Source organism: Enoplosus armatus, chromosome 9 (genome assembly GCF_043641665.1).
Source record: "Enoplosus armatus isolate fEnoArm2 chromosome 9, fEnoArm2.hap1, whole genome shotgun sequence".
NCBI lineage: Eukaryota > Metazoa > Chordata > Actinopteri > Centrarchiformes > Enoplosidae > Enoplosus > Enoplosus armatus.
In genome coordinates, this window is record NC_092188.1 from 4621670 (window position 1) to 4744031 (window position 122362).

Consider the following 122362-nt stretch of genomic DNA (forward strand, 5'->3'; position numbering starts at 1 on the left):
AAACTACTCTTAAATCCATCTGCTCATGGCGAACTGTTAAGAAAGCGATCTTCCGATCTGTCGGCCACATGCGATGTATAGACAATATTTATGCAAGGATACTTTGGTAACCGTGGTAACCACACCTGACACGTGTCAGCACGAGTGCAGGGAATTTCCCCACAGACACTAGAAAGTAAAAATGCTTCAAAACAGAAGTCTGTTGAGCGTGTGTCCTACTTGTCTAATGTAAACGTAGCGACCATAACTGTCCTCCTGTAATACTACAGCACAAAATAACTCTTTCTTGTCCCATTTCTATCTGTTGCACTATTTATACATGATATATGAGGTCCAGTTACAGTCTTGACTACTACTCATGATTAATACTTTCTGTGTGAGCTCATCAGAGAAGATTAACAAACAATAAGGTTCAGTAAAATGTGTCTGGAATTTGATGAGGATTACAGTTCTTAGTTTGGTTTGTACAAAGCCAGCGAGAACACGAAATGGACCAGAGTTCATAAAAAAAATGTATATATTTTTTACTTGGTCTGCAACAAATGAACCGACCTACAGGTGTGAATTCACCCTAAAACGTCCTGGTTAAAGTTGGAAACGTGTCTACATTTTTTTGGGGTGAGGGGTGGGGGGTCATAGTTAACTAGCTTACGACTAGCTCAACTAGCTTACAGTGTGTCCTTGGGGCTGTTTCTCTGGTGGGAAATTTCCTAAGCTCTGATGCTAACTTATCAGTGTGATGACGCCTGTTATTAAGTTATTAACAGTCTTCACAAACAAGTTCCAAACCTCTAAATCTGGTTTATCAACATGAATTAAAACACATCTCTCCCCCTACTGTGTTATATAATAAATATTCTACTGATATACACAATTTGTAGTAATAAGCTTGTTACACAATAATAAGAAAACTGGACTGTGTGTAATAGTGTAACTAACCAAATGAGTTTCCACCGTGTTTTGGATGAAGAAATATTGTATTAGCAAACATTTTGAGCGGCCACACCCAGACAACTTCTGTTATGATATCATATTGTTATAAACACATAATAAAACACAAATATCAACACATTCTGAGCGGTCACCGTTTTTATTATAATATATTTGCTAAAATGTGACCAATACTGTCATTCTTCTCCCGACCACGGGAATACTGTTCACACGGGTCATTGGAAGCATTTCAACCAACAAACGCTGCTGTTGTCTTTCCTGTGAGGTCATACTTGTCCTCTCATTTACGTGATGGTTCCCTCTTACCACCCTGCCTCGGAGAGCCCTTGACTCTTACTCCTCACAATAAACTGCAGAGGATACTGGACCAGCACTACTCGCCACCAAACGCAGCTCAGCACTCCACTTTACTTGTCAGATTAAAAAGATCAAAAGTTGGAAAGAGGCAAAGAGGGTGAGGGAGATAAAGCATGAGAGAGTGCGAGGGAGGGAGAGAGCGGGCTTAAAAGGGAGACTACATGAAGAAGAACACAAGAACACAGTGTCCTAATTAATGTCTTTCTCCATTAATCCACTCTGAAGCTTCCCATGCTGCTGGGTTTGATCTCAGCAACGTTGCTTGTAACGTGGTCTTGTAATGTGGGGGAGATCTCAGTCAGACAGTATTAAGGAGGAACATTCAGTGCAGTTCCTTCTTGTTGTCGAGGCTGTGATGTCTGTAAGTGCAGGTAGGATTTTGTACAGATTCTGCATTGATGTAAAATACATGACTATCAAGTTCCAGGTCCCAATTAGAGCAACGGCAGAATTTAAAGCTCCAGCACCCAGTATTTTCATATGATCAGCTCGTTTTGCAGCTCTTTTAGCTCGTTGTTTTGGTGTTATGGCCTGAAAGTTACCATAAACCAACTGTACGCTACCTGGTGAGCACCAAACGGGAGACAGACAACATTAGCGACTAGGTTTAGCAGGTAGATCCAGATTACGGTGTCCCGAGTCCCAACAAATATTTGTTAAACACTAAAATGTCCTGGTTTTCACCACAATATACTTGTTTTCAGTGCTTACATAGACGTTTATCATGTTCTGTCCCACTCGTTAAAAAAACATGCACCACATGTGCAACACTGATAGGCAAGCATCATAGGCTAGCCCCCCTCCCCACACACACACACATGCTACCTCTCTAGCACAAAACAAACAAAGTTAGCGGCTAGCATTTGGCATCTAGAGAGCCTGCTATTTCCCTCAGAAGTTGTTGGAGAGCAAAACAAAACAGAGGTAAAAGGAAAGTGCATATTATATAATATCAGATGTGTTAGGTGGCCAAACTAAATGATTGATAATGTTGTTTTCTGTCTTCTGGATGTGCAGACAAGCAAAAATCAATTATTTCAGCTTTAATAATGTGCTAAATCCCCCGGAGAAGCAACAGGCACTGACCCCAGTGACCAATGTGAGCACAGAAAAACAAAGCAAGCCTTGGACTGAGAAACTGTTGTTGATTGACGGATAGAAAACATGGCAGTGAAAGACGAGCACCTCTCTGATGCCGCGTATCACATTCAGCACAATTCAAAGTGCTGTGGGATGTTTTGGTTTTAAGGGCCGAAGCTAAGTGCATCCGAGCTACAACAAAGCATCTGAACGTCAATCTCGGTTTAGGAGGGAATCTTATCGAATAAAACCTCAAAATGACATTAGCAAGAGACAAAAGATAGAACAAAATGGCAAGAAGATCGTTGCTAATTCAGCAAAAGGGAAATCAATGGCCCTCTTCCTGCTTTTTCTGTAGCTACCCAGCGTCTGTCTACCCTGTCAAGCACCCCCGACTCCCCGCCTGTCAATCTCCGAAAAAAAAACCAGGGTGTGGAGGAGCTGAGGCGGGGCGCGTGGGGGCTGCAACTGCCCGGAGCTGCCGCCTCAGAGGAGAGATTCGAGGCGAGAAACAGTGACTCGAAAAATCATAAACATCTCACATTTCCTCCGTCAGTTCAGCTCTAAAAATACTCCTTGTTCGCCTTCGCCTCCTCTCTGGTCTCAAGGAGCTATGCAAATACAATCCAATCCATTTTTTTTTGTTTTCCTTCCACACCCCTCCCTCAAAGCCCCCCATCCTATTGTTCTGACTACCTCTTCTCCATCTCTTGTAGACTACATGACAGAGCCTCGCCTTCTCTCTTGTTGTTCCTGCTCTCTCCAGGGTTGGGGGAGAAATGATAAAAGCTATTTACAAGTAACTGTAGGCAACAGTGGAAATCCAAGACTTTTTTTTTACCCTGTTTTCTTTGATGGCAGAGCCATTTGTGATGCCGCGTGGTGAATTGCAGCACAGTGCAGCGCAGTCCTGAGTGACAATTTAAGGGGGGACTGAAGCACTTTTAGAGAGTTTGACTATGCCAGCTTCTGCAGATTGTGTTTGTGTTTTTTTTGTTCTTGAAAAGGGAAGCAAGACATCGGTCCTGCTTGGCACTTGCTGAGAGGCAAAGACACAAGTCCTCAGTACATCTCCTACAAACCATTTAGAGGCTTTCTGAAGTTTTAAACACACAAACCGAGAAGCTTGCAGCACGCAGGACTCCATCAGGGCCGCGGTCCATTTCAGGGAGCTGTTTTGAGGCTTGTAGAGATATGATTGTGATGCATGTTGAGATTCATAAAGCCCAACAAAGAGGTTCATGCAAGTGCCACTGGAAACACTGGCTGTCATGACGCCTGTAATGAATCTCCCGCCTCATCTCTCACTCTTTCTCTCTCCTTTCTCCCTCGTCGTGTGTCGATCCCCTCTTTTCTATTCAACAGACTTTAATTGTACGCTCTTTTTCTCTCCAGACTCTACCCCCACCCCCACCCCCCCACTTTCCGAAGAACAATCTCCAACCCGGCCACCCCCATTTCCTCTTTCTCCCTTGATTGATTCTCACCTTTTCCATTCTTCCCGTTCACCTCATTAACGGAGCCCCCGTCTGCTCGTTTCCTATTTTGCCTCCCACTCCTTCCTACACCCCCCCCCCCACTTCCTGTCCTGTCGTCTCTGAAGCGACGGCTGCTGCTGCTCGGATTCGCAGTCTCCGGCCAAGGCCCTGCGACGTTCTGTAATTAGAAAGGAGCATAATAGAGAGGGTTCCTCATCAGCCGAGGTGGAAGGGGAGGGGAGGGCACCACCACCGCCATCCATCCATCCATCCTTGAGTTTAATCAGCAGCACACAATAGGATGTCACCTGTTCCTAGACGCAGCCGCTGGAGAGAGGCAGCGATGCTGTCACAAACCATTTGGGGTGAGGCGGCTCTTTAAGGCCTCCTCTTCCTCCACGGTTGTCTCTGTTAATTTGGTCTCCCTGGGAACGAGGGAGAGGGAACCCGTGAAAAATCAAGCTCATTTAGCTGTGTTTATTTATTTATTTACACACGCTTATCCAGCGTGTTCTTCTTTATTGGTTTTCCTTCTGAAATCCCTGAGGAATCATGGATATCTGAGTGCATGAATATTTGCTTTCATATATGCGTGTGTCTACACGTCTGTGTGAGTACAGTATGTCACAGAAAGGTTAATCTGGCACTCAAAGAATCACTCAAACCCAGTGAGGGAAAGTAAATAGGTACATTAACTCAAATACTGTACTTAAGGACAGTTTTGAGGTACTTGTACATGAGTTTTTCCATTTTGTTTTACTCTATACTTGTATTATACTTTTATTGTGCTTATTGTACTTCACTACATTTATTTGACACCTATAGTTTCTAGATTTTACATAAAAGACATATATATATAAATGTATGTATATATTTATACTCAAGTATTCTTAACTGAAACTTACTCACAACAACATGCCCTTTTATTAAACATCACATATCACACCTAGTTACTCTGCAAACCATGCCACGATGGAAACTTCAATGTGCTTTCTCTACCATTCCAGGTATCCATGGGCTTTCATTAATTTCCAAATGGCATGCAAATTAATTAGCACACTCTTGAGCTATGCAATACATTACAGTTAACTCTACAGGTTTATTACAACGTGGGTTTTATTTTTGGTGCCCCAGCCATCAGTTCAGTTCTTCATGATAACATTAGACCCACGTGCAGTCAGAGAAACATGCATGCATTGTTGTTGTGAGGTATGGATGAGTTCCAACATTATTAGATTAAGTGCTATTATGCTCTCAAATGTAATTACCATACAGTGATAATGTAATGCAGATTTGTTGTTTAATGTGAAGAATTACTCATCTTTGACAAGTTTCATGCCTGCTAATTGATTTTCATATCATATAGATGTAAATGGATCCTTTGGGTTGCCAAATAGATGGCAAAAATATAAAGTACACATGGTTTGTAGTTAAAAAGCATTTAAGTATTTTTATATTAACACGGGATCTGAGTACTTTGACCACAGGTTACAGCACCACACATGCTACGCTAACGGACCTGCACTCAGTCACTGACTCGCTGACTCGCTGGCTTCACACAGAGACACACAAGTGACAATGAAACTCAGTCTGTTTTGTCTGCTTGGCAGGGTTCGTGCACAGAGAGACAGACACACTGTGAAGCCATGGGCTGCGGGCTGCGTAAGATGAAGCCGACGTCGGAGGAGTGCAGTCCAGGGAAGATTTACTCCACCCTGAAGAGACCACAGGTGGAGACCAAGGTGGGCGTAGCCTACACCTACCGCTACCTGGACTTCCTCATCGGTAAAGATGGTAAGACATGAATTTCTGCCAATTGAAATGCGGTTTATCTACTTAGTATGTTTTTGGGACAACCACCAATCCTTTTCATTTTAGTGGGAGTTTTTCCTCCTAATATATAATACTATAGCCCACCAAGTTCAGCACTAAAAGCCAGAAATCTCGTCATAGCAATAGTAGCTATTGATCAGTAATCCCCACAGCCCCCATTTGCAGATATGTTATGGTAATTTTTTGCTGTTGGGTCGTAAAAATCTAAATTATTGGCCCTTCCACATGCACAGTTGAAATTATATGAATAGCTCAAAGCCTTTGGCATTTTGCTGCATCATACCTCTGCGTGATAAGACGGAAATATGACTCACACGTTTTGCAAGAAGCTGATCTACACCGCAATCAACAACTCTGTTGTGCTGTGTGTGTAGTATTTTACTGAATATTGCTACCTCCAGTGTGATTAATCTGTCTACACCCCCTCTAAAAATGCCATTATACCTGCACGTCCCCAGTCGAAAAACATTGAGGATTCAGACGCAGAAGAAATCTATCACTCATGTATATGGAATAACAGCACACTGGCTGTAATTTTCATCAGGATTTTCTTGTAATGATGGAGTGTTAATTAGCGGCTGCTCCCTCTATAGCAGCCACTGTTGTAATTTAGTTTCTGACAATTAGTCAGTCATGCTTTCACGTTGTGCTAATGATATAGAATTTTCCAGTCCAATCCACGCCAAACATCCTGCTGGTGCCCATCAATTATGTATGGCACAGAGTGCAACCCACTAACAGGGGATGCAAACAAGGCAAACGGTGGCCTGGGTGGGTAGAGACGTTGTTTTGTTGAAGGTCACAGGTTTGATCCTCACAAAAAACTGTTGTTTGAGCTAGTTTCAGTTGGTGAGAGACTGACCCGACTGGCTCTGCACTCTGACCAGCCTGCTGAGCTGGAAACATGTAAACAAGTTAACTATGAAGATGTTGTTGACAGTCAAACACAATCTGAGGCTCCCTGTGCTGTGGATGAAAATATGGAAGTGAATCAGTTCCCTTTTCAAAGATAGCATCCCTCCACTGATGCACACACACACACACACACACACACAGAAAAGGCCGGTAGAGCCCCCTCCTCTCCTTCCTCTCCTCAGTCTGAGGTGTTTATGAGATGGAAGGTGGGTGTTGCTTCCTGAGATGCCAAGACCTAAATAATGGCTTGGGGGCTCCTTTGTGTGTGTGTGTTAATGTGTATGGAGGAGTATTCATATGTGTGTTTGTGTTGTTGTCTTCTAAACTTAAAATGACCCAATTTTCCAACAAAGGCAGATGATTTGCCTAAAAGAAAGCTGGGGTTTAAGACAAAACATTTAGAGTTTTAGGCTGGGTAAGGTTTAGATGTAGACATTATTTAGGTTTAGGTTTAGGTTAAATCAGGTTAAACTACGAAAGGTTAGAGTTACGCTAGGTGAGTTTAGGTTCAATTCATTGATAAACATTGGCATCAAAAGTTTTGACAACTTTTTTAAATCTAATTCTAGGCATTTTATTCACGGTGACTTTAATCAATATTTCTAAAACAAAATGTTTCAAATGACTGACAATGTGAAGGGGGTCGCTCAGAGTGATGAACCTGCAGAGAATTATCACCACAATCTGCAGCTCCTCTCGGCTTTATGGAGCTTTACAGTGAGTTTAGCTGTCCGACCCACAGCTTTACTGTTTTGGCTGTATCTCACTGCTCTCGCAGCGTCGCTATCGGCTGCAGCAGCTTTTAGCAGCAAAAGAGCCTGATATTTCCCTCAGGAGTTGGTCAAGACCAGAAACAGAGCTAACTGAGAGTGAACATTGGACTCACACTCACCAGGTGTCCAGAATCACGACTCCCATGAATAATAACGTTGCTCCGTAACGGCCGGATGTGTAAATAAGCAACTGTTTGCTAACAAGTTTGGCATATCAACTTAAAAGGTGATAATATATCAGTGTTGTGTTCACAAGTTTACGAAATGTGAAAAGAAACAACAAATGTAAGCATTTATACATTGACTCCCAAAGCATTTGGCGCAAATTGGCTGCATGCTGATACTTGAACACACGTGTGTAACATGTTCTGCTTGTCTGATGAGACGCAGTCAGTATGTTTACATGCATACAAATAGGTTGTTTACCGTAAAATATCCCGATTAAGTGTGTAATACTAATGAATTCACAAAGCACTTTAACACAACCAATATTCCTGATGCTGTTGTAACAGGAAAGTCATTTTGCTAACTCCCCCCCCCCTAAAAGGTAGACCCCCTTCCTCTTCAACCCACCACTAGTCGTACCATACGTCATTTTTCAGGCTCTTCAGTTCACTTCATTGCCATTCTGCAGCTTGCCCACAGAACTGAAATAAAAAAAGGGGCCAGACTAAAGCTTATCGATACCCAGAGTCATTTCAAAGAGCAGCTCCATTATTAGACTATTAGTAAGGTCACTTGGTTATGGTGTTAAATGACAGCTGCAATAATCAAAGGTATTGTTCTTATAATGATTATAACCTAATTATTAGACTGCCGGTAAACACACTGAGGTCCATCCTTCCTCCAGGAGCAGGAAGCTGTCAAATATATTGATTTAAAAACTAGTGTAATGTCATCGGCCAACTTCTACAGACTTTTTGAGCCGCCGATAGCTGCTGAGAAGACGTATATGATCACTGAGGTTAAGGTCAAGGTGAATTTAAGATTAGGTGTAGAATTAGGATTAGATTAAGGTTAAAAATATAATGGAGGTCATAAAGGTTAGGGTGAGCAAATGGGAAATGAATGTGCTGTGTTTGTGTGTATGTGTGTATGTGTGTGTGCTCAGGGTGCTATATATAGCCATCACTCTGTCTGCTCATTACAGTTGATGGTGGGAGGGGAGTTTGGTGACGGCGGTGGGGGAGGGGGTGGGTGGGTACGGGAAGCCGGGAGATGTAGTGCGCGGCGTGTTCGCCCTGACAGTTGATTAGTCTCCATTAGTTTGTCAGGCTGACTAGACTAGATGGATGAAGGTGAAGCGGATCGTGGGCGTCTGGGGGCCAGGCGGGTTTTCCATCCTGCTTCGTACAGGACCTGACATAAGGGCGGGGCTAGGAGGGGAGGCAGGAGGTGCAGGGGTGCCTCCCTTTTGTTGAATTGTGTGTGTGTGTGTGTGTGTGTGTGTCTTTGGCTCATGGCCATATTATTATCTTCAAGTATTCTCTGCAATGGTGGGGGTTGGTACTTACTGTAATCAGTTTCCCCTTACTCTGTCTCTCTGTCACTGTCAGTGCGCCTCTGTCTATGTTTCCCTGTTGTTCATCTCTTAAAAATATGAGTGTGTGTGCGTATGTGTGTGTCTGCCTTTTTCCCATAGGCGCACATTAAGTTTGAGGAATCAGAGTGTGTTAGTCTCACAGTCCCAGTGGCTGAATCATTTCACTGCATCAGCAGATTTTCGGGTTGAAGGGTTAGCGTGTTACTCATGGCTGTAATTACCCTGTACCAGGTATGTAAGTGTAGGTAATGATTCATGTGTGGCCTTTTTCTACAGGAAACCTGTGAAATATTTAAGACACAGTCAAAGATGATGAATATGGAAATAGTCTCTGGTAGAGCTGTAGGGCCTGCACATAAATACAGATACTTGCAGTGTGAGCTGCAACACAAATCTGTGATCATTTTTTTACTGGACAATTGGCTCACAGCTGAAACCAGTATAGTATAGCTACTTACTAACAGTGTTTGGATCATTGCACATACTTTTCCCAAAAATGGTGAATTGTGCTTCTTGAAAATAAACTAGTCTCCTCGTTCCTTAAAGGCACCCTGTGGAGTTTTTCTTCTGAACAGAAGAGATGTTTACATGAACTCTTCCTCACCAAAACACATCGAGTGTATCCTGTTGAATGCATTTTCCTCCTCATAAAATATTTACAAAGCTGTCTCGTTAAAAGTTGAAACCTGCATTGTTTACATCTATGTTTGGTAACTAGCGGTCTTCCTCTCGTTAGCGCCCCCTGTCGCACAGTGGCGTCTATTGTATCGTGTCATTTGCGTCCTCGTGTGTGTGCACAAGATACAAATATTGACCGATTCATCAAAATGTTGCACCATAGCGCTACTAGAGGTCGAAAACTCCAAAGGGTACCTTTAAAGCGAGACTATATAACTTTTTTAAATAAGTAACATGATCTTCCTCCTACAAAGAAAACGTTTATTTGAATAAGCAATAAAGCCCACCCTTGCTCAACTCAATACACTTATAGAGCCTAACGTGGTCTGATGTGACCAGTAGCTTATGGTGGCTAATATTAGCTAATGTTAGCAAACTTTAGAGTCAGTTTGATGACTTTATGACACTTCTGTTCTTGTGGTGCTGCTACGTTTCAGCGTGCCACAGTACGTCACAGTAAAACTGACCAGGAAACGTTTGTTGATTCTTGTTTGTGGTCACATGTCACTCTCTGAAAGGTAGTTGTGATGTTTTTAAAGCAACCGAGGCGAGAGAATCTTGGAAAATGAAGGGAAATGCAATGTGCCAATTATCCTGTAAATGCCACTAGTGGTGTCACACACTCTAAAATGATCATTCTTTAGGAATTTTGATTGTAGATGAATGTAAATTCACTCCTTGTTGGTTTTCTTGTCCACTTTATCCCCAACTCAGAAACTCTTGATGAGGCAGGCGAATCTTCATATCACAACTTAACGTGTGCAAATGAAACAGTAATGTCATACATTGATGTTATGCAAACAAGTAATATGATTACGTCAATCAATTACTTTGTGTGTTGCGACACAAAACAATTGATCCATGTTTGTTTGATCCTGTAAGCAACATCAGAAACAACAACACTGTCATATGCAAAACAGGAGCAACTGTGGGAGGACATTGTTTTTTTATTTTGTTCACGTCTAATTCAGGAACCATTATCACTGTCACTGTGTAATTTTGCATAATAAGAGAAAGGCTTTCTTTGAAGAAAATAATGTACCAGAAGCAGCAGAAACATGTTCTGCATCAGCATTTTTAAACTGGGGACAAAATTGAGGCAGACTTTTTGCTTCCCCTTCACCTCCCTCTTCTTGGGAAATACGCCCTCATTATGTTGAGTTCACTCCACTATGGCTACTGCACTGTGAATAATATTTGTAATAATTTCTTGCCACAGTATTAGATCATAGCTTTCTGCAACTGCCACCACAGTTGCCCCGCAGGCTACTAACCAGCCACCAAATGTACAAAAATAACACCTTTCACTGCAGAAACAGTGATGAAAGGGAGAGTAAATTGGTGGAAAGCTGGAGGTAATAAACCTCATCTGCACTAAATATCAGCGTCAGCTCACCAATGAGTTGTTGCCTCGTGTTGCTGTATCATTTTGGAGCATGTATTCAGCTTCATGGTCTCTCTGCTACCATTGAATCACCTCTGCAAGAGCCGCAGAAAAAGAAAACGGAGAGTCTGTTTGATATTGAGATCATGAACCTACGTTATGAGAAAGCGCCTCGCTGTTGCTGTGCTAGATGGTGTGGAAAGAAGCCATTTCAACGTAAACACAAGCACAACAAAATGAAGGGTGTGTGGCGTGAATCTTATTTGCCAAAGTGTGATTGTGAAAAGTTAAAAATGTCAGGACAAAATGACAAAAAAAAACACGCTCAACACGTTGCATCTTCTCGGCAGGCAGGTTGGGAATACTGGAAATATAAAGATGTCGCCCTTGACATCAAAGCCGGTGAGCAGACATGTGAGGCCTGCGCATGCACACACACACACACACACACACACACACACACAGGCTCAGACAGCGTTTGATATCATCTCAGAAGCTAGACACGTCATTTATATGCAAAACCCCCCGGCGCCCCGAGTCCCCTTGTTAATATGAGCTGTAGCAGTGGCGGTAGGTGAGTGACACGCAGGAGCAGGCTCACCCCCCCACCCCCCCGTCACTCCTCTCAGATATAAGACCGAGCTGCAGGTGAGGTCAGCAGGAACGTCGCGCGCCAGAGTGGCTTTCCGAGGGGAGATTAGTCCTCGGATGGCGGGGGAGCCGGGATTTATCCCCTGGCTCCTCAGCTTGAGAGGTGGAATTGAATCGCAGTTATTGAAGGGGAGAATGACATTGAAGACTGAATTCACGGTCATCTGGTTTTTACATTATATTTCCATTATGTACCCGCTGCCCAGGGTGTGGCCGCGTAGCTCAAACCAAAACATGATTGTAAATTAGATGCAGGCCTGGAGTTGAATGGGAAATGTGTTTCTGATGGTTTGAGAAATCGAAACGGGCAAGTGGTGATTATGTATTGGGAAAATACTGAATTAATAATCTGGACCTCCTTTGGAACGGGCCTGTCGTCGCACACTGAGCGCTCCTGATGAAGGTATTCAATGTGATTACCGGTAAATTGTGGAATCTTTTAGAAATGTTCATGAAATATGCATCAGCTGCCGTCCAAACCGACAGTACAAATTCAGTCTGGTGTCGCTGCTTCTTGTTTCTGCCTCCACCCGTAGTTAGTGGAATACTAAGTGGATGCCACTTGTATTGTTTAGAGCAAGTCAGGCAGCAAAATGCCAAGTCATCGTTTGCTGAGACAAAGATGTCAGAGCAGCATTTTAGGCGTGTGACAGAGCCAGAGCTCAGCAGGTTCCATTCGTTGAGCTTCAAACGGCCGCAACTGCTGACAAAGTTTTCAGCAACAGGAAACTGCTCCGTTCCTTCCTCTTCCTCCCTCCCTCCCTGTCTCTCGCTCAGCAGTATGTTTAAGATTAGCTTTCCTTGTAATGCTTCGTATTCTGTGCAGACTATTTCCTGTGTCTGAAGGCTTTGTTATTGCAGTTAACTGAACTCAGTTTCCAGTACGCGGTGTATGTGTATGGTGTGGCAGCAAATGCAATTTCCCTTGCTCAGAGAAATATTCTCCTCATGATTTAATTCAGGTTGTTCTAGGCCTGCACGGCGAGGGTGTTACAGGTTTCTCAACTGGATGCCAGTTGTTGTTGTGGGAGATGGGATGTTAGGAATACAAAATGAGGGTCAGGAGGTCGGGGAATAAGAGAAAAACAATAAAAGAAAGCTGACGTACCACAATAAGTTATATTCAGAGACATTTTTTTAAGTTTGGTAAACCTTCGGGGGCACCTCCCTGGAGATTTCTGAGATTCCAGTCATGATCGCGCTTTCTAAACGACCTTGTCATCAACCGCCCCAGTGCTTCAGCAAAAAAAAACAAAAAATAAAATGCCTCCTCAGGCTGGGTTTTATTTTTGAGATTCTGCATGTGGGTGGGGAACCATGCGTGCGTCATGAGATGAGTAAATAAGTCTTGAAGAGAGAGGAAATGAGGGGAGAAAGATAGAAACCGAGATAGAGACTGTGTGTGTGGTGTGTATGGTTGGTATGTACATATGTATTTGGATGACATGTCTTTTTAGTCTCAGAGCCTCTGTGTCTGGGCCTGTGTTGGTTTGTTTAGTGTTTAGGTGTGTTTGTACACTGCTGTGTTTTATCCAGTCCGCCTGCTTATTGCCTCTTCTAACGTGGCCTCCACTTTTTTCCTGCCCGTCTGACAGACAATACGCCCGAGCGCCCCCTCAAAGCTTTATTGGCTCTTATTGCCATCTCACTCAGATCCAATATGCCAGTATTGATTGTGTTGAAATGCAATCAGGGTCTCCACAGCAGAGGAGCAAACAATCTAAATTTAACAAAACACCTCCGCCGGCCTTCAGCCCGGCCCTGATAGCCCCTCCCAAAGAGGAACAGATGTATTTGTGTATGTGTGGAGAGAAACAGAGGACCTTTCCACGCGGTCGCAGCTATTGTTAGATGCTCCTCTAAGAAGCCTGTGAGGCCGCACAAGCAGAATGTGCAGGAAGTGACCTCAGCCTTGATCTCACTTCCTGCCAAGTGGGCGGTTTCGTTGTTATGTTGTCAAAGCAAAAGATGTTTTTTGGGTTCAGCGTCAGATCTCGGATGTCAGTTAGCGGACAAACCTTTAGACGTTAAACCACCTAAAAAATCATTCTTGTGTGCAAACTCAGATATCGACTTCAGCTTTAGGAAAACGCATACTTGACATTCCTCCAGGCGTTGAGAAATAATTTTATGAGCTCAAGAGCTCAGACAATTTTCTCAGCTCATAAAAGGAACCGTGTGATCTCCAGACTGAAGTGAAAACAAGCAATCATCAAAATCTGAGTTATGAGTTTTCTCCCGACAGGAAGTATCCACACAATGACATTACAAGGCCCACTCTCAACATCTTCACACTTTTTCTTGAGAGGAAGAAAATGAATAATTAAATTCTCAGCAGCCTCCCCTCCGTTCAAAGTTATACATTGCTCCTCCTGTAAAACTCTGTGTCCTTTTCAAATGGATTTGCACACAGGTAGGAGAAGCTACGTCCTTTTTTTAATAAAGCGTTTGATATTTGTTTAAAAAATGCCACAAATTCATTTTGAGAAACATATCGCAACGTGAAACTCAGCAGTTAAAAACAACAAATATCTTTCTCTCCTCAAAAACACAACAGCTTTCTAAGTATGAAGAATGACTTATAACATTAATAGTAACCAGTTTGCTTTTCACTTTTATTTATAGCTGCCATCAATCACTTTGTTAGAATAGGTGTCATTTCTCAGTAGCAGTTATCTGAATGTGAAAGTCTTCAGTTCTCCAAAATAATAGACACTGACAACAAAACAAAGCTTTGCTTAGATGAGGTTTAGTGCATGCGCAGGAGCTTTTTTCTATTAAGACTCAGAAGGGACAATATTTAATAGATAAAACTGTAATTAAGAGGCTTTGCGTTTAGCCTCTACATCTCTGGAATGATTCTTGCATTGATGTAAAAGGGCAGAATTCTCGGGTTCTTTCACTTAATGATTCTGTTTTTCCTTTAACGCTTTGTCTTAGTCAGTTTCAGAGTGTTGGATCTCCTGCATAGATGAGAGACCATGAAACAGCGATTTACTGATATCCCTACAGTCCTTTTGCAGACAGTTGTGGTTCTCTTTCTCCTTGCGCCAAATCTATTCCCACTGCCATTAACCAGCTCCAGCCGAGACTTCCAGGCCTTCTGAAGTTATGTGAGCCCCTCCCACCGCTCTGGACGTGTTAGGAGTTTGAAGCCGAGCATTTTTCAAAAGCATGTTTGAAGTTCCTTCTTGTTAGTACGAATTGGCAGAAGCAGTGTGCCTCTTTCTGCCGCACCGCCCCCCCCCCCGCCCCCGCTAGACCCTCTTTGCTCAGAAACAAGCTCTCCAGTAAGTCCTACGAAACTCATGGCATCAATAAGTGAAAAAAAAGGCAGCTGTTTTATGTAAGTGTATATAAGACAAACGGGGTGAGAAATTCAGGGAGAATGTTTGTTGAGCAAAGCTGAATTGACTCTTTTGAAAGCTGCGATGATGAGAGCAGCATCTCTAGACAGCACTGTGAGCTTCAACTAGCTGTGTACACAGTGGCCCAGCAGCCCTTTAATGTGATTTCATTCTTGCAAGCGTGGACTAACAATTTGCCCAAAGCCATTGTCGGAACGGGAATGGAGACGCTTTAAACCTGCTTGTGTTTTCAACCCATTACATCGAGGGGTGGCATTCAAAAATAGGGTGCTGATTGGGGTCAATTTGCGTGCACGTTACAGTTTGATTGCACTTACACCCACGTGGGATGCAGAAAGCGATTTGTCGGTGTGGGAAGAGAGACGAGGGGGAAAGCAATCAGAGTTCACTGTCCCCTGCTGCAACGTGGACGTATAATTCTCTATTCTTCTGTGACGACAGGTGATAGCAGTGATAGGTAGAGTTTAGACGGCATGATGATATGTGTAAACACACTGTGCAGAAGCTATCACCTGCTACGGAAATAAAGTGCACTGGTCACGTTGTGCCAGCAGAATGTTTAAGACATTTTTATTAATTTTCATCATAGAATATCTGCGTTTTTAGAAATCTGCTGACAGCAAATCTTTATCTCATTGAAATTAAAATACGATTCTCATTAAATTCCCCCAAAAAATAAAGTTATGTGCATGCAAACTGGCATTCACTCTTTGTTCTACTCTTGAAAAAAAGTACACGATGACTTGAACTTTCTTAATCATGAAAATGTGCCATTATTGTGCATCTCTTCTTCAGTCTATTGTTACAATCATGGACAAAAGACAGAGACAGGTGTCACAGAGGCACAGTAGGTTGTTAATTATGAAATAGATATCGCACACGTACTCTCACTCCGTCATAATTACACACCCGTCTCATATTTCACGCGGGTGTCTGGCTCTTTGGGTCCACCATTGTTTCCAAGGATTCAAATGACAGTGGTGGGATGCAGGTTCGTATGAAGAGAGGCCACCTGTTGCTCAGCAGGGTCCCCATCTGGAGGGGGATTAAGGTGCAGGGCCGTCTATAATTTGACTTAATTACTTCTGAAGAGACTGGGTGATGGATTAGCACTGTGTTTCTATTAGCATACGCTCGGTCTCTGGTTCCCCATGGCCCTCCAACGCAGCCCAGTGAAACTCTCAATTGTCTGAAACCATCCATCCATATTCCTCCGCGCGAAGTCTGAATTAGAATTAGATGATATATTGTTTTGCAAGTATGAAAGGCTGAAATGAAATTGTTTTTTTTTTTTTGTTGCACTAACAACGTGGCTCTGAGGATGGCAATGTTGATCTGGCAGTCGGTCAGTCCGCCACTGTGGTCCAGACTGAAACATCTCAACAACTATTGGATGGATTGCTATGAAATTTACTGACATTCATGTTCCCCTCAAGAGGAACTATAATAACTTTGGTCATTTCCTGACTTCTCATCTAGACTAGAAATATCATAGAAATATGATACGGTATATACGACTAAATACCTGCAAAACTAATGACATTCCCATCAGATGGACTTTACTGCTAAGTTGTTGGCATGCTGACACTCTAAACTAAGACATGATTATGGTAAACATTCTCCCTGCTAAACATTAGCATGTTAGCCTTGTCATTGTGAACCTGATAGCTTGCTGACGAGCATTTAGCTGTCCAGCCTCACAGAGCTGCTAGCGTGGCCGTAGACTCTTGTGTACCGGATATTGATCATTGATGTCATCTATGTCCAATGTGATGGATGTTTTTTTCCCCTGAGCACAATGACATTAAAACAGTCTACACTTGCCAGGAAATGTTAAGGCATATTTAATTTATTTAATATCTGCATAATATATTTTATGTTTAGTCTAAATCTTAAATGTCTTATGTATCCCAAGGTGACCATTGGACAGGTGTCCCCGACTTAGATATGCTAACTCTAAAAGAATTGAATCAGCTTGGGTTTCAAACTTAGTTCTACTTTCATTTGAAGGTTAAAGTGAGAGTATATAACATTTGCAAGAACAAATAACACAATCTTCCTCTTACAAATAAAGTCAGCCTTGCTCAGTCCAATAGGGATTTGGTGCTCGAGGCTTACTTGGTCCTGTAGCTTATGGTGCTGACTTTGCAGGGACTTTATTCTAAGGCTGCATTAACACCTGATCTGTGTGTGTGCAATATAAAATATTTGGTTTCAAAAAGGACCCCAAACCACTGCACCTTTTATGTTTCAGTTACAATTTTAGTGCACTATGTGGCAGGTGTTGCATTTGTTTTTGCGATAAACTCCTGGATAGAGTAATTGCAATTTCTATAGCTCATTATAAACAAAAAATCTCAATAGTCAATACTCTGTAGTACTGAGCAACAGCTCTTTTATTTGTATAAGTATTTATATCAACACAATATGTCTCTGCCGGGACTATCCAACTGATCTGCACTGACCTTGGACACTCCCCTCCACTGCTGCACACAACAGGAGCATTTGGCTTGTGTTATTGCAACACATATTAAATACAATGATTGGATCAGGTGTGAAGGTATAGCCTGAATAATGAGGACACTGAAAGCTTGGGGGTGTGGAGTAAAAGAAGAAGATGGTCCTGAGCGTAATGTTTAGAGACTCCAGGCAGAAAAGGCCCAGATACCGACTTTAAACTGCTCTGCTCTGCAACAAACAGGTCACCAGAGCTCCTGTACAGTTTCACAGTCAAGAGCAATTTGCAAGGCTGAAACCATTTCACACTTTGTTGTTATTTTTAGGCTGTAAGAGTGGAACAGACAGTAGGAACAGTTGGTTGGTGGAGTCTTTAAAAAGGAGAAACATATGAGTTACACTGAGGCTTTATGGGTGCCTTTGATCAGGGGCCCCTTTCGTCCTTTCAGGTCCATTTTGATTGACCTGTGCACATTGACCACTAAATATTCTGCTGTCTGTCCCCAGACAGTCCATCTTCTGCACTTTGATTGCTTTTAAAATATTGGTTGTTTTACTTTTTGTGGATGTCATTGTTTTTGCTGGGTTGGCAGTTTCTTTTGCTGCTTCCAACATCTAATTTTTTGATTTTGTACAACTCACCCACTTGAAAATTTGATTTTTTTTCAGTTTTTATTGCCCACACACGCAATAGTACAGCATCACCAGGAGAAAGGATCCGAGGTATAACTACTATCTCATGCAGTAAAAGTCTGGCTCAGATGTCAGAGGAAAGAAGGGAATGTGACAAGTGAGCTCCTACATGTACAAGTTCCCAGATGTTTCCTGGAGTCTGGATCACAACACATCCAGTAGTAAACTGTGATGTCCCAAAGCTACCTTTGACACTCCCACGCTCGCCTTCACTCGACACTGACACTGAACTTCTCCCAGACAGGTAGTTTGGACGATCTTTCTGCCAGCAGAGTATCTGAAGTGACATGTCAGGTTCTTCTCCCGTCAGAGAGGCAAACACAGCTCTCACTGCAGACATTTCAACGGGTGAACTGGAGGAATGTCAAGGGCTTGAGGCTGGGTGTAAGAGTGTTTTTAAGTAAGCGTGTGTGTCCAAGTCCGCATTGCTTCAGTTTCTTTTTAGAGCCTGTCTCTCCCCCCGTGTTTACTTTAAACACACATGCAAACGTTGATATGCCCTCTATTACGTCACAGCACGCCAACACGCAGGGATGACAGTAACTAAGCAGTTACTCAAGTGTTGCACTTCAATGCACATGCTACGTTATACTTCTAGTCCACAAAATGTATTTGTTAACTGTAGTTATTACTTACTTTGCAGATTATGTATTTAAAACTATATAGAGTATTTAAATTACAATGCATCATCACATAGTACATTAAACTACCCAACAGTATAAAAGTAGCACACATACACATCCACATAAATGCATCAGTAACAATAATCTATTTATATATTATAAAATATAATGATATAAAAGACAAAAAGGGACATTCTTCCTGCATAATGAGTACTTTTAGGTTTGATATGGAGTAATAAATGGGCTGCATTTTATATAGTGCTTTTATCCAAAGAGCTTTAGAGTTTGCCTCTCATTCACACACATACTCACACAAGGCAGTGGCCTAACCATCGGAAGCAAATGGGGTTCAGTGTCTTGTTCAAAGCCACTTTGGCACACGGACAGAAGAAGCCCGGGGAATCTGCGATTAGTAAATAACCAGCTCTACCTGCTGCGACACAGATATGTTAGCAGCATCTTCCTGATAACACTTATGTACTTTTAAGGTACTTTCCGACAGTGAGAGGTTGCCGCCACCTCCGTCTTTTCCAGTGTGAACAAACACGATGGCACCACCCTGAAGGCGGGGAGAGAGGGAGGCTGTCGCTCTTGTGAATGCACACATGCTGAGTGTTGCTGCTCGCGAGTTGATGATGATTTCACTTTTTTTTACTTGCTTTTTTTTTTTTTGGTATCTGAGTTTATGCACCTGATTATCTGGTCTGGATCAATAAACAGTTTAGGATGTTGCTTCGCTGAACCTGCTGAACCATCAGGCTGTGGCGTATGGTACAGGTTGTTAGTAGGACTGGATGTAGCCGGTAGCCACTGTGGCGTAGCTGCATCCTGCTGCCGCCATTCAAAATACACAACACAGACATTGCTGTGCAGCAGACACAGTAAGTGCTTGCTGTCTAAAAGCACCTTTAGTTAACTTGTAATGGAAGAGTTTTACATGTGGTTGTGGTTGTGCTACCTAAGTAAAGGCCTGAACTGAAGACCTGAATACTGCTTCCACCACTACCAACACGCACACCTGCCGTAACAGCCACCACTTTAAATAATCATCTGTAGCAGTCCTCAAAATACTTCTGAATTTATAAAACACTCAAAACAAACGAAGTTGTGAATATTCTTTTCCTCTCTGACACTGATCTCAGTTTTTTGCCTGAAAGGTAACAGCAATAATAACACGGGTAGTTTGCCCTGGTTGCTGTCTTCAGAGTATAGACTAAATTATGCACCACAATCAACAGCACAAAGCATCTAATGGCAGACCCACGGTGCCACTAAAACATCCAAAGCCTGTCAGAGAACTTAATCATCGCAGAACCCCACGTTTTAAAATTCAAATTTGCACTCTTTTGCAATGCTAATGGCAGAAACCCCCCCAATCAAGGCGGCGCGTCTCGGCAGAAAACGCTTCAAATGTGATTTTCGACAGGAGGCTAATGTCAGGGTGTACTGTATGGAAAAAGCCCGCAACTTGTAGTTAGCAGAGAACAGGAAGTCAGAGTGGTGCACGGCGCCTGAGCAGCGCGCTGTTGAAAACGCAGCAGTGGAGCCGTCGTGGGCTTTGATCAACAACCTGCTCATTTACCACAGATTGTCTCTCAAGCGGCGTCTCCAAGCAACTGAGGGCTGTCAGCGGAGGAGGTGGCGTCGAGCGGACAAAACGCACTCTGGAGGCCTCCTGTCAGCCTGAAGTCTGGTGATGGAGGCAATTCCTAAGAGAAAGAGAGAGAGAGAATGAAACAGAGGGAAAAGATACAGACCTTTTTTCTTTCTATATATAAACCTTTTTACTGGCTGAACAAATTATAGGTAGTTTTCCCCCATCAAGACATCCGGCGCCTATTCATTTAGCTGCACGCCTTCAAAATACACTGTTCCAGTCAATCAGCGAGGGGAACAGTAGATGCATTTGGATTTTTTCTCCCGTAAAAGCTTCCGCCGGAGCGCTGGACACAGATTGAGAGATGCATATGTATTTAGAAATTTGCCCAGGCAGCCATAATGCTCTGTCTAGACAAAATTGAGAGCAATTGTATTAGCATTTAGCCGGCCATCCAGTCTATTTGTTTTTTTTATCTTTATTTACCCAGAAAAGCTCTGTTGTGTGCTCTTATTCAGCAACGCCCTTCACACTCTCTCAGTTGCAGACATTAAGACCTGGGAGCTGCCCAGTACAACCTGGTCTGGTGCCAGTCAGCAGCTCCATCTGAGCAGTCGGCCGTTAAGCACCTTGCTCAAGGGCATCTTAACAGGAGTTGTTGACAGAGCCAAAAAAAGCGTGTCTCATTCGCTTCCTGCGTCCAGATTTTCCTCGCTCCTCCGGTCACAAGTTTTGATTTTTGAATTTTAGCCTCAGGGCACATGCTCCACCAATTTTCCAAGGTGCCATTTTCCTGTTTTTTTCCCCACTCTAAAGCCATCCTCTGGTGGACATTACCCTAATAGTAAGATTTCCTAAGCTGGGAATGTGAACGTGTGAATTGTCAACATCGCTGAGTTTATGTTACATTTTACAAAATGTATTGAAGACATTTGTGTCCTTCACTCTGTAAATATATATCAGGAATACTTTGTCATTCCCACAACTTAATTTTCACTCATCACTGATATGAGTGGTATCAAAATTAGTTTGTTTGTTTTCAGTGAAACATTCATGGTCGAACCCGTTTGATAAAGCACTTCGTGGCTGTGGGATTCGACCCCTGGCAGCAGCTCTGTCCTACATTATTAGCGCAGCAAGTGTCATCATGTCCGCTCGCAGCATCTGGGAAGTGAACAGGAGCAGACTGTTCTGCTCTGCATGCAGGTGTGATCCCATCGGTCTGAGTGTTACTGTGAGAATGTGAGGCGGGAGAGCGCAGGAGGTGTGAAGGCACAGGGAGAGTGTGTGTCTCAAGTCTGTCTGTCTGTCTGTCTGTCTGTCTGTCTGTGTGAAAGAAACTGCGCTCAATAATATAATACAATTTCATTTGAATAACTGCCCTCAAATGTACAGTATTTGTTCTGTGGTGCATCTGATTGCTTCTCTACATCCGAGCTGAAGTGAGTGATTGAAACAAGAGCGAAAACATAAATGTGAATGAGTGAGAAACCGGATTTTCAGCCCCAAAAACAGCCGTGCGTTTTACAAAATAAAAACAAGGGGCTGCGCCGGTGGGGGCACGTTGTTTCAGGTACTTGTGAGACAATGAAATAGGATCCAGGAGGGCCTGTTTGAGTAATAGATTCATGAGTTTGAATGACAAAACACTGCACAGTAGTTTATAATATTAAGAGGAAGGATTTTACATCTCTGGAAAGCCATCACAGCAACAGTTTTATCCTCTGTTGCAAAGATTGAGAAGTAAACAGTAGAAATACGCTGTCACACGTTCATTTACCAGGAATGAGCAGTTTGTTGGATGACGCTGAGTTGCAGCAAAAGTTGAGCCAGGTTAAACACATTTTTTGCCTGAGCGCTCGGTGTCAGCACCGGCTTCATTGAAATAAATGACGGGCTGTTGTCTGTTTGGACATGGCCTGTGTAACCATGTCTACTCCAACAGCTTGTCTGCACAGGAGGGTGGGATCTTCAGTCATCCGTCTCACCTAATGCGCTATGGCTCGTGTTTCACTCGCATTATATGCATGTAAAAGAAGCATATGTTCACACTTTTTCTTCCTTTGTACACACAAGACTAATTTGTTTAATTTTGATAACTTTATGATCATAAAATAGTGATTTTCTTGACGTATCAGTAGCAGCATGTTTGCCTGGTTAACAGGCGACATCTGTGAGCTTCAAATGAAATCATTATTTTATGATTCTTCCATTTTCTGAGAGCAGAAACAGAAAAATATGTACATGAGATCAATTATATTGTGAATTGGCTGAATCAAAACACTGCAGGTGATCACAGAGAGAGCAGGAGGGGACAGAACAGAGGTTTATCCAGCTGTGACTCAACTGGGTTGTGTCTGTCCGGCTCCTGAACATGTGTTGGCTGGGATGCAGAGTTCTGTTGTTTGCCAAATAAAAGGAAGCAGAAAAGATTTACAGTAACTGTTGAAGTGTTTTCAGTGTGGAGGGAGAACCCTAACCCTAAGAAACGGCAGTGTGGATCTATTGTTTTCACACCTAAACAGCTTTGTTTGATTTAGTCAGTGTGGATGTCATCGGAGGGACCAAACAAGCAAGTGAGCGAATAAATGTGTGTGTGTGTGTGTGTGTAAATCAGTGAGAGTGAGTACAACTGCAGTCATTAGGTGGATGTAGCAAGAGTGTGAATGTGTGTGTGTGTGTGAGTGAATGAGTGATTAAGCATATACGTCAAAGGGAATGAAGTGAATACTGTAAGTGTGTATGTGTGTGTGCGGGAGAGAGAGAGGGGGAGGGAGGCATCAGCAGGCCCAGTGACTCATTAGGTGGGTAATTAAGGCACAAAGCTTCGGCCCCAGGGCTCCACCGAGCTGCACTGTGAGCCCCGACTGCTAATGACGCCGTCCTGGACCTCAGAGAGCTGGAGAGAGTGAGAGAGAGAGACATAGATTAGTCCACACAGTAGGGGCCCCGACTGCTCCTCACACAGAGGTGAAAAAACGGGCGGTTACATACTGTTCACACTCTGTTGTAGGATGGTGAGGTCCTTTAGCGGTGCTACTTGCTGCAATTGTATACCATACTACACAGGCAAAATTAAAATAATCATCACAACAGAATTTTAGAATAACTTAATGTCTCCTTGCTCTTCTTTGTTCAACTACTCTATACTATTGTTTATCTCGCAGGACACATTTTATGGAAATAATTAACCAGCTACAGAAAAAATAACTAACACTGTTGTACTTGTTGAGCTGGATGATTCAATACTGTGTTGAATTTGGTTATCGTAATATCAAGATATCTAAAATTTTGTCTTTTCCAGGTCATTAAGGCTGATAACTGTGAATCAGTCCATGACATAAGGATGTATCCTAACGACTTGAACAGCTGACCTTTCCCTCTAGCGCCATCATCAGGTCAAATAACCGCTTTGTCCAATACTATAACAAAAAAGCTGTAAAACGGGATTTCCCATCAGCCCTCAGCTGTACTTGGTGTTTAGAGCTAATTAGTAAACGTTAGTATGCTAACATGCTAAACTCAGAAGTAAACATTATACCTGCTAATCATCATCATATTAGCATTGTGAGCATGTTAGCATGTTGATGTTCGCTTTTAGCTCTCAAAGCATCGCCGCTCTCAGACTTGTGGACAGCAAGACCTACAGTAAATGTTGGTCTTGTTTATACTAGCCAATGTTTGACCAACTGGAGCTCTCAGTTATTCTTTTTCATTTCACCATCACACCACTGATACCTTGCCCTGGCTTGCTCCACTGTCTTGACACTAAGGAGAAGAGATGACAGAAAAATACAGAAAATAGACACTCACATGTAGAGGCAGAGAAGGAGGTATAGAGCAAAAGAGACCCTTCAAAGATTTGCTCTTCTCACACAGTGTAGGGAATAGATGGAGGGTTTTTAGGGGGGGCGGTGGTGGTGGTAAAAGTGAGACAGAGGAGGAGAAGGAGAGTTGAAGAGAGTGGGGTAGGTTCCCTGCAGAGAGCAGAGGCAGAAAAATGGGCTAAATGTGCAAAGAAGCCAAGCACAGAAACTTCCCCATCCTGTGTTAAAGGGGTGAGAGAAATCAGAGCTGGGGGAGAGGAGAGCAAAAATAAAGGAGGTGGCGGTTGGGAGGACGGAGGAGTTGCTGGCATTTCCATTTTGAGCCTGTATGAAGGCTAATGACTCAAGGCGGGCTGCTGAGACCGAGCGAGGGTACTGCAGGTGGTCCTCACAGGAGTGGAGAGCTCCTGAGGAGAGTAAGGCCATTTTAATTGGACACTGAATAACGATATGACTACTTCACAGAGAGAATAGTGGGGTGGTGCTTTCAGTTCCAAAAGGCCAATTACAGTATATTTATGTTGTATTGCTTTTTATCAAGACTTTAGGAAGGTGCACAGATTTGTAGCAGGTTTTATTACTCATTCTGCTCAGGGAATATACATTGTGGCGTTGCAGAATGATTGCTTTGGAAAATAAAACAATGTAAAGTAATTGGAAGGAGATTAGGATTATAAATAGCCAACACCAAGAGGTGGTTCTTGACTACTAGTGGGCCTTCTCCTGTTGTTTTTATTTCGCACTCTACTATGAGCATTAGGCACAGGTACATGCACACGCACACAGGTGACAAAATACACATTGCTGCTGACAGCAGAGGGAGTAATGCACTTGTACGGTACATGCAGGCCAGAAACAGTAAGACAAATAAATGCTAATGTTGCTACGTGTAAATAGGCAACTGTTTACTTAAACGTTCGCCAACCTTATAAGGTGTTAATGTGACAATGCTTTCCCTTAAGTGGCCGAAACATATAACGGATTTGTTGACCACATGAGGGCAACGGAAGCTGACATATGAAAAGTTGAAAGAACAGGTGCCTCTTCACAAATCTAGCAGAATGTAGGTCCAATATTCACTCTCTTATAACTCTGTTTTGGTCGCCACCTTCTCCTGACTCTTCAGCTGCTAAATGCTCCGCTATGTTCACCGCACTTTATGAGAGCTTTTCTTTCGTGAAAACAGCTGCCTGCTGCAGCCGAAAACAGCGTTATAAGAGAGGAGGAAGTGAACCAAAACAATAAAGTTGTGGGCCAAAAAACCAAAACAATTAACTGAAAGACACTAAAACGCTCTGGAGAGCTGAAGGTCGGGGGCAACTCCTTTCACATACAAGCAGGCCTGTGATCCCTGTTTAATTTAATAATATTAATTATAGCTGCTTTACGTAAAGCATAACACTGATGTATCTCGAAGTTGTGCTTAAGCACAGGACTTGTTTTATTTCTGTGTTGTCAGGTTCTGAAAGTCGTGTTGTGTCGTACCAGAAATAAATTCCTCCTCTCCCAAGTGGCATAGCAGCATCTCACTCACCTTCTTCTTTTATCTGAAAGAAAATAAAAACCCTCTGTCATCTAAGATGCTGTGCACCAGTATGAACACATCAGCTGCTAATTGAGCCATTACTATTAGCAGAAACAAACAGTTCTCCAAATCATGATGAGGCGAGGCGATATCACAGAATGAGAGATGTGGTGGATAAGAGCAGCAGGATCAGAAATCAGCTGCAGCGGGTGGATAATATATGCCGGGCTATTTTCTTCCCTATGCAAATGCGGTCGAACCATTTCTCCCAGAGGCGGAGCATGGCGCGCGTGTGTGTGCAGAGCCTCGGCGCTTCAATCTTTCAGCTTATTAATTTCATATTTACTCATTTATTTTTAAATGTGTTGAGTGATGGAAATGCATCAGGCTGCAGCTCAGAGGTGCTTACATGGCAGATGGGTTTAAAAGGGGAAGTGAGCCAGTGTCAGAGGCAGGATTTCAATTCAAAGTTGAGGGATTTCTTTTTCTTTTATTATTCATGCAAAGTGAGAATTATCCACGGGAAGGTGACTGAGCATGCGCGGCGTCTTACTGTGCTGCTTTTTCAATACAAAAGCTACACTTGATCAGTTTGGGACTCAAACGCGCTGCTCAAAGGCACACTGACAAGATTTTCTAAGACAGGGAGAAATGTTTCCTATGCATGTCTTCTTCCGAACCTTTTGAAGGATTCAAACTGGCAGCTTTACAGTAGCAAAAAGCCTTTATCTTGCCTGTATTTACATGCGTCTTAGACCAGCTAACTATCCAAGAGTGAATGCAACCAAGGAGCGTTAGAGACGATCATGAACGTGGTCTGAGACACATTCTAGCCAGATGTTGAAACGTAAGCCGCATATGTGATCTTGAGGTGGAGGTACCAACTCGCAGTCATGATTATGCAATAAAGTCACGGTCCTACCCAGATTTTCATCCATGTTGGGTAAACTAATTTATACCTATCCACCCTCTCTATGGGTCCCTGTCTCCAGACCTGTCATCCTCGAGCCGTCCACCAGATGCCCTCAGACTTTTCCAACATACTTCCTCATTCACCCGCTCACCTGTTCTCACTCCCCTCATCAGCCACTCACTACAAATACCGGTCCACGTCCTTTGTTCCAGTGCCAGTTCATTTTAGTTGCTGTCTTTATGTTTGTTCCGTTGAGCTTCTGTCACCTGTCACCTGTCTACTTACCTGCCTGTCCATTGAAGTGCACCAGTTTGCCTCCTCCTCCACTTCCAGTGTCTTGGGCAGATCAAATAGCTGTCTGATATATATATAAAAATACAATGTCGACACAGAGGGGGTGCCGATGCACACAACACAATGCATGCCACCACACTATCCAGCGTGTGGTGTCCAGTCAAATATGTGCTAGGGCTCATTCCTAGTGTGCTGTATTTCTATCATTTACCTCACGATTGTCGCCACAAAAAGGAAAAATAACTGTGAAGTATTGTAGATACATCGCTCTCCAGTTGCTCAAACCACCTTAGGAAGAAGCTTTTCCTACATTCCTGAGGTGGATTAAGAAGCCCACCGGCCAGATGTTGAAAACGTTTAAATGCATGTCAGTAAGTGGGATGTAGAACAAAACTGAAATATCTATATTAATGCTCTAAATTCTATAAACGTATCAGAAGAGCAGCGCCATCGATCATCCCACACCAGGGCAACTATTGAACATTACTGTATGTGTGGGTGACAGCTCTGAGTGACACGTACGGAAAGCAAAGCTTTTGTTTAGCTGCTAAGCCATTCATGCGAGTCATGTGTTTGTGTTGGTTGTTAAATTGTTTGAGCACAAGTCACCCAGAAAGGCCTCTTCCTCTCCAACTTGTTCCTAATCCTCCTCCTCCTCCTCTCCCTTATCTCCTATTTCTTCTCTTTCTTCTTCTTCTTCTTCTCTTCCCTCTCCTTGTTCGTTCTCTCCACTTCCTTCATATTCTTCTAATTGAATTATTTTCTTCGTCTCCTGCTCTCTATGACTATTAAAACATTTTTGGGGATTTTATCCAGATATGAGACTCATCAGCTGCTAATTCCAACTGATGAGTCAGTTAAATATGTGTGGCCATGTGTGGAAGGTCATCCTCAGAGAAATACATGAAGCTGGTGTTTATTATTATTCTGCTCCTCAGATGAACTCTCTCATGCATACATATTCAAACTGCATGTTTACATCTTCACTCTGAACTGAATACAGAGCCAGGCGAGGCTTGTTCACACACACTGCCTCCCTCCTGCTCTCTCTTTGAACAGTCAGCCACAACCTGTCTCAGTACTAAACCTAAGCCTATTTTAATTCCCTTGTTAATACTTTGTATTATTTGTAATTTTTTCGTGTAAATGACCTTATTCTTCTTCGTCACCCTCTTCTTCTGTCTCTTTTTATCTTGTGCGGGCCACATTCTTATCTACATGATAACATTTTTGCAATTGGATAATCGATTCAATCTGAACGTTGTTAGGAAAACAATCTCACCACAAGCTCCACCTAGTAGCTGTTCTGTAGCTTTTGATCATATCTCATGATCTTCCTCAGCAGATGGAGTTCGCTCGGTTGTCATGGAATTGTGAATGATTTCCATTTCTTTTCTCTGAGGACTTCTCGTCCATGTTGGCTGAGATTCAAAGGTCACTCTCTTGACCTCGGAAAACGTCACCAAGGTCAAGAATGGAAGTTAAACGACAATTTAAAGACATTTCAAACTGCCTGAATAGAGAACTGAGGGGACAAAAAAGACATTCATACATGCATTTGATCGACAAGTTATCTGTGGGAGCTACGTCACCACAGCACACACAGGATATTGTGTAATTGACTGCGCACTCCTGTAATATTCTGGTGACGGTAAAACCACAGGACCCCAATTTTGACCCCTGACTTGTCATCCAACGTGAACAGTGAGCAACCAATGGTGCGTCTTTCCATTAGCCTGAAGACACGGCTATCACTCCCTCCTCATACATTCATACATACATTCCCGCCACTTTTGTTTCCTCCTCTGTGTTTAATGGCAGTGTCTGTTTGACGGCTCTGCGCTAACACAATTTTCCAGAAAACCAATTTGTTGGTTGTCAGCCAGAAGCCCTCCCCCCCCTCTTTTTTTTTCTTCATTATTTGTCACGAAGCGATTTGTTCCTGTGAGTTTAGGGCTCTTCTCTGCTGATATGTGCGAGATTTTTCTTCCAGGGTAAACAAAAAGACGGGATGAAGTAATTGGCTGCCAGTTTGCCATGTAAGGTTTACCAGATTGTCTGTCTGATCAACCACAGGCTCCTTCAAAGCCCTAAATATTCGCAGTATAAAACATCAACACTGACACTCGCATACAGCAGTTATACGGCGGCTAATTTGCTCTCATCTACGCAAACAAAGAGATTCTCCTTGGATAACACGATTTTAAGGCATAGTAACCATAGTAAACATCCGTACAACAGCATGAGATTTAGCACTGGGCAACACTTTGCTCTGGGGACAGCATGATAAATAAAATTTGGTCTGATAAATAAATGTAGAGCCTGTGTGTTTAACGGCCTCTGGATGAGATTATTAGCAGCTCACACAACGATTAAAGCCAACCTAAGAAGTCGCCAGCGGCTGTGTTCCCACTGCCTAATTGAAACCATTCCTTATTTACTCATCTCAACTAAGGGGATCAGAGAGCAACCAAAGACGGTTTCATTTTCTACTTAATATTTACCGCCTCGTGAATCATGCGCACACGCAATAGCATCCCTCTGGGGAAAGGACAGGGTGTTCATGTCGTACCAAAGTGAAGAGGGAAGGGAAGAAAAAACAAAATCACAGATCACAGAAGGATTAATTCCATTTCTAAAGGCAGCCAGCGGTGGAGGAAGGGAGGAGAAGGGAGGGAGGAGGAGCAGGAGGGCTAGGAAGACGAATACATTTCACCCATTTGCGATGGCGGCCTATTTCTTTGTGTTAATTCCTCCACGCCTTTTAACTTCTAAAGCTCCTGCATTGTGGCGCAGTAGGACAGAGTGTGATTGAGAAATTTGGAGGAGTATTTTTAGCCAAAGCACTCACTTGCCCTGAGGGGACAGCATATGATTTTTTTTTTTCTCTCTCCCCTTCTTCCTCTTCTGCTTCTTTCGTGGTTTCACAATGAACCTCTGGATTTGTGCCCGGGAGGAAGAATTGGGATCCGAACTGAATCAGCTCTCTAGCTACATCACAGGAGCTGCCTCCTGATTGGCGCTAGCAGGCTTGTTCCAGAAATCCCTTTTTCCTCTATTGCAGTCCTGATGATGCAGTGTAGCACGCTGAAGGCATCACTATGTTACAGCCAGCACGAAATGGTTGAACAATGTCACACACATGAGCTTTAGTTGAATTTGTCTGCCAGAGGAAGGGGTGGTTCTCCAAGGTGTAAAGAGTGGGGAGTGACAGATTCGGTACAAAAGGATTATGATAATCTCATTCCTAAAGAATAACAGCTGCAATCAATTACAGATATTGACACAAATCAGATTAGAGATACAACCTGAAGTCCGGAAACGGTCCAACAGCATCAACTGTTAGTATTGTGACACGGCCACAAGTGTGAAAGGATTGGTGTTAGTTTTTTCATGCTGTCACTAATCAGCCAGGTTAACTGCAGATGTACCGCTGGTCAGTTATCTAAACTGGGTTGTTCCCTTGAAGAGGCTTTCGGGCCTAGTGACCAGTGTTTGGGAAAGTGGAGGCTATCAATAGGGATTAGCTGCCTGTCAAGAAGAGGTGAAATACAGTATATACATATACATCTAAAAGCTCCTTTGTATTTAAACAGCCTTTGATACAGTGGCTCTTGAATTTTCAAGTATAACTAGGCTGAATATACTAGCTGATTGTTACGGTCCTTTTAGATTTAACGCGAACATTTTTCACCTCTTTATTCATGCAGATTTGACTGCTGTCTGTGTTTCTTCGCCACAAGCAGCTTATATGCCGACTGTGCAGACACTGGCTGTATATAATATATGCATCGGCGGTATGTGCGGAGTGTGCCTGTGCTGTTTGTGTGACAGCACAGCCTCTGATCTCAAAACTTGCCAGGAACTTTTCTTTCAGACACCTCTGCTTGTCTTCTTACCGCTGTGTGTTCGTGAATTGGAGTCATAAAGCCTCAGATTAGTCCAAATTTTTTCCACTCAAGCTGAAACATTTTCAGCTCACACGGATGCATCTGTGCCTCAGTTTTCACCACCCAGGGCCAATTTGCATCTGCTCGCATCCGCTTGCATGTTTGCATTTGCTTTACATGTAATCAAGCCACCCCTGAAGTTTGCTTTGCGCTCAGTCTGAACAAACTAAAGAAGCATTAGATGAAAAACAGTGAATCAAAAGTCATTGGACTCAACTAGAGTCAGTGAGCACGCAATATTTCCTGTCTAACATTGTTTTCCAGTAGTCCTGATCCTGTACAGTAAGTGATGTGCAATGTAATTATGCTTCCCCTTCAATAATCGAGACAACAATTTCAAATTCATATTTCATTCATATTGTATTCGTCACATACAATCATACCAAAGTGCAATGTGCAATAAAACGCTTAGGTGGCTTCTTAGATACATAATGCATGAAATGTAAAGACGTAAAGGAGCAAACACCACTGTGAATGTAACGACATGCACAACAATCAACAATAGACGGTAGAAACGCGTGTGGAACTATACATTGGCAGCACTACACGGGCAGTTTAATAAATCAGTCGCTGTCACATTATTAGATCAACAGATCCACATGATTAGCCAAAAAGCTTTGTTTGCACTCGCCAAATGTAGTCAATGACACAGATGTCATGCAGAACTGCTTTGCACACATTAACAAGACTTTAACATCAAATCAAGCAACGGCACTCGGGATGTGTGAGAGCGTGCTGTTCCGTGTCAGGAGTTTAAATGTGGGATGGCTGACCTGAATTTGGCCCCTGATGCCCTTGTGTTGCATCGTGGGAAAAACAACTACACTGAATGTGTACGGCGCAAACCATTTTACACAACTCAAAATGATGTTTTCAATCAGAGGCTGGAAGGGTAGTGTTGCATTCAGGTTTTTGCAGATTTTGGTGATACATCAGAAACAGATATTAAACACATACAGTTCATTATATCTGCAGTTTTTGGGTTTTCAAATATGGAGTAATCTGTCCCCAAACACACCTTGAAGGTAGCTTTTCCAGCCTTGTCATGGATTATACTGTTATTATTTGAAAGCATTGTTCGACTCTACCTGAGACCAAACACACAACAGCCCTGGCATCGTCTCGCAAGTCTGCTCCGCCCACACTCGCCCTCTCTCTGACCTCCCATTGAACTGATGTACTTTGACTTTTCCCATGGATCTGAACATTTTGTTCTGTATAGTCTCATTGACTCTAATTAGCCAAAGCGGCATTTCCCACGTCTTGTGACAGCTCGTACAGACAACCAGACCACCTCTCCCTCTCTCTCCCCCTCCTCACCCTCTCTCTGGTCTCTCGTTTTGCATCCAGCTCTTTGTCTTGGCACTCTCCCACGCGCCCCAGCTGTTTGGCCTACAGTAAATGTCGCCTCGTACAGCGTACCGCTGGGATCCCAGCCGTCATGCATCTGGGGCCAGGCACCGTCTCGATCACGGTCCCTCTCTTCCTTTCTGTTTTGACCTCTCTATCGTTTCTTCCTCCATCTTTCCTGTCTATCCTCCTCTCCTTCCCGCTATCAAGCTCTCCATTTTCAAATCTAATTGCTCCTATTCCTGAACCTGAACCGCTCTCCCTTCCCCCACTCATTACCATACATCCTGATTGGCTGATGTTGCCTGACAGAAGCTGTGTGTGGCTTGTTGTAACACAGCTGGTTGCTCCCTGAACCAGGCCGTCACCAGCGGCTGTCTGCTGCAGAAGAGCTTTGCACGGCAACTCCGTCCCTTACTTTCTTTTTTTGAACAGCCGGCCACTCGCTGATTGCAGCTCATTAATGTCAGGCTCCTGTCCGCACTACTTGGACAGTTAAGATGAGCTGAGAGGGAATCAAAGTAAGTGTCAGAATATAGATAGCTGCCGTGATACAGAGCCTAAGCAATCAGCTCTGATTGGATTTTGATCCACTCTTATTAACTCCCAGATTGAGGGGATGGAGCGAAAAGCGTGATGCTAATTGCCAAAACAAACCGGGAATGACTCTAAAATCAGTGTTGGTATCTGAATTGCAAATCTTCACGTGGGGATTTTTTTTTCTTTTTTTGTAGAGCAGTTCTTGTCTTCCAATTTGGTGCCTCTTCATCTCTGTTGTGCTGTTGGATATTACCATAAAAGACCGTGTGAAGTCAGGCAGGTCTTCCTGTACTGGAACCTTCCTACAATAATAAAGACCTCACGCATGAATACAATGGAAGAAATCAAAAAGAGGCTAACTGCTGTGAAAAAGGACTGTCATTTACATAATTTGCATAGTGTGACAGAAATAGTCCACATACTAAGAACTGCAGTGGAAGAATATTTCTCACGTGGTTTCCTTTCATCAGTTTACTTTAGAGTCACCTGAAAATGTATGCTTTGGATATTTCTTGCTGCTCTTCCCACTGAGCTGCATGAAGACTGGAACGACTAAATCTGCTTAACTGTTCCCACTAAGATTTTTTTTTAATATTCTCTAAATGTCACATTTCAGGTGCAACAGGGAAGAAAACACACATTCAGGCACCGTCAGAGCAGAATTAAATGGCTTTCAAGAGAAGCTATCGTTAAGAAGAAAGCAAAACATTCAGCAACAAGAAGGCAGGAGAGAGTGGCTGGTGTATATATATACTGCATGTTGGGGCCATATCAGGGAACAAGGGACAGGTGTGGGTCAGCGAGGCAATGGGGGTCAGGTGGGCAGAGAGGAGCAGGATCAGGTGATTGGCAAATGGCGGGAAAGTCTGAGGGCATCTGGTGGACAGGTGGGGAATGATAAGCTCTGGAAAGCTCCGTGAAAAGTCAGGTGTTACGGAGATGTCGTGAGGCCAAAGAGGAAGAAAAGCAGACAGGGCAAGTGACATGCATACTCTCTCATACACAGTTGAAAGTGATTCACACTGCAGGAAATTAGAAACGAATATATATACGAAAAACGAATGTGTCTTTTTGTTGTGTCCTTCTGTTGTAGCAGAAGTGATTTCTTTGGAGACTCAGCAGTGATTTGTTTAGAATAAACAGAAGAATAAGTGCATGATGGACACGAGCGGTGGCCCCCACCATGGCTGACAGACGAGGAGCACAGAAAACTCACATTTCATGAACAGAAATCCAAACTCACAGCTCTGTTTGAGAAGCAAGAAACTTTTTTTTCCAGAAAGTTGAATGCAGAAACAGCTCAGTCATTAGCACTCAGCAGCAAAGACGTGTCTCACACATGGTTTCCCTGTTCGGTGCCCCTCAGGTGGGACGTCCACGCTGCGTCTCTCGTCGGTGCGGGAACTGCCAGGCCAGCTGCAGGAGCTTTACCAGCAGGGCTTTGTTCTGGCAGCCGTTCACCCGTTCATCCACCCCTGTGGTCCAGAGTCCAACAGCCCTCAGCACCAGCTCTACCGGGCCATACTGGTCCGACTCAACGACGGGTAAGAGTGATTTTATGACTATTAAATGTGTAATTATTCAAATTCAAATTAAACGGGGGCTTTATTGGCATGGGAAACTTGTGTTTACATTGCCAAAGCAAGTGTGAAATAAAAACATGAACATAAACAGGAGACCCGTGATTTAATCTGACATTGGAATATATTTATAAAGGAGGTAAGGGAGAACATAAGTCCCCACCAGCCGAAGCTAATGGAAACATCCACCTACAGTTTCTTCAGACAATTCAGTCATTAAAGGTTAACAACAATGGGCTTCTATTTGTTTTCCAGTGAAATAATGTATGCAAAAGTATTATTAGTGGTCATTGTCTGCTCCAGGAAGATTAAGGCCATGCACAGTACAATTGTGTGTACTGCTACTAAAGGCTAATTGTTTGCGATTTTCACCCTAGTTTTTAGGTCCCATGCACCCAAAAGGTTTTATGTTTCCTGCTGCTAGAACTCACTGACATGTGCAGTCTTAGCTGTACCCCTGAGGATGAGACCTTTGTTATCACAAAGTAATGCAGCCATTACAGTCACTTAAGAAAATATGTTGAGATTACTAATGTACCTTAATTGGTGTCATTATGCAGAAAAACACATGGTGGGAATCAGATTTTGCTTCATCTTCTTGTTTTGAATGGTAAATGACATTAGGGTTTATATAATGATTACACATGTTTACAGCTGCTGTTTTATGTTTCAGAAATTATTTTTTATGTTAGTAACGTGGGATACATGCGGGCAGAGAGATATCCACAATGGACTACCATCTAGAAAAATAAACGGTTCTGTTGGATTTCACATCAGTCGTAGAACCTTTCAGTGTTGCTTCAGTTTCGACACCAGAGCATCACAACATCTGTTTGTGGCTCAGCAAGCTGTCATGTGGGCAGCTGTATTTGGACGTGAGTCAGCAATAATCTCAATCCTCTATCTCCAGCTCTTTCAGTCATCTGGCCAAAACCGGCTGCACAGCCCAAAGTCACCGCCGCCCCCTATTTTTGCCCTCCAGCCTTGTGTCCGAGCCCCTCTGTCCTGGGAACTGTGGGGGTGGGCGCACGCTCCGGTCAGGGAAGGACGCCAGGGAGCAGCTCCAAGGGTGGTTGAAGGGCATGTGGGGGGGGAGTGTTGGACGGTGGAGGGTGGATGTTGCTTTTTGTCTGGTCAGAATCTCTTTCTCTGGACTTAATCAGAAAAACTGCTGTAGCTTTTGGGAAAATTCAGCGTTGGTTTTCAATGTGCCTGATGGCCCCAGGGGTCATGAAACCTGATCATCTTATTCAGGACCACGCACTGTGAAGTCAGTCCAAGTAAAAACATGACAATCAAAAAGATTGAAGCTACGAGAAAAAGTTTTTGGGGGGAGTCCAGCAGCTGAAGCCCCAGTGGCTGCTCTGTCTGGCTCTGAAGTCCAGCGAGCATCCAGGCCTGTTTACAAAAACGCTGTTCCCTGGCTGCAGGGCGTGGATGTGCGTCTGCTGTACGTGAATGTGTGTGTGTGCGAGAGTGTCTAGCCTCTTTCTGAAGAGGTTAAAGATCCAGCGCTCGAACCTTTCACTTGGTGTTTGCAGTGTTTTAAGAGCTTCACATACTAACTCTTGTTGTGTTTACATTCGTCTTTGACTACATAGCTTTACGTGAATGTGCGTGTGACATTGTACAGAGTAAATCTCCTCACTCTCTGCCGTTCCTGAGCAGACTCCACCAGATTCCTCACAGCTTAAAACACATTTCAGAACGCAGACAACCCATTTCTGTAATTTCTTCACCGCTGAGCAGAAACACAACACCACTGCCACTAATCTACGTTGACATCTCAGTCATTTAGCTAAAGCTCTCACCCACAGCGACAGTACAATAACTGCAGAAAGCCAATACCCGATATTACAAGCAACCAAGAGTAAGGCGTGTAATAATCAGAGCCACTCTGGCCTGACAGTTCTGCTGCAACCACAGACTGATCGTGTAAGAAAAACGACTCACAAGACATAAAATAAATACTAAGGAGAGACTTACTGTGGAAGGATTTTGTTGTTGTTGTTGTTGTCAGAAAAAATAATGAATAGAGGATCAGCTATGCGATTCAGAAGGGAGAAGGAGGATGACCGGAGGGAATTTGGTAAAAAGATGAATTTAAGATAAGATAAAATAACATGAACACTTTATTGATCCTCACGGGAGAGAAAAAGTTATAACAGAAAATGTAAGGATTCAACGAGGAAGAGGAAAACCATAATACAAGCAAAGTTAGCAATAAACAAAAACATAACAAAAGATAAGAGTAAAAATAATCAAAAGTAATAAATTAATAAATTAGAAGGGAAGCAATTAATTAGTTTGTGCAAATGTAGGCTGATGATAATTTAGATTCTTAGGTGCAGTGTGCAGAAAACAGAGAAACTGTTTCTTTTCCCTCCTCCCTGCTGGTGTTTGTTGGAGATATCAGGGCTTGTTTTCATCCCTCAGAAGAAACCATCCGCTGCCTTTTCTTGTCGTACAGTATGAGAAACAACCTCCACAGCTTGAGAGATAATTCATCACAGCAAACATGACAACTTAATTTGGGTTTGTCAGACTTTCTGTTTCATCGTTATTCACTGTAGCTTTGACAGAGTTGTGCGGTGCGAGGTGTTACGATGTGCCTCGCAGGAAGAAACTGAAGTCTCTGACGGACAAAAAGAAAAATCTTTTAAAAACCTGTTGCAGTTCATTCTTACTCCTCACATCTTCTTATCTGAGGCATCTTTGTTCATTGGGGATGCATTTATGTCAAGATGAAGTTTTTAATTAAAAAGGTGTCACTCATTAGTCGTGTTTCTGCTACATCAAGTCCTCAAATGTCAAAAAAAAAAGACCTACTGTATACAGCCATTACACATGCTTCAACTGATGGTTAAGGTCTGGTTAAGTTTAGGCAACTAAAATGACTTGGCTAAGGTAAAGGAAAGATTGTGGTCATGGTTAAAAGACATCAGCTTTGACTGTTGGAAGGAGATGGGATCTAATATTAACCCTACTCTTCACCCCGCTTCCTGCTCTAGATGTTTTGTGGCATTGTAGTAATGTCGCTCTCTGCCGTCACTTCTCACATTCACACAGTCATTACTTACACGGCCACACGAGCTCATTGAAACAAGCAATAAATGCTGTCATTTTTCATTTAAATCATACGCAGGTTTTGAGCTAATTCCTGAAAGTTCAGCAAAATGAAATGTAAGTCAGCCCATCAGCCGCCTTCATGTGAATATATTCAAGAAGACGTGACAAGAGTTAATTAATTAATGAAGTATCAGTAACTTTTACAGCATTTCATTGCAGCCCCCCACCTAAGATAACTGTTTACTTTTACAATCAATGAATTTGTCTCTCCCTATCATGTAGACTTGTTTTTATAAGCTGCTATGGTGATGGAGACGTAGGTCCCCCCACTAGACTTGAACCAGGACTTTACAGAAATGTACACCGCCCCCCCTCTTTTTATTCTTCATTTCTTTTTGTCTCTCTGGTGGAGTGGAAGCACTTAACTGTGAGTGATAGTATGACATTAATGTTTTGTCTACAGCAGAAGAAGCACTAGAAACGTCAAGGTTTATCTGAAAACTCTGGTTCTCTTGATCGATTCAGTTCCACCTCAGTGAAGCATAAAAACCTATTAAGCAATATTTGGGCTTTTTTTCAACTTGGGAGGAGTCACATGTTACTTAAGTATTTTTCAATTTCATTACCCCATTTGAAAATCTTCTTTTAATTGTCATGGAAAGATAAAAGACTCCTGAATTTAACAATACCATAGCTTAATGTTATGGCCATCAGTTTTAATTATTTCACCTTATTTATCAGAGGTCAGTTTGGTAAAGCAGATGGCACATAATACTACAGTACCACTTTGTTAAAGAGAAGAATCCAGTCAGAAGTGCAAATCAGAATGGTAGCAAATTCAGAAAAACAGCGCAGAAGTTGCTGAACTAATCTAAAACTGACTTTCTAACTCATCTTTTGTGTGTCACGCCTATCCAAGCCTGGGGACTGCCAGTCACATACCATGATCTATGCAGAACATGAACATGGCCTTTGACTTTTGGAACCCTGCATGACTGAAATGACTCTTACTTCTTTGCACCTATTTTGTGAATGCGTTAAGGTGACTATAACGCACCTATTGTGGAGTGAAAACATGGCAGCCAGCCACATTTTAGAAGGTCACATAGTTGAAATGCATGGCACCTTATCTGCCCTCCCGTCCTGCAGATTGTGTCCATTAGTAATCACCTCCCATGCTGTTGTGTTGAACACTTAAGGTTCACTTTCGGCGTGCCCAGACATTCGAACAAACAGTCTAAACACTCCTCAGCTCTTCGCTGCTGCAAAGCAGGACAACAAAAATATCGATTCTGTATGAAAAGGCTACAGCCTTTTTCAAAAAAGACATGCTTGCCTTGCTCTGGAGAAAAAGACACCATGAGGGGGGAGAGAGGAAGAAAAGAATATCACAGCTGGAGTGTGAAGAAGTAGAGAGAGGAAGACAGAAGGAGGCTGAGTGGGATTTAAAAGAGGAGAGAGAAAGCGAGAGATATTGAGTGAAAAGGGCAGAGAAGTCTACCATCCTTTGATGGCCTCAGCCGAAAGCGAGGCCTTGGCTTTATCTCCAGCGTCTGTCACCGTGGAGACAGCTGCTCACATCAGCACCAGTCCAGGGGAATCCAAATGTCCACCAGGGGAAAATGAAGGAAGAGAAATAAGAGAAACCAAAAAGCAGAGCATCTCCTCTCCAGTTCCCTTTCGCTGTCAGACCCAGAAATCAAAAGAAGAAGAAGAAGACAGGGAAGGTTGTTGAAGGGGGGGGTACAGTGAATGGGATTGAAAGCATGACAGCGAGCAGCCGTTCATCTGTTGCTCCAATACCAACAGCTTTTTGCGAATGCATTGAAAACAAAGTCAAGGTAAAGGAGCTGGCTGGTGTGCAGCAGCTGCATAAGTGTCTTTATTTAGCATGCACATTATGTCTGTGGACACAATCCCTGTCAAGTCTCTACAGTATTCGCCTCAGCCACGAGGCACTTTACATGGCGGGGGTGACGCTGCAGGAACTACAACAAAGGTTGTGTACACACAGCGCCGTGTCATCCGTAAATGTTAAGACATTGTCACCTGACTGACATACCTGGTTAAGTGGGTTATAACTTTAGAAACCTTGGACAGCAATTTGTCATCAGCAGCCCCCCCCCCCCCCCTCCCCATTGCAACCTGCTGCGGGAAGGAAGAAGAAAAAAAAAAAACAGACATAATGGATTGGACCGTTTGAAAATTTAAAATGTCAACTGTCAAATTTCCCAGTGTTCAATTTGATTGCGATGGAATAGGGTTACAGTTCAGCAGGCAATGTCTGATGGGATATATTCATCATTATTGGGTAATTGCAAGGAGCTCCCGTGTGCTCAGGCACAGAAAGAGAGGGATTGAAAGAGCGAGATGGGTTGAGAGGGAGGAGAAGGGTGGAGAGCGCACGAGAGAGATGGAGAAAGGAAAATAAAGAGGTACATACTAAAAACCATTAGAGGGGATTCGCTTTGGTGAAATAACTCCCTAAATGTGTGAAAATGTGACATTTGGAGAGTTGCGCTATACTGTGTTATTAAAGCTACACAGCGACAGAGTGCTAAACATGGGTTCATGTTTGCTCCCTGACTGTGCCGTCGTATCAATAGATGAGCGGTGGGTGATGGAGGTGGGCTAGAGGTCTGACGCGGCTCTATTCCTGATGAAAAAATTTTTCACTTATATTCAAAATGGTTTTATTCAGCCTTGACTTTATTTCTGTAGCATGAGAAAAGCGTGAGCTTTTATTGTATACACAAGTGCAATTCAACTCCTCTCAAGCAATTTCTTGAAGCCGGTTATTTTAAAGTAATGATTTAAAACACTTAACTGGATGCAAACTTAGTCACTCTCTGGCAAAGATTTCTTTAAAGAATATATAACCTTGATTTGACGTCTCGTTTCAGCTACATCTTTCCCGTGAAATACAGTCTTGTGTGATACAGTTGTGATTTTAACAGCGGTAACAGTTTACAGTGTGTGGACAAGTAAAAGAAGGAATGGGTAGTGAGGAGAGCTGCTTTGAAGTCTCGACGGGTAAGTCCAAGTAAAGCCACAAGTCGTCATATGAAAATTTCGATTCAGGTCTCAGGTCCAGACTGAAATATCTCAACAAACATCGGATTGGATCTTATAGATATTCATGGTCTCCAGAGGATGCAGCCTACTTACTTTTCCTCCAGCATCACCACGAGGTTTGACATTTTTGTTTGTGAAATATCGTTCGTGAAATATCGTCAAAGTTTTCACCTATTCAGTGAAATAGTTTAAAATCTACAAGACGGATTGGAACAAAATTTCGTACAGACATTCATGATTCCCAGATGATGTATCCTATATGACTTTTGTGATCCCCTGACGTTTCATCCTGCATCCTGCAAATACTTGCAAAACGTATGACATCCCCTGCTTTGTGTTTAGAGCTCAAGTCCTGGTCTCAAGTATCATGTCTGCATCCCTGGTAGGTAGTATGAGCAGTGATAGCACCTTGGGATGAGCAGACAAATAAAAGAGCACCACTTGTAGAAACACCAAAGAAATTAGCGTTGACTGCAAAGAAATGGTGCCAAACATAAAATGAAGAAAGAAGGTGACCACTTTATGTAAATTACTTCAACAAATCAAACTGAGCTCGAAGGTTTGTTCTGAGAAGTTTAAACAAACAAATACTAAACTGGCAGTTTGACTACCACTGAAAAACAATAATATGTCAACACAATCCCTTTTCGCACCACAGCAAGCGCGGTGTAAGTGGAAACCACACATTTACAAATGATGTAGCCGCTACACTGCTGAAACAAATCCCAAAGCAAGCCATTAACAGGTAATACGCAATTAGTTATCATGTGAACGTTCAGCTCCAGCGGGAGTGATTAGTCCAACACAAGATGTTCTACGGCGAAAACAAAGCATGTGACCTATCTGTGGGCAGACACGGTGGGGGGGGGGAGGGGCGGTTAGCAGGTGTATTCACCCAGGAGGGAGCTCCAGGTAGGCAGGCAGGCATTTGACACCCGTCTAACCACACGAGACCTCAGAGGTTGACAGCCGGTGCTGCACGCTGCATGAAAAGTCACCGTTTCACACAGAGAAGATGGACTGCAGGTGATGCAGCTGCTATTTTTAACCCGAGGCCTCCCTCCAGGACTGAGCGCACCGTTTGAATTGTTGTTCTCACCCTCTTCTCTCCTGCAGACGTCTCCTTCCATTCAGAGTTTCATTCCAAAACGAGCTATTCACTGTTTAAAGAGAAGCGACACCTTCTCTGTGCAAAACATTTGATAGCACGAAACAAAATCAAGCTGTAGAGCGTAAGTGCCGGTTCTTGATTTAAAATAATCTCTTTTTCATCAATTCTCAATGATGAACTGGAGTTTTAATTTCTCTCCAAAATGAATGCACATCATTATGAAAAAAGGGCTTTTCATTTCATCCTTTGAAGCTGCCTCTTAACTTGCAGCACATATGGGCACCTGCAGAACTCTCAGTACAGTATTGCCAAAATATTTTAGGTTTATAGTGCAGGTATAACAATTTTAGAAGAAAGGACAAGACAACAAATGGTTTGCACTTAGCTGCACTATGTGCACTGTACTGGCTGTCTCTCTCTCTCTCTTCCTCTGTTTTGTTCCCTGAAGATGTGCCTTTTTGTAGCAACCAACAGGGGATTCATCCACCTCTTTTTTTGACAGTGCCACCAGGCTTCTGCCATTGTGCCTTTTGAATGTTGTGATGCAGCGAAAAACGAGAGCCGACTCACAGCTCGTTGTAATAAATGTTTCACAGAGCGTGTGAAGTTTGTACTTAATGAGTCAGTCAGCCCAGTTTCTGCTCTGCTGTGTGCTGCGACAGCGATATACGCACAGGGAAGGGTGTCAATGACAGCAGAGTAAAAGTGTTTTTTTTGTTTTGTTTTGTTTTGTTTTTTTTAAGGATTCATGACATAAATAAGGACCGTTAGTTGTGCTGTGAAGTCTAACAGAAAAACTTTGGGCGGGGTTTAAAGTGATAATGCAGTGATGTTCAAAACGTGCGATTCTTATTCATGAGAGAAAAAGAGTGCTTTCACTACAGCAAGCATGTGATGATTTAGGTTAGAAACATTTGTTCAGTATAACGGCAAAATATAGGCATATTTCTGACAGGGCAGAGAAGAGAAACAGGCGAGGCTCATCACGACTTCAAGAAGATATAAAGAAGCTCATCTTGCTTGTGGGTTTCCTGTGAATATAAGAGGACAGGCTTGTGTCTTGTGTATAAAAACTCTGGCAGCTTGGTCAAACTTTAAAGGGCACTCCTCCAACTTTAGTCACATGTAGAACTACACAGCCTGTGAAAACAGTTGTATGATGTCTTCTGCGGCTCTGAAAGGAGGTTTGTTAAGTCTGAGAAAATAACCGAGTTATCTCGGCTTGGTCTAGGAGACTACAGTGTTTTAATAGAAAGGCTGTGTGACAAACTGGGGGCTTAAAGTTTGAAAAAAAAAAGGTGTTTACCAGGCAGGGAGGGCCTAACGAAGGAGGCTGTTGAGTTACATTATGGGAAGTGTAGCAGACAGTGTTTTTGGATTTTGACCAATCCCAGCCTTGCTGCACAGATCTTCCTTCCTTTCCTTTATTAAATCTGTCACTTTTTAAGTCTCCTAACTTCATGGAAGTACGACACTAAATAACTGGAGTGTCCCTTTAATGAGCATTTTTCATGTGTACAACAACAACTCATGTAAAGATAAAAGGAAACATGCAGTCAGTTTAATTGACACGATGAAGGAATAGTTTGACATTTTTTGCTCACTGTCTTGCAGAGAGTTAGATGAGAAGATTGACTTTCTTATCTGTATTCTGAAACATGAAGCTGAGCCAACAGCTGCCTAGCTTAGCTTAGCATAAAGACTGCCCTACAAATCCCTGTTTTGCTACCAATTTCCTAAATACTGGTCATAGTTGATACATTAAATTGCTCAATCCAATGTGGGGGGGGGGGGGGGGGGGGGGGGGGGGGGGGGGGGCATGACTGTGATAAAGCATTAGGATCACATACATGCAGGAAGGACAGCCTTTAATACACATACCAGCATGCACGCATGCATCTTTTACCCTCCCACGCATCAGGTGTCCATGTAAAGCCAGAGCTCTCGCAGAGCACAAACACACACACACACACACACACACACACACTTACTGTATATACAAGTATACACGTCTGTAGCACGCTGTGGAAAAGGGTGTGCAGGGCTTCTTCCCCTTGTCAACAGGATGAGAAGCAGGGAGGTGGGAGCTGGGGCATTAGTCTCCTCGGGGCTAGCTCTGGGATTTCCTCCAGAGGACAGAATAGGAAAATACAACGGCATATAAATAGATTCTCCCCGCTCAAAATACTGATATGGCCTCAGCAGGGAGGGCTGAAAGGGGGTGAGCGAGACGAGATTTGCATTGAATTTCCTGCTTTCTGTGCTGCCCCGTGTGTTTTCTTTCATCCATGTGGATCTTTGTCTCACTTAAGTGTTTTATTGTATTTTTCTCTCGCCTCCCACAGGGCAACAATAACATTAACAAAGCTTCTTGATGCAGTGTAATTTGTTGATAGGGGGTTATTTATGTGTTATAGATTTGATGCCTGGGTCTGAATAGCACCCTGTTTGTGGATGTTTTATGACTGTAATTTTATAAATGAAGGCTGTTTGTGGATGTTTGTTTGCATGCGTGTGAATACACATGCACCCTCGTGTACCGTGAGCATTTGTCCAGCAGGCTGGCTGGCTGAAACGCTGAAACTCATTGTCCTCTCTCCCCCCACTGTGGTTCCTGCAGGGCGGAAAGGAGCCAGTCAGTCTGCCCACCTTACAAACTACAGCTGGAAGAGTGTCTGTCTGCTGAGCAGGTGCCCACCCCAGAGCTCATCCAGGGCTACGTCAAGAAGGTAGGGCTGCTTTGTCAACGCCAAGCTGAAGGTTTTGCCAGTTTGTGCCCAGCTAAACTAAATTACTTAGTTCAGCACGTCACCCTGTGTGACGGTTCAGAGGACACAATGTCCTTATGTTTACAACTGTATTTTAGCCACATGGTTAAACCTGCTTGCAAGCACGCTGCTGTCAGGCTGACGGCTTCTAACAGCAGCTTGTCACAGGATGCTTGGAGCGCCGTTGCCATTGAAGTACACCATGTTAGAGGAGTGACAATAAAAGGTTGTTGTTTTTTTTACGTAATTGCTACTTTAAAAATGAACAAAGAAAACATAGGGGTGGTGGTGAATGTGTGTATTTCAGGGGATGTCAGGTATGAATTAGTGGTAACTTTACAAGACACTCCTCTAATATGAGCCATGTTGACAGGCTTCTACTACAAGAAATGTGCTTGTGGTAGATTATAATTAACTTCAGCTTCTGATTTCATGAACAGTTTCGGCTTGAGTGCCAACATAGTCGTATAAAAGCTTGGATAGATAGTAGTTTTGTCATGCGGCAGTTTATCATGAAGTACATGGAGTCAAATTCAAGCAGCGGAGCAGGAAGTGAGAAGCTGTAATCCTCTTGGTTTTGGGGATCAACAGTGGTAAAAGTATACAGATTAGACGTATTGACCCGTGTTTAAAAAGAGACCTGATTGAAAGGGGACCCATGGACAGTGGTGGAAGAAGTACACGTCTTTTACTTAAGTATAAGTAGCAATACTAACCTGTAAAAGTATTCTGCTATAAGTCGAGATTTCGCTTAAGTAAAAGTAGAAAAGTATTAACAGCAAAATGTACCTAAAGTATTAAAATAAAAGTACTTGCTGGGCAGAAAGGAGGGTTATGTCGTTTTGTGTCATTATTGTAATATTACTACTGATGCTGAAACACATTATCAGCATTTTAATGTTACAGCTGGCGGGGGCGGAGCTCATTTAAAGTACTTTATGTACTGTTGGATAGTTAAATGTATAGCACAGCATCATATTTTATAAATTGATTAAAGGTTTTGTATGTGAAATCTTAATCTGTAAATACAATAAATAAAAACAATAACTCCAGCTGTCAAACAAGTGTAGTGGAGTAAAAAGTACAATATTTCCCTCCCTGAAATAGTACCTCAAAATTGTACTTGAGTGAGTTTAGTTAGTTACTTTCCACACTGTCCAAGGACAGTCAGACCCAGTCCAAATACAAGCAGCAGCGGTCAAAAAGAGCAGCAACACATGTCATGTCTACCCGCATTTCACAGTTCACTCTCTCCATCTCACCTCAAAAGAACACATTTCCCTCGTGCTATAATTATAACACACCGCAAGCTGATAGCAGGGCTGCGCAGATCCACTAGAGCATTATACATATTTACACGCAGACCCTCTGCAATACAACAGGGCCCTGCCTGACCTGATTAGACAGAATGTAATTTGGACCTGGCCCGACTCTGGTCCCGGGTCAGGTCTTGTATGCTAGGAAGCGAGCAGATGTAGCAAGTAGCAGCAAAGTTATACTGCAGCAAAATGTAAAAGTAAAATAGTGTTAGTAGAGTAGCTGGTCCAGGTAGCACTCAGAGAAGAGTACGATCTATATTGTGCGTCATATTTATGCAAGTTTACGATATGTTTTGCATGTAAACTCTCTATTTTCAAAGTGACTGGCAGCTTTCATAAAAATGTGGTAGAGTAAAACCGTAGACTGTATACAAAGATGGACGACGCGTCTCCACTTTCTCTCACTGTACAAAAATGAAGCCGAAATATCAACGATACGGCCGCTGCCATCTTGCGCTGGTGACGTCATTTGGAACCAGAGTCGGCGCAGTAGAGATCGGCGAGTGGAGCTGTGGTATTGAGCACCCGCCCGACCCAATCGCGAGCGCGCCACAGTCAATTACAGCTGTCAATCATGGCGTTTCTCCATGTTTTTATAGCATTAAATAACTAATTAAAACCAGTCTTTTCAGAAAAATGAACCCTTGAACAAACATCAGCGTGATAAGAACTACTGAAAAGGACAGAAAATGTATTTGATGTGTACTTTGATTTTTTTAGTTTGTCCCGTCCGCTAACAAGGAGGGGGCGGGGCTTATGACCTATGGCGATCGAGATGTTTTGGCTTCACTTTTGGGGAGCTGTCATGTCGTCCATCTTTATATGCGGCCTATGAGTCGAACAATGTTTCCCTCTGAATGTTGTGGAGAAAAAGTATAAAGCTACAAGTACTCTAAAAAGTACTAAAAGTAAAGTATACAAGTAAAGTATTTCTTCCTTTTTATCTTTATTTCTGATGCCATAATCCTTTAATATCTTCAAATCCATAATAGTTTTCTGTCTATCTGTCTCACGGGTCATGATGAAAGGATTTACTTCTTGGTTCATATAGAATTAAATATTTGTGATATGTTTTGACATGTTTAGAATACAGCATATTGTTTAATTGCAGTGCTTTCTAGTACCTGAATGTATGTATGTAATATACTAAAAGCTGCGTTTCCTTAATGGTTCGAGGCTAATTAGCAAACCAGATAGCTTAACATTTCTGTGTTTTCCATAGAGGAGATGAAAGCAGCTAACAGCAGCCGGAAAGCTGAAACCACATTCACTGATCTGATAATGAATTGGCTCTATAGCGTATGTCACTGTTATAAATGCACTGCTGTAGAAAGGCTGTTTGAAATGGCACTTCAGATGATATACATGAACACACCCTCCTCTCTTATGAGCTGGTTATGCTGTGTCATCGTGATTCAACACCCCCCCCCGGCCTAATCTGTATATTACCGGACGTTATGTCGGCCTTTGAAGCCTTGCTCCTGAACTTTTCTGTACATTTTGCCCTTCGATTAGTCATGCAACCGCAGTCCTGTAGGACCTCATTACTGTTGGTTATCATTTTAATCTACTGAGCTGCTACAGGCCTGCTGGAGGAGGAGGAGGAGGAGGAGGAGGGCATGCTAGAAATCTATTAAAAGGGAAGTGGACATGGATGAGTGGTAGAGGAGTAAGTCCATTCCCGTCAGCCTCTCTCTTGGATTCTGCTTCTGTCTGTTTTTCTCCCTCTACATCTCGTTTTTTTCCCTTCTCATTTTCTTTCTCTTCCTCACTGTCTCAATCTCTGTCGTTATCCCTCTGTCTCTCTTTCTGTCATCTCTCCTCTCACTCTCTCTCTCTCTCTCTGCCTCTCCAGGGTTTTCATCTTGACCTTCAGACACCTCCTCCTGGTGCCACTTTAATAACTTACGGGGGGAAATAGGAAATGTGGTCTCAAGTCAAAATTGAAATGGGTTTTTCACCACAGGCTGTTGATATTCTGGTGGCAGAATAAGGGAAGCTGCTTCCAGAATATTTTTCATCAAGTTTGTGCTCGGCGTCATTTTGGTTAATGAAGAGAAATGATGCGATGCAAAGATTTCCTTTTTGACCTCGAAACCTCATTTTCTTGACCTGAGGTGGTTCCTTCTGAGCCAGTGCAACTTGTCTGTTGTCAGATTAAGAAGTTCAGAAGAATGCAAATTTATTCTGTATTTATACTGCAGAAAGTGTATTACAGTAGATCCCAATAGTGTATATGGGACATGACTCTGCAACTAATTAATTATTCTCATATTCAATTAGCATCCAGTTTTCCCTTTAGCTAGTAAGTTTAAGATTATCAAAACTGTCTTATTCCACACTGTCCAACAGTACACATGATATATATTCTGTATCATCTTGTCCCAGCTTTTAATTGCAGCTGTGATGTTTACACTGAGGGTTGTGTCTCGACAAGTGTTGGATGGATTGCCTTGAACTTTGGTACGGATATTCAAGTCTCTTTCAGGATGAATGGTAATAACTTTGGTGATCCCTTTACTTTTCATCTAGCACCATCATCATATTTGAGATATTGACTTTTCCAATTCTTTGGTTTATGACCAAATACTTCATACTGCCCATCAGCCTCAGCCATACTGTATGTTTAGTGCTAATTAGCTAATGTTAGCTTGCTAATGTGCTAAACTAAAAATGTTAACATGATAAACATTAACTGCTAAACATCATCATGTTGGCATGCTGGTATTAGCATTAAGCTCAAAGCACCACTGTATTTAAGCCTCTGTAGCAGCATCTTATTTTATAAAACACTTCCCGGAAATTCAGCCTGACATATTTAATATCTTTGAATATCGACTTTACAGTGAAAAAAGTAGCAAACTTTCACATTTAAGAAGCTGGATCAAACACTTTTTGCTCAATAAATGACGTAAACGACATTTTTGTCCATTAATGTTCTGTTCTATCTAATCAAGTAATCAGCTAATCATTTCAGCACTTGACTCTTCGTTATTACATTGAATTCTTCTGAAAGAGGATCAGCACTACATGTAACCTTACACTTACATATTTTGTGATTTATTATTCCCATTTTGTCACTCTATATTTATATTTGTGGTTTATCTGCAGTCTTTGTTATGATGCTGGACTGTTGGCAAGATGTCTCTGGAAAAAATGAAATTTCATCTGAACGGTTGTACAAACAAGGGATTTAATACAATAATAATAATGTTAATAATGGTACTAAAAATAAATTCAATCATTACAGCCCACTATTCGAAATGTACTTTGCTATCAACTGCACCAACATTAGACAGTCAAAGCCATTCATCTCTCTCTCTCTCTCTCTCTCTGACTGCCTGCATTACCATTAAATGAGATACAACAGTTGCTCCCTTTTATCTCAGCAATTCCATTTCAGCATATTGGTACGAGGAATATGATGTGGAGGCACCCAGAGAGCGTTCACTGATATTAAACAATATGGCTGGAAACAATGTGACTGTTTTCCAATTTAATTTCATAGTGAATAACCTGCGCATTTGATTTGATTTTTATTCTCTTCCCTCACTGTGGCTCGAGATAGAGACGAGCACCGCCTTGGCTTGGGGTGGTGGGGTGGTGGGGTGGATGGGGGCAGAAATGGAGAATGGCATCATTAACATTCACTGACAGTTAACGTTTCAATCTCGCTCCGTGGCAGAATCCCAATATTGACATAAAATGCCAGATGACAATAAGACAGAGCACAAAAAGTGGAGTGCTGGATTTGGGATGCGGCCCGGGCCTGACTAGGGTTGTGACTGCTCCAATCTAATCAACAACTGTGTGATTGGAGAAGCTTCTGGGAAGGAACGAAAAAGAAACAGAGGGGGTAGGAAAAAAAACAAAGATCTAACAGATGCCGAGGACTCCATGAAGAGTGATGTGGGAAAAACAATTCCATTTCAGGATAATTGACCTCAAACTAATTCTGAAAGTTTGGTTTCAGGTTGAGACCTCTTGGGAAATATGTTGTTGTATATGTTCTGCTTCATAGGTTGTTCTTATTTTGCATCCTGAATTTACATTTTTGGCATTTTGCTGATGCTCTAAACCCAAAACTAATGAGCAACTTCACATCCAAGATATCCAACAGTACATGCAATCAAGTCTAGGGCAGCAACAAATCATTGTTTTTATCATCAAATAGTCTAAATTGTAGAAAAAATAGTGAGAAAATGCCCCTCACTGTTTCTCGGAGCACAAGGTGACATCTTCAAATAGTTTGTTTTGTCCGAGCAACAGTCCAAACCTAAAGATAATCAATTCACTGTCATTTGTCACAAAGAAAAGCAGCAAAAGCACATTTGAGAAGCAGGAAGCAGAGGATTTTTTGGCATTTTTGCTTACGATTACACAATCGACTAATCATTTTAGACCAAATCAAAATCAGTGAATGCAAAAGCAGCAGCCGTGGCATCACCTGTATTTGTAACATTTGTCGTTATCGTTCTAACCTTTAATTTTTTGTTCATGCTCCCTAACAGCAGATCCAGGACGCTGCTGACCAGGGGGTGATGTTCGTGGGATTTGTCCAGGAACCCTATGGGGCCCCATGCACCAGGATCAGAGAACCAGAAACCCCCTCCCTTTCCCTGCACTCCAGCCCCAGCTCTGTGCTCGGTTCCCTGGGCAGCTGCAGCCCCTCCAACCCCTCAAGCCCCAGAAACCACGCAGAACCTGGAGCTCAAGCTGACGCAGTGGACAAAGAGGGGAATGAGGAAGCATCGCGCGAGGCCGGGGAAGGAGCCCCGTGTGAGAACACTGGGAACCATTCAGGGAGCGGGGTGGAGGGCATTCAGGGCGAGGTCTCGCCTGCGGCGTCTCCAATATCAGAGGGAGATCTGGAGCACAGTGAGGAGCTGACGGAGGAGGACTCGCCGTGTCACAATAACAACAAAGACAGAGACACAAAGGAGAGGCCGAGATACCGCCTGCGGAGGGGCGATGGTGAGTGGTCTCTATGGTTGCCATCATAACTCAAACTAAAAGGAAAATTATGTGTAGAGCAAATTACATGTAAATTGGGACTAAAGCTCTTACATGCTGTGAAAAATGAATGAGTCTGGGGGAAAAGAGGGGGGACAGAGTAGTCGCAACAGTAGGTGAAGATGTATTGACAGATTTTTTGGGATGATTCCTGTTCTGGGTAATGGAAACATTTCATGTGCTGCAGTTACACAGAATGAAAATAAATAGATAAAAGGTACAAAATATAATATACCTACACATACAAGTGCAGACATATACACATTTATAACCAACAGCAAATGTATAAAGTTTTGTTCCTTTCCTGAACAAATTTAGCACCTCGACAACAAATGTTTTTTACATTTTACTCCAAAACACACAGATGGTCCAATTTTTACCAAACTTAAAGGGAGGGAAAAACTCCTACTGTCAACTGGCCTTACAGCAAAGGGTGTGTTTAACGAAATGACACAACATTGGTTGTATTGTGAAGAGTTTTCATGAGAACTACTTTCTGCCAAACAAATGCTCCACATAAAATCATTTGAAAGTGCATTATCCAGAGTAACAAGGACACTATTGCAGGAAGCAGCTGTTGCTTTCAGTGCAACAAACAAAATTCTCTTCTCCGCCATTGTGCGGGGGCGGAGGCTGAATTCTCACAAGCAGATATCTCAAAATGTGGGCGTATAAACCCTTTAGTATTTGCATGTCTACATATCATCGGAGATGAATGAGTAAATATGTTCTTTTGTTATTTGGGGGGAACAGACCCTTTAAAAGCAAAATATGCTAATTGGCCCAATGGGGGCCTTTTAATTAAAGGTCAGACTTTCAAAACTTTACAAAGCTTTAAAACTTGTCAAGACTCTGAAGTCCAAATGACATGAGACCTGCCACACGGCTATCCTTACAAATTACACAGAAAGGCCTAATGAGGAATGATAATTAAGATTATTAAAGGTCAAAACTTCAAACTGTGAAAGGCTGCAAATGCTGCACCGCCACAGGCTCAATGTTGATGAAACTCAGGCTGGTTTCTGCATCATTTATGGACACTGGATGAATGTTGTCATAGCATTTATCAATTCCAAAATCATTAGCCGAAAATGTTTTTCCCTGCTGCGTGTTTATATACATTCACACCTGCGAACTCCCTCATCAACTGCTGGTCCCAGAGCAGCTAAAGCAGTCGAGGGTTAAATTCTGCAGTCAAGGGTATCCGCTGTAAACTGTTCTCGTATTACATATTCACAGAGATTTAAACTGACAGCGTCTGATATTGAGCCAATATCTGTCTACGTATCTGTGTAACTTGTGTTTTGGTTTCATTTGAAGCCATACCTTTTGGCTGTTTAACTAAAGAACAGCGTGGCGCCGTAGAACCCTCTTGAAACACTTGGCAACTGTGGAGGTGTCATTTCCTGCTATTGCCTCAATGTTACACAACAATGTGCTGCCTTGGGACATAATCCTCTCTATCCGTTACACAAAAGGAATCGTCTTATAGCTGTGGTGCATACAAATTCACACTCACACTTCGCCGATGAAGCGGGGAGTCTGTGAAATTCCCCACAACAGTTTTGTCTGTTTTTTTTGGAAACGGTACTCGCTTTCTATCGTCCCAGAAAGTGAGGCATACGTAGCTACACCTCTTTAAGTTATTCATGGTAGCCTCCTTTTCTGTGGCAACGGTGTTGAAATTAGCACAGACATTTATAGTTTCGGATTTATTTGAGCGTTTCGAATTGACAGATGGAGACACCCACCACTATCACCCCCACTCCTACAGCCTCTCCTCCTCTCATGGAACCTATTTGTGATATGTGTCAGTGCAATGTGCAAACTGTGCGTTTGAAACACATCCCAGAGGGAGTGTTAACGTGTGTGTGTTTGTGTATATACTGTGTATTTTTATGTACAGTGTGCATTGCAATTAGGTTCAAAGCACATAATGCTAGGTGTTGCATAATTAATGCACTCTTTGGTGTGCACATACTCTATGCTTTTGTTAGCGTGTGTCTTTATGTATATGTGTGTGTGTGTAACACACTTGGCATCGCAGCAGACCACAGCCCACTGGTCCATCTGGGCCTCCCTACAGTGCATTTTGCAGTGAGATAATCCCCCACTGCCTCGTCCTCTACCTCCCTCAGCTTCACAGCTCTCTGTCTACCCCCACCTTCATCCCCCTGAATCTCTGCGACAACGCCAGCAGCGCCGGTGTAGCAGCCAGCCGGGGTGGTAGGGGAGCCTGCCAAGCTCCCATGTCCCTCTCTACTAATGCCCAGTCTGCCGAGGAGGGCCGAGAGTCTCGGCTACTGCTGGCTTGTCCTCGCTAATCCTCAGATCTCGAGGTGAACGCCGTGCAAGTGTTGGCAGTGGAGTTGGCGAAAGTCTTCGGCTTACAGACGAAAGACGTTCTCCATCCCTGAGACTGGAGCTCTGGATAGAAACTGAGCCCATAAGTTTGGGGACTCAAACGCTTGGATGGTTTGAAGGAAAGAGATTCTGGTGGAAGAACAAATGAAGTATAACATGGTAGTGACAGCTGTACAATTATGTTTGGATAACATTGTATCCTAAAAAATACTTTCAGATACAACTAATTGGCATGAGCAAAAATGTTTTGTAGGAAATGAAATGGATAATGTTTTATGAACATACTGAGGAAATATAATATACCATATTTGACCTCTTTTCCCACACTATCCGCTGCTGGCACCTAAAGCATGAGTAACACTTTCATGTTTATGTTCAGGCAACTCAAAGGACTTAGTCAAGATAAGGGAGAGGTCAGGTGTTATGGTGTTAAAAAGGCAGAAACACTATCTTTGTGTTTCCGGGGGTGTACACAGATGATGAAATCTGGTGATTAAAATCCAGGTTGTCACAAACCTCCAACTAATTACAGTTTATAATACTGTAAATTAACTCAGTCTCTCGAATGCAGTGTAATGGTCACCCAACAAGCCTGTAACCTGCCTGTAGCCAGCATTATTAACCTGGTCTTTCTCTCAGTTTAACATGGATGTTACATGACCATTTTTATATCCATGGCAGAGCCAGCATTCTACGCAAACAAGTGTAGCAGGCAAATAAACAGTCACTCATCTTTTCAAAATATTCAGCGAACGCCAAGCTAATCAAGTTAACCTCCCTTAGCTACAAGTAGTAGCAAGTTAACGTCAGATAACTGATTATTTTGTTTGGGCCTTGTGTGACGTTATGACAGCCAAAGGTCCGACTTAAGTGCGACTCGAGTCCAGGTTGCAAACCCGAGTCTCCCATCTCTGCTGAAATCTTCAGCGTCTTAGTCAATTTGCAGCGGGAGTCTTTTCAGCAGCTCGGTTTTATCCTTGAGATCAGTGTTATCTCTGCTCTGATGGGATCAGTGTCCAGCTTCTCAGATTATAGAAACAGACGTTGAAATGATGACATGTCGTGTTGGAAAGCCACGCTGCTAAGATCATAGCAGGGTTCCTGCCGCAGACCTCGTCATTTGGACAGGCTGCCATCAGATAAGCCTTTGAAGCTACATGCTTTCAACGTCCTAACAACACTCATGCGCTCATTTTCTCGTTAGCCGGGCTGCCAGCGACAACAAGAGTCAGGTTAGCTGGACGGATTTTATTCTGAGAGGCTTAGAGGTCATCTGTCGTTGTAATGAATTTGTGTGATTAGGTTCAAAGGACTTAGTCATACTTTTCGGTGTGTGTGTGTGTGTGTGTTACACAAGGATATGCAAGTATAGCTATAAATATCAGATTATTGGGGCATTAAGTAAGATTTTACTGCCTTATAGCTCAGAAATGACCATTATAATTCACTAGGACATTAATAAAGTTATTGATCAGGACCAACTACTGGCTTTCTGCTGTTTTTTCTTGGTAAAATATCACCTCTCCAGCAGATGCTCTTTGTTTCTACTATACAGTACTGTGCGCTTGTGTCATGTACAGGCTCTGTAGCACAGAGGGACATGGGGAGTGGTGAACTTGCCAAAAGACTTTCTTAAAGATCAAAGATTTCTTTTAACCTCGTGTTCTTCCTAACAATAAAGCATCTGCTCTTCTGCAGTTTGTACTGTTTTCTCACAGGAATTAGAAGATGGTGAACATGGCGGGTCACTTATTTGAGTTTTGGCTGGTTGTTAATGTATGTGTTAATGTTGTTAAGTCTGATCCACAATTTTGTGATGTACATTAATGCGACAAAAGCCATTACTAATCTTACATGCAGACTTTCTTTCGGCTCAAATGCACTGCAGACTGCAAATCAAAGCAGCAACAACCAATTGGCTCCCAAAGCTTCTGATGCAGATTTACCTTTCAAAGCTCAGCCAGTTTGGCATTTGCATTGCAACTCGAAAACAAAACATGTTGTTTTTGAAATTCAAGTGACATTCAGAGATTTGAATGCGTTCACCTTGTGTTTTGCAGAGAGTGTTTAAATTTCTGCACAATGTATGCACAGAGAGGGTCAGATTTCTAGGGCTTTACCCAAATCAGAGTCAGCGCTTCAGGCAGACGCATTGACTCCAGGGGGGACGGAGGAAGTGTACAGCCTTTGTTGGTCTGTGTAGAATAATTATGATAATAATAATCATGGACTCGGGTGCTTCTTGAATGATTATTTGAATCAATGACTTTTAGGGTGCAGCCCTACAGACTTTTATCAAAATGATTTCTGAAATATTAATAAAAGAGAATGCCATATGAAAGCCTCCAGTTTGACTTACTATCATCCTACAGTCCAGCGTGATGGACATCAGAGAGACAGATGTGTTTTATGCCTACATATAAATATCAGAAGGTAGTCTCTCTTATCTTTTGGTACCCCACCCCAAGTTTCCCTTCGGCAAGGCACTTAATCCCTCTGATGCGGCAGTATATCTCCCGTGAACAGAACTCTCGCTGAAAAGATGTTTACAGACCCAGAAAGTCTTTCCTGACCAAATGAAGGTTAGAAAATGAGCTACCTATCCGTCTGCCTCAATTACAGTCGCCTTGGCGCCATAATCATAGCATAATTAGGCTGTAATGAAACATAATGCATGGAAAACTCTCAGCTATTATACAGAAAACATCCAATATTGTGAAACAGACAGAGGCCGGGCAGCATGTGTCTTACTAGTGGCTGTTATTTTATTTCAAGCTGTTGGAAATGGAACAAATCTGACCACTGTCCATAATAGTCCATAATAGTGTTGAATACGGTTTAGTGTTGTTTTTTTATCTAATTACACCGTGATTACAGGATATAAAAGCTGTGACCCAAAGCTTTACTGCATTTCTGAATCAGTTAAGTGTACATGACACAAAGCAGTCTTGCCTGGAGCTCTCTGACACACAGAGAGGATTCATGGGACGAACCGTAGTGACACATCATCTCAGGCTTGTGCACATAAACTGTAAACCAGTTTATATGATGCAGATTGCTACAGAATCATTCACAGTGAGGACATGTGTTGTTTTGGCCAGTCAGTAGGCATGTTGAACGGGAAGTCATTTCGTTGTCGTGTGTCGTCCAAGATTTGTTTGCCATATTGTCCTCGCTGTAACGTGGGGAGGACGAGGGGAGGGTGTGTGAATATTCTGCTGTGGTTCAACTTTTCTCAAGAGTGACAAATGACAAGATTTAGGGAATTTGGTGGCCAGCTGTCACATCAGTCAGACGGGGCCAGACAAGAAATCGTTATAAATGATTCATTCTTCCTGTGTGGCTGCCGGACGGATGGACGGACTGAAGAACCAAAGCGACTGAGCCGTGACTCCCCCACCACTGCAACCCCACGTCAAAGCGTGTGTGGACGGGTGGGTGGCAGTGCCACACATTCTGCTCATCCATCTGGTTCACTTGGGGAATGACAGTCCGACATTTGCATTGGAAAGAAAGGGGGAAATGTTACCAGACTCGTATTTGAATTCCGGTTTCAAACCACGCTCACATCTCACGTTCTGTGTTTTTTCAGAGCTAAGCAGAGCAAATATTTCACTCTCTCACATCACAACAAATAAAACTCTGTCCACTTTGATTTAGTATGATACGAGCGAGGAGCAGTGACATACGTACTGTGGGCACATTTCCAAGCCTGTTCCTCCCTCCTGAGGCCCACTGCATTATGTATATTTCTGCTTGATGTAAACAACAGCTAGCTAGAGAGCTTTTAATGCATTATTCAAGGTTACACCATGAATTAACTCGGTTACAATGAAATGGTTCCTTTCAAGTTTTGCATCAGCAGAGTAACATCACTTCTGGAAAGCATTAAAAGGAATATGAGGATGACTTGTAGCATGAATATGACCAAATTGCTTTTGATTCACTCCATGTTATTGAAAAAGAACCAACTGAGATTTTCAACGTATTTGTGAGTTCAGCTCGGAGCAACACAAATCTCATCTTGCATTACTTTTTCCTTTCTTGTCTATTTTACACCTGCCAGGTGGAAAATATATAGTAAAATTATAGTGTCTTGCATACAAATGTGTCCTGCCCGTATGGACTCACAAGACAACAGAAATTAATGTAAAACAGATGCAGAATGCAGCACATCAATGATACAACAAGTCTTCAAAATAAAGAACACAAGTTTCACATTCGTTGCGTAATCAGATTCTCAGAGGGTTCATGTCCACTGCAAAAATAATATATTGTAGCTGTTACACAAATATATTGCATAAATACATAGAAGAAAAAACATCTTAATAGACTTTTTGAGACAAAGGCAGCAGAAGAAAACTTTAAACCACCAAGGGTCAAATTCGTTGGACGGTCTCTATTTTTTTTTGTATTTTTGCTTTGAGTGTTTCCAATTTTAGTATGCTGATTTCCATTTCAATGCTGCCCTATTTTTCTATGACCAATTTCTTGAGCTCAGCTATCGTTATTATTTTCAAGAACCCATGCAAACCGTCCACTTTACTGAGATGGTTTTTAATATCATACATCTTTTTAGGAGAAATGTTATCTCCTACAGTGCCACCAAGAAAGCACACAAATTGTTGTTTGCTGTTGACAGCTGATGACCAGGAACACTGTGGCCAACTTTTCTTGGCCTGGCACCTTGTTGACTGTCCACACATTGGCTGAGTGTCCTTGTTTGCTTATCTCATAGGAAATACATGTACTTCCAATTCATTATTACCACATTGCTCACAGTCTGGTTAGCGTTAAAAGAATCACAGGGAAATAAGTTCTCCCAAAGTAAGAAATCTTTAAAGATTGTGAAGTTAAGTGTTGATTTCCTGCATCCTGTCATAACTTTATACAGCAGATAGTTTGTGTTGAAACAAAAGTTACATTTTTTAAATCTAATTTCTGCCATTTCTAATAACTTTTGGCAGCTGAAGGGAGGGAAAGTACTCCAACAGACGGAGCCAAATTACACTTTGGATTGTGGCCAATGTACAGCAGTAGCTCAATAATCATGCAGTAAAACGTGGGCCTTTCATAGAGGTTACATCTGTATTGTCACAGCCCTTGCTGAGTTAAATCAATGGCGCGTTGTGTCTCAACAGGGGTGGAACTGCTCGCTTTGTACAACAACCCGCCGGTCCGAGAGGGCCAGGTGAAGTACTACACTGTCAAGGTGCCACTGCGGGTTCAAAACTGTGATGAGGGGGTCAAAGGCGTGGAGGCCAACTGGCTGGATCACATGACCCAACACTTCAACAATGGAGCCTCACTGGTCGATGGATACTTCCACCTGGGCAACGTGAAGGGTAAGCTGGCATGACTCGCTGACTTACTGCAGAGTTTTCTTAGGAAAAAGATGTGGGAGGAAATGTCTCATAAGGAATTAAAAAAAGGTTACATCTCACACACAATCAAAGTACATTAGACTGAGAGGTTTGTAAAGCACAAACAATACAAATAACAGAGTAAAGTTTTATTCCTTTAAATATTAAAAGAGACTTCACCTTTGGTCTTGGCTTCTTTGATTCTCCAGAATTGTTCTTCCGCAGTTACTCTCAAAGCTCAGATTATTACAGTTATTACAACTCGAAAAGGTTCCCAAATTGCCTTTTCCTTTCTTCAGAGTACTACCACTTAAAGTGTCAACATCAGGCAGATGCCAAATTCATGTCGACCTATATAAATAAAAGGTCTGGGCCAGGTAATGATGCACCTTGGTCTGTGAGGCATTAATTATGCGTTAGTTGGCATTCGAAACATATTTGAATAATATTTTATAGCAACCCACCGGCAAAACTTCCAGTGCCCTATGCCAGTCCGATTACGCCTCTAGGGATGGCAACATTGGTCTGATGGTTGGTCAGTGGACCACATTGGTCCAGACTGAAATATCTCAAAAGTTGTTGAATTTTTATTATTATTATTATTTTCCACAGACATTTATTATCTTCAGAGGTTGAATCCTACTAATTTTGGTGAACCCTCTAGCGCCACCAGCAGGTCAAAGTTTACACTTATCCAGTGAAATATCTAAACATCTTGGATGGACTGGCACAAAACACTGTTTCCTCTAGCGCCTCCATGAGTGGTCTCAATAAATATTGGATAGATCACCGTGAAAATTTGGAACACCAATGATATTTGCCATCAGCCTCAGCTGTACTTTCTGGGAATGTTAGCATGTAGCTCAATGTTTAGCATTGCTCTACCACCACAGTTTGCTATTTGCACCCATAAGAATGCATTGCTTCATTGCCGCTGCTACAAGTTTGGATGAAAGCAACATCTAACACTGCACATTGCTCACATCAGAAGTTGGTCAGAGTCCTCAATGACCAAACAATGGCCTCACATGTCACGTCTACCATCTGCGCAGGCTATTAGCGAAATGTTAGCTCTCTAAATTGCTAGAAGTTTTAAGGAACATTGAGACACTGCAATGGTGTTTTACAGATGACAGAAGGATGGAGTTCGTTTTCAGTTCAGTGTGCTGAACTGGCTGACATAATGATTCTCAATTTATGGAGGATTCTTTAGAGGCTGGAGTTCATGGAGTCGTTTGGTATCCTCTTTTAAACTATTTCCTGTTTGGGTTTTCCTCTTCCATCAGACCCCAGCGGCTCTGCGCTCCGCTCTGACACTGGAGAAATAAGCCAGCCAGAGTAAATAAGAGTCATAATTCATTAATCGGGGAAAGTGAACGCCTCAGCAACTCTGAAACATAGATAATTAACCTGATAACAAATTAGTGCCTCCTTGCATATTTTATGTCCTGAGAATGGAGTAATGAAGTGTATTATTATGATTCAATTTTTTTCTGCCTATTAAAGTCCTCTAACATGTTTTGCATTTTTCATGTGCTGCAAAGATATGCGTCTCTTGAACAGTGAAATTACTGGTTAGGATAGAAAGCAGATCAGCTGCATAAAGGAAAATTGTCTCTGCCTTAACTGACTTAACAGGCCTGGATTCAGCTCACAGCTTAAGCTCAACCTCTTTAGAAAACAGACAACTTTACAGAGGTGAATGCTGTTACTTTGTGGATTTTGGTCTCTTGAGAGCAGCTGGCAGTATGACATCAAAGCGGCATCCCGTTTGTTGTTAACAGCTAATTACATCAAACAGCCGTGCAGCAGCCTGGGTTTAGAATCAGTATCCATTCCTGCTGTTTCCATATTTAGCAACTTCTTTGAGACGAGTTTCTGAATTCGTGATGAGACGCTCAACACGATGCAGGAGACCATCTCAACCTCATAAACATCAAGGACATGTTTGGCAGCAAAACAGCACACTAAAGGACGTGGACTGACAGAGACAGACGCATGCAGTTGGATGGGAGATCGTAGTGACAGTGACAGCCTTGTTTGGAGATACAGAGCAACCGGCGTGCTTCAGCTTTCATGTGCTGGCAGATACATGTGCAGCCTAATGAGCGTAATTGTGTTGAGAAAGACTGACCTTCTTCTGCCCCATTTTTTTTTTGTATCCTGTTGTACTAATATAGTTTTTTACAGTATTTATCTCTTAGAGGAAGTGTTGCTGTGCCTGCCTGGTCTCTATTATGGATGACAATGTCGGCCTGTCTGTTGGTGGGTCGGTCCACCACTTTGAAATATCTCAAAAACTATTGGATAGATTACCATGAAATTTGGTGTCGATATAAATGGTGCCAAGAGGGCAAATACTACTGACTTTGGTGATCCCCTGACGTTTCCTCTAGCACCACCATGAGGTTGACATTTGTGGTTTTGAGTGAAATGTCTTTGGTTATCCCTTCACCTTTTGTTGAGCGCCATCTTTACGTAAACATTTGAATTGGTCCAATACTTAAAATACCTGCAAGACTGATCACCTTCCCATCAGCCTGAACTGTACTTTGTGTTAATTATGTTAGCATGCTAAAAAGCTGAACTAAGATAGTGAGCATGATAAACATTAAACCTGATGGACATCAGCATGTTAACATTGTCATTGTGAGCATGTTAGCATGCTGACGTTAGCATTATGCTCAAAGTGGCCCTGTGTCTCACAGAGCTGCTAGCATGACTGCAGACTCTAAATTTAGCAATGTGTTGCTTCACATTTTATTATATCTGGGAGTTGGCATCGCTTTAATCTTCTAATAATAATCTGAAGTTCCTTGCTCAAAGGCAAATATCCGGAAGGATGGGAGAGGATGCTAAAATCCTGCAAACCTGCCTGATTGGAAATTTTTAAGCATTTGTAATGCTGTGTAATCTGAGACAGATTATAAAGTCCAATTTGGCATCTTTGAAAATACAGCAGCTTTCCCATCAGTCATCCGCCGGAATACAATAAAGATTTATTTCAGTGCCATCAAGTGCTGTGAGTCAACAGTAACCACTAAACGTAAACCATACATTAACAAGTATTCATAATTGCGCCATAGTTATGCAAAACCCATAATTCAGTAATTGAAATGAATCATCCATGCGGCTCTGAGCTTCTGATGGCTAAATTGCAAATTGTAACATCATTTATAATCAACTTGAAAGCACTCAAAGAGTTGCATATGCCTTAATCATGGAGGGGTAATGGACAATGTGACTGACTGGCCAGTATCCAACATTAATACAAAACAGCCAATATTGGCATATCAGCATTGATATATCACTATATGACCATCATATAAAGTGGGTTATTGTCCTGAATTGAACTGCTTCTGTATGACTGATCTTTATGCTCTCAAGTTTCTTATATTAATACATTCATATGAAATGTACCCCTTCTTATTGACCGTTTGAACCCTTTAAAGACTTTTTAAAACCTAAAATACATTTTTGGAGTTAAAAATCCCATTGCATTTATTGCAAGAAGCATTTTTCAGCAAACTGATGAACGTTACTTGACAATTAGACCTTCTTGAGACCTTGTAACGCTACTGGTGTTGTTTTACTTTGCTGATTGTTGACCTAGAGTTCACAGATTATATGCATCACTCTTCATGGTCCTGCAGTCAGTCCACAACTCCGGCCTTCCCTAAATACTGTGCTACCTTTCTATTGTCTCTGACGGTCGGCTATTTGGCGTAGTCCAGAGGGACGAGCACTTACACACATAAACACACCGTGTCCCCGTGCTCCTTCTAAAGATGTGTTTCCATGGTGAAGCTGAGAAAGCATTAGGGGGAATTGTTTGCATATGTATGTGTATATTTGCGTGTGTATGTCGGATCGCTAGAACGGTGAAAGTCCTGTCTGGCGTGGCAGGCATTGTTTGCAGTGAGAGGAGACCTCACCTGAGCCACAGAGCGATATTGAATTGAATTTACAGATCCTAAGCTACACGCAGGCCCCACTGTCAAAAGACACCCATTAAAGATTCATACACACCGTGGCACTGCCTGCAAACACACACACACACATATATATATATATATATATAGGCCTCCATATACCTACAAAGACACACACATTACCTCCCTGGAGTTGGGAGCAGGGTGTGGGGTTGAATTTGTTCACTGAAGAACTGACAGTAATGGTGTTGACGGGGAGTTTGCCTTTGTTACTTGTATAGCTTAAGCTATCTGCAGAGCCACAATGAGGATTTGTAGCCTGGTTGTGAGACATTGAGCTATTCATATGCATGACAGTCAGCCCTCACTGGTTTCTAAATTTGGGCAAAGCCAAATGGGGGGAGAAAAAGGAGGGCGGGGGGGTTGCAGGGAATATGAAATTCCAATAAGAATTTTTAGCAAAAAGAAATTCAGGGAAGGGAAATGATGTGTAAGCGTCTATTCTGAGACAAAGGTTGACGAGCGGTGGAATTAGAGCTGCTGTGTTTGTGCATGTGTGTGCGTACTTATGTGCGTATACTCGATGCATGCGTTTCTGAGTGGTTGCAGTTATGTGTGTATAGGTTTTGACAGCACATCATGTGTCCTCTCCACCGCTGAGTTGCAGTCACAAGACTGGTTGAGTGTTGACTTAATGCAGTTAGTTAGCTGGTTTTTCCTTCTCTGTTCAGTGTATATGAGCATGTAGAGCACGCAACAAATGCACTCAGGTGGTCAAACTGAATCAGGGTTTGCAGGAATCACTGTGCATCAGGTCGGCTAAACAGTCACGCAAACTTGTCAGATAGAAAAGTAGATCATGTTCACAGTTGAGGGGCTCAAATGAATGGCATTTCTCACTTCACTGTAAAATAAAAAGTGGAAAAGTTGGGCAAAAGTTCAACAAAGGGTTTGACATCTGAAGTTTTTGCTGAAATAGTGCTGAAGCTGAAGTGCCGTGTTTTGAGTGCGGCTGTGGCTCAGGAGGTTGAGCAGGGTTGGTGGTTCGAAGTGTTGAGCAAGGCATTGAACTACAAATTGCTCCCCATGGTTGGACCACGGTTAGGCCAGTGCCTTGCATGGTAGCTTGCTGCCATCACCGTGTGTTAATGTTTGAATAAGAGGCACATAGTGGAGCACTTTGGATAAATGTGTTATATGCAGTTCATTAACTGTTTACCATGTTTTACACTGAAAGACTCTGGAGATGATTTCTCCCACAAAAGATTTAATCGCAAAAATATATTCATCTAGAAATTTTAGATAAATCCCTTTCACAGCTGTAAGAAAGCAAATTTCTTCATGCAACTTGGTGGAAAATGAAAATTAATGGATGCTAATAAAGATTAAAATGCATGTATTGGAAATGTTCTGTGTATTAATAAAGCAGGTTTCACCCCTGTATCTTCTGTATTCAGCCCAAAGCAAATGTACAATATGTTATCCAGTCATCATGCTGTCTATCCTCTGTTCCTTCTCGACCAGATAAAGTCTGCCTGGTAACCCACCGTTCTGCCAGCTGCCAAACCTTTGCCTCCGCAGGGAACAGCCACGTCCAATCCACACACACACACACACACACACACACACACATTAGACACTTTCGTCTCTTTCTCTCTCTGTCCCTCTCTCTCTGGATGTCCACTGTTTGAAATATAGATAAGCTGTCAGCGGCGTGTCTCCAGCTCTCTGACGCAGCGCCTGGCAGACATGTTTAAATCATGTCAGCAGACATGACCTGGGGCAGGGTCACCTTCCGGCTCAGCAGCGGTCAGCTGGACTTGAACACATACTGTATGTACTGATCTGTGCAAGCGCATGGACTTGTGAGCACAAACATGCACAGTTTGTGAATGTTTTATGGGATTCCAGTAGATTAAATTATAGTATCATAATAATCCAGATAAACCTCCTGCAGGGTGTTACAGTGGATTCCAATGGTGAACCAGAGTCACAGCTCCGAACAATTGTTAATTCTCCAATAAAATGCTAAATAAACTCATTTTGGTTTTGATACTCAGAAGAGCTTGAGGGCATTTAAGGACACAGAAAGTGTCGCGTCTGCTTCTCACCCCAGCTGTCTGTTGGACATCTGAGTCTGCAGACTGAGCCATGCCTGTTCACTGGTCATCTACAGGCAGATACCAGTCAAACGCCTGATGCTGCACGATGCTGAGACACAAAATGGAAACCAACTCAATCAGCGTGACAGTAAATTCACGCCTTTCCTTTTGTATTTTGACACTAATCACAGATGTGTCAAATTAGCTTGTTATTGTACCTAATGTTCTAAATGGTTATTTAAAGGAGCATACCAGAGTATTTGCAGGTTTTATCTACTTAAAACACAGCTGAATAGTTTGAACCTTTAAATGTTGGCTGGAATTAGAGCTGCAGATAATGAATCTACTGCTACTATTTTGATGATCAGTTCATAATTTGAGCCATTTTTCAATCAGAAAATGCCAAACATTTGATGGTTTTAGCTTCTCAAATATGACAATTTGCTGCTTTTCCCTGTCTTAACATTAAGGGTGAGTTCAGTCTATTTGGACTGTTGTTTGGATGAAACAAGACATCTGAAAACATCAGGAGAACTGACTTTGCAGCAGTAGGTGATGCACAGTTGCACACGGCTTCATGGGAACAACTTCCTATATACTTTCTCTGCTGTTTGCTTGTTCGAAACCACGGTGTGCTAGAAATCGATGGACAACAGCAGGTTTGCGAACATGTCCGTGAATATTAGGAACAAACAGCTTCCAAGCTGACTTGATATGTGCAGCCAAAGACCTCACATCTACATTCAAACACCCACACACCAAAAACTACTACAAGTTTCAGTCTGTGTGTCTGCGCACACCGGGTGTCTGTCATTTGGGTGCTGATTTCAGCTGCTGTGTGTCACCGGGTGTCACTTTCCATCACCCTGCCACTCCAGCTATCTGACTCTCCCCCTCCATTTGCTTCTGGGTCTTTCAGTCCCAATGCTGTCACTCCCTGTTTTTAGTGCGACTGTATTTGCATGCCTCGCCCTGCGACCTTGAGTATGTGAGTCACAGGGGGGATGGAGAACAATTTTACTGAGGGCGCACGGTGGTTTTTGCAAGTGTAAACAACTTATTCTCAGTCGGCCCGCTGGCTGTTCAGCTCAGCTCTCAGTCAATAGGCGCGAGATAATGTTTATTCGTGCACGCAACCGGTGCATTCCCCTGACGGACTCGACGCCCCCAGCAACCAACTCCTTCTCATCCACTTCCCTCGTTCTCCCTCTTTCTCTCTCGTCTGCTCAGCCTCTGCCTGCATTATCAACAGGGATGGGCTGCTCCCTCTAGAGCAACGAGACAGAAACTCTATGTAGATCTCACCTGAGTGATCCCTGTCGCGCTAGCAGGGAGCCGGTGGTGGTCCTCGGCCCCTCACATTTTCCACAAAGGCTTTTTTCCAATTAAATGCCAAGGGCTGACGAATGAGATGGAGAAACGTTGGACTGGGGGGTGGGGGGGTGGGGGGGTGTTGGAGGGAGCGGAGGAAGAGAAAAGGCAAACGGGTTGAACAACGACAATGTCTGTATTTGAGAGAGCCAGTAGATGTCTGAGAGATGTCTTCAATTGAGCGTGCATGGGTCCTAAATGGGTTTTCAGGGAGGGGGAAATAAAAGAGCCTGTCATCCCTCCACTCTATCTCTCCCTCTTGTCTTGCTCACTCCCCCCTTCTCTTTCTATCTTCCTCTCCCTCCCTCTCTCCTCGGGCTCTCCAGCCGCCTCTCATTCCCCCTATTATTAGGGCCCAGTAATGAAATGTGGAGTGTCTGGTATTGGTGCCTGGGCCCCAGCAAACTGTATTAGTGTGTAAATGGTGTGGGAGTAATGAGAAAGCACTCAGGCCAGCCGGGAAGACTGGACCATGGGGCGTGTACGCTGTCCATGTGTATGTGCCTGCATGTGCATCAAATGAATAACAAGAGACGTTGGGTGGAGAGGGGTCCCGGCTCATGGGGGCCGGAGTGGTGTTTCTGTCTCGGATGCCAATCTTGCAATTGTTAGCCTCCAACTGAAGAGAAGCTTATAAAATCTATTTGGTCAGCAGCACACAATCTCACCAGTGGCCTAAAGCATCAACGTCAATGTCTTTATGTGGCTCACTTAATTCAAGTCTTTTTAAGGTGAATTATGCAGGCTTAGCAAAAGGATTTATGCTTTAATGCCTTACGGACTGACTTCATTAAATCGGTGGCTACATTTTGCCATCGCTAAAATCTGTCCATCCTTTTTAAGGCAGTGGTTTTCAGTCCTGATCCTCTGAATCCTATCAGCTATTGCATTCACCTTGCTTCCCAGCTGTAATTAGCCTCTGTTTAGCTGTCTAGCGTGAAAACCAGCAGGGCTCTGGGTCCTGAAAACCACTGATGTAGCGCATAATGTCTCCTCTTCTTTTTTTAACATCCCAGAAGGGGAATACCTGCTCCTTTCTTTTACACCGCCTCCCTGCATAATGTATAAGTGCACATTGCTCATACAAATGGCCCACACCACTGGCTATGTAATAAAGGGTTGTGTGTGAATGTGGCTGAGTGATATCATTCCATTTCCTCTGGCCTGGAGGCCCTAAAAAAGAAGCAGAGACAAGAAAGACACGCTCCATCCAGTAAATACTCTTTTCACGGCTGGATTTTTTCCTCTCTTTTCTGCAGATATGCTGCCTAAGTCGGTGGAAAGTGTCTTCATCTTCCAAGAGGGGAGCGAGGGCGAGCCGAACGTAGCCACCCCGACATACGACGCCATCGTAGTGGAGCAGTGGACCGTCATTGACGTGAGTGGAGAGATTTGTCTTTTCTTCACAGTGTCGTGGGTTTTGTGCTCTCTGCTCCTGTCCAAAAGGTTGCATCATTTCTTTCAATACATCCATGCGACTAGTTTCGGGGGTAGTAGTTTCTTGATTGACACATAAATTATTATTATGCAGAGGCAGAAGCTAGGGCTGGGCAATAATTCTTCAATATCAGTTTATCAACTTTGAATTAAATAGTTAAAACAGCTTCGTATCCAAGGAATTAAAGTCATACTGGACGATTAAACACCTCGTGATTTACGCTCAGTGCCAATGCAGGGAGTAGAGTGCACTATACGGATAGGAGGGGGAAAGTGAGCGTGTAGGAGTCGGGATGGTGAATAGGTGTGCCTTACCTTAACCATTTGCAATAACCACGATCTTTCCCTGACTGTGGACAAACTGCAGTTGCCGTGCACAGTTATTGAAGAAAGAATTTTAACGAACATTATGTCATTGAACATTATCCGGGGTTTTGTAGAATCGTCCAGAATTGGCCATAGGGTTGAATTAACTAACAAATATCGTTGTTTACACTTTTGTTGCACTGTAAATGTACAACTGTAAAGACTTAACTGTCGATGTGATTTTCCAAATGTTTGCCATTTACCATCAGCTATTGCTAATTAAGGGTAGAACCTGAATAAATGGAGAAACAGGAGAAATACAGATGCTTTCAAAGAGAGTACAAAGGCTCACTGAATGGTTCGAGGGGAATGAAAATGAGGTGAATCATAAGCTGTGGCCTTCACAGTCACCACATCTCAACCCAAATGAACACGGATGGGAGATTTTTAAATGACGTGTTAGACAGCGTTCTCCACCCCCACCATCAACACATCAAATGAAGGAATATCTTTTAGAAGAAGTGTGTTTATCCCTCCAGTAGAGGTTCAGAGACTTGGAGAATCTAATGGAGCTGTTCTGAACTCTCATGGCAGCCCAACACCTTACTCGGACTCTTTATAATGTTGGTAGTATGTTGGTTTGTCAACAATCAATACTGGAAAAAGATTCACATTAATATCGTGGCATTCAATAATATATTTAATCCACATTTCCCAGCTCTGTTTAGAGCACAAATCCTCTTTAAGAGTCCGGTCCTCTGGCATTGAAATCAGTTGTCACTCAGACATTGTGCCCTTCCACCCTCTCCTCACTCTACAGCCAACCTTTTCCCCCAACAACCCCAAAGGCAAATCTGGCAAATCTCAATTTATGGGACATGTGTCGCGGCCGCTTGTCTTATCAGGAGCAAACAAGCCCTTATCTGCCCGCCGATTAGTGTCTGTCCTCAGCACAAGTTCCAAGTTGGAAATTGATTTCTGTCTAGAGTTGAAGGGTTTGCGGCCATTTCCCTTTCATCTGTATGTGTGTGTGTCTACGTGTATACTGTACATGTTTGTGCATGTGTTTGTGTCCGTTAAGTGTGTGTGTGGATGAGTTTGGTTGTGTGTGTGTGTGTCTGTGTGTCTGTATGTGTTTGTCGATGCTATCTCTGTAATTGAATTTAGACTTTTTGCAGCCCGTGGCTGTCCAAGTGTGAAAGGAGACTTTTGTCCCTCAAATGCAGCTCTGATTGTCCAGCCCAGTGCTGATGGCCACATGTGCCAATAAAAAAAGACTGCAGTCGTCTGGCGGCGGCAGCAGAGCCTCCCCTCCTCTGAGATGAATGGTAATACTGTTACAGCTTAATGGATTTCAAGGCTTCCTCAGAAACGTCAACAGTGAACGACACCCAGTGTTCCAGGAGATCAAATCAACTCTTTCATTGGGACTTTATCAAAAACCAGTGGTGGAAGAAGTATTCAGATCCTTTACCACACTAATACCACACTGTGAAAATACTCCCCTACAAGCAAAAGGCCTGCATTCAAAACCTTACTTACGTGAAGTATGTAGTATTGAATATTAGCAGAAAAAATACTTGTGTCCAGAAGTAAAAGTACTCATTATGTTTTGGGATTCATGTTTCTGTTGCATTCAGGTGTCATGGGAAGGGTATGATAAATTGTAGTATAGTGGAGTAAAAAGTACAATATTTGCCTCTGAGATGAGGTGGAGTAAAAGTATAAAGTTGCATATAAAAGTACTCAAGTAAAGTTACATTCCACCACTATTAAGACTATTTTAACCGAGCAGTCAACACCGTGCCAAATCAGACTGACAACACACTCTTTCACAAAGGCGATCAGAGCTTCACATCATGCCTATTCATTGTGATAACTACCTTAAATTGGTATGTAAAGTATCCTCAGAGCTCATCATTGTTGCAGTGCTGGATAATTACAATGAAAAATAAGGCAGAATATTGATTGCAGGTGGGTTTTCTTTCTTCTTCTTCTTCTTCTTTATATACTGTACGTCATCTTCTTTTCCCTCTATTGCTTTACAGTCTTATTTATCCAAAAGTCTGACAGGTGGTTGGTGGTTGTATGAAGCTCAGAGAAGAAGAGGAAAACAAGCTGTTTCACTGAGGGGAAAGCAATCATTTGTATTGTTGTCAAGTGCGATTGTAGCATCTCGGGGACGGTGTCTGTTCATCACTGAAGGGGGGAAAGGTGTTTTTAATTGTTCCATTTATATTATCTAATCTAACCAGAGGATTTGCATGTGTGTGTGTACCGAGCTTTTCTAAAGGCATCAGGTCCACAGGTGTTGCAACACGTCCGATTACTACTGAATATAAATATATAATTCTGTTATTCTAAAGTTATTTTACTTTACAATGAGAAAAGTGGGTTGTTGCAAACCAAAACTCAACTCTAGACCAATGCAAAACCTTTATTTCCTTTTATTTCAGGATTTGTATTACTGGATTTTATTACTGGATTATAACAAGCATAACATGTATAGTAATGTAAGGGATTACATCACAGTTACTGATAATGTAAAGCTAAATTTAGACAGTTTGACGGTCTGTTTGTTCACTGTCAGGTGTTGGGTTGAAGAGTCGTTGATAGAGATTCATTCATATACGTGTTGAACGCCTCTGTTTACAGGGTACACTACAGTAATAACAGTTGTTTTATTTACATGTTGTGTGTTTTCTTAGCTGGCTTGCTAACATTAGCATTATAAGCAGCACTACATTCAGAAATCAGCTGGTTTTGTTCGGAGTTGGAAGATGTATGAATCCCAAAGCTTCACTGTGAGGACGGGACGACATTACTTTTTCAATGAGTAACATGTAATGAGGGTTAGGGTTAGGGTTATTGATTACATACACCTTTAGACTATGCTAAAGCATTGTTTCTATAAGTATAAACTTGGGATAAAAATACAAAAACCCAAGACTGACCTTGCTGACAAGTAAGACAGAAGTACATTCATGTTATTAGATTATTTATTTAGTTTATTACCAAATAACACACTAAATAAGTTTAGTTCAATTTAGTTATTTTGATAAGACATAGAGATGATAAGAAATATGTTGAAGTACAATAATAAAAAGCCAACACACATGAAAAACAGACGCTGCGCATGAGACAAACAAAAACTCATGGGCCAAAAATCTTGACTTCAAAACAAATCATAGAAAGAAATTAAAGGAGAAAACAAGCAACAAGAATAAATGTCAAACTGACAAACTAAGATGCAAGCGCTATGGCAACCGTTTCTCCTAAATGACAGCAGAACACAGCCTTGAGGATAACAGCACGAAAACAACAAAATGGATAAAATGACAAGCAAGGGAAATACGTTCAGCATGTAGAAGGCTGCATATATTCTGCATAAAAGTATCAGTGCTGAAGAGCTGATCCAGACATTTCTTTTAGCTTCATCACAATAAGCAAAACAACACAGATTTGGGATACGTGCTCTAAATACATTTAAAGATGCAGCAGTTGCCTGAACATGACAGTGTTTTTCCATGACCTGAATAGGAACCATATGGATGCTGATGAAGTGCTCAAAATGAATAACTCATCAAGGGTCTTTGCTATGAAACTCCAATTAGGTCCAGCTTTGCATCCATCGTGTCCTGTGGGATAATCAATACAGGAGCTGTCTTGGAACCAATGTACTGAAAGCCCTGTTTCCTGTCACAGGAGCAATAACCAAACAAAACATGTTCTCCTTCAGACCCCAGCTAGGCTTGGTCTTAATATGTTTGCTCGCCATGAGCTGCTGCAGGAGAATTTATTTATCAAGAGGGACAAAGTGCATTAGCTGGAGGGTGTTGTGTTTCAGTCTTTCTGTATCCAGATAAAACAGTGGAGGAGCACCAGAGTCACAAAAACATCCATGTATGTGTGTTTATTAAAAGATGAGCTGATAATCACCTTGGCACAGCTGACATCTGTGAGGTGTCCGGTGTTTCTTAAAAGCTTCTCCTCCTCTCTTTCATACCTTCCTAAAATGCTGTTTACAGCGCCATTATCCACTTCAAGTCCGCCAGACCCAGCGGTGGGTCCATTACGACAAATGTATGTTGTGCAACGAGCTGTTTTCCTCTCAAGACATACTAGGATCTTACAAATGTATCTAACATGTCACCCTTAATTGTAAATGTTTGTTAGTTTGTGCACAGACATGTAGAATATTTTCATCTGATCTGATTCTTCCCATCTCTGGTTTGAATATTTCATTCAGTGTAAAATTCAAACAGGCTTCAAAGAACTGAAGTAGAAGGAACTCTAATAAACTGTAAAAGCTGTACATGTGAGGGCAGAAAGATTTTTTTTAATACTCTGAATTGGCAAATTAAAGGGGAACTCCAGGGAGACTTGTTACACAGATTAAAGTTAGACATCCTGACTTTTAGTCCCTTGTATGGGTCAAGCTTCAAAATACTGAATCCTTTATTTATTTATAATCCTTTAGCCTATATTTTTAAACTACGTGCCCACATTTTGTAACACAGGTGTTCAATTGAAAATGTGTAGTTTCAAGCCCAAACAGGAATTAATCAAGTTTCTTTATAGGCTGTGCAGTACTAGTAAATTGACTTTCCCGATCCACAATCCTTTCCATACCTAACCAACCAAACCAATGAAAACTAGCCAGATGTTCCCTCCAGAAAATACTTGAGAAGATTCCATCTTCCATGGTTCCCCCCTAAGCTGTAATGAGATCTGCACCCTTGATGCCACCACCCCAATACAAAGCAGGTGAATGAAAATTGAGCAGCACATACACATAAGTCCATTCACCTCCATTTCAGGGTGGCAGCACAAATCTCCATATCCCCAAACCTCGGGTGCATTAAAACTGAAATGATCCTGCAAGGCCACATACAACTGGAGGAAAATGTTTTTTTTTTTGTTATTGTTACTGACCCTTTAAAATATTCCTTGCCAGAGCAATATTACCGCCATGGGCGTTTGTTACTCTAATTAGGTGCAGCAGAGATGCAGCAAGGCCCCATTACTGTACCTATAATCACAGTTAAAGATGTAAAAAAAGAAAAATCCACAAGAAAAAGATTACTTCTGTGCAGTGGTTACCAGTGCTTTATACATAACTTGGAAAAATGGAAAGAGCAGAAAGTAAGACATATAGCTCCCTGGTTACAAGAAAAGCTTTGTTTATGGGTATTATTAGCATAGCTAGAACATAAAAAATTGTTTTCTCTCTGACTTTAGATGGATAGCAGAGGATCTAAAGGCAGATTTAATAAGGAGCTGTTTATGCTTTAGTTTCTAAAGATTTACAGCTTTTTGAGCTTATACTGTCTGTACACAGTTTGATATTCCTGCTGAAAACCATGGATATCATAGCATGAATGTAAAGTGTTCTCTCAACCACGTCAAGCACTGCAGTTTAATGATGTCGCAGGCTTGCTCACTCCTTGATCTTGACAACTCGTAACCCCAAAGACAAACTAGAAAAACTGCGAGGAGAGAATAGAGAAAGTGTCTTCGCCTCCAGAAAGACACCCTAAAAGTTAATATCAATGGAGTTCAAATTTAAGAAATGGCAGTCCAAAGTCAAAGCAAGTGAAAGGAGCTTAACAGCGCTGACATTGTTGTCACTCATTCCCAGAATTCACTTGCATCCCTGGCTTTGAAGAGCGGCACTTCACAGTCGCCAGAAAGGAAAAAAAGTGGGATTAGGGCCCCACATCACAGTATCGGTATGGCAGGGAGGGATCTTTGAAGAAATAATTTTAAGACACAGAAAAGGAAACCTCAATGACAAACACATGAGTGTGTCGCGTGTGTACAGTGTGTCTTCCTCTGGGTTCACTCGAATCACTTCAGTGGTCGATGCTAAGAACACAGGATGCAGATTTGTAGTTTTTTCCTCCAAACATCAAGCCTGGTGCATTATTTATAATGTACAGTATGTGATTTCTTATGTGTCCATGGGTCCGCGTGCGCATGCTGTGGCCTGCATGGTTGTGCGGAGAGCTGATCGTTAACGTGTTTTCGTCCGTCCGTGATATCTCTATCCTCTCTGACTTAGGTGAGAGAAGAGGTGACCTAGATAGAAGGAGAGTAATTTGCACTGTCCCTGCAAGTGAGAGATCGCGCCCGCTCTGTCAGACAACGTGACGGTGATGCTGATAGATCCGGGATGGACGGGGAGGTTTTGGTTTATAGGGTGTAGTTGTTCATCAGGTGTAGTAAGCTATTAGAAACAAGTAACGTACTTAACAGAGAAGAGTTTTCCATTTTAGGCTGCTTTATACTTCTACTCCACTACGTTTCAGATGGAAATATGACACATTTATTACATTACATTATTTATTAATTATTAGTACTCGACAATGAATTGTTGAAGATTAAACCAGTGGTTCGAAACCCCTTTTGGCTTGAGACCCCTTACGAAAAAGAAATGTCCAGTTGGGGCCCTCTGTCACATGAGTCTGTGAGTTGTTAGCAGTTCCACTAAAGAGACATTTCCCCTCTAAACTTCTTAGATGGTTTCATTTAAGATAAAGTTATCTAATTATTTCACCAGTAAATATTATAGAAAAGTCCCAAAAATAAATACTTTGCAATAAAAATGCATATCTCATGACCCCTCGGATTTATCTTGTGACCTTTTGGAAAGGGCCCAACCTCTCGGTTGGGAACCATTACCAACCAACTGCCCTGTCTGTATATAAAGCAGTTAAAACTAGCTCCACATTGAACCAGCTGCAACAGTAAAATGTGTCTTAGACATAAGTAACAAATAATAAAATACATAAAAAACAGTCACAGAGACCATTTTTCCAAGAAACTAGTACTTTCACTTTGGATACTTTGGATAATACTCACATACTTTAATGCAGGACTTGCAGGACCTTCACTAGTAATGAAGTATTTTTAGATTAATAGATCTGAATACCTCTTCCTCCACTGCCAAGCAACCATAACATATACGTAGGTCTTCAGAAAATGGCTTTAATAGAGGTAACTAAGCTAAAAGGAGCCAGTGTGATGTGGCTGCAGAGATGAGCAACAGAGAGTCCAAATTGAGGTTAACATGACACAGAAACTGGCTTGTCTTCATCTGTTGTTCCTCTCTTCTCCAAAGTAGGTTGTGGTGAAAAGAGTCAGCTCAGTTAACCTGAAAAAACATCTGTTTTTTAGCTAACTAGCTGGCAGGCTAATTTGTCAAAGCAGTAAGGAGAGACACAGGGAGGAAGTCTGGGCTCCCATGTCAGAATTTGGCTTTGGGCCCTCTCCTTTTTTAAATAAAATAATTAGGGCTGCTGCTTTTAAGTTGATGAATTGTCTGATGATCTGTCTCACAGTTTCAATCATGACATACTAATATTTTTACTCTCTGCAAAAGTACTTATTACTGTTCCTGCTGCGCTGCCAGTGAAAGCTTTTATCAACTCTGTGCGCTGGCTGATCCTGTGTTTCCCGGACGACCTCCTCATGTGTTACCAGGCTACATAGTTTGGTCTTGACTCAAAAGTAGGCTAATGCCTCATAAAAGTCTAAAGTTTGGATGCACTTTGGAGGTCTTTTATTAAGCTGTATTATTGTTGCAACAATGCAATTTTAAGCAAAGAAAAGGCCAACTTCTGGCCGATAAGCTGATGTGTTATCTAAACACAGAACTGAGCAGATGTAACAGTGAGGAAAATATGTAAAAAATATATTTATTTTAAATGAAAGGGCCAATCACACCTAGAAAAGGTTACTGCAATGCTTTAAAACATAGTGGATGCTGAATTTTCTGTTGCTGTGACAACACTCCAGGCCGAGGGGGCCTATCAGGAACCTTTTTTAGAAGGTATTTGCTTCATCATTACTGGACTGTGTCTGCAAACCTGTTGACCCAGTAGTCTGCAAAAACTACAGCTAGATTCAGAGCTGGTGAAAAACAGAATTATGGTTTGTTATGTCTACCTTGCAGAGTCAGTGGAGGGGGGTTAAAAGGAAAACAATATACTGGTGTTTTTGTTGAGCTGAGCTGAGCTTGAGCAGAGTGCACTCTGAACTTCAAGTTGACCTGCAGCTGCACCCTCATTTGTTTTAGGTATATGTTCCCAAACACTAGATAATATATCTCCATACCTTCTCTCAAAATGATAGAGAGGAAGTTTAGCATCAACATCTTTAAGATTAGATGTGGGTTATTGCCTCGGCAGTTGTTGTTTTAGCTACCATCATCAGCTGTGACAGTGAAAGTATCTGACATATTCTCCTTTTCCTGCTGAGATGCCCTTTAGCAATGTGGTTGCGCCGCACCGCTCCAAGGTAAAATGTGTTTAGCTGTGTGAGGAGATGATCTCAGGAAAAAAAGCCTGGATTTAATTTAAAGTGGCTTCGACCGAGGTTGGTTCAACTACAGCTCCTCTCTCCTCTTACCGTGTGGTCCTTCTTTATAGTCGCTCAGATAACATCAAAGACAACGATGGCGGCGTGATTACTTTGTTTTTCAGGCTCACAGGTTGGTGCTGGAGTGCTGATGCAGCGAGGTGGCCCTGCATAATAAGTCAAGGAGAGAGGGGAGCCAGACTCTGGGGACTGTGATTAACTCTCACCTACTCCAAAGAACAGCAAGCCATTACAGAAAAATTATTTCTCAATTTATTTTCCGGGCAAGCTTTGAAAGAGAGCCTGCTTCTGGGAGCGGTTCCAACATAAACCCCTCGAAAAATGTAGATGCGCCGCTCCCTGTGGGAACTTAGAAAGTAACGCTTGTGTAAATAATGTCTGGAGCAGTGTCTTGTATTCTAACGATTAGCTCTTTGCAACCTACAACTTGATATGTGACTGCTTTAGGTCTGTTTGTTCATGTTCTGTCATTCTGATCAATAAGAATCTGTGGAAGAAAAATGAGGGGTTGTGTGATGGAGTGGGTTTAAGTGTTGTGACTTAAAGTCTGTCTCATGGCTGAAAATGAGTACTGCATGCTGATCAGTCTTTGTCTTTCCCAGAAATTCACTAACTCTTTATTCTCTCTATATGTCTGCCCTTCATCCTGCTGCAGCGTTAGTAGTAATAGTACTTGTAGCAGTAGCGGCAATAGAAGTAATAGTTCCAGCTCGAGGGATAGCAGTAGATGCAGTTGCACTAATTGTAATTGTAGTAGTAGTTGCTGTAATAGTAGTTATAATGGTAGTAGTTGTAGTAGTAGTTGTTGTAATAATACTGCAACTATCTAGATGTAGAGCAGTAAAAAAAACTGTAGTAACAGTAGAAGCAGTAGTAGTATTAGTTATAATCATAGTGGCAGCTGTAATTAAGTCAAGCAGTAAGAAAGTACTGCAGTCATAGTAGTAATAATACTTATAGTAGTAACGGCAATAGAAGTAGTAGTCACAGCTCAAGTATTAGTAGATGCAGTTGCACTAATTGTAGAAGTTGCTATATTAGTAATTATAGTGGTAGTAGTTGTAGTAGCAGTTCTTATATATATTATAATAGTAGTAGTAGTTGTAATCAAGTCCAGTAGATTTAGTTACAAGTACTGTGCATGAACACTTAGGTATAGACTACACTGGTAGTGGTAGTAGAAGCAATAGTACTTGTAGTATTAGCAGCAGTAGTAGTAGTGCTTAAATAGTAACAGTAGTGGTGTAGCTATCGTTATTAAAGTAGTAGATGTTGTAATAATGGTTCAATAGTGGTAGTTGTGGTTGTTGGAGTTGTAGTACTAATGGTAGTAGTCCTTGTAGTAATAGTTGCTGTTCTAGTATTACTAGTATGTCAGTGGATAATATGTTACTTAATAGTATTACAGTAGCGGTAGTAGTTTATCCCACAATCATTTATTTCCCTCCTCCAAAGTGTCATTATATCACATGAGGATGTGATTTGAGCCCACTGACCCTTCAAAGCGTTAAAGCATAGTACATTAATACTGTAAAAATACAATTAATACAGAAAAATACTTAGAAAACAAGACAAGATTGCCAGCTATCACCCTGGTTACCACAATAAAAGCTGTTATTTACAGTAACTGTCACTGGTAAAGCTGCAATCAGCAACTGCAGCTCCAAAACAGGAGCAAGAGTTTCAGAAATGTGAACTTCAACACCCAAAATGTCATGTCTGTTAATCTGGCTCTCTGTGATAGAGGCTGATGAAGGCGGGTGTACAGTATAGCCACATGAAATCCTTGCCTGGTGCAGCTTTAATTAGAGAAGACTTTCACACTTCACAGTACAGCTAATGTAGCATGTGTAGGTGTGATGTATTCTCAAGTCTCTGTTCTTGTACAGTTGATCAGTGCGCTCTGAGTAGACTCTGAGAAGTTCTGAGATATACTTGGTTCATGCTCACTGCCTGCTGACTCATATCAGTACTCACGCCGCACCACCGAGTGTAACGGTCTGGAATTTATGTAAAAAAGGTAACGGCCCTGAATGCTGAGACGCTTATTTCACTCTTCAGTCTTTCACTATCTTTAGAAAGATTTATATTTTGCATAGTCAATAACTGAAGCCATCTTTTTGGAGAATATGGAGCAGTTCCTTGAGGTCTCTTAATAACTGGCAGCTGTGTGTGTGTGTGTGTGTGTGTGTGTGTGTGTGTGTGTGTGTGTGTGTGTGTGTGTGCGTGCGAATGCGTATGTTGTTGAAGGTATGAGCAATCTGACTGACACGCGTTGCGGTATTATCATTTTCAGCAGGTGCCTAACATGGCGAGAATGGCAAACCACACACACGCTTCCTCTCCGAACAGGATGTGTGTGTGTGTGTGTCCTGAAACTACATTAAGTAATAAGTGTGTCTGACAATTTGAATTACTGACGGACTCTTTTTCCCCTCCAAGTCAAAATAAGCATTTCAGTTTTTGTGTTTCGTCCGCTATGCAGCTATGGCTCATTTGATGGTATTTTAATAGCACAAACAGCATTAAAATGTTCACCACAAAGTGAGCAGTTTCACATGAGCAGTCTGTTTGCTTAAGCACTTACTGTGGTGACATACTTGTCATGAATAGAGACAGTTGCCATGTTGGCTCATGGCAACCAGGGAGTTTCTGAAGCAGTTGATTTGTGTCTCAGATTTTAGTCTTTCCGGTGTACATTTCTTCTTACAGCGCATACAGAGATTCTATTAAAGCCATCATGTCTGAGAGGGAAGGTGCTTTTTAACTGAGACTTGAGTTTCTAAGTGATGCTGACAGCACTTGATTACATCTCATGCCTTCATGCGTCACAGCTGTAATCACAGCGGCGAATGCACTCTGCTACATGATATGCATGCACACTGTTCGTTGTGCTGATTGTAAGGTTGTAATGGACATCTTGTTTTCTCCACAGGGTTTGCAGGTGAAGGCAGATTATGTTCCTCTGCTACAGTCCCTGGCCACGTATGGATGGAGACTCACCTGTGTGCTGCCAACTCCTGTAATCAAGACAAACAGGTAATGGCCCTCATCTGACTATTAAAGGTACATTAAGAGTTTTATGACCTCTAACGACCTCTGTTGGCAACCAGCAGGAATTTCAACATCTGCAACTCCAAGCCTTAGTGTTGCTTTTTACCAATTAACAAGTCCAATAAAAAGTATTTAGAACACATGTGTGACCTCCATTTCACTAATCATGTGACAAAATGTTAGTTTAGTGAAAGTACAGAAGTATTATCAAAAATGCACCTAAAGTATCAAAAGTAAAATACTACTAATACTGGATAGGTATCATTGATGCATTAACATGTAAGCAGCATTTTGATATTGTAGCTGGTCAAGTTGGAGCTAACGTTTTGTCTGTAAACATCTCAATCTGCAGTAAGTAAGTAAAAGTACTAAAGTACCATAAAATGGAAATACTCTAGGCAAGGTAAGTTTATTTGTGTAGCACATTTCATCAACAAAGCAATTAGTGCTTTATATGAGGCATAAAAATACATTAAGACAACATAGAAAACAGATCCATGTTGACAGGATATTAATAGAATAGAAATAAAATATGAGATAAAAAAAAAAAAGCTAAAATGGACTAAAACTGAATTTAAGAAAGAATGCAGTGAGAGATATGAATAAATAGCCTTCAAGTAAAGTACAAGTACCTCACGATTTTACTTACTGTAAGTACAGTACTTGAGTAAATGTACTTTACTACTGTGTTTCCAGCACTGCTCCTGAATCATTTAAAACCCCTCTGGATTATCCCAAAAGTACATTGTCACCAAGCTTGAAACAAGACTCTTTTTCTTAGTTCATAATAAAAAAAAAAGTGTTTCTTGAGAAATGTTAAGCTGAAAACTGGGCCTTGTGTGAAAAGTTATTGCACAACTTAAAATCCAAAATATATTATACACTAGTAGCAGGCACTACCTACTGTATATGCTACAGTATTGCTGTGAAAACTGAACACAGTTAGCACGCCCACCTTGTCTGTTCAAGTTATTGTTCAAAGAAATATGACAGCTCTTAGGAGATATTGACCTAAATCTGTTCCAATTTAGGCTGAGCTTCGAGCCGTGCAGCAGCTCTGACTGTTGGTGGAAAATCTCTTCACAGAAATGTAACGGTTCCTCAGCTAAGCCTGTGCTGACTCATCATCACTCATGGCTGCTGTATGAGTGTACATCCGCTTATGGTCAAAGGCCTCGCATGTTCCTCAGTCCCCCACCGAAGAGCTTCACATCAAAAACAGAAGTTGTTCTTCAACATGCTGATAACGTAGAGTACCAGTCAAATATGTCACTCCAGTACGGTCGAGTACGGCTCTCTGCAAACTTAGAAACCACTCGTACTGTTGGTGTCTAAGAAAATGCTGGACAGCAATAACAGTCTACATAAAATAGGGAATAGGAATAGGAGATAACAAACAAGAGTTAAAGGTATTGTAGCCGAGTAACAAGGTGTTGTCAAGTAACGGTAACATTCTAGCCCTTGAGGCTAACGTTAGCTACCATACTACTGTTGACAAATAAAACTAATACCTCACCTCCAGTTCTCGCTGAAGAATAGAAACCTGTGTTGACCGCGTCTCCTCAACCATTTTCTCATCCAGACTCATTTAGCTTTTTTTTTTCTCACTGCGAAGCATTGCTACAGCAAGTCGCTTATTATAAGTCTCCATTTTGTTTACATCTGCCTCCCCATGAGACCAGGTGAGATTACGTGAGGTTTTGCTCCCTCGCGATGATCTTAATAATATCCTGCAGTGTGTGATCTCGTAGTTTGTGCATGTTTGAGATTAGACAGAAGAACATGTGCGTGATGTGACCCAATTTCAAAATCGGTTCGTTTTTTAAACCCCTGTAGTCTGAGCCCAGCTTTACTCATACTTACTTATAATTTTATTGTAAGGTGTAGTGCACTGCCATTCTCAATACATAACTAACAAAATGTTGACCCATATTTTTACAACTCTATCTTAATAGTCACATATGTACACTGAAAGAGTATTTGATCACTGCGATGGTTCCTGCAGTCCATACTGGCCACAAAGAGAACCCTTCTACAGTGAAAGCAACTTCAGTGTAAGTGATAGGGGACAAAATCCACAGCTGTTTATCTGTGCAAAAATGTCTTCTAAAGTTCAGCTGGATCTCTCATGTTGGTGTCAAATTCCCACTTCCTGTCTCTCTGTTGGGACTCAGCGAGGAAGCATTGTCCGGGAAAGGAATTTCCTAAACGCTAAATGGACCTCGGTGGATCCGCACCTGATGAAAACTTATATCGCCTTTAATGCATTTTTTCACCGAATGAAGATTTCGTCCCCTGTCATTTACAGTGAAATCGCTTTAGAGAGGGATCTCTTTGCGGCGGACAGGAGCAATAATTACCGCGACCAAAAACAAGTATTGTTTTAAGACAGATTTGAAAAATGTGAAGCTATTCTTTAGTATACTGCTGTGATGTGTGGTGTCCTACTAATGAAGTGTGCATATAGTATTTCCATCAGTGCACTGACCGATTGTTTGCTCTGCCCCCACCTCAGCTGGTCATGTTTGCTGCTCTTTGGCAGCATAGCTGATTAATTACCTCTCTATTTTCATCCTTTGTTTTCCTCCCTCCCTCTCTCCGTTTTTTCAAAATGCCACAACACAACAACACAACATGGCTAATTAATCAGAGTCGGCCTAGATACAGTACAAGACGGAGCTCATTTCTCTCCCTGCCTTGAAAACATTTCGCACGCCAAAATAATGGTTGATTATCTATTTCAGATTAGCAATACTCATTACACTTGTTTTCGTGGTGTTGGCTCCTCCATTTTTAAACAGCAAATTTGCAAATGCACGCTTTTTTTCCCTTTGTCTGAGGGTTTGCAGACTGCACTTCATCTGGAGGGGTCGGATAAGTGTCAGTGATCTCAGCAGCGTCTGAAATTAATGCTAACTGGTGCTCAGCGGCTTCTCCACACAACATTAATTCATGTAGTTGTCTCAGAGCATGCATTCATGTTCGCCGCATTCAATTAATGTAGATGGTAATTACATTTTAGAGCCATTAACTGCAGTAAATGTGAATTTCTCTACATTAACTATGAAACAAGAGAACAAACAACAAGGAAGGTTCAGACAAATTAGTTAATTCTTGCAGGTACATTTGGTTAGAGACTAAGTAGGAATCAACATTTACATTATAGAGTCTTAATCTTAATTTTAAAGATTTGCATTTTTGGGTGCAGCATTTGATGCGGCAGGTTGCAGCAGAGGTGTGCGGTAGACTTTTTACCCAAAAGATGAAGCCGCCAACAGGTACATTTGTCCATAAATTGACACAGGCTATTGCTGTTCCACGGCTTCGAGTTATAATAGTGCGGCCGACACTGACAGCCAAGAGTAGGTTCAGTAAAGGCCTGTAATTTTCTAAGCCATCCTCTCCTGGCTTAATGGGCTGGGGCTTTTTGCTGGGAACTTCGGTTAGTTTTCAGCTTTGATTTGCCAGGAAGCCATCCAGCATTCTTGACAGCCTAGAAAATAGCGTATGGATAAATGGTGGAAGGAAGGAGGTAATGGAAAAAAGAGGTTGTGGTGGGCTTTGGATGGTTTAGATAGTAAGCTTTCTGCTGGAGGAGTCTCAAGTCCATTTGATGTTGAGAAAGGGATGATTTGTAGCAGGCTTTTAGGGTTCTGCAGCGATCATAAACCTGCCATCTTTCCTCATGTGCAAGGTTTGCGCAGGCAGCTTAACTTTAGACAGCATCTAACCTTTGTGTATATGTGTGTGCATGTGTTATTGAACTTGTGTCAGATAGCAGCACAGGACAACACATCTCCTTTTAAGCCACGTCCAATAATAGCAATAGATAAATAGAAGGAATAAAGCAGAAACAAACAATAAAACTGTCACAAATGTGGCTGTCAGAGGAGATAAAAGCAGAGAGGTAAAACTGAGTGGGGAGCTAGTTAGAGAGAGCACACTGGACTATGAACGGGCTGTGCATGACAAAGATGAGCAGACGAAGGACTGAAAGTGAGCGTGAGAGACAGGAAGCCCACTCAGAAATGAATCTGCATTTCCTGCCACGATTAATCTGTCAGCGCAAGTGCTCGCGCAGATTATCCTTCGCAGAACACAGGAGTGTGACATGTGCATGGGATGGAGGATTATATTTGGGGAATTGAGGAAAAGAGAAGAAATACATGTTCTGAGAAGCTGAAGATGTTTTGCACACAGACATTCAGGCAAACTTCAAAGTCTGCCTCTTTGCGTGTGAAATATCAGTTTCTTTGCAAGACTCGAGGGGGAAAGGGGGGAAATGAAACAGATGACAGTAGTAAAGCGGTCGGGCCACAAATGTGAGCCTATATCTTTAAACTGTCAGATAAGAGTGTGAAGCATGAGTGGTGGCCAGCAATAATTTGACTATCATGATGGAAGGTCAGACAGAGTGTGGATCACTCTGTGTTATCCCAGGATTTAACTCCAATGAATTATACATATTTATCTTGGAGTTCTGCAGCAATTCTTCAAGCAAAAGAAAAACAATAAATTATGAAGAATCAGTGAGTGTTTGCAGCATTGTTTCCTAAATGTTCAAATGTTGAAAAGCAAGCGGGGAAAGCTTATTTCCGTCTCCCATTCATTCTTCATTTTATCTTATCATTTCTAAATAAATGAATACCCAAAAAGTGTTTGATTGGAGGAATAAAATGATCTCAGAGTCTTTCAGCTGATGTCCTCTCCTCTTTCCCTTTCTCTCACTGTCCTCATCTTTCAGTGATGGAAGTCTGTCCACCAAACAGATTGTTTTCCTGCAGAGACCAATCTTGGGCCGAAAGAGGAGGGAATCCAAGGTACACGACCTCGCATTCCTCTCTGTGTTTCTTGGCTAATGTGGGGTCTCCCGCCAGTCGTTCAGTCACCTGCTCAACATATATCCAAAGCCAACATCACCTTTTGCCACCTCCAATTCCACAGCTGTTTTTGTTTTAAGTAGCCAAACACACACAGCGCTGGACAAATGTGAACAGACTCCTCTCTGTTTGAGATATCAGGAATTCTTCATCAACGGACAAATGTGTTGTTTGGGGAAGCAGGGTTTGTAATGCTTTCTTAGCGACCCTGAATAGTGGTGATAACCTCTAAAGCTAACCTTTGTCCGCAGTGGAATGAATCCATGTTGCCGCTTTCTGTGACCCGAATTTAAACTGCCATCACAACAACAAATTTAATAGGCCCTAAGACTCAGGGAATTGCTAGCGTTAACAAGATTTTCTTGCCCGTTTTATTTGCAGTTTGTTGCAGTTCTCTATATCCCAGCAGTGTGTAGAACTACACAAGTAGTTCAAGTAATTGAGGACACATTGCATTAAATTTTTTCCCTGTTTGTTTGGTCAGACTGCAGGCCTTGAGGCACCAATAACTCCCCTCAAAATGGCCTCAATTTCCTTCTCGGCATCAATGAGACTCATTTGAATTACCTTGTTATCCCAGTGCAATATTAGATCCTCTGTGATTTATTCTTAATTAAGTCTGTGTGTACTGCCTTGTGCCCAAAAGCATATTTAAAGAGTTTCAATGTATTCCGTTAACATGCTAATGTAAACTTTGAATGTTTCAGAAATTGATCTTCAAGCCCCGAAGCAAGTCCAACAAGAACTGCATTAAAGACACAACAAAGAACAAGAAGAAGAAAAAAACAAAAAATGAGAAGGATGCAGAGGATCCTAAGATTGTTGACGACAGAGAAAAGGCTGAGAAAGAGGAAGACAAGAGTAGGGATGAAAGAGAGAACACAACAGATGTAGAGACAGCAAGACAAAGTGAGACATCAAAAGAAAGGGAGGTGAGGTGCAATGAAGATGGAAAGATTGATGATGGGATTGAAATCAGCGTAGAGACTGTTGAAAAGAAAGATGGAGGAGCAGAGGCAAAAGATAACGTAGTAGAAAACGGCACAGAAGAAGAGGGAGAGGAAAAGATAGCACTGGATGGAGAGGGATCACAAAAGGACGGAGAACCTTTAGAAAACGTAGAGATCCAGGAAGTGACAGAAATTGTTGCCACTGTCGAAACACAGAGCAAGACCAAAGAAAAGGAGGACCAGGTAGCAGAAGTTGAAGCTGTGGTCGAAAACGGGGTCGAGACGGATGAGGAGAAAGACGAGGGCGAAGAGAACGCGATCAAAGACAAGACAGAAGAGCCGGCAGGCGCGGAGGTCATTGCCAAGGAGATCGTGGCAGATTCACAGGCCACACCGACTAATCAGAGCCCAGAGGAGACTCAAGAGTAGCCCCAAGTAGTCCAAGTCAAGGTTTTCCCTGCCCTACCTCTCAAATTCCCCATCTTAAGAACTGGTTCACAGTGTTGTCCCTGATCCAAATTAAAGGGGCTTCGATCCCCATCGCTGCAACATTCTCCAAACCTGCCATCTTTCATAGACGACCCCCCCCCCACAACCTGCCGCAGTATAGATACAGAACGATTTCATGTAACTGCAGACATCAGCCCTACTGTATAACCACACATACTGAATGTAAATATCCAAAACATGTTGGTGCAGGATAGTCGATGTGGAAACACTGGAATGACTGGATGGGGATCGGCAGGAGGGTTGAATATCTAGAATGATGCCATGATCAGATTGGGCGTGTTTTTTCTTTTACTTAAAGGACCAATGTGTAGGATTATCACCTGAAATTAAGAATCAATGTGTTTTCGTTAGCTTAGAAGGAGCCCTTCATATCTACGTAGGGAGTGGATCCTCTTCCACAGAGCCCGCTATGTTGCACCACCATGTTTCTACAGTACCCCAGAACGGACAAACCAAACACTGGCTCTAGAGAGGGCCTTTGAAGTGGCAGCTTGAATTTTGTGGCACGAATGCACCTGAAGGCCGCCGCAGGTTCTCCGACACAAAGGGACGGGAGCGGTATTCAGTTGGTTGCGATGTGCAACCTCACCGCTACATGCCACTAAATGCTACACACTGGTCCTTTATGAAGAATGAGAAACAGTTTAAAGGCCTGGTCACACCAGCATTTAAAAATGACAAGGCAAAATTTCTGTAGTGGGTTCGCTTTTCGTAAATGCATCGTAAATTTTGTAAATTTCTCACAAGTTTGACCAAAAGCAAGCAGTCTTGACAGCGTTAAACTTATATGTCTTTTGAATTAGTGAACTTATTGTCCCCTAAGCGACTGAGACAACTAGCTTGTTAACTGACAGTTAGCAATGTTAGCGATAGCTCACCTGATAGTTTACCAATAGCCCTGTGAACAGTCCCTAACACAAATCTTGCAAAAGTCTGGTGATAAATGACGCTGTGCCACTTTCTGGTGTGACCATGCCTTTAAGCGAGTGAGGAGCATTACATGATTCTCACTGCAATGAAATGAGTTTGACGTCAACTTTCAACTTGTCTAATTAGGGTTAATTAGATAAACTGAAGGAACAGCAGTGATTTTTGGATTTTTCTTTATTATCATGGATCGAAGAACGTTCTCTGCTTGCTTTTGAAGAATAGTTTGACAGACATGGCAAAACAAAAGTCCTAATAGATCTACCCAGATATAGCACCTGTTACAAGGTGTACTTTCAGCTGAGAGTTGAGCAGCTCTTTTCAGTTTGTGAAGCTGATGTCAGCTCCAAAATACAAGAGGCAGAATCTTGACAGGACACAGGCCTTCCTCATCCACACGACTGACAATGTAAAGGCAGGTATGCTCAGAAAGGCGTCTTATGTGATCACAGACTGTATCGCCGCTCCCTCGTTCTGTGCAGCACAGTAAGTTGTGATGTGGAGGGAACTTGGAGGAGAATACTGGTAGAGGTGATGGGAAAGGCGTTAGTTGCGACAGGCAATCCAAAGTAGGGTGAAGAGATAATTGTTTACGCTGAGCTCTAAGCCGTCAAGTGCTTCAAAGAGAGCCGATAATCACTCTTTGGTGTGGTGTGCTAAGCTCACCTTGCATACAGAATGTTCCATATTCAAAGCCACGTTAGATAAGGATGTGAAATTCAGCTGAATGTTTGCAACTCGAGGGCAGAACTCATGTTGAGATGCACCTAGTTAGCTTTTACATACAGGAGTGAGGATTTATATCTGTGCAAAGTTGCATTTTTAATTACATTTCCAGTCAAAGGCCACAAACAAAAGCACTTGTCAGTGTGGAAACAAGGTTAAGCTGTGCGGTCAGGACCGAGCCTTGATTTTTACTGAGACCAACACAAAAGATTGAGAGGGAGAAATTGAGACAAAGAAAGAGGTTGAGAGAGAAGGAGAAAGACCATAGAGCATAAGAGAGTCAAATAAAAGAAATGAATTGGCCCATTTATAGTAACGGCAGTTTGCGTCCCACATTCCCTGTTGAGATTTCCTTCATTATTTTACCTCCAGCTCTTTAAGCACCTCTTACCAGACATCATTTCTGACAATAACCAAGTCGTAATGTGCTGTTTCATTGCATCGTGTACAGCTTTCCATTTTAAAAGCGGGGAGAAGGGGAAGGAGGAAGGTGGCGACGTTCACGGTGTAGAGCTCTCATTAGCGCACTAATGGATTTTGTCAGTGGGGTATCTGTCAGGAATCATGCATTTACAATGGGGGTCACTTATTGGGTGAGGTATTGACAGCAAAACACCTCAACGTGTCAAGCAAATAGCCTTCAGATTTAACGGTGATGTCATAGGGAATCATTTGCACTGAGGAGCAAGACTTTGTGTTAAAAATGCCAAATTTAGCAAGGAAATTACACACACTTCATCACAAAATGTGTCAGAAAACCTATTTATTAAAATATTCACATTCGGTTAATCAAGAACTTAAACTACCTGCTGTCCTGCTTTATACAGACTATAATTTGTCATAATTTGGATCTTTTGTTTTATGAGAATAGATGATACCTTGGTCAGGAAGAATGTCTCTTTTTTGGGAGCGAAACTCTTCAATTACATACGTAAGTAAGACGGATTATGCTGAATAAGTGCTCTCCTTAATTAATCAACTCGCCGCTGAGATTTTTTTCAATGTAAAATGGCAAGTGTTTTTGTGTAGAGTAGAATATAAAAAACTGTGACCAGCTTAGCCTTATTACTATACTGTAAATGGCCCACAATCTGCTTTTAGAAATGTCTTTTAGAGGCACAATGGTGATTTAAGTGTTATATGTTTGTTATAGTCAAACAGGAAAGTTTTGCTGCAGTCAGTGTTGGTATTTTGAAGCTGTTGTTCCCTGTTTTATTACTGGAATTCAGAGCGAGGGGATAAAAGATTTGAAGTGTTTGTCTATATGAAGGTAATATGTTTTGGATTTTTTTTTTTTTTTTTTAATTATTGTGAATGTTCTGTTTTTGAGTCAAGAGATTTTATGGTGACTTCGCGTTGCCTCTGCTGTTCCGCTGAAGCTTGCTAAAATGTATTTCTGACTGACGCTTCGAGCTACCTCCCGAGGGCTGTTGTTGGTTTTAAACCGAGGGGGTCACCGCATGTGTGACCCCCTGAAACATATGCTCCTTGTCCTCTCGCCCTCCACTATGACAAAGCCCAGACCCATGAGCGTGAGGTCATCGCTAATGGCAGACAAGGTCAAGGGTCATATTTGCGCCAGAATGGATTTTCCACAGCTGTACACAGGAGTTTGCACGAGCACATGACCAATAACCACTCTGATATTGAATTAAGATATGAAGTCATATCATAATATTCTCTGTGGTATTTTCTTGTCTTTCTTTTTTTTTTTAACTTCATTTTCTCAGCTGCTTTTAGCTTTCGGCTGTCTGAGCTTTAACAAGCACTTATTGTATTCAAGAAATATTTCATGTTGCCTCTTGCAGCAAAGCTGCTGGGAAGCAAATAAGACTCAGCTGTCACTTTCACACGTTTGTCAGAATGTGACAAATATGAATTATGAAAGGCAATACCAAAAGACGCCTTTTGATAGCTGACAAGATCATTATGAATATTTGAGAAATGTCCCTACTGAATCCTGGTCAACTCATATCGTCAGATTTAATCAATTTCTTCATTTTCCCCGGCGTCGAGATAAACATTATAAGTGTCATCTATCTGTTTTGTGAAAGTGAATTTATTTCAGTGGTCCCGCCTTTCTACTTTTTTGTTTTTTATCTGAAACTGTGACATTTATTCCCCTTTGGCATCCTGTGAAAACAGACAGATCATATTCCACTTTATCCAGAAGGGCTTTTGGAAAATTAGTTGAACGGCAAGATGATGTTTTTCGACTCCCACTATATTCCGGTTGGACATCCACAAACATGGATGATCGTGACCTTGGCAAATGTGACAGCCGGCCCTGTATCCGCCCGTCCTACCTGAGGCCGTGGCCTTCAGGGTCCCATCTTTTCCTGATAAGGGCTGATTGGTTGCAGTGCAGTCTAACCTCTGACATGAGTACACTCCGGGGACTGTGGGTAATTGTGATTTTTTTTTTTGTCTGACGTTACAAAAAAGAAAAACACAGACAGGGAGAGAAAAGCGAGGCAGAATCTGACACTTCATCAGTTAAATGATGCTGAACCATGTTAATGTAGCCGTCCGTGAAAAGAGTAGACCTTTGACTAATGTTGAGTTTTAAATATACATTTGCAGCCCTCTACCCATTCGTGTAAAAAAAGTAATATACAGTTTCCTGTCTTATATCAGCATAATTGTCTCTGAGCCTCAATAGTGGCGCTGGTGCAATCGTTCTTGGTAATGCTGTAAAAAATAAAAAATAAAACGTTATGGTTCATTTCCTGTGTGCTACTATGATGTGAAATGGGCAGAGTAGAAATGACAGAACATGATACAATAGGATGCCGTCATTTTTTTTTCTGTGTTGTCACTTTAGCTTGCTCACAGCCTCTGGAAAATGTATTCTTAGGTTTTTTGTCTCTGATGTTATTTTTTTTTATCACCTCGGCTGCCATCTTGAATGTTGAATATCTTTGATCATGTGCTGATGTCACTTGCATAGCAGTGTTTGCTATCGAGGAAGAAAAAGTATTCTTTATCTTTGCTATCCTGAGTATGTCCACATTCCTATTGTTCATGACATCTGTACAATTTGTATATTATAAAACGATTTATATTTAATGTGTACATGTGTCCTTGCTTCTTTTGTGTCAAAGGAAGTACTGCGTCTGTGTGTTGAGGCAGCTGCTATTAAAAGTAACTTTGATGCTCAGGCACAAAGCTCTTTCAGGAATTATGGTTTAGCTTTAGACTTGACTCATGAACTCATAAATACTGTTTCGTTTTTTCAGTTGGAAGGAGAAAATGTACACAGATGCATTCCTCCACCAGGCGTGTGACTGAGTCCAAAAAAACAAAACAGGGCCCATCTGATATTCTTATTGTCTTACTATTGTTCACAATGAGAGACAACTGTTATATAACTACAATCACTCAGTAGTACAATGCTTTGAATTAGAGGAGTCTGACATGTGATTACAAACATACATTTGCTTAAACTTTTAATTATTTGGTCAAAATCATGTTGAAAACTCAAAGAAAAAAGAATTATATTAGAAACAAAATATTCTTGCAGAATTTTACAAGACAACTCTAAGAATGATGCCTTTCCACACCTTTGTGTATAAAACTGCACCTCAAATGGTATTAAATGGTGTACTGACGGCAGAGCAGCCTTTCCAGTCTGCCAGAAACTCACGAGGCAGAGACAAGTGTGATATTATAGAAGGCCGAGACCGGATTTGAGTACTACCTATAGCTTTTCCCGCAACCTTGAGAAGTTCTTAGAAATGTTGTGTTCTCGTTCTACATGAGGACAGTCCATGCTGCCCTTGGAGACATACAGAAACTAACTGAAAAATGAAATGACGACTTCAGTCCACTGAACACAGTGGAAATACAAAAAGAAGCAGAATGCAGCAGGAAAATGAGCCTTATAGACCCGAATCACTATTTTCTCCAGGAGAAGAGAACTCTCTTTTTTTATCTGCTCCATCTGGTTATTACCTTCATTACTGTGGAAACCTTAGAATAGATCAACTTTATAGTTATTACACCCTAACACCACAACAGTACCATTCATTTCGCCCTTACATCAAAACAACGCCATTCAGCCCCAAAACTGTCCCTCATGCATCAATATTTCACATAAAAACCAAGGCCAGCACCCATGATAATAACCCTACGGTGTGCATGAACAGAACTATATTTACAGTTGAGTCAACACAGCCAGTGTGCTCCATCATGAGCTCGGAGCCCAACGGAACATAAGGTTATTAAGAGGGGGGCTTTGCCTTCAACCAAAACCACAAACACCATATCCATTCTGTTCCCTACAGGGGGCGTTAATGGCTCTTGAGGCAGATTGGGGACCGCTGGCGATCCGCTAAGCTGGTCAGAAACACATTGAGCCTGTGGTTTGGATATTAAACTTATGACCCGGGGCGCTACATCCTAGAGGTTCCACTGTAGGAAACAAAGGTAATGCTACACAACAACTCGCTCAGCGTGTTTTGAATATTGAAGTTCCTTTTGTGAGTGAAAAAAAAATGTTGTTTTCAAGATTGCGGTACAGGATGCCGTAACAGCGTTCAGGGTGGGGTTGACGTTAATATAATGCAGGTTTTAGGCCTTTGTGCCCAGAGGGCTTCTGAGGTGCACTAAGAGGTGGAGCTGCATTGCTGTGCCAGGTGTTCAATGTTGAATTGATTGATCCAGGTTTCATTACACCCATGAAATGAGTCTAAGATGTTTATGTTGGACGTGTCGTGTCATAGAAGTCATTGTTTTCGGTGAGATGTGGGTTAAAGTTCCGCTTGACGCAGCACTGCCATCTAGTGGCTGTCCAAGGCCTCATGTGCAGTGAAACAGACCTCGCAGGACTCCTATTAGTGTATACAGAAAATGAATGCCCAATAACTGTTATTCCTAATATCTGATCTATAATTTATCAAACAAAATTGATAAACATTTGCAGCCTCCAGCTTCTCCAATGTGATGATTTGCAGCTTTTCTCGATTTCATAGGTGAGTTTATTTGTGATGGCCTGGGAAACCAGCTGCATAATGTCGTCGGCGCTGGCGGTAGCTGTCTGAGAGGAATAACCCTGATGATGTCATAGTGATGTCATCAGGGTTATCTTGAGTGAGTCTTGAGACTGAGGTCAGATAACAACCTATGTTAAAAACTGGGGGCACAACGTTTGAAAGATGAGGGTACTTAACAGGTCTAATGGAAGATGTTATTGAGTTGCATTATGGGAAATGTAGGATCCAGCATTTCATAAGCTTTAACCATACTAAAAGGGATATCTCGCCTCTGCTGTTTTGATTTTTGGAATTTGAATTCCCCTTTAAGTAGAATAAAGTTATTAAAAATACATTTATTCCACGCTGTCTGACAGCATCACATATTTAATGTATCAGCTTGTTCCATCTCTTCATTGAGGCTAAATTATGTTTACACTGAGTGAAATATTTAAACCCAAGACTCTGAAGACTTTTTTTATGGCTGTACCATTTCATCAAGTGGAGATATTCCAGATGCTTTGTGTGTCATTTTACATGCATGTCCCTAAAATTCAGCCTGACATTTCTGGTATTTTTGGAAACTTTCAGATCTCCACTACAATTTAAAGTTAAGTTCTGTGAGTTTTAACTAAGTTTGTAACGTCTGTCACACCAGCGAGTCAGTCAGGTTTGTTGTTCGGACAAAATAAGCAGTTTAAAGACGACAACTTTCAGAATTTCATTTGTCTGTACTTTTTAGACCAAAACAAATGACGGATAGAGTTGTATTTTACATTGTTCACTTGAAATGAGCTCACTGCTCTCACAGCTGTTTTCCTTGTCAACCCTCCTCTTTCTGATATTAGCTTATCCGAGACCAACAAGTGCACTTGAGCAACAAACTCCAATAAGTACACTTTGAACTTAGATATGAGGTCAGCTTGAGTGTATTAATTACCACGACAGAGAGGCACTCTGTAGCTGTGTGTTAAAGACTATAATCACTTTGCCTTGACTTGCAAAATCTTCTGAAAACCATTACCACAGTGTTTGATAACGTCCTCGAGTTCCCTCCCCAACCCTCTGTGCACACTCTGTGTTAGCAGATTAACTACTCACCGATTAATTAACACAATTACCTCTGTGTGTGCCAATCGTTGTCTTATCAACCTTTGTCAGGCCTTAAACTATAAATTAATTAATATCCCCTCTCTTGTCATTTCCTAATTACCTCAGTTCCAGCAGGAATTCTGGGAAATGCCTGTGTCAGCGGCTCACGCTTATTATGACTTTGCTGTGATCTCATTGGTTCATTAGACAGGCTACGAAAACATGCTGCTCTCATGCTGATGAGGGGGTGACATGATGTAAAAAGTGGCTCTTCAGACGAGGGCTTGATTTGAAGGGGCACTCCTTAATCTTTCTGTTTTTCCTGCTGAAGGTGACACTCGACTTTGTTTAGAGAGCCGGATGTTTTGACAAATAACTGTCAGTTTATTGTAGACTGCTCTCCACTCTGATCTCAGTACTATTTGAGTTTGTTTGAGGAACTGACGCTATTCACATCAAGACCTTCAAGTTCTGCCAAATCATTAAAGAGACAGCAGCAATTCAAACAAGCTTTTTATTATTAGTCATCTTTGAGTTCATGGTATTGGAAACAGACTGGATCAAACTGTTCAGGTCTGCTTGATGTTCACCGGGCCGATCACTGTCAGTAAAAACAAACACAAGTTCATAAACAGCAATTAATGTTTGTCACAGAAATGTACTGTATGTACAGAATACATTTGAATCACTTCATATAGTCTTCCTGCGGACATCCTAACAAATAGACTAGAACTGCACGTCCCAGATTGAACATCTACATTTACATTAAAACTGGGCAAACTCTGTCTGCTGATGAAGATCATGCAATATGACTGAAAGCTCCAGAACAGCTACTAAAAGGACCCTGAGGTGAGACTGTTGTGTCAACTGCTGTTTTCAAGATTAAGTGAATTTTGAAGAATTACCGGGTGCAGTTTTCGCCATTGTTTCTTGAACATCACCTTTAGGGTTCTTAATAATGAAAATGAATAAAATCATTTTTTTATATTATTTAATATATTCATGTTTGGTATTTTCATTCTATATTCAGAAAGTGGGCTCTGATGGGACTAGGCAGATTTATAGGCTGCAGTCAAACCTGTAGTTCATTTTCTTTGATCTGAACCAGAATAAAAATAAAAAGTTCCCGTGTTGTATTTTTGGATTTGGTTCATTTAGATTCAAACGGCCCAATATAACAAATTCCGGCTCGAAAACAAAAGTCAGAAAGTAGTTTGGTTATTTGACTTCTAGGGGGTGACAGATTATGAATCCGTCCTCCTCTAGAGGTTAGAGATGTAGTGCACAAACAAATCTAATCCCGGTTTATGTAACTGTGATTAAACACTGCAGACTTGTCTGTGCTCTCTGATATACTTCACCTCTATAGTGTTTATCAGTTGAGCGCATACAGCAATGAACGGCTTAAAATTAAGTGTCAAGACGAGGTGGGTATTTCACAAAGCAGCATTAGCGAGTCCGCCAGGTAAATCTTGAAACGTGTTGTGAAATATCCTCTGAAATTTTATTATTAGCAAACACGACTGAATCATATATCTTAAACCTAATATTCAAGACATATTTTTACATCCAAATCCCTCGGATGTAGCGCAATCTGCGTCAGTGTTTCCTGCTAACACTGACTTGTGAAATATACCAGAGCATTTCCAAACACGAGGAACAGCTGGTGGTAAAGGTCTTCAAGTAGCCAAACCTCCGTCTTCATTGTCTGGGAACATCTGGAGAACATCTCATGTCATCATCAAAAAGTTAATGAGGAATCCTCAGGCACAGTAACTCCATTGGATGCGAGTTTGAAAGCACTAAAAACACCACCTCTGGTGCGTTTCTGGGTACAAACATTGCAACATCTGCATTGTCTAATGTCACTGCCTTGATGTGACTTTAAGTCAGACCTCCTCTTAGCAACTTTCATGCTTGCGTTTGAGGTCAGGATAAGAGTTTAGGGTTACAGTTTTTGCTGGCAGTACATCCAACACTTTCAGGCAATTTTGTTGTGGCTTGGTGCCACCCCGTCTGGAATAAAATTGTTCTCACTTGCTCAAATAAACCAAAATAAAGCCTTCCAGAGTCTATGAAAACCTTCTGTACCCTGTGTGGATGTGTCATTAACCACTCAGCTATTTCTGGGCTTTGGTTTTCATTATAGAACCCTCTGTCTTACCTGCTGAGGCTTGGCACAGCAGTGGAAGCGCACATCATTGAGGCTGGAGTCATCCAGGCCGTACTGGTATTCCTCCATCTTGGTCTCAATGCCACAGATTCCTCCATTGAGACACTCTTGGCTCCAGTGGCCGTACTCTCCCCAGTCCATGCCGGGCCCCTCCAGAGTCGGGTTGCTGCTGCAGCGGAACTTGATGTTGTTGACGGTCGTGTCGTCACCAAACAGACCCTGATGGGGCTCCACGCGAAGCTGGAAAGAGGTGAGCATGCCACTGGGGCAGTACTGGGGCTGGGACCAGTCGCCGAAGCTGGACAGGAGAGTAGGAAATACAGGGGGGGGGGGTCAGGAAAAGATCCAAGATGTGGGCTGGAAACACTGGAGGGACGTCAAGGCATTTCAACATCTGAACACCTAATTTGCAATCCTGGCAGTAGCTGCGCTTTCGTTTCCCCTCTGAACATGATGGTAAACTGCCAGTCTCCAGCTTCATGCTGATTTCAAAGTATCTTATTTATTTATCTAATTCTTATTTAACCTTTTTAGTGCAGCCAGGTTAGTCCCACTGAGCTCCAGGATCTCTTTCACAAGATAGATCTGGCCACAGCAACAAACAGCTGCATATTTAAAGACATCATTAAAAACATTTCAGCATAAGTGGCAGACATGTTCAAAGAGAGTGAATGAAAGTATTTCTGTTGATATGTTCATTACTGTCCAACACTAGATTCCTCCTGCTGAATACTGGCTCCCTAAAATAAAAGTCATTGTATTAACGGAGCCATATCGAAGCCAACACACTAACCCTACCAAATAAAATCCTCGTGTAGCAGAAACATACCACCGGCAGGTGTGGCAGGACAGTTTACCGAATGTCCATTTATTGCTACAAAAATATCTGGGTGACATTAGATGTCGTACATTTCAGAATTGCTCTTATTACCCTTATTGAACGGCCATTAAAACCAGTTATATTGTAAGTGTACCACTCTCTAATAAGACACCATTTATTGTAGTTACGTGTAACTAATGGCTTGTTTGTTGTTATTAGTTATTTACTAATACTTGATACATTCAGTTTTGGGTTGCCAGGTTGTGAAAGCTCCCCTTAATTGGTTAGACCATTTAGACGTATTTTTCTTTATTTATTTTACTGTTTATATCTTATTTTACAGTATTTGGGGTATTTTACTCAATTTTATTCTCTGTAATATTACTTGCTGGATCGTATATAATTCTATTGTTGTTTTTGTTGTTTACATTTAGTTTTTCCCACGTAAGGCTCTTTGTAAAAGGTGCGATATAAATAAAGTTTATAATCACTATCATTATTCTAGAAAAGGGTGACAGATAATTGGGACGAAAATCTATTTATTAACAACTTATTAACACAATTGCAGATAAGGATCAAAACTCCTTATTAATAACCCGTATAACTGCTGACTTAATTGCTCATTAGAAAGTGACAAACCCATGAGCATTTATTAAACCAACATTCATAACTGCATTATCACCAAAAAGACAGGATAAACACCTGTCAATGGGATTTATTACTGACATATAACTGATCTATAAAGCATTGATGAAACATTTCCGAATCATGAATAAAGCCTTTGGTTACAACTTTGTAAAGGGTGACTTACTAGCCGGTGTGGGACTCAACAGAGTACAGGAAGCTTCGGTTCCCGTCTTTGGCACAAATGAGGCGGATCCCATTCAGGGCAGTGTCATCCGCCCCGTACTGGTTAGACTCCACCTGAGGAAACACAGAACAGTTCCCAGAAGCAGCAACAGCTCTGGTCAAACCAGATAACTTCTTCTTGTTATCTCATTCTGGTGGAGCGGCTACTAAATCTGGTGTGAAAGTCCATAACAGGTTAAAGCGTAGATTGTTTTTGGGGTTTGTAGTCGATGCAGAGAAGTGAGGGTTAGTAAACACCAAGAGGCGCTTTTCTATTCTGAGTCCATCTCAGTGACTGATTGTCTGCATGCAGGTTAACACACACATAAAGGATTATGTTTCAAATGCTGCTTTCTCAGGAGTGTGAAGATTATGTTTGCATGTTTTTGGGAGCAAGTTTTAATCAGATATTTCCTCCTCTAAGCCACCTTAAAAGACAGGCTAGTGATTTCTTCATAACACATCTTCCATATAAGATGGGGACCAAATCCACGAGTTAAGAAGTTAGTCTTCTTTGTACACATTCCCTCTTTGTGCAAAACAGAGAGGGAATGTTTTATCACCAGATTAACTTTAACTCAGACAGTTGAAGCTTCATTAGCTTTGGCAGAACGTAATGCTTTTTATTTTGGCATAGATGGTGGTTTTTATTTCGTTTATTTATTATTATTTTATTCACTTGCGTTTTTTGATGTCTGAGAATGTAAAGGGTGTAAACTGTGTTGTTTGTGTGTGAATTTTGTCCCTGCATCTCTTACACTGAAATCACGTTAGCGAAGGATCACTTCCTGGTCAGTATACAGTGGAGGAACAATTAGAAAAACCAAAAAACATTTTAATGTACATTCAGGTACACTCAGGTTGTTCTGAAATGATGTGTCTTCATTTTCAGACTCTTTTAACTATGGAGAAAGGAAAGTGTATCGTAGTCATAACTACAAACAACAACAAACGGCCCTCATCATCTGCATCTTCTGTTTCTTGGCTTATCTTCAGGATAAGAACAACAGCCATCTGACTGGTATTTATACTGACGAGGACAGGCGTCCCAAATCAAGGCAATCAACTTGAGGCAGAATGAAAAGCCCATCACGTGTCCACGATACCAAGAAAAGAAGCACAAATCAAACAGGAACGTGACAAAAGTCAAAGAAATCTGACATTCAAGCCTGACAAAGAATTCACAAAACACAAATCTATATGTATCTACACAAATAATGCTTCAATTCAGTATTAAAGGTTCATTCATTCATTCTAATCTTACAAGTCACTGTGTGAAAGACACATTTACAATATCAAAAATGATGAGGCAAACGTTACAAAATAGGTATATAAAGAAGATATATATATATATATTTTTTTTTTTTTTCTTTCCTGGTCAGATGAAAAAACCGACCTTTACAAGTAGAAATAAAGTTCATAATTGAGTTCTTTTTTTTTGACATATGCCCATTGTGTGCATTTCTTTTTTACTAAATGGAGGACAGGATTCATCCATTCAGCCAGTGTACTTCACGAAAAGCAAAAATTAGAAAACTGAATAACATATAAAACAGTTAGGTAAGATTTTGTTTTTCTTTGCCTCGTCACAGCAGGTTTATTTTGATTAGAATAGCTGTAACACGTGAAGGAGTCAGTGTCTTTACCCTGATACTGAAGCCAACAGCAAAGAACTCGTCGGGACACATCTCGGGCCAGGTCCAGTTTCCAAACTTCTCTCCGTTGTTCACAGTGAGCAGAGATCTGTACTGTCTGCTGTTATAGGACACACCAGCTCGCTGCAAAAAGGCTTTCTCCTCACACAACACACCGGACAACACGGCCAGCAGGGCCACAGCGGTGAACAGACTTGCCATATTGACAGCAATGAGTCAGTGTTTCACTCTGAAATGCCAACTAACAAGTACCAGGGGTTCATGCTCAAAGCTCTTATAGCTTCACAGTCGATTCCAAAATAGACCACTCGTATCTGGACGAATCATTTACAGAGTCAGTGCGTGGGAATGAACAGCTGGTGATGGAAAAAGAAAAGCTTTTCTCACTGAAGTTCAGAGACACTGCAGGCGCTCACAAGGTGCAACTGGCAATTCATCTTCTACATTACAACATGCAGTGGATCTGACAGGAATTTAACATTTCTCCATCACCAACCAGCAGAAAACCCACAGGTCTGCACTGCCTTTACAAATGTAATCCACAGGATAAGGTTCAGCACCAACAGAACCTTCACAGTTATGAAGTCTGGTGATGGATTGTTGTAAGGATTGCTGTTGTCCGAGAATAATAATATGTATAGATTGAGAAGTGCAGAGCCAGTAAATAGGAGGTTAGTAGAAAAGATGGAAGCGGTTTATATGTGCTCAGACATCACACCTTATCACTGTTGTCGGATAAAAACTGAGAAAGCCCATTTTTACTGAGTTAAAGAAAACAGCCTTAGAGTCGGATAAGGGTGTCACTGATAAAGCTGTCTATTCACACACTCACAATCTACGCGCTTGTATATCTACACATGAACATGAAAATAATTAAAATGATCTCACTTTATCTAAATTTACAGGACAATACCTGGGACGGTAGGTTGACAAAACACAAACGGGGTGAATTTTAAAGTTTTAGCATCTTCTAGCATATTACATAACGGTACATGGCTGTGTAAGATTCATGGTGTAGTTATCCTCAATACATCAACATACAGTGTACCGACAGAGCCGTAGCAGGGCAGTAGGTCCTTGAGAGTTCGGGATCCGACACAACTGGAGGAGGAGTTTACATTTTACACTTGCGTACAAATTACACATGGTGGGTTTTTCATACTCAATATCAATGTCTTTAAACATGCTATAACAATTTTTTGGGGCAGCTTAGGGAAGCAGTAACAAGCTGTAAACATCAACATATTATCACCTTTTGAGTTGATGTGGCTAACTGGTTAGAAAACAGTTCCTTATTTACACAACCATTAGACACGGAGCAACGTTTTCATTCTTTTGGAGTCATGTTTCAGGCCAATATTCACTTTCATTTTAGTTCTGTTTTTGGTCTCTAAATTCTCTGCTGTTTGTCACTGAGCAGGTAGTGTACAGTTTGTTTATGTTTGCAGCTTCCTCTTGTGTCCAAAAATTAGTCTATGAAAACAGTAATCAAATCAAGTTTATTGATACAGCATGTTTAACAAAACAACCAGAGGACATATAGATCCAACATACACAGATGTGACATGTCATGTAAAGATGACGTCTTATTCCAAGGTGAGACAGTTATTGTAAGTGACAAAAAGATCATAACACAACAACAAGTTAGAACAATTTATGGTGCTTTTTTGACAGATATTATGTCCTTGGTGATGATAGAGGAGCTCCGCCATGTCAGAGGGACCAGGTCCTCAACAAAACAACAGCATGTCATCTTCCCGTGATGCCATTTATCTCCTCTCACTGCAGGTCACACACGGCAGCCAGCTTTAATACTTTATGTTGTAGCATAATCCAAGATGTCAGCAGAGCTTTATTAAGACTGCCTTCTTTTAAAAATCTCTATCATTCTGAAAGATGACATGGAGAAGTTTGTCCTTGTCTGGGTAATGGGCTGAACTCAAACCTGAAACATTGAAAAGAAAGTGTTATAAAAACCTGATGACCTGTTTTATTTCATAACTCAACTACACCAATTTTCACAGTCTGGTCTCTGTCACCATCTCTGACAAAACAATCAACAATGCACAAAAGAAGAGTGAGTGAGTTTCATAACACGGACACGGACGTCAAAACAAACCTCTGTTTCCACCAATAATAAACTGCTCCTCCAACAGCTGCAGCGAAACCCATAAAGAAGAAGATGATCCCCACAGCCATCTTCAGGTATTTAGCATCCAGTGCAAACGTGTCTAAGACAGAGAAATAATGTCAGATATGACATGTGTGGCATCTAAATCTCAACACTGTTTGAGCGTGTTTTCTCCTCCATACTAATCCTCACCCCAGTCCACCTCCAGGCTCTCTTTCAGGCTGACGTGGTCCACCCTGCAGCTCACCCTCTCCCCTCTTCTGGGTGTGAACTCCAGGTACGAGTGAAGCTGGAAGCTCCAGTCCCCGTCGGCCAGGACATCTGAAGACGACACATCGGTGGTGACCTCCACCCCGTCCCTCAGCCAGCTCACCCTCACTTCCTGAGGAAAAAAAACCCAAACGCTGCACTCTAGCATGGACCGCTCCCCGTAGTCAGCTGGCTTCTTCTGATGGACCTTGACAATCGGAGGCACTGGAGTGTAGAAATGATTAAAGCAATGAAATAGCTAAATGTTCAGCTGGACGTGGAGCCTGCTTCAAGGCAGTGTGCAGGAGAAAGAGAGAGAGTCACAGGCCAAACAGTTTCCTTCAAGCCATTTAATTAAAGACTGGGAAGAGAACAATTGTTTCCCTTTTCCAAAGAAGCAAATGAAACCAATGAAGCGGCACTGTTAGGTGTTTAACATCCTGCTTAAAGATCTTCAGCTTTTTCAAGAGTGGAAATCACAGAAACGTACCATGTCTATCCAGTGTGCTCCGTCTGAATAATCTTGCGTTGTATCTGCAAAGAGTCTCCACTTGACTTTTCCTTAAGACCATTTTCCAAACCTGACTGTTATAATGGTCTGCATTTTTCATGCCATATTCTCCAAAGCCAACATACTTCCCAACCCGAGAGTCATACATGGTACAAAGCTGCTTGTTGAATAAGTTTTTCACAAAGAAGACCACGTCCGTGATGTTGTCCCCATACTCACAGTCATATATCATCTGACATACATAGCCGCCTGCAACAGACAGAGAATGAAACTTTTTAGTCATACTAGCAGCATGGCTTTATTGATGGCAACGTCGGTCAGTCAGTCAGATTTTGGATGGATTGCCTTGAACGTTTTATGCTGCGCCATCATCAGCTGTACTTTAGTACTAATCAGCGAATGTTAGCATGCTAACAGGCTAAACTAAAATGGTGGACGTGGCAAACATTATACCTGCTTAGTATAAGCATGTTAGCATTTTCATTGTGAGCATGTTGGCATTTAGCTCGAAGCACCTCTGTACCGAAGTACATTCTCACATCACAGAGCCACTAGCATGACTGCAGACTACAACTACGCTTGGTTGAGAGACAACACTGGTTCCAACCTTCATTTGAACATACTATATTATTATTATTATTATTATATTATATTATTACTCTGTGAAGTTTTAACCATGACTAACCAATGAGACATGTCATATACAGTTCTGCTGTAATTATTGATGAAGCTTGTGTTTGTGAGACTCTCAGAGGTGTTAACTCAAAATGAGTTTTGAGGTGATAGTTTGTAATTCTGTTAAGTTAGTAACAACGTGACTGTAAATACATCCCAACAGCGACACTCAAGATCTGAGACTGGGACAAACACTCCTTCTTCCACCCTGCAGTGATTGGGGGAGTTACTTAATACTTCAACCTAACCTGCATTAGCAGAGACACACCATAACACAAATAAACCATGACATGTGACATGTAAAAGGGGAAGTTTCCTTCTTATCACATTACTTACATTAAGGGGTTTTACCCAACATGCACTATTCCTCTTGTCACATTTCTTTGTGTTTTATAACTGATGCATGGGCAGTTCAGGCAGCAACAACTGTACATCACAATTACAGAGGAGGATACACAGGTGCATCATATTAAGTTAAAACAATTGACTAATGTGTAAGGGTTAATACAGATCTGACATTCACCATTAGTCTATAACCTTTGCTAAATACCAGCCACTGTTGCCACAAGTGACAAGAACAGGATAGTGATGAAATGTAGTGAAACAGTAACATAATGACTGCATTCAGCAAACTGAATCAATCATGTCAGCGACGCCTATCTAACATTTACTAACATTAGCTATCATGAGCTACTGGTAAAGATTGCTTTTTATTGCTCATGAATCCAACTTTTTGTTTGTAAGAGGAAGAATGTATTTCACCTTTCAAAAAGTCTCATTTTCAAGGCAACATAGGGCAATTTACAAAGGTACAGATAGGCCAGCGAGTTGCTGATGGTCACTAACACATCAAAATTGTGTGACGTGGCAAGAGGTGAAGTCAGATGTCAGATGTATGCAGCAAAAAAGAAAAAAAAGCATCAGCAAATTAGAATTTTTGACTATTAGAAATAATTTAATAGTGTACGTAAATAAAGCAGGAATACATGAAGAAACCTACCTGATGGTGTAGTGCAGAGCAAAACAGCAGAGACTGCGAGTTTACACAGAAAATAAAGTCCAATCATCTCTTAAACGCTGAAAACTACAATAACATTAAGTTCATTACTTGCCGTATGCAAAAGCCATCCGACTCAATTGCGCTCCTAAAAACCTCTCAAGCTCAATAACAAACAAAAAAAAAAACTGTCCTGCTTTCTTGTGAAGTGAATGACGCAAATGTTTATGCAAGGGCAGTGCTGAGATGAACAGGTCTGTCAGGTTTTGCAATAGCTGGGGTTTTGTTGTCGTGATCAAAATGAGTTTTGTAGCCTCGTTCTTCTCTCTGTCCACGGTGTGAATTATTTCTTCACCACTGAATATGTACTTTTTTTGCAAAATCAAAGCTGCAGTATTTTCAGTGTTTGAGGTCTCAAATCCATCTCTCAGAGGCTCCACACACTTCTACAGTAAAATGTGGCAGCTATCTTATCAATCACTGTGAAAATAATTAGATTCAGGCCCGAGCCAAATAAACCCAGCAGAGAACAGAGGCAGTTTGGAGCATCGCCGTTCTGTGCCAGTGTTAAAACACAAGCAAGCAGACATGACAGACATTATTTACTGATCATTCACGTCAGGCAGTCAGTGCAGGACCAGCAATCTGCCCAGAAGCTTAGTCGGTGCTGTGATAATCGATGGTGACTTTGTGAGCGTGCCAGTGGGTTAATGAGCACACGAGCAAGAAAGTAAGAGAACAGTTCTCTTTTATTTGAATATGTCATTTGTCATGCAGTACAACATGCAGGAACAGACATTTTCAACTTCCCTTCAAGCGCTTTATTCGTAACATGACAAACACAGTAAGCTTCAAACTTGTTTCAGTGCTACAATGTGACAAAAACATGCGTAAAGCCTCTACATTGTCTTACACATCATGTGTTGAAGTATCTGTGTGATTCAAAGGATTAAGTCCACTGAGTACATTTGGGAATAGTAACTGGAGCCTAAATTAAGTCCCTTCTTAAAGGAATAGTTGTACATTTTGGGAAATTATTTGAGATAAAGAAGAACTGATACCACTCTGATGTTGGTATGTCCATGAAATTGAAGGCTACAGCTAGTAGCCTGAAAACAAAATCTGCACTTCTAAAGCTCACTAATGAACTCTTTATATCTTTTTCGCTGTTTGTGCCAGAATATTTCTTTCTACTTAGTGGGCTTTAGAGGCGCTGTTGGGCGGACTGATGGACAGAGCCAGGCCAGCTGTTTCCCGCTGTTTCCCAATCTTTGTGCTAAGCTAACTGTCTCCTAGCTGTATCCTTATATTTACAGCACAGACATGAGAGTGATATTAATCGTCTGCCAAAATGTCAAACTATTGCTTTAACTGATGTCTTTTTAGCTTAGATTTAGTGTAGTTGCAGAAATGGGGAGGGAAAACAGACAACATACAACATTGCAGGTGTGGAAAAAATACAAGTATGAGGGGGACAAAAGGAAATGTCACTCCAGCTCACTCCCAGAGGAAAAACACAAGGGAAAACAGATCACACATCTGACATCGAAATTCAGGTGTTTGTCTTGATGCGTGTTACGCCTGGCAGGACTTGTTGGCTTTCATGATGAACCAGAGTCCTGTGACAACTCCAATCAGCCCCAGGATCACACCGCAAACACACACTGCTGTCTCCACAACCTGCTGGTCTGTGTGTACTTCAGCCTCTGAGGAAAAACACACACACACACACACACACACACACACACAAATAGCATGAGAGTTTTACTGATGTGAGTTTGTGAAAGCTGATACCAGTCTTTACTAAAGCTACCTGTGGCCAACATTTTGTGCCAATACTATCCTGCCAAATACCACTTGCTGATGTTTAATATTTAACAAAAGTCCATCTATCACCTGAATGTCTGAAGGCCTACTTTCTACTACAAACGCACAATTATTCCTTTGTTAATTACAAGTGTAAAACTGTGGCTTTATTTTGTTTATTTAGCTGTAATGGCTATATCTGTTGGGAGTTGTAGATAGATAGATAGATAGATAGATAGATAGATGTATCAATACATATCTGTATGCCATATCAGCCAATACAAATGTCAGTACTGGCCGCAATGCATGGAAATTGGTTATTGAATATCTGTCGAATTTCAATATCGTATGTCCCTCTTCATTTTCTACACATTGTGGGTATATTTTACAAGTTTAACATCACCTCTTTGCTCTTCTGTTTCATCCCCTCTGTTGTCATATCATGACTGACCTACCCCAGAACTTGGTGAGAGGCACCTGCAGGCTGACGTGGCCCACGCTGCAGGAGTAGATGTCGCTCTCCTGCGGAGTGAAGTCCAGGTAGGACGAGATGCGGAAGCTGAAGTCGCTGTTGGAGTAGTACTGAGTCTGGCTGACCTCGCTCTGGTCCACGGGCTGCCCGTTCCTGGTCCAGGTGATGTCCACTACAGGCGGATGGAAGTCACTGACAAAGCAGATGAGGGTGTTGGGGACCCCGAGTTCCATCTCCTGCTTTGGGTAGATCATTGAGGTTGGACTGACTGCAGATGAAGGGATTGGATGTTTGACAAAGAAAGATAGAGTTACACTACATGAACATTTCATTCCAAAACCACAAGCACATTAATATACTGCTATAACTGTCGCCACAGAGTTGGAGGTGCAATATTGTCTGAAATAACGTTGTATGCTTTTGCATTAAGATGTCCCTTTGTTGGAAGTAAGGGACATCGCCCAAACCATGACAAACAGCCTCAGACAAAAGTACTTTTAGCTATATAGTGTAACTGTAAAAACCAACACATTACTGCAGTGTTTACACCCTTCACAGTTTTATACTTCTGGATGTTTTTAAAAGCCTCCCCAGAGCCATAATTCATCGGGAGTGGACAGACGACGATGCAAAAAAACAGTGTCTACTGGTACCATAAACATGCATAACAAATTTCTTGGCCACTTTGGGGCAGCGGAAACAACATTGTCATTCATTTGGAATCATGGTTTTGGCCACCTGGTGAATATAACCCCAATATTAACTCTCTTTTAGCTCTGGTCTCTTCCAACTCCTGAGGGGAATAGCTGGCTCTTTTGCTGCTAAATGCTCCACCAGCTAGTCGCTAACTGTGTCTGTCTGCTGTTTGGTGCTGAGCAGGTAGTGCGCAGTGGGCTTTCAGAGTTTTATCGCTGAAAACAGCGGCCTGCTGCAGCCAAAAACGACGCTGTGAGAGCAGTGAGAATGAAACAAAACAGCAAAGTTGCCAATGAGCTGAAAGTCTCTATAAAGCTCCATAAAGCCGAGAGGAGCTGCAGATTCAGGTGATAATTCTCTGTCACATTGTTATTGTAAAAATATCAATTAGCCACTTTAAAGGCATTGAAAAATATTCAATTCTATGTTCAACCTTGATAATGGGTCGAATGCTGTGGCTTTAATCGTCCCAAAACAAAAACATTTTTGAGATTTCTGCGACGAGGCAAAGAATTGAACTAATGAACTGAAATGATAGCTATGAAGAGATACAAGCACTTGCATCAGAGGGAGATTGCCACAGATAAACATACCTGTACTGTGACACGCAGGCTAATTAATGGAAACTCCCCAGTGCAGAGCTACACAATAAACAGTGACAGACGCTTAAACCTGCACTGACAATACATGCATGATTATACACCCAGAGAGGTTAATTGCACCTCACAGGGATTGTCCCTGCTGGTACCGGTTCTCCTCTTAAGCATACACACCAGAGCACCTCTCATTAACTATGGCTGCTTCCATTACACTCTAGTAGTTTCACTGACTTTTGTTCTTGGGATTAGTCTATAATCTAGTTTGAGTTTTGGAAAGATGAATCCAGCAGCGTGACTCCTGGCTGTTTACTGATGTTTCTTGTGTTCTTGTCATTTAACAGATTTTATTTGCAGCCTCAGAGCCTTAGACAAGGATCTTGTGACCATTCCTCAATCCTGGTTCAAGACTAAAGGAAGTGGTGGAAAGTAACTACGTACATTGATGCAATTATTATACTTAAGTATGACTTTGAGGTACTTTCCTTGAGTAGTTCTATTTTTTGTTACTTTTTACTTCACTACATTTGAGAGAGAACTATTGTACTTTTTATTACGCTATATTTATTTGACAGCTGTAGTTACAAGTTACTTTGTAAATTAATATTTTACATATAAACACACATGATTAGGTAAAGAGACATTTCCCCTCTAAACTTCTCACATGGTTTTATTGAAATAACTGTTTGAGGCCCAGAGAGGCCAAATTATCCTGTATTCTTTTTAAAAACAAAAGCAAAGAAATGTGTTTTATCTTCATCTCATGACCCATCGGATTTATCTTGGCCTGACCCCTAGATAGGGAACCACTGAGCTAAACTACCAACTGTACATAAAGTAGTTAAAACCAGCTCCACCTCGAGCAGTTACACCAGTAAACTGCTGTTTACAGATTGTTGCATCATCAGTATTAAAAGTCTAATCAATTACTTTAAGTACATTTAGCTGATAACACTTTTACCAAGAATGCAGGACTTTGACTTGTAATGGAGTATCTATACATTGTTGTATTGGTACTTTTACTTCTTCCACTGGCTAAGGTGACATTTCCGTCAGGACCCCACAGCTCTGAGGCTCACGGATTCAGTAACATCTTTAAGAGTACTCGTATTTTCAGTAAAAACTGTTTCAACTGCCTCACCTATGACCTCTGGAGGATTGTGTTCTCCCTTTATGGCACGTGGGATGTTGTACTGGCAGGTTCCCAAGGACACGTATGTGTCTTTGGCCAGTCCAGGATCAGGGGTCCACTGCTCCACAAACTCTGGCAGACGCGGGACTGCCTGATAGGTGAAAGGGTCAACGTAGAGGAGCTGATCGCCGTCAAATTCAATATCATACTGGCCGTCTCCCTTCATGTCCCTCTGACAGAAGGTCAAAAAGCGAAGCAAGTGTTTACCTGCAGTTTGATTGAAAAGATAAAAAACATGCAATGTGCAATCTAGTTGTTCAAACTTATTTTTGTGAGTAGATCTGGTGTCTGTGCTATGGAGCATTAACATCAAACATCTTCCAAACTGCCTCTAAAATGTTGGCTGTTTTTGGCTCCATCAGCCACACTGGCAGGTAACCAGACATGATGATTTCTATTGTAAAAATGAAGCTGGCATGCAAAATGCAGTAGTTAAATGGAAGAAAATAGTGACATTTTATAATGCAGAGGCAGACAAAAAAAAGTGTATTTTATAAAAATGGTACATAGCTGATCAAAATGTAATAACCACAGCATCCTCACTGTAGTAATGAACTTGCTTTTCTTCCTATTCTTCCTTTGCATATCTGAAAACAAAAACTCTTAACAATCATGAATAATGTACTTTTACAAAAACTAACCTTGACTGCATTTTGGAAGACAAACAACCAGCAGCACTGGGAACAGATTCATCGCCGTGTTGCATTTCAGGTTTCTCTGCCTGCAGCTCGTCCCTGCCAAACACCAAACTGACACTAATGGATTCATATGCCGAGATTACTTCCTCACAACACAAACCAATCAATGCTTGGAACTCAGTGACAACAACGTTTCCACCTTAAAATCTGCATTACATCTTCCTTCAGTGTTTTCAACATGAGTAACTGCTGCCACCTAGTGGAGGAAATTCATAACAAGTTGTACTTTTACATAAAATACGTAAGTTTACAGCTATTATCTTGTGTTTTTAAAGCTATAGAATGCTCTGTTCATTTTATGTCCCATCATACTTCAGTATATTGCAATTTAATATTTATTTGTACAGCAACCGAGTACTTGAAAGAACAAAAATCACAAAAATAAGGAGTAATTTGTGCTCCTGACTTCCATTAACGTGTCAGCTTTAAGACAATGTTTTCATCTGGATAAATCTAATTATTTTAACAGTTAAAACAAACTTAAAAGAGATAAAAAACAAAAAGGGAGCACATCTCCACATTTGATAAACTAGAACCACAGACTGTTAAGTATTTGTGCTCAATAAATTACTTAAACAATTAATTGATTATCAAAATTGTGTCAAACTGCTAGTCAATTGAGTTAATTGAAAATTAAAAAGAAAGACTTGAAAATATCCCACTCCCACTGATCCCAGACAGCCAGACAGAACTCAGAGTCTTTGTACAGAAGAGAATATTTTAATAAACACACTTGCCAAATCAAAAAGGTATGCTTCTGAGAGGCAACAACCTGCTTGACCAGAGGCAGCGGTGCTCATGTGAACGCTCTTCAGGAAACAACTTAGACAGTTAACTGGAATGAGAAATAACAGCATGTAAAAAAAAAAGGAAACAAGGTAACTGAAAAAAACAAAGACTGAACAGCAGAAATACAATAGTCTGTGCAACAGCAAATACAGTTTAAGTATATACAAGCATATATTCTTTCACTGAACATTCAACAACAGCTTCAACTATGCGTGACTATGAGGACTTTGTCTCTTTACGTCTAAATAAAGACCATCTTTAATCCTTATTTACTTGTAGCGTTATTCAGCTTCAGTTTTTTTCAATCAACACCGTTTGTTCCAGTAAGTGCCGAGCAGCCGCGAGATTTCTTTAAGAAACCGTCACTGAGTTTTCAAGTGCTACAGAAACAGTAAAGCAATACTTCACATGTTCAGATGAATGTGGGAGACTAGAAACCTGCACTATAACATTCAGCAGCCTGCGTTCAGCTCCTAAACAGACTTCAGTTACAGTTTGAAGTAATGAAGAGAAATGCTGAGAACATCAAGTAAGAACTGATTTCAAAATACTGAAGACAGTACTTCAATTAGTGTCACATTTATAAGACTAGTCCGTCTTAAAATGGCTGGTGGGCTTTAAGGAGAATAGTGCAGCCATCAAAATCAATACAAACTGAATGAGTATGTTACTTAATTGCAAACTTTGTAATTACAGTATTTTAAGCCATTTCCATACTGTACTATGGTGTGAACCCACTTTGTTTTCAAAAAAACAAAACCTACACGCTGTAAAACAGACTGCAGCATGAAGCTCAACGTCCAACTGAGCTTTAACTGCAAGAATAATGTGCGTCAACATAAAAGAGAAATGATCCAGAACTCAAACTTCAAATTTGGACCTGAAAGTGGCTGACACCAGAGGCTGAACATGAGAAGGAATCTTTGCGCTGCTTAACAGTTTTGTATTTTTTTTTTCTCCCCCCCCTAAACAATCTGGATGATTAAGGCTGAGTCTAAAGGTTGATCGAAAATGAAGCGCGGCAGAAGGCCAGATGTTAGAAAAGCAAGGCTTGTGACCAAAAAAAGGTTGCTGGTTCAAATTCCAGTAACGTCTGAGGAAATGTGGGTGAAGAAAACAAATAAATAAAAGACTCTTCCATTCCCTCACCACAGAGGACACAGCGTAAGGCCAGCCAAAGCAGATTTGGAGTAAGGCCCGTCTTTCCACATCCTTTTTTTTTTTTTATTACTCCGCTTCCCTCTTTGGGGGATCACCATAAAATTCTTCTTTATAAAAGAAACATAAATTTGTACAAGTATTTACAACAGGGAGGGAGGGGAAACCAAGGCATTTAGTGTTTTGGGTTCTACGATTATCCACAGAGAGGTTGTTTCACATCCCTCAGTCCCACATTCAAAACATTTTAGTCCACTTGGAGTGTTTTTCACTATCCAATATCTCAGCCGACTACCGTTTCAGGGCGTGTTGTGTCCTGGGCCAGCCCAGGTCCCTGAGTTATTAGTGTTTTCTCTCTGAGCCAGCGCTCAGGATCTCAACCAGAGTCTGAATCACTGGTGTCTGAGGATGAGGAGGAGGAGGAGGAGGAAGATGAGTCGGAGCTGGAGCTGCTTCCACTGAGGCGCGAGGGCTGGGTGTGAGTCTCCACAGCGCTGGGCTTCTCCACTGATGAGAGAACAATAAGTAGGAGTAAATACACGAAGAGTTTTACGGATACACCAGGTCGAGACGAGAAGGAGGAGAACTTTTAATGCAGCCGGTCCAATATCTTACGAAAGACAAACAATCAACAAATAGTTTACATCTAAATAGCAACATGGTCTGACTCATGAACACCCTGTTAATATTCTGCACACATCATCCCCTTCATTTTTTATTGCAATTTTTCCATTTCATATTTATGATTCTTGACTTTTGCTGTGCTTGTTTTTTCCTTCTCTCTTACTATGTTGCGAAACACCAAAACACCAAGGCAAATCCCTTGTATGTAAAAACCTACTTGGCATTAAACCTGATCCTGAGGTGCACGTCGTGGTGTGCATGGGAAGACGTGCACATGGAGAATGCGTGAGCTCACCTTTAGGTTTCGTAGGTTTCTTGACAGAATTGAGTTGCCCACTGACATCTTGCAGCCTCCTCTCCAGCTCCCGCCTCTTCTCCAGAGTCAGCTCCTCTTTAGACTTGCCAATGCTGCCTTTCTTTGCCGCTGCACATGAAAAGACGAGAAGGCTGTTACAGACCTGGGGTCCGTACGCTAATGCAGTTTGTGTTATGAGATGTTTTTATGGAGCGGAGACGTCGTGGAACATCAGGGCTATCTCACAGGGAATTCTGGAGGTAGCGAGGGCTAAAATTCAATCAAACATAAGTAATGGGATGTAACCGTGCGATACCTCGATGGCACACTGTACACCGTTCTATTCAGCTGAGACCAAAAGAGCTGTAACTTCGTTCTGCAGTTTGGCTTCCTGAGTAGCAGACATGGCTCTTCTTACCAAGCTGCTGCAAACATTCTTTGGTTTAGTGTTAGTGTAGCTAGTACAGTCAATAATGTGGGAAACGTTTCAAACATTCACACAAACTTCCATGACATGTCATTGATTAAATGCTTCATGCATCAAGCACCATGTTGCCATGCTGTACATACTAACTTAGCAAATTCATCATCACTGTATTGGCCTTAAGGATCTCATCCAGCAGTGTTTACTCAGGAGGAAAACTAGCTCTTCAGTCACTGAGACACATGGAGCGGGAGAGATGAATAAAACATGTGGGTACTGTGCCAAAGTCAAGTGCGTTAACTGGCTGAGAAAGCAACATTACAGGACTGTCAATTTGGTGCAACACTATGGTAACATTTTCATTTCTTCAGTAAATCAAGTGGAGGAAAATCTAAATTTGATATCAAAATGTAAATCAGCTCCTTTGCATATAACTTGGTTAAAAAGCAACCAGACCTGCCGTCATATCAGTCGCTGCACGTTTGTCTCGTCTGTTCTCATTTGATTGGCTCTCGTTTGTTTGTCAGATTGTGTCCCTTGTCCTTCGCTTATTATCTGCTCTGTGATGTTGTGATGTGATGTGATGTTTGCCCTGATTGACTGTTTTTGTTTTGTATTATTACTTGCATTTCCTCCTATGCCGTTCAGCTTTTCATCCTCTGTTCATGTTCATGTCTTCCACCTTCTGTCACAGTTTTACATGTTTGCTTTATTGTTGTTTTAATGGATAATTGAACATCTGGCCAAGAGTAAACTGTTGAAAATGACACTGGCATATTAACAATGGCGCTGATCAATGTGCATTCTACGTATAAAATATAAATACAAATACAAAAAAATAAAATATATCGGCTAAATGTTGACAGGTCTGGGTTCTGTTTAACCAACAGGCAGCTGAAACCCACCACAAACGTCATGTGTCAATCATCATTGACTCTCATTTGACATTTAAAAAGCAAAACAATATTACAAACTGGCTCACTGCTAAGTGCTAACCCTTACAAAGCTGCTTCGAGTTGCATTGTTGCTTGAGGGTGAGAAATGATGCAGCTAACAAATAGTGAACTTAATTTTAGCTGCAAAGGTCGGCACCTAAGTCAAGTGCTCCCCCCAAAAGAGAGCTGCATCACATGCTGATATTGATTAACTGGCCCGTAAAATACCAATAATGCTAATAACTTGTCAATGAGTGCAAAGCTACACACAAGACATGGACGGACGTTTCATTTACCTTGGTCAGCGTAGGGCTTACGGGGCTTCTTCCTCAGACAGGTCATGACGTAGCGCTCCAGCTCTTTCAGTGTCGAGGGCTTGAGTGTTTCAAAGTCGATCTCGATCTCTTCAGGGTTGGTGTCCCTCAGCGAAGGCTCCCTGGACTGAATGATGTGGACCACACGACCCAGCTTCTCCCCAGGGAGCTTGTTGATGTCGAGGCTCAGCTGGCGCTTCTCATCGTACGACATGGGCACGATCTCCTCCTCTTCCTCTGAGTCGTAGTGCGGCAGCATGGAAGGGGCCACCGGAGGGTAGAATGGCTTCTTTGTGGTCCTGCGGAAACAAGAGGAAGTGACGCAGTCGGGACAAAAGCTCATTATCATCAGCTGCGTGATATTCTGCATACGTGATTACAGATACAAGATTAGGATTATTTTACTGTATACTGGGAAGCTTTAAAAACTGAGATACAGTTTGATGGTAATTATTTTACTACTAACTTGCTGTTCTTGTTACTCTTCTTCCCCTGGGCTTTCTTGACCTGGGAGCCACCTGCTCTGGCAGACTTGGTTTTCAGTATCTTGCCGGGCATTTTCCATTCCTCAGAGCCAGCTCTGCTTCTGCCACCTCGACTTCGCTTCTCCAGCTTCTTCTTTTTCTTCTTCTCCTTTTTCTCCTTCTTCTCCTTCTTCTTCTTGGGCTTGACGATGGGGCCCTGGGAGAGGGCAGCCAGCTGCTCGTGCACGGCTCTGAGCTGTTTAGAAAATTACATTTAAGAAAATATGATGTTTGTGAAAACTGTTTTTGTTTCCACGTGAAGTTTGTCGTGATAAAGAGACTTACTTGTGTGCACACTTGGTCCTGTAACTCAGCCAGGCGGTGTGCTCGCTCTTCCTCGCTGTCGGAGTTGGGGCTGCTCTCACTCTCTTCACTCTCGCTGCTGGGCTCACTCTCAGAGGTGGAGGAAGACGAGGACGAGGAGGAGGAAGAAGAAGAGGACGAGGATGTTGGGTGGCCACTCATTGACATGGCTGTGTGATCCATATGTGGTTCATCTGGCATCTTGGCAAAACGGAACTCAAACACATCCTGAGGCACAAAAAAAAAGCCCAAATCAAAGAGTAAGAAAGAAATAAACAATTAACCTCACAGTCTGCTGCACTTTCATTTTGATTAGTTGAAAAGTAGAATAAGACAGCGAGGCTCACCTGCAGCTTCCGTGCCATGCCCACAACGTCATGGTCAGGTGGGTTGTACTTGTAGCAGTTGGAGAACATGAGTCTGACGTCACTAGCAAACTGTTGAGCATCCCTGTATTCACGACAGTCCATCTTCCTCTAATGAAGAGGTGGGGAAAGGACAATTTTAGTGCTCCAACCAGACTTTTTGGAAGTTTATTAAAATTTTAATCAGGTTTTTTTTTATATTTCTTAATAATTGATGATTTGCAAAATCTTACAGATGTTCAGCCCCATTGCTTGCTTCAGTGTTCGTCATCACAGCGTGTTACATTTTAAAAAAGTACATTCTAACATTAAGAGATCTGAAACAACATAACTTTACTACATAATCAGTAACACCGTACGAGCTATATTGTCTATTAATCTTTCTACAAGCTAAAAGCATATAAGAAGTCACCTTGATGGTGCTGAGGTCCATGGGACACTTAATGATATCGTGATAGTCATGAAGTCCCAGTGCAGCTGCGTCCACAGGTGTGTAGAAAGGCCAGGCGTACGCAGCATGTTTCTTTGACAACATGTCCTTCAGTAGCCCACTGCAGTACCTCAGCTGAGGGCTTAGTTTGCCCTTCCTCGAGGGCTGAGCCTGGACAGAATCAGGCAAGTCCTTCTTGGGGGGTTTAATGGGGCGGCCACTGCCCACTCTGCGTCCAGTGCCTGCCATCATTGGCTGGAGCAAGACAGGACCTCCAGGGCTCCTGACTAGGCCCATCCCAGGTGGGGTCTCCAAACTCATGCCCCCCATGGAGGAGATGGAGTGCATGGAAGTTTCATGGACTTGGCCCCCGTGGCCTCCTTTCCCCAAGCCCACCATGTGTGTTGCTCCTGACATGCCCACAGTCAAGCCCATGGTGGAGGGGGTGGTGGTGTCTGCCTTACGTTTGACACCTTTTTTCTAGAATGAAAAGGGAGTTTAGAAGTCACTGTGACACAATATTGTGGTTTTATTCCAATTGTAATTTAACACATTTTTTCTTGCAACAAAAATGCTGAAAATACAAAACATTTTGCAATGTTGCTTTGAATAAAGCACTCAAATCTGCCTACATGTTTCAGCAACCCCACCCCAGACATGTGTTGTTTGTAGAAGATATTCATCAAATAAGCTGCAACCCTCACTTACTGGTCTTATTTGTGATACATTTTTATGTGTGCAGCAATAGACGACCACTTCAGAAACTTCTGCACAAATGATGCTTATTATCATTATAGGTATTGTGTTTTTTGTCTATACCTTGGTTGTGGGCTGCGTAGGGGGCAGGCCCATGATGTTAGCTGGTGGCAGGCTTTTGGTCAGCACAGTCTGGGGAGAGTTGGCCAGCATGGACTCCCCAGTGTCGGAGGAAGACGGGGAGTAGGCTGACTGGGACACTGCTGGTACCTGCTGAGCCCTCGATGCTGAGAGACACAGTATGTTCAACTTTAGTAATAGAAATATAGAATGACTTGTGACAAAAGTTATGTCTGAATAGTTTGGAGGAAGCCTATTATCACTGGAGACATGCGCAGCTTTTTACGTGGCTTCCATTATGAATGCTACATTTCTGCAACAGGAAGACATTTTGTATAACTTCTGAGCTCATTAGTAAAGAAAATACCAGAAGCAGATGAGACTGAAAATATGTCCAATTTGCGTAGTCATAACAAAAGGTTTCTAGTGATTCTAGTAATAAACTAAAACAACAACGATATAAACAAATTCACAAACTCACCAGATTTGCGGCCTCTTCCCCTGCTGTTCTTGCTTCGAGGAGCTGGAGGAGGCAGTTCAACTTCCTCCTGGGGCATCAGGGCCACCTTTTGGAGAAAGATCTTCTCTAAGGACTGGGCCATCAGCACAATGTCATCCGTCGGCTAGCCAAGAAAACAATTTATGAAACACATTAGCATGCTGCAAAGAAGCCATAACAGTAAAAAAAAAATACTGTTAGTGGGACAGATTTCAATATATCAATATTATTAGTATTTTAATGATTAGCTGATTAATTCATGTGGCGACAGAAGAAAACATCAATACATTCAAATACCAAACATTTGTTTGACAACTGCAGAAATGCTCGCAACTTGTTCTGTGGTTTGTCATTTCCTCTGAGATTTTATAAATGAAATGAATAACAAAAGTAAAAAAAAATAGCAATAAATGAATGAAACTGATGGTGAAAATGATCTTTGGCGTCACCCCGAAATGATAAGACAGAATTAATGTTTTTGGGATTCTCTACCACTTCAACACTCTTGGTCAGGATTTAGACGTGCTGTCAAAGCTTGGTGGAAGATATAGTTGTTGATTTAAAAAAAAAAAAAAAAAGACAATCCCTGTAATCTGCTGCATGATCACTGTAAGCATCTCTGGTCTCCAGAGCAGTTGTCTGATATGTAAAAATGATTTGGTAATGGATCTACTCTAACTTTCCCAGAGGCAGCACCATGTTTCTCAACAGTTGAATGCTGTAGTCATTTGTTTGCTTGTCAATTTGACATTTTCACTTTCCCTCTCGCCTCACAAGTTATGCTTACAGTACATGCAGGTCAGCACATGTTCTGTGCATAGGATAGCAGAATATCCCTGACAAGTTTCTGTTTGCAAACTTTTAGATTAACTTTTCTCATGGGAAACACAGAAAAGGTTTAAAATTGCCCTCTCTCACAATATGAAGAAGATTCCTGGGACCTGGGCCTGGACAGTCAATAACTACAGCTTAGGTCAGTTAAAACAATAAACAAGGGTATGTTGGAAGTTGGAACAAATCTACATTTGGACATCTACCCCAACTGCCTTGAGCTTTATAGCGAGGACGGTCCACCTGACATTAAATGTAATCAGTAGCGTGGGGCCATCTCATTAAGGAAAGAGTAAGAGAGAAATGACAAAAACACGATGGATAAAGATCTGTTTTTTACCTTTTAACCTACCTTGTTGTAGATGTAGCAGTTGGTGAACATTGTGTTGAAGTCCTGTATGCACTCACTTGCACTGCGGTAGAAGTTGTTCTCCAGGCGCTTTTTGATGGTCCCCATGTCCATGGGTTGTTTGATAATTTTATGGTAATCCTGAAAAGACAGAGGAGTGACAGAAGAGTGAGACACACATGGAGATTTGATGAAACCATAACTTGGAGCATGTTGAAGACTGCAAATGAACAGAATTCCACCGAAGGAGCATCAAGAAGGGGATTTTTACTTCAACATTTGAGCCTAGGCATCACCATGAGTTGCAGAAACATAAATAGAACTCAACAAAATTAAAGTGAAAGTAAAAAGTGAAAGTCTAACTCACCGGTAAGTTAAGCCTGTAGGCGTCCACAGGCTCGTGGAAAGGCCAGGCAAAGTGATGCCTCCACAGAAACTTCATCAGGGTCCTCTGGAGAAACTGCAGCTGGTTGGTCATGCGGCCTGGCCGGCTGGGATCCTTCACTGGGGGCTGTGGTGGAATGGGAGGCCCCTGGGGCATCGTGTGCGGCAGAGACGGGCTCTCAAAGTCCTCGTACAACAAGGAGGGCTTGCGAATGCGTTTGCCCGAGCTGCTGTGTTGATCCATCATGCCACTGGACAACCCGACCAGAGAGCTGGAGGGGAGGAGACAGGAAGATTAAAAGATTCTGATGATAAATGAGAAAGAAGAACTGCAGGAACAGAAATGCTACCTCACAGTAATGTGGTGAGAATGAAAGTACAAACAACATATCACATATCACTATATGATAAAAGATTGATAAAAAAGAAGAACAATGAACCCATGCTCGTGAAGGAACCGGTACTTTTAAGTTGACTGTGTTGTATGACCTTTGATTGATCTGCTACCCTCTCCTATGCTCACATGGAAAATCTGCTAATGTCAAAAAGTGCAACATATACATGCTTCATTCACGCAACCTATGACCAGTGAAACTAGGGTTCTGCCCTTCCAGTCAGCTAACCGTCATCTAGGCAACTAAGTTTCTATCACAAGGCTGCTACTTTTAGCACAGACATGGGAACCGCCATCGCATGGGTCCTCACCAGCTACAAGACAAACATTCACTTATAGTAAGGCTGTATAATAAGACCCTAAAATCACATTTAACTCAACATAAATACAGGAAACAGCTAGTGAGCTTACATCTTTGTCAGTTCTTAACACTCGCCATGCTCAATGAGATGGTTTTATTCTAAACAGTGAACTTAACATCCACTTTTCTAAAAAGAGAAAGACTGATGTAATTTGCGTAATTGCAATGATGCACAAGGCCGCAGCACAACCAGAACAAAATAGCAATGTTGCACAGCAAAGGGCCAATACATTAACCACGTCTGAAATTTGTTGTGCTTTCAAATATTTGTCAAGATGTTTTATTATGTTATTATTTTGGCAGATTTGCTGTAAAACAAAGAGTACGTAAAGCTTACCTTTTCTCTGTGGGGAGCTAACATTTGTCCCTCATGATGGCTGTTTTGTCTTTGTGTTCCACTAAAAACCTAAACTTTGTATTTAACATCCTAAATTTGTACTTTGTTGGACACCAGAACATTTTAAGTTAAGGTCCATAATAAAAACACATTGGGTTCAAATCTCAACACTGCTCTTTTCTGTGTAAACTTAAAGCTCTGGTTTGCTCCTATTTAGGAATGACTGAATACTCATGCCAAGTTAACGCCCTTGACTGAGGCACTGTGGTCTCAAAATTGGAGTCGGTCCTTCCCTGGGCATTACAGCTGCCCACTACTCCTACAGTTACTACCAAGAAGGGGTTAAAAGGCACTGAACAAATGTCCCAACAGGAATTAATAGAGCTAAGTAAAAGAAAGCCTTTGCAAATCTCAGAATCCCTATGACTCACAGGCATCTCCAGTCTTGGCTGTGGTTCAGCAAAACTACACAGACCATGCCCTATACAGACCCGAGAAGTCTCTTAATCCATGTGGTCGAATGAAGCCACCATGTCACCATTAACCCCATCATCCCTATTTCACGTCCCTCTAAAGCAGAGCACATGAACCAGATTTAGAAGAATTAAATCTCACCCCAGAGTTCACAGACACACACCTGCTCCACTGACACACAAACCGTGGCAAAGCCTGTGAGCTGATTTTCTACATCAGTCAGAATCCAAACAACACAAAGAACGACTGAAGCGCGTTGAGAAAAATATGAGCCATTGTGTACTGAATACATTACAATATAAACTTCCATTCAAACATATTTGAGCAACACTTATTCAAGCAAATATTCATCAAGTAATGTAATTGTGAATTAACTGATTTTAGATGTTTTGTGATCTTTTACTTAGTCCTTGTCATTTGTCATGTTTTGTTTTTATTATGGGCTTTCCTGGTTAAAATGTTCTGGCGCACCTGTGTCCAACAAAGTGCTAAATTAGGATCTGTTAAACACAAAGTTTATGTATTTAGTGGAACACAAAGCAGCAGGGTCTGTCCACTGACCATGGTCACTAACACAGATCACTGGTTACTACCATCAGTCTGTCCATGGCAGACCACTGACTCAGCTGTAACCCCCTCTCACACACAGACAGAAAAGCCATCATCAGGGGCAAATGTCAGCTCACCACAGGGAAAATGTAAGCTTTACTTACAATTTGGAAGACAAAATCTGCAAACATAACAAAAGAATTATGAACTACGGAGTTATAATCATGAAGTATCAATATGCTGATAAAAACATTTGACAGTGTTAAAACACACACACAATGCATGCTTGGCGTTGTAAACATTTGCAATAACTTCTTCACTTTTGAGAAAAATAAACAGTGCGTTGTTTTGTATGGAATTAGGAATATCTAGATTATGTCTAATAAAATATAAAGTAATTTTCTTTTATTATTATTTATTATTCTATTACGTCATACCATGAGCATAACTGTGATATTTGGGGGCTAAAAGAAACCTGAGGAGTTTCTTTTTTCTGTGATGTACTGTTTGATTATCAACTAGTAAACACATGGACAGCTCCATTTGACTAAAGTGGCTTTGCTGTTTCAACCGGCATCTAATCAACTTCTGCTTCTACTGAACGGCATTAGTACTCACACACCTCACCTACAAACAATCTGTACCATTTAAATCAAAACAAAGAAAGAGAAGTCAGCCTGGATTTACATTCCAACAGCTGGTGATCGCGTGGTTTGGACGCCCCGCCCTCACTGTTTGTAAACACTGCCTCACAATGACAGAAACGAAGGACTGACAGCGATTTTCTGTCTGAAAATCTTCACTTTTTACGTTTACTTAACGTCGCTGCTTTAGCAAAGGTCAAACCTGTCAGTCGACCGCAGTCATTTTGCCACAGCATTCAGACGTTTGTTCACCGGCACAGGAGCTGTGAGCTAAGCTAACAGAATGCTAGCTAACAATGCCCGACACATCTAACGGTTCATTGAGGGACGCTACCCTTCAGATTCGCACATACTGTGTGTTAGGAGCATACTGAACGTGGTATTTATTCGCAGTTATCTTACGCGATTGTCACATAACGTTAGGCTGCGAGATTAGTGTTAGCAGGGTGTCTGAGCGATGAATGACCCGACTGACAGAAAGCCGGCGGGGAGCAGCCGGTGGGGCTGCAGCTGTCATTTGCGTTCTTTGTGCCAGCTCACTGGTGAGGCTAAAAGCTAAAAGAAAGGGCGAGACTACACATTTAGCTGCAATTTCGTGGACGTTAAGCAAGTCATGATGAGATTATCTGCTGTAAAAGATAGCCAGCTAAATCAGTCTGTGTCTTAAGGCAACCGTCCGCCGATAAGCTAGCGGTATTATGAGGAGGCTAACGGTAACAGTAACGTAGCTAACGTTCTCTGATGACATTTAACGTTAGTCCACCTTCATTGGCACTGCAAGGTCGATCAAATATCCTCGGTTCAAGTAGGCATCGATCACAATCACTGCGGACTTTACCTGTCGTGATGCGGGTTGACGGCCGCTTCCATCGGGCTGAAGGCGGGGTGTTATTACAATCCAATTTTTCCACCGCTGTTGACGCTGCACTTCCACTGAAAGACCACTGAGCTATTCCGCAATGAAATGGCGCTCAAACGCTTCCGCTTGACGCTATATAAACCCACCACGTGGCAGTGCCGCGTATTTCCTGTCACGTTCGGGGTGATTCTGCGCTCTTATTGGCTACAACCAGACGTCGGTCAAACACAAACACACGCCCAACAGGCCCTGGTCTGTACATCTTGTTCTCGGTCATACTTCGAACACACAATGGTTTCAGGCGCCGCACTGCGTTGAATTCAGCTTCAGGTTTTAGTATTTTGGCTCCAAAGTCAGGGCTTTACTTTTACAGACGCACGTCCTTCTGTCTGCAGGGGAATGGTGTTATGATGTGTTTTGTTATCTGCAGTATCGGGGGTGCTGATGCAGGTCTTCTCTGCCTTATAAAACCCCGTCGGATTATTGTCAGTATTTTTATGGACATCATGGAAAGACTGGCAATTATTTCGTCCTGAAGTGTATGTGTGGGCGACATGTTTTTACGCGATATGCTGATGGACATGTATGTGCTTTTTCAACAGAGAAGCTATTGAGATTGATCTGATATCAGGCTGTGAAACTGCGATATTTTGTATTTAAAGCAACACGCTTTCCACAAGATGCCACCATGAACCCGCACAGCTTTTTTCAGTCGTGCCTTAAAACTTTAGAATCCAAATAGCTTGAGCTGGAATCATTCATTCATGAGAGTCAGTGACTAATGTTGGGATTGGCTATCAAGAAAGACTTTGATTCAACACACAGTATTTAAAGGGGTACCCCAGTGATTTATTTCTGCACCCCCATAAAGCTAAGGGACTCAAAAGACTCATTTTTTAAAAAGAATGGTGAAAATGGAAGCAGCAGAGGCTGGGATATCCTGTGTTTTAATCCCTATGGATCAAATTCCAAAAACACTGGAGCCTACAATTCCCATAAAGCAACACAATAGCATTAAATTAGATCCAGCCTTCCGGTAAATGCTTACATCTATTAAAACACACACTTTCAGTTTATAACTCAGGGTTTCTAAAGTCTTA

General features: G+C 41.8%; 5 protein-coding genes across 5 annotated transcripts; 1 reads left to right on the forward strand and 4 right to left on the reverse strand.

Annotated features, from left to right (window-relative positions):
* The first annotated feature begins 5512 nt into the window (after positions 1 to 5512).
* Positions 5513 to 85285, forward strand: LOC139290785 (raftlin). Its single transcript, XM_070912647.1, has 9 exons — positions 5513 to 5660; positions 34147 to 34324; positions 44236 to 44344; positions 50214 to 50676; positions 58221 to 58424; positions 67107 to 67225; positions 78908 to 79011; positions 83771 to 83846; positions 84614 to 85285. Exons 1-9 carry the CDS (start codon positions 5513 to 5515, stop codon positions 85283 to 85285), a joined length of 2073 nt encoding a protein of 690 aa, XP_070768748.1.
* An 8299-nt stretch (positions 85286 to 93584) lies between these two features.
* On the reverse strand, positions 93585 to 98782 carry LOC139290581 (vitelline membrane outer layer protein 1 homolog). Its single transcript, XM_070912403.1, has 4 exons — positions 98573 to 98782; positions 96889 to 97001; positions 95249 to 95555; positions 93585 to 93685 (listed from the first exon to the last, which is right to left on the reverse strand). Exons 1-4 carry the CDS (start codon positions 98780 to 98782, stop codon positions 93683 to 93685), a joined length of 633 nt encoding a protein of 210 aa, XP_070768504.1. The 3' UTR covers positions 93585 to 93682.
* Positions 98783 to 99527: 745 nt separating this feature from the next.
* On the reverse strand, positions 99528 to 103325 carry LOC139289652 (rano class II histocompatibility antigen, A beta chain-like). The gene is made up of 5 exons (XM_070911253.1): positions 103148 to 103325; positions 101452 to 101721; positions 100905 to 101186; positions 100701 to 100812; positions 99528 to 100526 (listed from the first exon to the last, which is right to left on the reverse strand). Exons 1-5 carry the CDS (start codon positions 103212 to 103214, stop codon positions 100466 to 100468), a joined length of 792 nt encoding a protein of 263 aa, XP_070767354.1. The 5' UTR covers positions 103215 to 103325; the 3' UTR covers positions 99528 to 100465.
* A 550-nt stretch (positions 103326 to 103875) lies between these two features.
* LOC139289653 (H-2 class II histocompatibility antigen, A-U alpha chain-like) lies at positions 103876 to 108660 on the reverse strand. Its single transcript, XM_070911254.1, has 4 exons — positions 108548 to 108660; positions 107856 to 108113; positions 105406 to 105690; positions 103876 to 104850 (listed from the first exon to the last, which is right to left on the reverse strand). The coding sequence occupies exons 1-4, from the start codon at positions 108597 to 108599 to the stop codon at positions 104720 to 104722; spliced, it is 726 nt and encodes a 241-aa protein (XP_070767355.1). The 5' UTR covers positions 108600 to 108660; the 3' UTR covers positions 103876 to 104719.
* Positions 108661 to 110807: 2147 nt separating this feature from the next.
* brd2b (bromodomain containing 2b) lies at positions 110808 to 117782 on the reverse strand. Its single transcript, XM_070912453.1, has 11 exons — positions 117628 to 117782; positions 117264 to 117401; positions 116063 to 116204; positions 115585 to 115748; positions 114748 to 115245; positions 114318 to 114446; positions 113953 to 114198; positions 113610 to 113863; positions 113126 to 113442; positions 111471 to 111599; positions 110808 to 111058 (listed from the first exon to the last, which is right to left on the reverse strand). The coding sequence occupies exons 1-11, from the start codon at positions 117736 to 117738 to the stop codon at positions 110928 to 110930; spliced, it is 2259 nt and encodes a 752-aa protein (XP_070768554.1). The 5' UTR covers positions 117739 to 117782; the 3' UTR covers positions 110808 to 110927.
* Positions 117783 to 122362: the final 4580 nt, after the last annotated feature.

Coding starts and splice junctions, on each gene's coding strand:
- LOC139289653 (XM_070911254.1), bottom strand. CDS start 108,599: ATGAATCTGTTCCCAGTGCTGCTGGTTGTTTGTCTTCCAAAATGCAGT. Junction 105,691..107,855: donor CAATCCTCCAGAGGTCATAG/GTGAGGCAGTTG, acceptor CTTCATCTGCAG/TCAGTCCAACCTCAATGATC. Junction 104,851..105,405: donor GCCTCTCACCAAGTTCTGGG/GTAGGTCAGTCA, acceptor GTTTTTCCTCAG/AGGCTGAAGTACACACAGAC.
- brd2b (XM_070912453.1), bottom strand. CDS start 117,738: ATGACCAACCAGCTGCAGTTTCTCCAGAGGACCCTGATGAAGTTTCTG. Junction 114,199..114,317: donor GCATGGCACGGAAGCTGCAG/GTGAGCCTCGCT, acceptor TTTGTGCCTCAG/GATGTGTTTGAGTTCCGTTT. Junction 113,864..113,952: donor AGGACCAAGTGTGCACACAA/GTAAGTCTCTTT, acceptor TTTTCTAAACAG/CTCAGAGCCGTGCACGAGCA.
- LOC139290785 (XM_070912647.1), top strand. CDS start 5,513: ATGGGCTGCGGGCTGCGTAAGATGAAGCCGACGTCGGAGGAGTGCAGT. Junction 5,661..34,146: donor CTTCCTCATCGGTAAAGATG/GTAAGACATGAA, acceptor GGTGCCCCTCAG/GTGGGACGTCCACGCTGCGT. Junction 58,425..67,106: donor CCACCTGGGCAACGTGAAGG/GTAAGCTGGCAT, acceptor TCTTTTCTGCAG/ATATGCTGCCTAAGTCGGTG.
- LOC139290581 (XM_070912403.1), bottom strand. CDS start 98,782: ATGGCAAGTCTGTTCACCGCTGTGGCCCTGCTGGCCGTGTTGTCCGGT. Junction 97,002..98,572: donor CTGTTGGCTTCAGTATCAGG/GTAAAGACACTG, acceptor GTGTTTCCTCAG/GTGGAGTCTAACCAGTACGG. Junction 95,556..96,888: donor GTTGAGTCCCACACCGGCTA/GTAAGTCACCCT, acceptor TCTCCTGTCCAG/CTTCGGCGACTGGTCCCAGC.
- LOC139289652 (XM_070911253.1), bottom strand. CDS start 103,214: ATGATTGGACTTTATTTTCTGTGTAAACTCGCAGTCTCTGCTGTTTTG. Junction 101,722..103,147: donor GCTCTGCACTACACCATCAG/GTAGGTTTCTTC, acceptor TGTCTGTTGCAG/GCGGCTATGTATGTCAGATG. Junction 100,813..100,904: donor GAGCCTGGAGGTGGACTGGG/GTGAGGATTAGT, acceptor TCTCTGTCTTAG/ACACGTTTGCACTGGATGCT.